Source organism: Rousettus aegyptiacus, unplaced genomic scaffold (genome assembly GCF_014176215.1).
Source record: "Rousettus aegyptiacus isolate mRouAeg1 unplaced genomic scaffold, mRouAeg1.p scaffold_m13_p_2, whole genome shotgun sequence".
Lineage (NCBI taxonomy): Eukaryota > Metazoa > Chordata > Mammalia > Chiroptera > Pteropodidae > Rousettus > Rousettus aegyptiacus.
The window spans coordinates 11625641-11769819 of NW_023416295.1; the positions used below are offsets into that span (position 1 = coordinate 11625641).

General features: G+C 41.0%; 1 protein-coding gene across 4 annotated transcripts; it reads left to right on the plus strand.

Moving 5' to 3' along the window:
* Window positions 1-3928: 3928 nt before the first annotated feature.
* PAX3 (paired box 3) lies at window positions 3929-95116 on the plus strand. Of its 4 annotated transcripts, XM_016156658.2 has the most exons (10): window positions 3929-4398; window positions 5710-5945; window positions 7300-7429; window positions 8583-8717; window positions 65269-65474; window positions 73787-73952; window positions 74792-75006; window positions 92760-93006; window positions 93506-93536; window positions 93697-95116. In XM_016156658.2, the coding sequence occupies exons 1-10, from the start codon at window positions 4314-4316 to the stop codon at window positions 93761-93763; spliced, it is 1518 nt and encodes a 505-aa protein (XP_016012144.1). In that variant the 5' UTR covers window positions 3929-4313; the 3' UTR covers window positions 93764-95116. The 4 variants fall into 4 exon arrangements, with proteins under 4 accessions (XP_016012144.1, XP_036093587.1, XP_016012145.1 ...); XM_036237694.1 differs by having other exon boundaries at window positions 93506-95116; XM_016156659.2 differs by having other exon boundaries at window positions 7303-7429; window positions 93506-95116.
* The last annotated feature ends 49063 nt before the right edge of the window (window positions 95117-144179 follow it).

The following is a 144179-nucleotide window of genomic DNA, read 5'->3' on the forward strand; positions in this document are numbered from 1 at the left end:
TTTCCTCTTTTTCCTTCGTCTTTCTTTTCTTCCCACAAACCATATGTTCTTTATTTTGAACCCGCTCACGCGTTCTCGGCCCAGTCCTCCCGCGCCTGGGGCACCACAGGGACAAACCCCCTGCGGTTGGCCCCACATCACATTTCAGCGTGGCGCCCAGATTCCCATCCAGTTCCTAAATCCTAACTCATCCCCACTGATGTTCCAATGGGAAGAACAGCGGCGCCAAAGCTTTTGATGAATAACTGCGGGGGGCCTAATGACGGTCACCACGCCGGGTGGCGGTGGGCCGCTGGGTTAGGGCGAGCGTTCGCGGGGTCAGTATCATCGCAGCAGCGCGTGGGCGAGGACTTGGCGTTTTGATTTCCTCCCGCGGGAAAGCCATTCTGCAGACCCGAGGGTTTCGTGGCATTTGCTCAAACTTCACAGGGCATCCTGAGAGCGATGCCGGGATCAGCAGGCAGCCAGGCGCGTCCCCAACAGTCAGCCGGGAGCCTGACCTTTCAAATGGAGCAAAAGAAAGGCCTGGGTGGCAGATGCCGCCCCTCCCCCAGGTCAGGGATATTATTTTACATAGATCATAATTACCTCTTAAGGTCTGTGTCCGGCTAGAAATGAGGTCATCTCTCAGAGGCCCGTGAAATCCTTGGGCCAGGAAACGCTTGTGCCCGGGGCCCACAACTGCAGGGGCTGCGCTCTGAAGAGTGTCACGCGGCCCAAGCTGACGCCACTCCCCCCGCGACTGGACTGTCGATCCGGGCGCTCAAACCCGCGGGAGGGCAAACCTTCAAGCAAAGGGGACTTGATCGCCCCAGGCTTGCGCAGGCAGCCACTGTCTACTTCACCTGCAGCGCCTCTGAAACTAGGGGCAGAGGAGGCAGCGGCAAGTAATCCCCTCTTTTTTGAAATCAAATTATCCTACTATTGTTCTCAAAGCTCCAGTTTCATTTTGCACGGGTGGACAGCAGGGTCCGTTCCCAGAAATGCAGAGACTCTCCCGACTGCGTTCTGGGTAATTTGTGCGCCAGGCGGAAATGCCGCCTCCTCAACCTGGGCTCAGTACTTAATTGCAGGGAGGACGGTCGCCCACCAAGCCCCACCACAAACAAGGTCACTCCTTTGAGAATTAGCGCCCGTATGCCGGCCAGATTCGGCTCGGGAGCTCTGTGGTCCTCAGGCTTCCGTCAGGGGAAGAGACCGGGGTCCAGATTCCTTTCCAGCTCCAGGGAGTGGGAAGGCGGGATGCCTTTGGTTTCCGGGGCGACTCTGGAAAGATGTAGAAGAGACGCAAGCTCCGGAGCCGGGGAAGGAGCATAGAACCTGGCTCTTCGAAACCAGTCTGGGAAGCTAGAGACTACGCGCCCTCCCTGGACCTGTTGAGCGCGGCGGTGCCAGGGCTGGCTCTGGGCCTGATCTGGCCGGGCTGAGAGGGAGCGCCACCGGCCAAGATGCCCTGGCCCTCTCGGGAACACCAGCCTCAAGGAATCTGGACTCTTGAGGTCTTTGGAAGTGGCGCAGCGGCCGTCGCGGCCCAGCTGCTGGAACCCCGAGGGCGCCCTCTCAGCCCCGCTCTGTGTCTCCCGGGTCCCCTGATTGCTGTCGGGTGGAGAAGGGCGTAGATAATGCTCGGGCTACTGTAATCCTGAGAGCGCTCCCAGCAGGGGAGACCCCTGAGCTGCACACCCCAATCCATACACGCCCTCGTGGTCCCTATTTGCACATTTTTATAGCGAATGATGGTCGGTTGCGCGTACTGGACCGGCACTCTACTTCCACTGGCAATACCCCCATGCGCAACCCGGGAGAACGAGTCGGCAGCGAGCGCATCCCTTCACGGATGGGCAGGCTGCGCCGGGAAGAGACGCTGGGCAGGAGAGCGCGGTTCAGCGTCGGGAGGGCTTTGCGATGAGCCTTCGGCTCAAGAACAAGGGAGGCTCAGCCCTGATGTTCTGTAACCGCTCACTGCCGGTCCCAGGTTCCTTGTAGCCGCGAACTGAGTCTGCCTTCGCCCTCTCGAAATACGTTTTTGACACCTCCCCTTTCCAACGATTACCGTTGACCCTAGAAAGTGCTCTGTCTGCTCCACTCGACCTTTTGGAAGCAAAAGTTGGGGGAAAGTCCAGCTTCCGAGTTACAATCCCTGAGGAGGGGCTTAGGAAAGAAGGACAGAGACTTTAGTGGCCACGAAGTATGCAAAAAGAATATGAGAACGTTTTCCCTTTGACGAATTGAATTGTTTTATATAAAACCGGGTTGAACAGGGCTGCATTCTAAGCAGCGTCTCTCCTTTGCACTATGAATGCACAAGAGGCACTCCTCCCCCCTTGGGTGGGCGATGTCCGGACATTTTCTGGGTGTCTCCAGAAGCCTGTCTTGGATGCTCCTAGGTCAGTCAAGTTTTTTGATGTTAGGCCCAGCCAAAAACTGCCTGCTTTTCCCAGGAGCAAGTGGATTTTTGCGAGGGCCAACTTGCAGACTGTCGAGCAGCTATACCCCACCCCCACCTTGCCTTCTGAGTTTGCCTTAATTAGGGGGTTGGGAGCCCGAGTTCACGTAAAAGCTGTCAGAGGAGTTGGAGGAAGGGGGAGATGGGGACAGAGGGCTGGAGAACTCCAGCGCAGGAAAAATTCAAAAATAGTAAAAGGAAAAGGGGGAACTTGAAGCCCAGAAGTCATTGTTTCCTTTATTTCAAAGGGAAAAACCTGCCCAATTCTCATCCTTTTGATTGATTAAGGCCTTGAATACCTCACAGGCCCAGAGTGACAGTCCCTGAATAGACTCCAGCGAATAAAGCGCAGTGCAGAGTGCAGGGCTGGCACTCGGGGGTGTAAAGGAGGCGAGTTCGCTGGCACTTACCAAGTTATAAATAAAAGGCTATGCACAATGGTACCTTCACTAAGGACAGACAGTCTTTACAACACTCCTGGCGTCATATCCTGCTGGGGACACTTCAGCTCTTAGCCAAGACTTTGCTCCTTTTATTTTTTTTTTCCAGCAGTTTAGTCTGAATACCATAATAAATTCCTGAGAACAAACGCTGCAGCCGGGCAAAACCTTAACATATAGACGCATCTCTGCCACAGCATTGGGATCTATACATTGAGATTTAGAGCTAGGGCTTTCTCAGGATGGTATTTTCATTCTAGAGGAGGAGATGGTTTGCTTCCTCCTCCCCTCCCCAGCCTTCAGCTAGGAGTCCTGGGCCTCCCCAGTCTGCCCCTGCCCCTAGACTGAAGACAAAAGAACTTATCTGCACAGCCTGGACTCCTCTTGAGAGGAACCCCACAGGGAGGACCCCATAACAAACCTAGGCCAAGGGGCAATGACCAGAGAGGGAGGCAGGCTAGACATGCTGGGGGGCTTCCAATGCTTTCCTATTGAAATCGCCACCGCTCCAGTGGCAGTAAGCGAAGAAAAATGAGAGAGAGAGAGAGAGAGAGAGAGAGAGAGAGAGAGAGAGAGAGAGAGAGAGAGAGCGCAAAAGCACCAGCAGGTAGAAAAAGAGAGACATAGACGCCCAGAGAGGAGTAGAGTCAGAGTCTGAGAAAGACACAGAGATAACACTGAGAGAGACAGAGACAAAGAGACGGAGGACTAGGAAGCAAGGGACAGACACACTCAGAGTGACAGAGACAGGGCCCGCTCTCTGCTGCCAGCAGCTGTCATCTCCCTCAGGCTCTCCCTCTCTCCCGGTTTCCACGGGTCTACGCTTCTCTCCCGGGGAAGGGGCGCAGAGCGGGTCCCTCTGGGACCGGCCGAGGCCTCCGCACCGCCGACGACGGGAAGAGAAAGTGGCCGCTGTCGCCCAATCAGCGCGTGTCTCCACCACCCGGGACGGTCTCCCCGTCGGCCAATCGCAGCTCAGGGCTCCTGACCAAGCTTTGGGTGAAAGAACTAATAAATGCTCGCGAGCCCGGATCCCCTCACTTGGTGTCACTACGAGAGGAAACTCCGGCCGGCCGCGCTCCCGCCCCCAACCCCTTCCCCGGCTCGTCGCGGCGCGGTGAGCCTCCTCCCCAGCGCCCCCAGCCTCTGTGCCACTAGCCCAGCCTCCCACCAAACTTTTTCGCCCTGGGCTCGAGATCCTGGACTCAGGGGCCTCCCAGCCTGCCCCCTTTCCCGGCTTCACCTCGAGCTTCTCCCTGGACTAGGAGCCAGCAGTCCCCCTGCCCTCGGCCTTCCCTCTCTCGCCTGCCTTTTTTTGGGGAGGGGCTCTCCAAGATCGGGGGAGTTCCTGAGGGTCACCAGCATCGCACTCGCCTTTCTGTCTCGCCTCTACCTGGATATAATTTCCAAAAGAAGCTGCCCTCAGGATGACCACGCTGGCCGGAGCTGTGCCCAGGATGATGCGGCCGGGCCCTGGGCAGAACTACCCGCGCAGCGGCTTTCCTCTGGAAGGTAAGGGCCTCCCGGCGCCGGGGCCGCTCCGCCCTCCCCGCGCGCTCTGCGGGCTCCTGCCGCGCGCCCAGCAACTCCGTTCCCTGGCACCCCCACCCCAGAAGGAAACAGTCAGGGCGACATCCGCACCCGATTTTCTCTCTGCAAACGAAACACAGTTCTCTCCGCAAAGTTCTTGCAGAGCTAGGCGGCCAGGCCTGCTCCGAGCGGGTCCACTTTCTCCTGTTGTTTTGGAAAAGCCGTGGCGGGGAAGGGATGAACCAGCCTCTGAGCGCCAGAGAGCAACGTCCCCGCATTTTGTCCACCCAAAGGCATTATCAAAATTGTCCCGGCTGCACCCACATTTGCTAAACTCTTGTTAGTTCTGGAAAAAAAAATTTCTTGCCGCTGCAAAGTTGTGGTGGTGGACGCCGAGCAACATCGTGCTTGGGATTTTTAGCATTAATGTGTCATTATTTAGAGTTCCATTCATCTTAAGCGGCATCTTGAAGGTTTCCTCATCCGTTTGGGAAAACTGCCTTTCAGTCACCTTAAGGGGTCTGGGAATCCCGGGGACACAGGAAGTTTTGCAAGCCCAAACTTTTCCAGACAGTCTGAGAGTTGGGCACCCCAACGGGGAAGCCAATATGGGGACGGGGGGTGGGGGTTGGGGGTAGGGTGGAAGCCCCTGCCCTTCGCCCTCGGTCCAGAAGAGATTATAATACCCAGAACATGAACGGAGGCCTGCAATCAGACGCGCCCGCGTCTCTGTCCCAAGGTGTAACAGGTGACATGCGCTGCCACCTGCGGCCTTATTTGGGGACCCTCTTTGATCAGTGGCTGGTGTCCTCTTAGCTGGAAACCCCAAAGTCTGCCAGTTCCTCCAAGCCCCTGAGAAAGGGAGCAGCCCCGATTGGACAGGTTTTGATGTGAGCAGAAGGCTAGCATCCGGGTGAACTTTCTGTCTGCCAGGAGGCTGCTTCTTGAGCAAGATACACTTTGTGCCAGCCCCAGGGGTCCCCTGGTTTTCCAGAGATGCCCCCTTCTTGTGCCTAAAAGAAAGACGGTTTCTCTGGGGCAAGTTATTTTGCCCCGGTTGTTCCTGTCACACGAAATTATGTGGCCCTGAATTGCTTAATAATTTGAACAAATGTGATTGACAAAGGATCTGGGGCCGGGAGCCGGAAGTCGAGCCGTTTTAGCGCTGAGGCTGCAACAGTCGCGTTGGCCAGAAGAGCGCCAAGTTAGGTGGGCCCATCGTTAGCTCTGCCGCTCTCAATTCCCCCCCAAATGACTCCCTCTGCCTTTTTTTTTTCCACCTCCTTCTCCCAGTGTCCACTCCCCTCGGCCAGGGGCGCGTCAACCAGCTGGGCGGTGTGTTCATCAACGGCAGGCCTCTACCCAACCACATCCGCCACAAGATCGTGGAGATGGCCCACCACGGGATTCGGCCCTGCGTCATCTCCCGCCAGCTGCGCGTGTCCCACGGCTGCGTCTCCAAGATCCTGTGCAGGTACCAGGAGACGGGCTCCATCCGTCCCGGTGCCATCGGTGGCAGCAAGCCCAAGGTGAGCCAGCGCGCAGGGCTCTGGTGGCTCCCGGGCCTGCAGTCTCGAGGTTTAGGGAAGAAGGGGCAGGGGGCAAAGACGGCCATCGGGGGCTTTCCGAAGAGTTATTTTTCAAGTCTGGGCAGGGGTGTGTGCGTTGGTGAGGTGTGTGTTTGTGGGTGTGGTGGGTGTGGTGGAACTTGGTTGTTGCCTGAGCGGAGTCTCCTTGATAAATGCTAATGGAAAACTCCGGCCCTTTTGCAAAGAAGATGAAGCATTTATAAAACGCTGCAATCTTGTAATTCCTCTTCAAACTGTTTTACTAGGCAAACAGTAAGCCCTATGTGCCCACCTGTTGCCGGCTTCTTCCCCAAGTATCTTCCGAGCTCCCCCACCCACTGCACTACACTTTACAAAACTAATCTAAGAAGCAATTTTTTTTTTTTAAAGATTTCTCTCTTGACTCCGGTCCCAAGTCTCCTCCAGTCCAAATTTTCTTCAAGGAGCTGGGTGGTTTGTTTTCTATGTAATAAGCTAATGACTGGGCTTTTAAAAAGCAGTTTGGTGCTATCCTCGAAATATTTTAGTTCCCCTTAAAAAATAGATGAGTGAGAGGGGGTTACATAGGATCTGCTTATTCTTCTAGATGTGGGGGAAATGCAATACAATTTTCTAGTTGCTACAGGGCAGAATCAAAAGGATAGTTCTGGTAAACTTAAGCCTTCCAAACACCCTGCTTGCCTCCTGCCACCCCAATGCCCTTGCAACCGAAGAATCTCTGGAAACCCTTTTAAGTGGAAAAAAAAAAAGAGAGAGAGAGAAAGTCTTTCAAATTACCTATATTTGTAATCCATTCTCATTTTTAAAACCCTAGACACTCACCTTTTGCATTTCAATTTGCTGTTTGCTCTGGCTAAAATCTTGTGCTCCTTTGACGAGGCACAAGTTGCAGATCTAACTTGATTTTTCTGCTCCCCTTTCAAGCACATCTTTTTTTTTTTTTTTTTTTAGTTTCGGTTTTTGTGTGTGTGTGTGTTGATTCTATGTAAGGCATTGCTTTTCTTTATTTCCGAGGATTGAAAAGTGCACCCCGCCCCCCCGCAAGTGTTATAGCTCTTCCATATTAATCCTGATTGTCCAGGTTTATCTTGGAGAAGGGGGCTCGCTAGGCTGCTGCGGGTGGGTGGGATGATTTCTTATTTGCCCTTATGGAAAAGTAAACTGCCTCAGAGTGTCGGGGTCTTTTGCTAACAAGGGGGGCCCGTCCCAGGGGCTGCTGAAAGAAGCATCTAGCCCGGCCCCGTGGAGTCGGTGGAGCTGCCACATTTGGCCCAGAGGACTGGGTACCAACACCTGCCTACCTGTTCTCTTAAAGCAGGTGACAACGCCTGACGTGGAGAAGAAAATTGAGGAATACAAAAGAGAGAACCCGGGCATGTTCAGCTGGGAAATTCGAGACAAATTACTCAAGGACGCTGTCTGTGATCGAAACACAGTGCCCTCAGGTACCAGGCCCGTTAACATCTTCCTGAGGCATGGCCAGCGGTCGCTATCACCCTCGCGGGTCGCCCGAGCCACAGTCGCCCTCGTGGCCGATCTGGGCCCCCGAAAAGTGCTCCTTTCCCCCAGGACTCTGAGATATTCGGGAACCAGGGGTTCTTGGTGCTTTATGGTGGAAGCTGCTTGTTTTGGGGTTGAGACCGCCGTGGAGGTCTTCCCAAAAAGGATTTCTGTCGAGGAAGCAGGGCAGGAAACGCGAGGCGGAGGCCAAGCGTTTATTAATATTGATGTTCCCTTCTAAAGAGAAACAAATGTTTTGGTAACCCCAACCGAAGGAAGATGGGGCCGCGCCTGCCCAGGCTTTGCCGTGTGCGCAAAGGAGGGGAGGCTTCGGAATCGGCCCTCGGTGTCCCAGAGGGTCCCAGGGACCATCCCGCGCCCCCGGCAGCCGGGAGGAGGCGGAGGGAGAAAGAGGGGCGAGCGCGAGGGCGCGCGGGAGAGTTTGTTTTTAATTAAAAAAAGGAAACTCCCTTTTCTCCCCTGCGAGAACGAGATATTTCAGAGCATGGATTTGTTTACCACACTGGAATCTGGAAAAAATAAATGGGGGAGAATGCATTTTCTTTTGATTTTTACAGTAGGAAACGATTCTGCAGTTGAAATTTAAATCCTTTATAGCCTCAAAAAAAAAAAAAAGTTGAATTGCAGGGGACGGGTCTGCTGTGGCTTTTCCTCCCTAAACGCGAACCGTGGGGCCCAATGCCTTCAGGTGTGTTGGGAGAGGAGGGCGCAGGAGGGTTTGTCGGAGAAGTCTCTGAGGTGGGAGACGTACAGCCTTGTCTATAGAGTCTAGAAGGGAAACGCTTCCTGCTGGGACAGACGGACAGAGACGGCAGTTTCCGGCCCTAACTTCGAGGTGTGAGCTTCCCAGGCTTTCGTCTCCCCATTCCTAGATGTTGATTATGGGGTGGAGGATTTGAATGAGAGGCTGAGGGGGCGATAGAAGGACGAGGAGGGCCCAGGAAGCAGGAGGAGGCAGAAGCGGGCTGGGCCGGGCAGCCGCTCCTGGGGATGGGCTGGTGGGGGTGGGGGCTCCCTCCAGCCCCGAGCTGCAAGTCTCAGTCGTCTGCGCTCTCTCCCTCCCCCTCCTGCCTCCAGTGAGTTCCATCAGCCGCATCCTGAGGAGTAAATTCGGGAAAGGCGAAGAGGAGGAGGTGGACCTGGAGAGGAAGGAGGCAGAGGAGAGCGAAAAGAAGGCGAAACACAGCATCGACGGCATCCTGAGCGAGCGAGGTAAGAGGCGGCGCGCTCAGGGCCGGAGCCCGGCGGACGGCTGCGCTGTGATGCCGGACGCGCGAGGGCGGCCGAGCCCGGGCTCGTGTCAAGGTCCTCCTCGCTCATACCCGCTGCACCCGGGTGAGGGCCTCCGAGCGAGGGACCAGCGACGCACTTGCAGTGAAAACAAACACTCCGTTCTGGTTACTTTCTCTATAATCTTTCTTCGTGCCACCTCTAGTCGCCACCCCCTTCCCAGGAGCCTAGAACTAAGAATTGCACTTTGGGTGCAAGGCCACCCGGTAGCCCTCAGACACACGGGACTGGGCGTCTTGGAGCGATTGTGGGATTGGGGACAGTCCGTGAACCTCTAGAGGTTGAAGGAACTTTTGCACCCTCAAGAAAGGCCGGGATCTCCAAAGAGTTTTCCACTTAGAGGAGGGCGCGAAGGAGGGAGGGAGAGAGAGAGAGAGAGAGAGAGAGAGAGAGAGAGAGAGAGAGAGAGAGAGAGAGAGAGAGAGACTCAAAACTTTTAAAAACAGTGGGCCCCCTAAGTTGTATCACATCAGCTGCCTTATAAATGTGTGTGTAAGTTGGCTGTTGTTTTCTTTGTTTTAAATTGGTTTTCAAATGCGATGGAGTTTGATTTGTTATGTCTGGGAAATATAATCAGCTTAAGCTCTGGGTTACAAACTGAGGGGACCTGGGTCTTGGGCTCTCAGTGCTGGCACCCTCTCTGCCCAGGGGGGCGGACTACCCGCTCCCCTGTTGCCTCTGACCTGTCAGCATCAAGAGGAGAGTAAGTGCAGCCTGCCTTCCTTTTACAGGCTGCGCATCATCTTCAGGCTGTAAAGGTATCGCCCCCAAAGGAAAGTCAACTCCATCGAGTTGAACCGGGAAGGGAGGACTGCAGCAGGGGAGCCGAGGGTTTTGGCCTCGGGGGTGTTTGTGCCTCACTTCAAATGTGCAAAGGGCCTCGAGTCACCAGGGTGCCCCCACCCATCCCTGGCGCTCCCTTGTCTCCGGCCCGCGTTTGGCTGGGCTGACTTGAGTTCTGAGCTGCTCCTCAGGTGAGCTGAGAACGGCCACGCACTGAGAACAGCTGGGCCAGGGCCCTGGACCCGGCGGCGTCCCCATAGGACGGTGGCTGCAAAGCTGGTCCCTTCTTGGACCTTCATTGCCGAACCGCTGGGCCGACTGCTGGCTTTCCGGAACAGCAGCTTTCCAAACCAATGAAAAATCTGTCCACAATCGCGAAGAGACACTTAGATTTAGATGTTACATATTTGAATAGCTGATTTTGGGAGAAACAGAAGCCTCAATGCTCTGGCACACACAGGCAATCGAGGAAAAAACAAAAACACCAACCCCCCCCCCCAAAAAAAAAAAAAACCATGACACGTTGATTGCCTCGCTTTTAAAGCCTGGGTCTCACATGCTGTCAGTTAAGCCCCTCCTTTTTTTGAGGGGGGCGTGCGGTCCTGCCCTAGGCCCTGAGAAGACACCCCTCTGACTTTTATTCCCGGCCTAGATATGGCATAGAGGTGTTGGGGAGGGAAGAAGGTGAGACGCAAGCCAACCTCAACCCCAACAGGCCCCTGCGGGCAGCCCGCCCCGAGCCCCCGGCCTCTGAGAGGCCAGGACAGGGTCGGGGGCGGCTCGGCTTTGCTGCGTGGCGCCGGAGGCGCCGGCGCGGTAGATGGGCGAGGCTTCCTCGCAGCACAGGCAACCGAGGCCCAGGAGACAAAACGCCCCAAATGAGCTGGTCAAACATTTGTACAACTTTTCCAGCTTTTACAAAGAAGGCCTTCTCTACACAATCTACACTTGGAGATGAACTTGGGAGACAAAGCCTGGAGAGTCCATTGAAACTCACACTTTAGCTGGGCCTAGACAAAGCTCCGGCTAGCAGCAGCTTGATGTGAACAAAGGAAGGCAACCTTTTTATAATTCAAGGAGAAAAGAAGAGAAAACAGCTCCACAAAGGGAGGCGAATAGACATTATGGGCTTGCAATGAGGGATGAATTATTCAATGAGCCCCAATAGCTGCTGCGCCAGGAAGTTTTATGGACTCTCCAGCGTGGAAAAAGTGGCCATTTCACCTACAAAGTGTTCCCGGTCTTTGGGGCCGCCTCGCTGGAACGGCCGCCATTCAAGGGCAATCGCTACCATTTTTAAAATCAGAGTATTCTCCCCAGCGGGAGCTGTACAGTGTGGAAAACATACACACCTCCGAGGCCGAAGCCTAATTTAATTTAGGGTTGTCAAGGATGATGCAGCGACAGTCTCTCCAGCGCCTCTTGCTCCATTTCCAGATGAGCCCTGGAGGGCGAGAGGGGCCCAGAGAAAGGAGAGTGAACTGTGTGTGTGTGGTTCGAAGAGAAGTTTAGGAACCTCGAAAAATCCCCTCTGTCGTCTGGACGTCAAAAGTCACAGGCCGCCCCACTTGTAAACTAGAACGAATGTTGTTGATAAAGGGCTTTGAGCACCCTGGCCAAGGAGGGGCGTTGGGTGCCCTGACCAGGGGGCGCGCTCTCTCTTTCTTGGGGGCCTGGCGGGCCTTGCTGAGACCGGCTTTCCAGGGCACATCTTTCTGCTTATCAGACACTAGGACACAGAGGAGAGGCCAGAAGCACCCTCGTTCTTCTCTCTAGGGTCTGGCGCCTTCTCCTACATGCCCCGCGTTACCTTATCCACTTTCCCCTGCCCCTGGTCCAAACCAAGAGCAACGCTGCGTGCGGACCGGGTGCGCTCAGGCCCATGCGGCCCTGCTGGGTCCATCCTTGCAACTTCTTAGCGGGTGGATGGAGAGGGTTGGGCGATCAGAGAACACTTCCCCCTTCCCCCCCTTACCCCCGCGACCCTAGCCACCCAGCCCTCGGCCGGCACCGAGATCCGAGCAGGCGCAGCCGAGAAGCCAAGGCCTGGTTGCGGCATCGGGGACTGTGGGCACGGCCCGCGCTGCGGCCACTCAATGGGCGCCTCTGTTCCTCCCCCAGCGCGGCGGAGAGCGGGCCCGCGGGCGCCGCCACAATGGGCCGGCCCCCGCTGCTGCGCCCTGCGCCAAAGCGCTGCGCCACCCCCTCCCCGGCGCTAAGGCCGGCTCGCAGCTTAGCTCGCCGGGCTGCAGCCGACTCAATCGCCTCCTTTATGTCCTACTCACTTTCATCTAGACACAGCCCGCCCCCCTCCTCTTTTTTTTTTTTTCTCCCTTGCCTGAGGCTCACATTAGTGAAATTTCTGCAACCTCCCCCCATTTTTTTTTCTTATTTTAAAGAAAGCCCTTAACACAAAAGCAGTGACTAATCAATAGAAACTGCTCCTTCATCTCCTCCTCCTCCTCCTCCTCCTCCTCCTCCTCCTTCTCTTCCTCCTCCTCCTCCTCCTCCCTCTTCCTCCTCCTCCTCCTCCAGCGGGGTGACGCTTTTCCTGTTTGTGAGTTTTGGGAAACATTTTTGCTTTGTGCTGTAATGGAATTAGAGGACAGATGAGGACTGTAAATGGACACGCGACAGCAAGACTCTCGCTTAAATATTTAGATGCAACGTTACAATTACTGACTTGTTGCAGCAACTTTGAAGTGGCGGCTCGAGGGCGCAGGGGGAGAGAGGCCAGATCGCCACATTGATGTTTTGATTGGGGCTGGAGATACGCGTCCGCAGAACTTTTCCCGCTTCTGAAATCGCCAGTGAGCGTGGGAGGTTTCCAACAATTTCAAAGGTTGAGCTGAGAGACCCCAAGCACCAGTCGGTTGTCGCTTCTACCCCTTTGATATCTCACTCTTCCTTTTTTGACATTTATCAACAACAGTGTTGGTTTTTTTGATTTGAGAAAGTCAAAGTGCGAAAAGTTTTGCTCGAGTCCCCGTTCTGTTTGTAAACTTGTGAGCTTTTCTGAAAATTAAGGAGGACGACGACAGCTTTCTAGCGGGGCATAGATAAAGCAATTAAAAACGCAGAAGAGGTTTAAAGGTCCTCGAAGTATTTCATTTCCAGTGGAATTATGAAAAGAGCACTTTATCGTTAATGGGAGCGCCACTGAAATCCGGGGACCGGAAGGCCGTTTCTTCCCCCCATCCGAGTTAGCAGGCAAGGACATTTTGGCGCGAGGCAAGGGGGTGGGGAACGAACTCTCCCACAGATGAAAATCATGGGGTATAAGATCTGAAGTTTGTGGCATCGGGACCTTGATTAAAGTGGACAGCCCACTCTCCCAAGTCTATTTGTCAGAATCACAAATTCGACCCGTGTCGTATAAGTCTTTCGGGTCAATTTCATATTTCCCCAAGTCCTTGCAACACTCAACGATACATTAAAAAATGTATCAGAAACATCAGAACGCCCCGCTGCGTTCTTTTCAAGAACGTAACGGTAGCGATTTTCCCATTGGAACGATGGGAAAGGAAGCACCAGAGTTCGGATGTAGGTTTTTCTTTTTCGCGCGTTTGTTTTGTTGGGTTGACTGCTGTATGTTTACTTTCTAGCCTTATTGAAAGCATGCAGATTTTCTAATTAATGCTTGAAATCATATGTTTATTTGGGGGCTTGATTTGATTGTTGATAGCACCGGAACGGGGACGAAGGGGCTTCAAGTGCGTAATAATTACTGAAGGGTCATTTAAGAGTCCCCAGGGCAGCGCAATAAATCCCACGCGGGCGGTGAGGCGGAACCAGCAAGTGCGCCTGGGTTCGGGAGGGTGCAATATGTGGAAATGGGTGGATAGGAGCGTTGCCACCTAACCCAGTGTCGACGTCGTCGAATACCTATATTTTGAGGACAAAAACAAACACAAAATCCTTCCTAACAGCGAGGTTAAATGTTTTAAGTTGTACATAAGTTAATAGCCAGTGAAAATTTAAAAAGCCGCTACAGCGACAAACCTACAAAGGATGTAAGAGAGTTTGTGCAGCGGGCAGAGCGGAGAAGGTTCTGTTCCGTGGGGTTCTACCGCAGGTAACTTATTTATGAGGGTAAATAAAGATTAAAGAACCATTAAGAACGTAGATATAGAACTAACAAGACACTAAAAGGCAATTAAGTAGTCAGTTTAATGCCTTATCTCTCTGGCTGCTCTGAGGTTGTTTTACAACTAGGAATTAAAATCTGAAAAGGAAGTTTTCAGCAGCTCTGGCCAAATATTGATTAAGTAGCTGTTTGCTGATACCATTGTTACACATTGAAAGGCCAGGATCGCGGCCCCTCAGTGGCCATCTTCCTTTGTGAGAAGTTCTTAACCACTGAGATCAAAGCAGGATCCTTGAAACTTATCTGTCTTGGAAAATCCTCCTTTTCCTACGAAATCTCTAAGAAGGATTGACCAAATTCTCTTTAAAAGATAGGAACCGAAACCAGCTACATGTTGTGGGTTTGAAGAGAAGAAACACATGGGGCGTTTTTAATTATCCTGAAGTGATTTCTTGTTTAGAACTCGGGCTAAGATGGTAAATCTATCATGATATAAATTCTCATTTTTGGAGGGGGCGGGAGGAGAGAGGTGGAAGGAGACACGGAAGCCAGTGTCAGCCTGTCGCTAATTTCTGCATGTGGAAGTTTCACCGAAGTTGCTTTCCAAGCTGGAACGATGTAAAAGAAAGATGTCAGATTTTTATGTAAAACTAGGTAGGGAATAATTAAATACACAAGAGACTGGGAAGTGAATTGACTGCTTTTCTCTAAATGTGCTTCCATAATTTTTGTGTTGATAGATGGTTAAATGAGTCTCACATATATTTTTAAACTTCTTAGAATGAAGGAGTAGATATGTGTTTGTGTGTATAGTGTGGGCATCATTAGCGTTTAATTATAAGTCAGTCTCTATGAATTATGATGGCAGTAAGCTTACCCAGTTGCACAAAATAAAGGTTTATTAGTCCCATGGATTACACCTTCTAGAGTCATCAGAATTTGAGGTAAAGCCACAGCCTCCCAACTCATACTCAGCACTGCTGTTGAATACTAGGGAAAATATATCCCCGAATAATTTTATGACTATTTTTTGCCATTGATTTTTAGACGAGCCAGTAGACTTTCCCCCCTTTGGTTTAAGAATTCAATGTATCTGAATAGATTATTATTATTAGTAGTAGTAGTAGTAGTAGTACTATGAGAGCTATAATTCTTGCAAGGGCTTTTTTTTTTTTTTTTTTTTTTTTTTTTTAAAGAAATAGCATCTCTGCGCTTTATTTGCAAATCCCAGTGAGTCACTCTAAGTGAGGTTGTGAAATTTATGCCAGATTCAGGCTGTGGATATTCAACTGTGCATCACGGATCTGCCCGTGTGCGGGGTTTCCTGAACCCCTTTCTCTGACTGTGCTCATGTCAGTACTAAATAATTCTTCCTACGGCTTTATTTTCATTTTATTTTAATTGCTAGTCTTTTTTTTTTTTATTGTTGTTCACTCTCCAATGAGGCTAATCTTGACACACAGTCAGAATCATTAGCAGATATTTTTTATGATTATCTCCCAATTAATAATCTACCTATGCTCAAAGGTTTTTTTTTTTATATATATAGTCTGGATTACAGTGTAGAACAATTGTCTGAAATATGTTAAGCTGAAAGTATGAGTCAGTTTAGACCTGTTGCAGTTAGTTACCTTACCCTGGGTCCAGATGCAGCAGCAGGTCGTTCATTGTTGCATACTCACATGTCCATGTATATTTCATATACATATGCAGTTAAAGGACCTTTTCTCCCTTGGGTGTCACGCTGCCAAGGGGACTGCAAGCGTCGAGCTGCAAGTTGGGCCTGATTTCTGTACCAAGGCAGAATTACTAACTCAAGAACTGGCTTGTGTTAATTTGTACATTGTCCATAAAGATGGGAAAAAATAAATAAAACTTTGATATCATTGTCAAAAAAAAAAAAAAAAAAAAAAAGAACTGGCTTCCTGGAGCTGGAAAACAGTGATCAGAGAAAGTGAAAGGGAATTTTCGAAGTCGCACTGTCTGGGAAGCTGCACACCAAAGTGGAGACAGAGGACCATCTTCTACTCTGTTGGGACAGAGTTTCTCGCCCCCTGCATGCTAGTCTCTGGTAGAGAGTGGCACCGCTCAGGCTTCGGCTGCACCTTGCAGTGTTGGGCCCAACACTGAGCTCCAACAGCACTGAGCTTTTGCTGGAATCAGGACCTCTTTCCTGCAAGAAAGCGTCTCGTCATATTATCTGTGTTAGGATTACGCTCCCAAATGAACAGAAAATTTATGATTTCCCGTTTGTAATTGGAACATGCTCAGTTTTCAAAATGCTCATTGACATTATAAAATGTCTGTTCAAAAGAGATGAGCTAGAAACTTCACCATGGTCAACAGGAGATATGGAAACCATGAGAAGTATTTGTTCGAGTCACTTAAGGAATAATAAGTTTTGTGAATTCTCACCTTCAATGTTTGTTTTCCCTCTTTTCTGATAAAAACTAAGAAAAGACTAACAGATAATTTCTGTTATGGAAGAGGCCGTTTCCCTTTAAGGAAAGAAATTGTGTTTTAATAAAGGGCAATAGTATAAAATTTGGAATTTGAATGGATCATGCTTCTCCCAGAATGGACAATCTTGAGAAAGAGTTTTTACTTTGCACATTGCATATGGCAAAGTTTGTGGCATTTAATTTTTTGTTGCAGGATTTTAAATAAACAATGACAATGAAAAGTCTCTTCCCTTTGGAGTGAAGCCACATGATCAAAACAATCTGAGTTTTTATACCTTTCTTAGTGCAGTGATTGGGAAATGAATCTTTCCCAACACAAAGAATTGGAACTCATAACAGGCAATAACACACTAGCTGTATATTTGTCTCCTTAAATCCATTCAGTATTTTCTTGACTCTTAACATATTTTTATTTGGCCAGATTTACTGCATCTATAATAGTATCTTAATATCAGCTCTCAATTCTAGGAGCCAATTTCCCACTCATCCCGGATCTAATTCCAGTGGATTCCATTTTGAAATAGCTGATCAAAATGCTTTGTGACAAGGATGGGAGACTCTTCTTGGCTGACTAATATGGGATTAAGGGAGAGGAAATGATACTGATTTTCAGCACTTAAAAATTTTCCAGGGTCATGTTGAGACCTCAAATAGTTTAGTTATATGGAGGCTTAAATGTAAACTTTCAAAATTTTTGTAATTGGATGGTAGGCATGTTTTTGGAAACAACTGCAGAAATAAATGTACTTGGCCTCTCGTCATTAGATGGAAACAATAAGAAAGTTAGGGTGAGCCAGTTAAGAAAGGAAAGTTAATTGCTGTGCAATTTATATTGCAACATGGAATTGATTTAGTTTTTGCATACTTTCAGAACAAATGCTTACATGGTCACATACAAATTTGCATTTTAACAGAAAGCCTACGTTTGTAGGCTTGTGATTTTTCCAGGTAAACAGATACGTTAAAGGCACAGCCACCATAGCCCTCTTATCTTATCATTTTTTTTTTTTTTTTGGCAAACCCCAGTGTAAGGCATAACTTAGTCAACAGGCATGTGAACATCGTATGGTGGTATTAATATTTTCCTTGTTTCCTTTATAAGATATATCTTTTTAAAAACATTTTATTCTTGAATAATTAAGGACTCATAGAGTCTGCCTTCAAATATATAGTTTAAAATTCTCCCAATATTCAAATATATTATCATGATTAAACAGATTTTGGCCAAAGGTGAATGATTCTTTGTGTGTGTGTGTGTGTGTGTGTGTGTGTGTGCACGCGTGCGTGTGTGTCTCAATTACCATGGTCGAGCTTAACCTGAACTAAAGAAAATTAATTGGTCTAATTCATTTTATTAAAAGAAAAGCAACAGGTTTCTTCTTTCTGAATCCCCACTTGGCCAGTTTCCTGATTGAGGTTCACTAAATCAATTGAGTGTTCCTTGTCTTCTCTGACTTAGGCACACCCCAAAATCTTTTTCCATGTCTTCGTTTGCCTTTTAAGAGCTCAGTGCCCAAGGTAAAAGTGGCTTGTTCTTGCATCATTAATTTTGCTCTAAAATGGAGACCAAGCGCATTTCAGGTGTGACCCCTTGAACTTCAGTTTCAACATCTATAAGATGGGGCGTATCATACCAACTTCCCAGAGTGACACGAGAATAAAATGAGAAGATGCAAGTTATGTGTAAATTACACCTATCACAGGAAAACTCAATATCTTGGGGAAAAATAACCTCTGAATATGCAGAAAGTGACCAGTCTACTGGCAGATGGGCTCTGCCCAAGGGCAGATAAACGCTTAATTCAGGGCTTAGGAGCAACAATGAAGACTCACACACACACACACACACACACACACACACACACACACACACACACAGCCCACTTTTACTAAATCAAAAAATTGAGTTTATAAGCAACTCTTGAATGTAATGGATTTTACTGATCTAAAATATATGAAAACTAATAAAATTCTAAAACCATTCACTGAGTTGTCAAAAGATATTTCTTAATTACTTTTTTCTCCTAGTTTTATAAAGATTACTTTTCTCTCTTAGATGAACTCGGCTTTTTAAAACGCCTTCAAGTCACACTTTTCTTTGTTTCTTTTCTTCTTCTTCTTTTTTTTTTTTTTGTCGCACAAGTTCTTTATGCTAAATTAGAGCTTGACAAACAAGTTGCTTTATGAAAGTAGGTCTCATGTATACATTCGTGCTCCTGAAATCCTACCGCAGTCCTTCGTTTTGTGGAATTTGGGGGTATAATTTCTCATTACGTCTCTTCTTCAGCCTACGTCATTGTTCTAATATGTCCTTATAGGTCCGCGCATGAGACAGCGTGCATTCTTTCTTTGTGCATGATTCTTCTTGATCCCTCTCCTTTAAAATTTGAGTTCAGAAACAAACGGTACGGAAACTTTCCAATTTGTTAAGCTGGAGGATACAGTTTAGTGGCCTTTCTATTTGATTTTCCTCCATCTAGTCTCGGAAGCTTTCTGGATTATTGGGGTACAACGTGGGGTGAAAGAGGGCAGTCTGACTTGTAAGGCTTTGGGGGGGCTGCGGCCCTGTTCCTCCTGCCGGAGCAGCTTGCCAGTGCAGCCACTGGAGAGAAAGAGGTTGTTTTCTTATCCCCACATGCACTGGTCTGACCTGTCTCCGAAATAGGTCAGGCTGGGGCACAGCCAGTTTATGCAGCTGTTGTGGCTTAGGTGTCGCAGCAGGCGGCCCGGCTCCTTGGCCAGCCGGCCCCCAGTGAACTGACGAAAATTCGCTGGGGAGCCCTGAGGCCTTCCTGCTGGACTGAGCTGCCCCCCCCCCACCCCGAAGGCTTTTAGATGCAAGGGGGCTCCTGGATTATGGGGGCCAACTCTCAGCCTCAGAAGGGAGGCGTTCCCTCTTCTGAGGATTCCACTCTCGTGGATAGGAACACTCCAGTGGAATGTAGGCTTCGTCAGACTTTGTTTTAAATCATCAGATTTCTTTTTGACTGGGTAAAACATTCATTTTGTACATAATTCACAAGCTGTAAGAAGACGTACAGGGACAAATTTTCTTCCCACCTGTGCCCCTCAGTATCTTGGCTATTTTTAAAGAGTGTCTGTGCATAAATAAGCAATTGGATCCATAAACAAGAAATTGCATCTTTCTCTCTCTCCTTAAAAAATATCATCTCTTCCCATTTTGCACAGATGGTAGCCTACCGTGGAAACTATTTTGCGCCTTGCTTTTTAAATTCTACTTCAGGATATCTCTAGAATACATCTCAGCGATTACTCTGCACCCAGGTCTCATGGTCTCCTCAGCCTCTGTGTAGAGCTGCATAGTATTCCGTGGTCCTGGCGAACGACAATTGACTTAACGTCCGTTGTTTCCAGTCTAACAGCACCATTTGGCACACATGTTGAGTTTATTTGTGAAATAATTCCACCGTGGCAGGGACAAAGGGAATGACATTTGTAATTTTGATAGCTCTGGTGGAATTTGGGTTCTGTGTGGAGAGCAAATGGTGGGGGAATGCTTAGTGTGTTTGCCTGTGGCCACATGTCCAAGAAAAAAGAGATACTTTTCTCTGTCACTGGAGGTATGTAGGAAACCTAGGTTTTGAAATTTCTACCAACAATGACTATGCTCTGGAAATTTCTTTAATATTCAGTTATTTCTTCCAAAGGAACATTCTCTAAATCCAAAGAGATTTTTTTTGACTTATTTATTCCACTTTTTATTCTTTTTTCCCCCCTTTGTCTACTGTTCACCTCACACCTCATCAAAAATCATTTATTTATGTTAAGTATTCTTACTTATTTTTCTTTCTGTGCCGGAAAAATTATAGTTTTATGACGACGTTGAGGCCACATGTTCTGATCATTTAGTTACAAAGATGATACTGTCTTTTAGGGTCACCAAATTAGGTTTAAACTAGTGAGAGGGTTGGTTACGAATACTAAAGCATGGTCTTGTATTTCTAATTTTCGAAAAGTGCTGACCTGATGGTCTAGGGTTTTCATGAGTTTGGTAAAGACCGATTTTGAATGTTACAAACTTTTATGGGGTATGTATCCATTCCCTTCTGTGTACAAAAGATGTTTTATATTTTTGCATATACCTGGCCTCCCTCCCATCATTTCAGCCTTTTTTTTTTTTTCTTAAATCCGATGCTCGGGAATTCAGTTTTCGATGCTGCCGAGTACCTGGCTTACTAAGCTGGAAGTCCAAGGCCGTGAAACAAGCCAGAAAGAACTGTGCTCCAACCAAAGAGAAAAACAACCCCCCTCCAAACCCTCTTGAGAAAACTAGAGATGCGAACACCCATAAATAATTCGAAAGTAAATGTTTCAAGTCATGCCTTCTTAGGAACGGGCCTTTCAGAAATAGGAGAACGAGTTAGGGGCTACGGATTTATTTTTGAAAATCGAAATCTTGATTCGGTTTAAAAAAAAAATAACAGAAAAACAAAAACAAGTCTTTCTTGACTGTTCTGGCTGCCAGCCCCAGAGCATATAACCACAGTTCCACCGGGCAGGAGGCAAAAAGAGAGTTGTAATGCTACAACTTTCGTTTGCGCTTGCTTCGATGGAAGGCAGCTCGCTGACTGCTCTGGGTTCTCTTTCTGTTTCTTCTCTGACTTTTGAAAATCTGAGGGAGTCGCTTCGGGGATGTAAACAGGCCTGGCGTTTAAGGGCATCTGCAAAGAGCTGAGAGGAATTAAAAGCAGCTCTTTCCCCCTGCCCGCCCACCCCCCCCCCCAGCTTTATGCATAATTTGGATCGAATCAGGCCCATAATTTGTGACATGTGATTACTACCTGTGGAAATATACAGCTCCGCACATAGGAAGGAGGGCGGCGGGAGAGTTCATCCAAATGAGAGAGAGAGAGAGAAAAAAAATGGATTTGTTTGTCAGGTGGCTGTGATGTTCTCAGCAGAAATTTAGACCATAGAAAATTAGCAGTTTCCGGGCGCACACCAGCAGAATGACCAAACTTTAGATTCTTGAGGCACCGTCACATCGTCGTCAACCACACAGGTAGCAAGCAGGCAGAGGTGTTCTCCAGGGGACTGGCTCTGTGTCAGTGAGTGGGGATTTCAACGGGACAGCTGCCCCCTCTCTTCTGATTTGTAGATTTGCAATGTGTTCCAATAAAAAGGGACCCGTGAGTTCATTTGGGGGAAATGCGTCAACTTTCCATGTCATTATTCCCATGAGCATGGGATCTTAGAGTCTGGAATTGCTGGTTATATTTTGGAAGAATTTGGAATGTCTAAGGTGCTCTCAGACCATTCTAAAGAGAGCTGAGAGTCGCTTCAGGAAGTCGAGCAAAGAAACAGGGTCTCCTCACAGTGCCTCCGGGGGACCAGGAATTCGCCAGAGCAGAGCATGATGGGGGAAGCCATCCAGTGTGCAAACTTTCCAGGTGGCAGATTCACTTGGCTTTTATACAGGCAAGGCACATCCGGGGCTTGTGTGCACACAGCGCGCATTTATTAGAGGGCAGTAGAAAGGCAGCTTCTATAGTTTCTTACTGGAAGCCAACGTCTGCTTGTGGTCACTGGCCTTGCCAAACTCTGAATACTTGCTGAATTTTTTGTCTGAAAGAAGGAGGCAAGTGGAGGCGTGGGGACTTAGCGTCAGGTCAGAAACTGCAGAGCCAAGCTTAAGCGCACAGGAGCTGGGGTGGGGCTGGGGTATTAGTGGGTCCCCCTTGTAAAGGGGATCTGCTGCAGGTGCAGATCGACGTGGACACTCAAGGCCTGGCCTGTGTTGGATTTAGCTTCTGGGCTTTTCTCTGGGCTTTTCCGAGGACCTTTGCTTCTCTCCGCCTTCTTCTTGCCTGTGGAAAGAATAAGCTGGAGTTCTCGGGGCATCTGTAAGCATAAAGCCACTTGGGAGCTTGAAAGGCCGTCTCACCTTGTTTTCATCAGAGGCTCCACAGGTGGCCAGTGCAGTGTGGGGACGTACGTATAGCTCTTCTGCTGGTCAAAGCGGGCACACCCTGTGTCACGCTGTCTGTCCTTTGTGGGCAAATCGAAACTAAGCCACTGCATAGGCTTTTATTCCTAAAGGGGACCTCGGGCAGATAAGAAGAGGAACAATTTCCCTATTACGAATACACAGAGAACCAAATTTGGTCTGAATCTTTGCTGGCTAACTCTCATCATTTTATTGAATTACTATAATTTAATGTTACTAGTTTAAACTAACGATTTTCCCCTGAAATGAATCCTTTTTATTATTATTTTTTTAAATGAAAAACCCAAATTAAATTTGTTAGAAAAGACACTGACTATCTTTCACAGTCAAATTTCTGGTACTTGGAAAATCCTTTCGGAAAAACTTTAAGAAAAATAGAACTGTCACTCACGCTGTAGTTTTTACAGGAAATGATGTTACCAGAACAAGTCGGGGCTTTTAATAGGAACGTTAGGAAATCTCCCTCCCCCAAACACCCTGAAAGTGTTTCCCCTACTCTTTTTTTCACGAAGGCCTCTGTGGGCGACCTTAGTAGGAAGAAGGTGGTCAGTCTCAGACGTTGTCCCCTCTCCTCCCCTGTCCCCCACCCCTGTCCCGCTTCTATCTGGCTTGCCCTCCCTTTGCTTAGCCCAGCTCCACACACACGTATAAGACATACTTCCACCAAGCTCCACCTCGCTCTCATCGAGACTCAACTGGGTTCCGCTCTTAGAGGTGTTCGTACCTTGCAAGAGGACCCTGGGAGCTGACAGCTTAGCCTGGGAGAACGAGTCCCTAATGGGAGCCTTCTAGTATCCATGCGGGAAACGTTTCCGGTGGGGCCGAGGGATAGTTTCTGATGCTCCTCGGATCACACGCCAGCAGGGCCCATCTTCACTGCGAATGGACAGGACTCATCTGCAATGAGGCTGTGGCCTGCTGGGCATGGCACCCCATTGAGCTGCCCAGAGGGAGGAATGGCCAGGTGGGGCCAGAAGCATCCTCTACCACAAGTGAATTTTCCGCACTCCCTAGGTGCCAAGGAAGGGCCTTGGCTAGTGTCCTTTGGGTTTTCTGTCAAAGAGCAGGGCCAGAAGAAGGCCATGAAGGGTCTGTTCTGGCCTACGGCTGTAGACAGAGAGGGCAGCGTGGGGGCCATTTGCCTCACAGCTCAACACCCTCCTCAAGGGTCAGATGCCCGGTCTGAGCTCTCACGCTCCTGGTGGCAACTGGGCAGTTGTCAGAGGTCAGAAGAAGTAAGGCTGCCCTTCTCAAGAGGACTAGGGACCAAGGGGCATCTGTAATACATTCACTGCCTGGGAGAGCTTCCGGAAGGCCAGAGACTCTTAGGCTGGAGTCCTGGGGAGCCTCAGAAACACATTGCTTCGGAGGATATAAGCCATGAAGGTCCCAGCGGAACAGCTGGGATTTGTTCCATCTGCAATGTATAGGGTTCAGACATAGCCTGTTGTGTCTGTGGACAATTAAATGGATTCTTGCTGAACCCCCAAAGTTGGCACTTAGGCTTGATCGATGTTTTATAAGTATTAGGTAATGGCAGTGGATGCATCTAGAAACCGCCTGCTTCTCTCCCAGGCCCTCTCAAGTGGAGGATGACAGAGGACTGCTCGTGAGAAGTGGGTTTCCCAGAGAGCTGATGAATCTTCAGTTCCAGGATCCCTTACCTTCCAGGCCCTGAGAGGGGCTCTGACAAGGTCTGCATGCCATTAGGTTTTTGCAACTGTTGCACACTTGAGATATGTTTGTATTTATTTCTCAAGAGGGGCTCCCTAAATTATAAAAGCTTCAGGTCCCCCAAACCTGCATCTACCCTCGTCCTCAACAGTTTAGGGTGGGAAAGGTAGACGTGAGGAGACGTGGGCTCTCTATGCATGGAATACGGGCTTAGCACAGCTGTGTACGAGAGCATAAGAATAATAATAAGCAACAACAACAACAGCAGCAGCAACAATAATCATGGTAGTGATAATAATACCCAGGTACCCTCTACCTGTCTTGGACTTCGGAGTTTCCAGGATGCTCCCTCATTTCTGATAACTTATCTCCTTTACTATGGAGCCAAAGTCTGGGTCTGGCAACCCAGAGGGGCTGAGAATTTAGCCTTGTGGCCCTCATGCCACACAGCAGCCTTGGTCTTGCAGGGTGCTCCATAGAGGGATTCTGGATCGACTCCTCACAGGAAGATGAGAAACATCCATTCACTAACCAGATATGGGCAAGGCCATTCATAGTTTTGGTTCTCTTAGCTGTAGAGGTTGCATGAGGCAATTTTGAGCCATTTCTTATAGGTCTCTAAAGCTATTACTGTGACCAGGTTGCTTTCCTTCTCTGCACCTTATTCTCTCTTCTCTGAAGAAATGGAAGCAAGGGCAAGGTAAAGGTTATGGTCCCTCCCAGCTTAGGAAGGCTGTGGCAGCTGTGGCCACGACTTGCTCTTAGTGGACCCTCGGGAGCTATTTAAGGAAACAGTGGGACCGCTAGGCAGCCAGGGAATCAGGGTGGAGAGGCTTCTGGCCCTTCGATTTCTTCGAAAGTGAGCGACTCCTACCAGCCTTGTCTCGGAGGGGGGCGGGGGGCAGGATGCTCTGCGGCTGGAACAGTGTGGGAGGGAACAGAAGTTTGCTGTGCTGTCGGTGAACAGGTGGACGCACTGGCCTTCCCCATCCAGGCTGGGAAATGCACGCTTTCCTGCATCACCTGTCCTAGAAGGGGCTGGCTGTTGTTTAGAGACTTCCCCTTAAGTTGGAGCTGCTTAAGCAAGACTGCAACATTCTTTCTTTCAAATCATCTGTGCCTAGACATTTCTCGCTGTGCCCAGAGAGGAACACGGGAGATTGCTGGTAGCTGACCAAGTTGAAGCTAGAAACTGTCTGGGCCTGAGGAGAGAGGGGAATCAGACAATGGTGTCTTTACTTCATCTAATTCTGCTGTCATATCTTAAACTGAAGTTAGTTCCCTCACCAGCAGTTGTCAGAAACTGAATTGGACAAAAGATTTTTTTTTCTTGCCTTTGAGTTAAAAGACATGCGCATATACTTACAAGTAAAAAAAATATGGTATTCGAATCAATTACATTTTTAAAATTTAAAACAGAAATTGTAAGAAAATTTGTAAAGAATAAACAGGAGATAATTTCAAATCCAAAAGTTTTTGTTTTTTGCAAGGACTGCCTTATGAAGTATTTTAGAAACTTGGAAAGAATGTAAGAAATGCTTTTTTGTTACACTGAAGACAATTCAAAGCAATATGTCACAGTCTAATATTTTTTCCCCTCACTATTTTACTCTTTGGTTTTTGTGGAGGAAAATTTTCTAAAAAGTCAGTATCTACTACATATTAAACTTTTAGGTATATATTCTGGACACAGACAATGATTCATGCAAATCCTGCAATCCTTAATTGCAAAGACCAAACTGTAATGATATAAAATGCATGGTGAAAATACATTTTTTGTTTGAGGAATTTTAGAGCGTATGAGATATCCATACTCATATTTGCATGAATCTGATATGTGTGGGTCAAATTTTGTTGTAGTTTTCTTTATCTTAAATAGATTTGTGGAAACATGTGTAAGCAAATATTGCTAAAAATATCTACTAATCTTTAAAATAGAAGCTGAACATTATGAAATGAAAACATCAGGAAGAGGAACTATATTCCTTTATACTTTCCACATAATAAGTCCTACTGTTTACCATATGAAAGAGTTTGTTTCTATTTTTCTTAGTGATTATCCTGTACTCAGATCAAATGTGTTGCAATTTTGAACTTTGAATTGCAAATTAAAGTTTTTATTTGATAAGAGTCACTATTTGACCTATAGATAAAGAAGAAATCTGATCTTAGTGACTTTTAGTTAACACTGGAATTTTTGTTGAGTAACTCCATACCAATCAAAACAATTCAAATTATTGACTCTCCTTTCTGTATCCATAAACAGGCCTTTGACTTACACTGCCACGTGAATTGGGTTCCAACAGGTTGAAAGAGTTATGGCATACATTTATTTAATATAGTTTGAATAGCAAGATTACTGTATGACTTTTAAAACGGCAGGCTTCTAGAATGCTTTGCCAAGTTTGGTGTGGTGAGCAGGACTGGCTCTGAGTATTTGATTTCCTCTACTTATTATTTTTTTTTTTTCATGTTTTCTTAGGGAAGTGCTCGTTGAGATTTGAAGAAGAGTTGTTATTCTGTTTAACTATATAAAAACATTGAAACATTTTAGGGAATGCAAAAATACATATGCTTCAGGTAAAAACATTGAGCCATCTTGGCTACTTTAATAACATCTGTACTATAAAGTAGCAAAAGCAGACTTACTTTTTAGCTGCATTTACACAGGAGGTTACATTTGCTGATTAAAGTAATTTGAACACTTTGGGAGAAGCTTCGACTTTCCTGGTGAGACATTCGCTATTTTCCATGAGGCTACTGAAAAAGGTTTTTCGTTTTTTTTTTTTTTTTTTAATTTATAGGTAGAATAATACAACTATGATTATTTACAATTGTTCGGAGGGATATTAAAAGTCAGTGTGAATAGAAATTTATATGCATAAAAGAAAATGAAATCACCAAATGCTAAAACGAAACTGCAGAATGGCATTCTGTAATATAAGGTAAATGGACATTCTGCTGAAATTGTTTATATTAATAATGTTCAAAGACTTTGTCGTACAATTTATTTTGGCTATTTGATATGAAAAATATCCCTTTAGAATTTGGAAAAATGAAACCATTGTTATTTGCAAGGAGAAGGACCATTTGCTAGCTAAAGGGTCCTTATTCCAAACATTCTGCACATGCTGAGAACTCTGTATATTTCCCAAATCCTTTGTGAAGTTTATTTTTCACATTGGGATTAAAAAAGTAATTTCCCTAGAAACCAAGTAAATACCAAAATCCAAATTCACTTGCAGGGCAAATTACTATTGAGATTGACTTTTATTTGAATAGTGGGGATTTTCTAATGAAGGAAGTGAATTGAACATGTTTAAGAAATTATAGCACCTACTTTGTCATATTGTAGTTGAATTTTTATTCTAGTACAGCCCTAATAGCTATCAAATTACCCAAAGGAAACAATGAGTTTCTCTACAGAAAAAAAAAAAATTACCCAGAGATGCCGCAACTTACAAAACAATTGTCCCTGCTCAGCTTTGTGGAGCTTTAAATACAACTGAATATTAATTCTAGCAGACCTAGTTGACTTAAAAGCCAGGATAGTCAGGAGCTGATTTTGGGCATTCCTTCATTTTTCCACTCTTTTGTTCACTTGACACGCAGCTTTTATCCACTGGCTTTGCGGGAACCATTGGCGTGGTCTGTGTACAATCTGTTCGAAGAGGAAAGGGGTCCTTCAACAAGCAGCCAGAGTTTTAATTAAATACTATTTATCCTGTCTATCTCAAGCAGCTGAAGAAATAGCTTTGGCACTAAGGTACCAATGAACTTATGTTCGCTGGTGTTAATAGGGCAAAGAACCTTCTTGGTGGTTAACACACACACACACACACACACACACACACACACACACACACACACACTGTCTCCCCCTACCCCCTCATCATATGATTACCATTATTTTTAAAGTTAAGAAGAATCACGGCGAAGTGACGGTCCTGTCTGCTGAGGTAGACTCAGTGCCATGTTGTAAGGGACATGCAGGTTGAAGAAATTATTTTGTTTATTAATTCCGGTTGCATGTCCTGCCTGGCTGGCTGGAAGAGAAAGGAAAAGAGAGGTGTAACTTTAAGCACACACTGATTTGTTCTTATTACATAACAAAAGTCTATTTCTTTATCATGTTATCATTCAGTTAATAAAAATTAGCTACAATAACAGCATCAACTTAAAAACCCCTCAAAGTCTGGGGGATTTTCTTTCACAATGAACATGAATACTGTTCAGGAATACAAACAGTCAAAGGATAACTTTAGGTCTCAAAGAGAAACCTGGCAAGGGTAATTGAATAAGCCTGGGTCCCTTGACTGTGTCATGGTGAAGGCAGTCAACATGTCATAATTAGGTTTATTGAGGGCCATTCCAACAATCTGCTTCTATTCTTCCTGCCTTATTGTCCACAGCTAGGCAAATAGCCAAGGGACAAAAGGAATCAAGTGCTGACAAAACATGAAAGAGGAAAAAGATTTAGCTGCTTTTATCAAAGAAACTGAGAAGGACTTTGTGTAAATAAAATAAGTGACTGGCCATCCTGCATTTAGGCAATGCCGTTTTCATTAGAATTAATTCTTGACATATTGGAAGAGTTCCAAGGGAAGGATTTCTACTTCTGACAAGTTTAATTTGTAAATTAAAAACAGTTGGTTAAACATGAGCCTCCATCAACAAAACTTAACCAAAGCCATACACGGCAAAGACCTAAGCAGGTGAAAAAGAGAATTACTTTGAAAACAAAGTCTTCCCCCAAATTATGCAAATTCTTATTACTTCATAACAAATGTTTCCCATTGAAGCCTACAGCAGGATGTCTGCTCCTAGAGGTTTGTTTAGATCGTATTTTCTTCCCCTTTAAGCCTCTTTAGTTGACATAACACTTATTCCGGGCCGGTCCTTGGGAGAAGTGGCAGCAAGCAAGCTCGAAGAGGCTGGCTGACATTTTTGACAAAGTCAGCTCGTACGACTTTTGTTAAGTCTCCACCTTTCAGGACAGCCTGCCCTGCTTTCTCTTCATCGAAGGTGAGAGCTTCTTCCCAGTGTGCTTCTGATTCCTAAGTGGGGTAAACAGTGGCGGCTACTATGCAGCGTTTCCCGAACTAAATCCTCACCAGGTCTCAGGCCCCACGTTGTCTGGTAAGAGGGTTGCATGCACCGCCAGCAGCGTGGCGGTTAGGACTTCCGCGACACGAGCAAGGTGAAAACCCTCCCTTTGGAGAGAGATTTAGCCGGCGTCTGGACGCGCGCAGGAAAGCCCTTTTAATTTGAGTCTGGGAAAGCCCTGGAATGAAACAGCTATTCGGGAAGGTGGCGCACCTTCTCTGCTGCATTTTTGCAGCTTGCAAGGTTCAGCTTCAGAGAGGACCCCTTTCAAGCTGCAAATGGAACCGTGGCTGGATGAGAAAATGCTATCCCGAGGGATTTGGAAGATAAATTTTACTTGGGTATCAAGTGCCCCTTAGTTTTATTGAGAGCTGATAGGAGATAAGAAACCCATCATGGGGGTGGCTTCGGTGGCTGGGCTGTGTGGATTTAAAGACTTCACATTGCTTTGCTTCACCCGATATCAAGGCACATTAGAGACTTACTTACATTGCCTTATTTATTGGCACTTGAAATTCAGGTAAAAAAAAAAAATCTCTTTCTCATCTCAAAGAATCATGTAATTCCATTCGATAGTGGATGTGAAAAGCACTTTGAAAAGTGTAAAGCCCTAGGCAAATGCAAGATATAATTATCGTCATTGGCAGTACCATTATCATCAACATTAGATTATAACTATGTTTGAAGGGAGCTTATCGATGGCTATGTTTATATGACCGTCACTCCTGGGAGATCATTGAAATATATGGGCCAACACTTTTCTTGTATCTCATTAAGCTGGATTTGCGGTGTCTTGAAGTTATTCCACTGGTGGATTTTGATAAAGAAACCCCAGCACATTGGACTGCCCAAATCTAGTTCCGCACCAGATATCACTGTGGTTTTATGAAAGGTTTTGGGGCTAAAAGACTTTGCTTTTTGTCCTAGTTCACTCTCTAACTAGCTGCGTGATCAAGGGAAAATCACTAGCCATTCTGAGCCGGATTTCTCTGAAGCAAGGGGGTGAGAATATATGCCTCCCTCCCTCACAGCATTGTTGAGATGTCTTAGTGGCTCTGAACACATTCAAAGTTCTGAGCAAATATAAAGTATTATTTATTGATAATCTGCTCATTGCCTTTGTGCTCATTGAAAGAAGATTTGGTAGTCGGTGGATTTGCCTTAATGCTTTCTCAGGGTACAGATTAATAAGAATTAAGTGGATCTTCCTGTGGTCAGTCCAAAACACACTGAAATAATTCTGTATCCAGGACATTTGGGACCTAGTTGCTAGGATAATATTGCTTTATTGCAAAGCAGCAGCGGTGCATATATAGCGTAAGAGAGGTATGGGAGAAGCTGCTTTTCAGGGTTTGGATTTGGGCAAAAGAAGTCTTTTGATTTCCACATTGTTCCGATGCCTGTTGGCTCATGTCACCAGATTGGAAGGCCTGGCGGGGCCAGGAAGGGGTTTTTTCTCTGGGCGAAGTTGGAGATTTATGCAGACTGGCTGACTCTCTGACATTTATTTGCTGCCCTTTTCTCACTCTATTTTGGCAACTATGAACCAGATGGACAAGCTCACGGAAAATACAGCCAGGGAAGAGGACATGCTTTTGATTTCTTCAAAGATAAAGGGGAACTCTCTCTTTCTTCCTTTTCAAACCGTAGTGGCAATTTTATGTGCACGAATTCAGAGCAGGCGACCCACTTTGGGAGACTGAAACATTTGAACAAGGATCTTCTCTGTGACATCATCGAGAGTAACCTAAGCTCTGTTTACCAAGGCATCCACCGAAGAAAGGTCCAGGCGATGGTCTGAATGTTATGTCTGCCAGAGGCCAGCCGTCCGCTCTGTAGCGGGGGCACCAAGGATGCCGTGTGAGAGTTAGCTAAGATGATAATTTACTGGGACTGAAACCCTTCCCTAATCACCAGCCTCTCCAAAAGCAGAGTGAGGAAGAGGGGAAGCATGGCTTACTGTTTCACTCTGTAATCATTTATGATTTGAGCTGCATTTTACCTTACGCTGACCTCTGGTGCTACTGGTGTATTCATTCTATGATTGCAGCTACAGTATTACAAGGGGACAAGGAAGACAGTGGCCACTAAGGGGTGATTTCTCGGGGAGAAATGGAAAATATGTCCTATATGGATGGATAGATGGATGTGTTTTACTATTCTCGGCTCGAACTAAATTCTCTGTACTGCGTTAATGAAGCATCCATAACTTAAGCACAAATGTTCATATCAAAAGTAATTATGTCTTGAGCACTGGGACATTTTTTGGTGAGCATTACATTCCCCTCCCCCCCGCATTTTAAAGTCCTAATATTTTCCCTCCGTGTTACCCATGGCGTGAAATTTCGAACTGCAAATACTTTATCTCAGACGTGTTGTTGAACTCAGTCCTTGGAATTTCAGTGTTGAAATCTGGGATCAAAAACGATGAATGAATGAATTTTGCTAATTAAGTGCAGCTTTTTTTTTTTTTCTTTTTTTTTTTTTTTTTTAGTAAGGGGCGTATAGAGGAGAGGGGGTGCAAGGCTCACGAATTTTGCCTTTTTATTTTGTGTTGTCGCTGTTTGTAGACTTTTTTTTTTATTTGTTTACTTTTGTTTGTTTGAACTAATCACTACTTAGGGAAAAGTCCTCACAGGACAGCCTCCCTTTCCCCCCAAGCCTTTAGCCATGGTGACCATTCAGGCATAAAAACGTGCTTATCTGCAAATGAATGGCAGCTCTTTGCTTCATTAAAGCCCCTTTCTCTTTTGGCACTCGCATTGTGACCCTTTGATATTAATTCAAAGGGCAATTAAAGAATGCGGCCCATCTTTGAAGTGAGGCATTCAGGGCTAGGGTAAGGATGAACCTGGGCCTCTCATGGACTGTGTGTATTCAACAGGCCTTTTCAAGGCAGTTTGAAGTGAGTCAAAGAAAATGGGCAGGAGAAGGTCAAAGAGAAAAAAGGGGCTAAAGAAACAGTCTGTATTTGTTCGGAGTATTAGCCAAGCAAACTGCAAATAGCAACAAAATGAAACAGTTAATAGAGCAGCCAGACAGAGCCATGTCAATCACTTAACTTGAACAGCATTAGACCTACAGAGGCTCCCTCCACTGCGTTACCTAATTATCTTGGGAAAGGCAGTAACTGGAAGTAATGGTATTGTATTTCTTTCTGCTTACTGCCCAGAAAAGGTGATAAATACTCACTGCTCCATAATTATGCAACATATATACATAAAGGAGTAGGAGGAGGGTGGGAGGGGGCCTGAGGGGGCCCGGGGGCTGCATTGAAGTTGAGTTCCTAGAAAAAGGGCCAAATATGGCACAAATATGGCATTTTCAAACATCAGCATGCTGGAGGATCACTTAACTCATTTCATCTGGAGCTGGTTGAAATACGCATGATTTTTCTTAACAACCCTTAAAGACAAACATGTTTATCCATCTAGGAAAGTTCTTTTTTTAGGGAAAAAAAAAAAAAAAAGGATTAGCCTGCACAAGCTGTGCTTGAGTAATATGAAGGATTGGGCTAACAGTCCCCTCTGAAGATCGAAGGTGAGGTTAGGCTTTCAGGTCCTCGACTGTCCCCCTGTCCCTGTAGCGCCTGGCTGTTGACACACCCTTGCAGGGGAGGTGGCCAGAAAGCCCTCACCCATGACACCACTGGGATTTGCAGACCTAGATGGGAGAAGGGGGAGGAAGGACAGGGAGCGTGTGTGTGTGTGTGTGTGTGTGTGTGTGTGTGTGTGTGTGTGTGTGGCGGGGAGGGGGGGATGCTGAAGGCTGAAGGGTTTCTGTTAGTGTGCTGAGAACGGATAGTTTTGGATTCCACTTTTATTAATCATTATATTTATATAGAACAACATCAAGCAAGCACTTCTTTGGAAAGTGTGAGCAGATTTAAAAACGATTTCCAGAATCATTAGGTAAGACGGGAAAACTCCAGGCACCCATGGAACTGTCAGCAAATAGATCCATCGAGTTCCTGACTCACAGAATGTGGCTGCACTTAGAGGCCCTGGGTTACTCTGTTCGTATTATTCTCAACAGGGGCTGTTACAGATTTTTTGTTTGATGTCGCGTTTGTGCATAATGGGTTTTGTTTGGAGGACCAGTAATAAATCTGAAGGATCTGTTATGCAGCTTTTTAACACACTGTTCCAGAATGCAGTTATTAATATAAAAGTCTCTGCCTTTGTAAAAAGTCCATTATTGAAATAAGTACTAAATTACTCTGTCTTTTAACACACCAACCATACATTGAAAACTTTCTCTTTGTGTAAAAATCCTGATTTGTGGGGTCGCCCAGGGTGAATTGCACATAAAACTAGGAAAACAAATTCTATGGTTAATTTTTGAACATATTGATAACTAGCTAATTAGTAGGGTGAATCCATATGTTTTCTCCTCTATCCTTTTTAATGCCACGACAGAAAAAATGTTTGAGGGGCGAAGAGGCACGTCTACCACGGAAACAGTCAACAGAACAGTAGCCGCTTAACTAATAGCAATCGACTGTGTGAATTTATAAATTTCCTTAGGTGTCTTGGGAGAAAAGTACCACAAAATACCTCAAATAACGATAATGACGGGACTAAACGAGAATTGTGAAAAAAGGGGAAACAGGCAACAGAAATAGAACAAGTTAAGATATTTTCACCAGTAATGACTATGAAACTTTTCCACTTATAGAAAGAGGATATTTTCTCAGTGATTTTGAAAAATTGTTTTACTTTGGCTTTAAAAATACATACCTCCTTTTGGTGTTCTTCTTTTTCTTCTTCTTCTTCTTTTTTTTTTTTTTTTTGGATGTCTAAAAGAATCAGAGTATCTGGAAATCTTAGGAAATGCCCATGATCTTAGAATACTGAAAGCATTGCTATTCCTTTCGGATCAAAACGAGCGTGAGGTAGGAAAGCTGGGCGCTTTTGCTCATCATTGTGCTCTTCCCGCCCCTGGGTGATTCGCAAATTTCCACTCACCTATCCCCTTCTAGCCTCTTTTTCCTTACTTTTTTCCCCCCACACAAACTCATCATTTTTATTGCAAAGAAGTGAAGTCTGAGGAACAGCGGAGAGGAAGACCGAATTGCTTTCTTTTCGTTTCTCCTTTTAATGCCGCCCACTTTCCTGAACTTTCAGTGAGGATCAGGTGCCATCTCCAGGTGAGACTGTGGCTCTAAGTCAAGATAAATGTTACCACTTGCTCCGCCTCTACCTTGGTGAATGAATTTGGATTGGAATGGCTGAATCTAGCTTACAGAGCAGAGTTACAGTCGTTACACTTGTGGCTCCTTAGCTTCTGCCACACACAGGTTCAATGCCATTGGTTTACAATGTAACAAACACAATTCTGTCATTCCGACTAGGCTGCTTCCTAGAGGTACCTAAGGAATCCCTGGAATCTGTCTGATCTTTGGGATCTCATGGTTTTAGTGGTTCCCCCAAATCAGACTTTATCCTCAGATGGACAATCAGCCTTGCAAGGGCCAGATAGATGACCACAAAGTAACAATGATAATGTACTTCCTATTTTATAACTAAGGACTTTTTTTATTTTTTTGGCAAAGGTTTAGAGAGGCTGAGTAACACAGCTTGTAAAAGGCAGAGGACAGCTGGGAATCCAGGTTTGCCTGACGCTAGAACTGTCACACTGTGTAACTGTCTTGTGGCTTCCGGGAAGACAAGTGGCGTTAAGAGAATATTGAGGAGGAAGCCTGATTTCAGGGAGTTTACCTAGTGCCTCTGCAGCGGGGAGGGCTATGAAGTGGGACCAATAATAGTATTTGCCTGATAAAAGGGTGATAAAAATTATATGAGAGACTACTCAGGGCCACAAGTGCTTCTCCATAAGCATCAGGCATTGTCCTTGTTAATCTATTTGTGGCGTGCAGCTCTAAGGTGGGTTTTATGGAAGCCAATAAAGCCTAAACATCAGGGTTCTTCCATGCAGAAACCCCTGAGCGCGCTGGGAGTTCGCTGAGTGCTGCAGAGCGTTTGAGTGGGGAGAGAAAACCAGGATGCACCTCAAGAGACACATACAAAAGGGAGCGCCAGTTATTTGCTGTGGTATTTTCTTGTTCTAAACGAATATTCGCTTTGTACCTGGATTTAGTATTTATAAATTTATGTTCTTTTTTTAAAAGAAGTGTTCTCCTCCCCCAAACCCCCGCTGCCAAGACTGGGGTCAGCTACTGGCTTCTGCCAGCACTACTGAGTTGGCCTTGCTTTTAAACTCTTGGAGAGAGACTCTCCGTAGGCAATGGCGAGCCAGGTCCTGGTGTGAGGTCAGAGAGGGTTACTTTCCCGATTGATGGGTTAAGCGTTTGATTCATTCACCGGCATTAACTGAGAGTTCTAGCTGTTCTGTTAGGTTTTAGGCATATAGCATGAACCAGAGAAGTCAAAACTGTCATCTTATTCTGGAATTGTTTGAAGTCTGGCTTGCTAAATGTTCTAACTTCCGGTATCCTGAAAGAGTTAGAAGAAAAATATCTTACTCCTAGTATTAAGTATCCGCAGGAGGTTAACTTGGAACAGCTGGCAAAGCATAGAAGCTGGGGTTTCAGAACTTATTTTAAAGCAAGGGTAATAGAACCTGTAAGAACAAGGTGAGACCGGGACTTGTTCGCAACCCAAGTCAGACTACGCTATGAGAAACACACAATAATCTGCACAAACCAGCTGCACTTATTGAATGCCTACTATATGTTAGTTACTGGAGAGAATAATGGTTAGTAAGATATGCCTCCCCCCAGCCCCCATAGCCCGGGGGGACGATGATCACTGAGCGCATCGTGCAGCTCTAATGTGTTGACATGCTTTTAAAGTCCAGGGTGCCGTGGGAATCAGCGGAGGCTGTCTGGCCATCTCCAGGTCAGGGATGCCTCCTGGAGGAGGAGATGTCAGAGCTGAGTGTCGGAGGGTGACCAGGAGGTGACCAGCACGAGGAGGACCAAAGAGGCAGGGCATCACATGGGGAGGGAACAGCACGTGCAAAGGAATGGAGCAGTCGAACATATAGTGTTTGTAGGAAATGACAGGCAGTTGAAGTCGACACGGGGTCCTGTCACCAAGATCGCTCAGTCTTCTTAAAAGACAAAATAAGCCTCCCTCGTTTGTCTCTCTTCTGTTTTGTTAAAAATGAACAAGCGATATACTCTAGAATATTACCATGTTTTCAAAGGCTGGGTAGTTACAACCCGCACCCTCCCACCCCCCAAGCTTTACTGAGATATAATTCACATATCATATTGTGTAGGTTTAAGGTGTTCAAAATGTTGATTTGATACACTTACATGTTGCAAAACGATCACCACCAGAGCATTAGCTAACACACACATGCCTCACATCACTCAATATTTCTTTTTTTGTGGTGAGAACATTGAAGATCTACTCTGAGCACCTTTCAAGTCTATAACACAGTATTGTAATGAACTATGGTCACTCTGCTGTACATGAGGTCCCCAGAACTTAAGCAGCTCATAGCTGGAAGTTTGTACCCTGGGACCAGCATCTCCCCAGTCCTGGGTAATCACCGTCTGATCTCAGTTTTTATGAGTCTGTCTTTTTCATATTCTACATATAAGTGAGATCATACAGTATTTCTCTTTCTCTGATTTATTTCACTTAGCATAATGTTTTTGAAGTCCATCCTTGTCATTGCAATAGGTAGGTCATATTAACATTTGTTATTAAGTGTTTGAAAAGAAAATGAATTTTCTATTCTTGGGTTCTTTTTTTTTTTTTAATGAGACAAAAAGTTCTCCCATTTTACAGGAATGTTTTTGGGAAGAATAGGGCCTGTCGCACAGAAATAGGAAGTCCTCTGGAATGTGAGGACCTAACTCTTAGCTTTTCCTTTGTTCTGTTTAAGGAGGTAATCTGAGCATGGCGTTACACACTCTTATTATTATTACTTTTTTAGTTTCCTTCTTTTTGTGACATTAAATTTATTTTTTTGAAATTATCATAGTGAAACATGTTTTTGAATTTTTCTTTATTTTGTTAAATTTATTGGGGGCGACATTGGTTAATAAAATTATATAGGTTTCAAGTATGCAGTCCCATAATACATCATCTGTATATTGCACTGTGTGTTCACCACCCAGAGTCAAATCTTCTGTCACCATATTTGACACCTTTTATCCTTATCTACCTCTCTCCTGCTCGGATATTTTTGTAATGAGGTGAAGTTCATGTAACATAGAATTAACCATTTTCAAGTGAACAGATCAGTGGCATTTAGCATATTCACAATGTAGTACAACCACCAGCTCTATCTAGCTTTAAAACATTTTCATCACCCCCAAAGTTAACCATGTACCCATTAAGTGGTTAACTGTTCCTCCATCCCTTAGGAACCACCAATTTATTTTCTCTCTATGATTTAACGGTTCTAGTTATTTCATATAAGTGGAATTACATAATATAAGACCTTTTGTGTCTGGCTTTCACTTGGCATACTGTTTCAGAGATTCGTTCTGTAGCATGTATCAGGATGTCATTCCTTTTTATGGCTGAATAATATTCCATCGTGTGCATATTCTGCAATTTGTTTATCCATCCATCGACTGTTGGACATTTGAGCTGTTTCTACCTTTTGGCTATTATGAAGAGTGCTGCTGTGAATATGTGTGTACATGTATTTGTTCTTTATCAGAATTTCAACACAGGCGTATATATTCATGTAACTACCATCACAATCAGGATACAGTGTGGTTCTGTCGTCCCAGATAAACTTCCCCATGCTCTCCCTTTGAAATCACAGTTTCCTCTAACCCCTAGCTCCCGGCAGCCACTAATCTGTTCTCCATCAATGCAGTTTTGTTCTTTCAAGATTATCATATAAACCAAATCATGCAGTATGTAACTTTATGAGAGTTGTTTCTTTTACTCAGCATATTAATTTTGAGATTCATCCAAGTCATTGAACGTGCCATGATTTTATTCCTTTTTATTGCTGTCGAATGGATGTGACTAGTTTGTTTATCCATTTACCTAGCAAGGAACATTTAGGTTATTTTCCAATTTTTGTTCCTTATAGATAAAGTTGGCATAGACATTTGTGTACAAATTTTGTGCAAATACAAATTTTTATTTCTCTAGAATAAATATGCCTGGGGGTGAAATTCATGGGTTATGTGTTAAATGTATATTTAACTTTATAAGAAACTGCCAAAGTGTTTTCCACAATGGCTGTGCCATTTTGCATTTTGCCAGCCAAGAGTGAGAGTTCCGGTTGCTCGGCATGGATGCTAGCCCTTGACGTCAGTATTTTTTATTTTCGCTATTCTGAATAGATGTGCAGTAATAGCTGATTGTGGTTTAATTCACATTGCTCTGATGGCTAATGATGCTGAACATCTTTTTATGTGTTTATGTAACATCCCTATATCTTCTTAGGTGAAGTATCTGTTCAATTCTTTTGTTCATTTTTTGAAAGTATTTTGCTTTCTTGCTGTTGAATTTTGAGAGTTCTTTTTATGTTCTGGGTATAACTCCTCTGGCAGATATGTGGTTTGCAAATATTTTCTCTTAGTCCTTAGCTTGTCTGTTCATTCTTCTAACAATGTCATTTGCAGAACAAAGGATTTTGATTTCAGTGAAGTGCAATTTTTATTTTATGGTTGTGCCTTTGAGTATCACATTTAAGAAATTTTTGCCTAACCCCTGGCATGAAGATTTTCTCTTATAAAACATGGATTTTATAGTTAGGTCTGTGATCCATTTTTAGTTAATTTTTGTATGTGGTTTTATGTTTAGGGCAATGTTGGTTGATTTATGTTTTGCTATTGGATATCCAGTTGTTCCAACACTATTTGTTGAAAAGTTTATCCTTTCTCCATCGAATCGCATTTGCACCTTTGTCAAAATCAACTAGCCATATTTGTGTGATTTCTGCTTCTAAACACTGTTCTGTTCTATTGATTTATGTCTCTTTACTGTGCTGGTACCGAATGTGTTGATCACTATATTTTTGTGGTAATTATTGAAATTCAGTAATGTGATTGCTTCAACTTTCTTTTTCAAAATTGTTTTTAGCTATTCTAGTGCGTTTCCACATACATTTTAGAATCAGCTTGTCTGTATCCACAGAGATTCCTACTGGGAATGCTTTAATTTTTGAAAAGTGTTTTGTTTTGGTTTTGAATAGTTTCAGAAGTGAGAAAGAGAAAGAGAGAGAGAGAGAGAGAGAGAGAGAGAGAGAGAGAGAGAGAGAGAGTGTGAATCTATTTTTATTACATGACAAATTAATGAAATTATCTACCAAATTAGGGATGTCACTCTATTACAAATTCTTCCTCTGTGTAAGTGCTCAGTTTTGGTGAAATGGTTGGCTGTAAGTCAGGGAGGTTGAACACCAGAGATGAACTTTGAGTCACCACACGAGTTTGACCTGCTTTCTGCATTTGCCATGCAACGCTCAAATTCAGTCTCAGAGAACAAGGAAGGCTTGCACGAAACATCCAGTGTGTATGTGCACGAAGAGCAAGTCAACCTGCCCTTGGCTGTTACTAAATTCACCCCCAACTCTGCCTCTGAAGGAGAGAATTAGAAAGATATTACAATCTTCTTGGTATCTTTTCCTCCCAGTCTAGAATTTCATTGCAAAGTTCCATTGAACTTTGAATACCGTGTTCTGATGTTTTATACAAACTGATATGTATGCCAGGTATTTAGCATGTTTTTTCTACCCATTTTCTAACATTTAGAATAAAATTTACATTTAATGCTTCTAAAGTCCATGTGAGAATTATGAAAATGAGCTTAAAATATAATTAAAATTTTAACAAGTAAATCTCGAATTTGACAGAGATTGTCTGTGAAATTCTTGTTTTTTTGTTTTTGTTTTTTTTTTCCCCAGGGAGGTGGTTAAAGTCAGCCATTTTGGACATCTCGGTAGGTCATATGTGCATACTAGGTCTGCCAGAATAGTTTAGTTTGTCAACCTAATTTTGAAACATTGGGTCAAATAAAGTCTATTTATTGCCAGTCGCTCCTTAAAAACTGTATGTTGAGATAACTATCCAAGGTTAAAGTTTATCAGCTAAGTAATTTTAGGAATTTTGCATTGAGACTGCATTGCATTGAAAGATTTGGTGCTCATGTTTGTGGCTAGTTGAGTTCATTTTAATTATCTACAGAAGGTCTTGGCCATCTTAGATGATTCTCCAATGGTTCCAAGGAAAGCATTATTTTTAAATTTTACGTCACCAGAAATATTTTTCTCGTTCCTCAACAAAGACCTTATGGTGTGGAAATATAGCCATGGGTAAATGAAAGGTAGTTTATTGATTTCTTGGTTAAAGAACAAATAGAAGTTTAGTTTAGTAAAATCATTGCAATCCGTTAATGATAATTAGAACGCTTTATTTTTCCATTGTTCTTTCACACGTAGCTTTTATTTGCCACTTCAGTGCTGTGATGGCTGCAGAGGCCATTCCTTTTCCCATGTGAGCGACTAAGAAAGTGCGGCTCAGAGAAATTAAGTGACTGACCCCAGGCCACCGAGCTGGTAGTAAGCAGCAAAACCAGGAAGGGGATTCACTTTCCTGAGGCCAGTCTGAAATGACATTTCACTTTTAGTTAAAACAAATTCCTATCATACATCAGCGAGAAAAGGGACAGGATGATGCCAACGGACTCACTTCCGATTCTAGGGCAAAAATTATTGGATATTTGACAATATTTTTCATTAAAACTTAAAAAAGATAAACATACTGAATTCTGATTTCTGTAGCACCAGCTCTGGCTTTGACATTTTTCAAAAGACATGGGCATTCGCATGATAGTTTCTCTAAACACCGTCAATGTTAGTTCCCAGTGTAATTTCTCTGTTTGAACTGGTAGTTATAAAGCCCTTTTATTTCGATGTTCTTAATAGATGTTGCTTGGCATAATGCTATGCCTCGTCTTTGTATTTGATACTTCATGTATTGCCTGCAAAGTGCTTATTTGATTCGCACAATCTTTTTGTCTTATAAAACAGGCAGAAGCAATGTGATTCCTGCCTTTAATGTAACATGATTCCAGGAATTAGGAATTTTCATCTTGGAACGTGTCAGGAAGTAGAAAATGAGCTTATTCAGCAATGATGTTGTGTTGGATAAGTTGTGTTGGTTTCTTCCAACTGTGTGTGTGTGTGTGTGTGAGTGTTAAGTGTATGCATGTGTGTGTTCATTTAGTCGCAGTGAGAATAAGTTTCTCTGCTCCCAACAGATGCTATAAGTGAGATAAACTATTGAATGAATTTAATTTAGGATGCTAAAATGTTAAGATTAATTTTTTTAAAAAAGAAAACCATAGAGGTACAAATATGCAAAATTAAGTCTCTTTACCCAGTTCTCATTTCCAAGCCAGTTAAGCAGCTCACTTCACCATGTTTCACAGGGTTTGAGATTTTTGTAGTGTGTCTCAAGTAGGTGCCACGTAGTCAATCCTAGATTTGACCAAGAGAATAAAACTTAGGAAAGAAGATAGAACAATTCAGCATTACCAGTAAGAGAACCTTCTTTTTTTTTAAGAACTAAATTTCAGATCACACTTTAGTCAACACCCAATAAAACTCAGATTAAAAAATCCTCCATCCGACCCAAATATTCTCTATTGCAAACCATATACAAAGTTTAGGAATCAAGTCCAAAGGTTAAAGGTTCTTGCTAGTGAGCCAAGGAGGGAGGAAAGAGGTATATTGATCCATGTCAGTTTCCAGATTCTGGGGTCAAGCTGTCTTGACTAAAAGGAACAAGGCACCTTCAGAAAAAGTGTGATTCTCAAACAACGGGTCAAAGTTTATCTTTAGGTCAATGAAAAAGGGTGTATGTGTGTGTGTGTGTGTGGAGGGGGCATCTTTCAGGCTCTGAATATAAGCTTTGTATTTTAATAAATTTGAGGAAAGATATTCATTTTGTTAAAAAAAGTGTCTCATTAAGTTTATTGAATATTATTTAATAATAGATTCAGGAACATATTATCACATAATTAATATGCAGAAATAATAATAAAGTTTCATACATGTTTTATATATATATATGTTATATAATTCTCAAAACAGCAATGCTACAAGGCAAATACTGTTCCCACTTTGCAAATGAACTAATCACGCTTAGATACATGAAAACCTCTTCGAAAGTTGTAGAAGGGGCAGACAAATGTGCTGTTCTTTTCTACCAGTACAGTTCCCTCAAACAGAAATTGGATGGTGTGATATAAATTAGTCCTAATTTGATTTAATGTCAAATATAAATGTGCTTGAGAGCACTCCAGAAAATCAAGTCGGTTTGAGGACGGAAGGGTGTCTCCAATATTCCTCTTCTTGAAGCCGTTCTTTTTTCTTCTCTTTTCCTCAGAAGGGTTTGCCATCCAGCCTGTTAACAAAGCTCCTTCTGTCACCCGCCTGAGCGAGACCGGGACTCGGGACTCGATCAGATCAGCGGTGGTCCTGGGCGACTGACCGCTGGAGTTGGGGGTGGGGGTGGGGTTGGGGGTGGGGATGGGGGTGGGGTGGGTACAAAAGGGCCCGTTTCCTGCCCAGCCACCAGCCCTGAGCCTCAGGAGGCCCAGACTCAGCTCTGATCTTAGAGGCAAAGGGCCCTGGAGTCTTCACGCTGGTCATTGTTTTTTTTTTTTAGGATAATATGCTGGTAAGACATTTCAATCAGTGACCATTGCATGCATTCAAAAGGTGAATCAAGATAGGTAGTTAATTTGATTACTTTTTCTACACAAAGAAAGGATGTTTTGGATACAATGTCTGGAAAGTAGGAAGTTTCTTAGTGGAAATCATTGAGAACAGGAGTCTCCATAAATAGTATGATAAAACCTCAAATAATTATTTCTAAAAGTTCACGAGCTGTGAAGGTTTTAATTTTTCTGGTAACCATGGAGGCAAAAAAAAAAAAAAATTGTTCAAGTATTGTACTACTGCTTTAAACCCAGAAATGTATTATTAAAACACAAAAGTGTAATAACTAAGCATGAAAGTATATTATTAAACATGTTAATTTTGTTTGCATGAATTAAAAGCAAAGGAAAATAAAATGCATCTTGAATTACTATGCTCTGAAAACTTTCATAGTTGAGTAAACAGTGTGAAAGATTAGATACACCCTGAAGGCCTAAAAATGCTGAACCATTTATTCAACAAATATTTATCATGTCCTGTTAAGAGAAGTCCCCTGGAGACATCTAAGTGAGGCAAAGACAGTTTAAAATGCATATCTATGTGGAAGTCTCCCCTGCTTGAGTAGTTTTTACACACACACACACACACACACACACACGCCTGTGGCACAGTGTGCCTGTGTGTGCCCATACTGTGAATATTTTCAAAATTTTACGAGCATATCATACAGCACATTATAACTATTGTTAGTTATAGGTACTATCTCCCATTTGCCTAAACAAAACTATCGCACAACTCCAGGGTCTACTTCAGTGATGCAGGTTGAGCCAGAGTTTAGTGTTGGGTGGCCGCATCTGTGCCTCAGAGTCAGTTGGGGACAGTGTAATATTTCAGAATGAGAGCCAGTTCATCAAATTCACCAGCGGAGGTGGAGTCAGGTTACTCTCCCTAAAACAAGTTGCACAGATGAAGCGTAGCATTAAAAATACTGTCTCCGTAATGGCTTTCTGATTGTTAGGAAAAGGAAATTTAAAAGATTATTAGTTTAAATGTCACCATTATTTACCTTTGTATTAATGAGAAAATGAGACTTCCAGGCTACTAGTCAAGAAAGTAAATTCCTTGCAGCAGAGAAATCAAAGAGGCGTTTCCAGCTCTCTGGGCTGAGGGCCTGGAGGAGGTTAGGGGGTCTTTGTGCCTGGGGGATTGTCTCGGTGGGAGTGGAGAGGCAGAGGGAGAGATCAGGAAGTGCCAGCCTCAGAGCGAGCCCCAGGGATCAAGAAAAGACCGCAGGGGGCTCTGAGAGGGAGGGGCGGCATTAGCAGGATGTGAGGAGGTCCGACTGGGATCAAGGAATCTTCCAGGCGATGGTGAGCACAGTCCTTGAGGCTGGTTGGAGGGAGGCTGGTCGGAGGGAAGAATGTTTTTCTGTGAGCAAAGCTCTTCATGGAAACTCCAGAAAGGAAAATGCTTAAGAAGATGTGCCTGCCTTAGTTTGCTCCGTTGGAATGTGATTGATTCTGGCACACCCCCAACCCCAGAGGAAAGGAAAGTCCCTGGACTCTGAGGTTTCCGAGGATAAGGTCTGGCATAAGCCATAGGGAATTGATTGCTCTTCTCAAGGTAGGTTCTCACGCCTGTGAATAAGAAATATCACCAGGCATATCATTATTGCTCAGGTATGGACGTTTCCTTAAACACTCTTGACGCCCGCTGTAAGACAGCATGCACTTTGTCATTTGTAGTTCTAATGCACATCTATTTGGTACTTTATGTGTCCCAGAAATTCCATCATCACAAACACCATGCAAAGCAGGAATTATTTTACACAGGGATTCTCTGGGGTTGGAGAGGTTAAGTGATCTATGGATGGTGGCCACGTTGCTGGAAATATGACAGCTCCAGGATTGGATTCCATGTCCCCATTACTTCAAAATATAGCCCAGTGGTTCACCAACTTCACAGAACTTAAGAGTCACGCATAAGAGAACCTGAGTTCATACATGTAAAATGCTTAGAACATTGACTGACGCAGTAAATGCTAGGTAAGTGTTAGTACTATTACAATTTCTGGGTTCCTTTGTTTAAAAAAGGTTTCTGAGATCAACGTCAAGTGATTTTGATTTTGCAGATCTGGGGTGGAGCTTAGAAATAGCTTCAACAAATACCTCAGGTGAGCATGATGCGTTGCCGACAGGTGATATCCTCTGTAACACTAATGCTAAGAATTTATCACCTAATAAGGACTCTTCAGCTAAGAAGTCCAGATACCCCTCTTCCATTTCCTTGACACCTTGACCATATTTGGGGCGGTGGCGGGGGGGGGGGCAGACGTTTTCTACCACATACCTCTAGAATGGGGCTACCTCGCTCAGTATTAAAATCAGATCCCAAAACTCATGTTTTTGAAGACAATATGTTCCCTCTTTCTCCAGTGAAACCTGTAAAGGAGTCTGGCGAATGAGCAAAATAAAATCTCTGTTTCTCTTAATGTGGCAACTTGCCCAACTGACTGAGTTGAGACTAGAAAGTTTAATAGTAAACCTTAAGTATGTGAGAGTCTATGATAAAGGCTTATATTAGTTAAGATGTTTGGCATACACTACAGAATGATCTGACAATATGAAAATAAGATCTCTAAGCCAGCTGCAAAACTTTCTTACAGCCTAAGACCATGGCATTGATGGAGACATCTTTTTAGGAGTAGATGCAGAGATGGTTTTAGAGATACCTGTGTGATAAAATAATACTCAGAGGCTGGGAAACCCAGATTAAGGTCTTTCTGGATAGGTAAGAGACCCTGAGTTTCAGAACTTCAGGATACTCTTACATGTCTGAAGCGCTGGATAATACTTATTGCAGGAGGAAGGATGTCAGAACAGGCAAGCATATTTCACTAAAACTAAACCAATTAAATATAAAGTGGGGGGGAAAAAAAAAGGACCATGTCAGCTATTCCCCTGTCCTCCCAGGCAAATGACATATCCACTGGACAGAAAATGGGATTAGAAGTCCAACTATTATCTGGTTCTCCATCTCACATGTCTGACTAAAAACTTTAAGTGAAATGTTCCATAAAAAAAAAAAAAATAAACATTTGCAATTGACATTTCCTGGAGATTAGATATCAGATTTTTAAAAAAAATTTGTTATTTGCTAGACTGTTCTGTTCACCTTTTTTACACATACTACTTTTCACAGAACTGGACATCGAATGGGCACTAAATAAACATGTGAATAAATGAATGTGTAATTAGAGAAAAGCTTTGTAATGAGCTTATTAAAAACTTTGAACTCTTCTTCCCCTCTACTGGGAAAGAAAACATAACTAAATGTATGTCTGGTATAGATTATGTCTTGTTATCTGGACTATGGTAATATCTTTGACAACTTATTTTACTGCTGTTTTTGGTGGTGTATTATCTAGGGTTTATTCAAATAGGCAGGGTCTTGCTTAGCATGAAGTTCTGGATCCTGAATCATACTCCAAGATGTCTTTAGCATTTGGGAAAGTTATCATACTAATGTCAAACCAGGATATGTATTTTATACTTCGATACTATAATTTACTTTCATTTTACATTTCTACTCTACATTTTCCAAAGTACGTTCATACCCATGCAAATTTGTTCCTCACAGCGATCCATAGATTGTTATTACTCCTTTATAGATGGGGAGCCCGAGAGCCATACAGTTTAGGCAGCTTGCCCAACTGACTGTCTGGGTGGAGAATAGAATCCTGTGAATGAAATACCGTTATTTCCTTTGTCCTGCCTCTAGCTTCCTTATTTATCAAAGAGGTAAATTTGCTGTCCTGGTGGTGGCCATTTAGGTTAAAAAGTATGTGGAGCATCAGGGAATATGATTGGGAATTTTAGTAAAAACAGTTGTTGCAGCATTTCTGCGGGTATGACCAGTGGTTTCATGCCAGGTCACTGAATTCATGATGGAGATCCAAGATAATCCAAGAGTCTGAAGTCAAAGCAAGGTCAATATTAATCTAAAGTACCGATAGCAGCAAGGCTTCAGACCACTTGCAAAACTGTTGTCTGATTAAGTTTCCTGGTCGTCTGTTTCCTTGCAAACTAAGCAGTAGCTTGGTTCTTGGGTGTAACGAATCCATTAATGACATCAGGCACCTGCTCTGTAAAGTTGAGTAACATCACAGAGACATGGGAGGAAGCCCCCCACGACTCTGGCTTCGTGCCTGCCTGGACAAGGGGGTGGCGGCAGCAGTAGGAGGCAGGGCAAGGCATTCTTCCAACCACACTGCAGAGGGCTTGGGACTTGAGTCATGCTGTGGGAAAAAGCGAGTTGGGGCTCTATGTTTTGCCCGCCCTTGGATAGTAATAGTGATGATGGGCTTTGGTGGTGACAGGAAATGTGGGGATGAAGTTTGGCACAGAATTCATAGACATCTACATAAGAAAGATATTATTCCAAATCCACCTCCACTCCCTACTAGCTGTGTAACTCGCTCTGTGACTCAGTTTTTCCATCTGTAAAACGGGGGATAATAATAGTGTTAGGCTGAAGATTAAACGAATGAAAGCAGGGAAAGATGCTTGACCTGGTGGATAGTAAGTACCCATAAAATGTTGGCTATTGTATAAACAAGGAAAAATTCTTTTTTTCCCCCGTAAGGCGCTATGTAGTAAAAAATGTTTGCTATTGTGGACCATCGGTCTTACAAGCACTCAGCTTGCCTTTGTAGTGTATAGCCATGAAAAATACGTAAATGAATGGGCATTGACTAGGTTCCAATAAACTTTATTTACGGATGCTAAGATTTCATTTACTTTTCATGTGTTGATGTTATTTTTCTTTTGATTTTTCTCAACCATTTCAAAATGTAGAAACCATCCTTGGATTACAGGGCATGCGAGCGGGTCATGTTCGGCTGACTCTGTTATAGACCCTTATATCTTCAATTTGGAAATATTATTTTATCTCCTAGCACCACATCTCTGTTCGTGGTGATTCTATTATTAGAGCTATGTTAGGAACTTCTGGTTATGCACCAAAATATGGGGCGGGATATTTACAGTTTTCCTCATTTAGCCGAGGCCAGCTATACTCACAAGGTGGAACACTTCTAGAAGACAAAGTGGAGGGGTAAGTGGTTCTTTAAGTGCTAATGCGCATGTTCAATTTTGAGGAGTGCTGGCAAAGTCAGCTTGAAAATTTCGTGTTCAGTCTTTCTTAAATGATGTATTAGAACTGCTGAGATAAGTGAAAATTAGTGCTTGTTCCATTTGAAAGTGTGAAGAAATGTAAAGAAATGTAGTTCCAAATGAGTCATTTGGGGTGAAACTCTGTGAGTTCTATATTAGAATTTAAGAAATCTCTGATGAGAATAATGCCATGTATTCTGATGCAAGTAAAGAAGAAGTGGAAGGAATTATTCTGGTAAGTGAAACTCTAGTGCCCTTGTTCTGACATAGCAGAATGATTTAAGCAAATTCATTATTTTTTCTTGTGCCTTTGTAATTGCCTCGTTTCTTCTACTTCAATTTCTAGTAATATTATATCTGGCCTAAGTCTGGTGCCAGTTCCCCCCTTATAACATTTTCCCCCCAAGTTTCTGTGGTATAAATATTTTCTATGCAAGATGTTACAGAGTTAATTCACATGCATGAACTCTTAGTGGTGTTTGTGATCGTCACTCTGATTTTTTTTTCAGGTTTAGGAGGGTGCTAGTGGTGTCATCTTTTAGGTACAAAAGAGATTTCACATGCTGCCTGAAATGTTGAACTAGCTCAAGGTTGTTTGCTAATTCTCGCAAACGTACCCAAGCTTTTTGTGGGTTACTTCTCAGTACTGGAACTATTTCCATTATTACAAAAGCAATACATAATCATTGCAGAAAAAATAATACTTACAATAGAATTTCATAAGTGGTTTCCATTGCGATTCTTCTGAGGCATAATGAACTTAAGGAATAGGCATATGGAAGGACCACACTCTTGGTACTGATTTCTTGAGGCTCTCACGATACTCGTGAGATCCCTACCAAGGATACGCCCCAGGTTCTTAAGATATTTCGTGAAGGTTAGAAAACAAAGCAAAATGGCTTTCCATATTTATCATGAGGTTCTCTGAACTATCCATGACTTATATGTCTCCATTATTACAGTTTATAGGATGAGATTTACTCATAGGCTGGGGAATCATCTACCTCTGAGGGTTGATTTCAGTGGAATTGGGGAAGAAACTCCATGCCCCCATGAAAAAGTCTAGGTAGGCTATAATTATGAATATTGGTTGATTTGTCTGTCTCTGCTCTTTGGGAACCAGATAGAATGGGCTGTCATCGTTGTTGTTTGGGGATGTTTAATTGTGTTTATTAACAGGAAGGGTGAAGGTAGAAAGAGAGTATCTTTTTCTTGTGCATTGCACTTAGGGATGCCGATTTATCAGAGGTTATCGAGCAGGAGCGGATGCACAATGAAGCTAACTTCCGAGCTCTCACTGGCAAAGACTCCTTCTAGGTCTCTACAAAAGGCCCCGACAGTGTGTCACATGGTCATGTGATTTTTAAAATATGCAAAAGTGAGCTAGTTTTGTGTTCTTCTTTTAGAGAACTCCCTCCCCCAAACTGTAAAACTTCAGGCCCCACAAAACATGATGATTTGCGTTTAGCTCTGTATCTTTAGGCTAGAACTTACTCAGACCATTTCGGAAGGGGAGAAGAAAAACATCTTTGTTGATAGATATGTAGGATTCTGGAAGTTGAGAGTAAATCTTCCCTAAGGCCTCAAACTGTAGAAGAAATCATGAAAAGGAAAGGTTTTTTTTCAGGGGAAGGGGTAGGAGGCTGAGAGGGGAATGATACTGTTGGTATCTAACTGTATTCAAATAAAATAAAAACATTTCAGAAAAAGAGGGTCAAGTCTTTTTAGTTGATCAGAGAAGAATCTCCTACACTCATATTTTTATTTTCTGTAGAAAGTGAAAGGCTTAATATAATGCCTCTAATTTGATTTTGGCCGGTAAGGTTTATTTAATTGGTGTTACATTGTCTACTATAATAATGACAATATGGTGATGATGATGATGATAAAAACATGTATGTTACATAAATATTACAGTTTACTAAACACTTTCATATCTTTTCTCCCATTGGTAACTGTCAAAGCCAAGAAAGGGTCTCTTTGACTATTGCCTTTGGAAGCTTCCAAAATGAACCGGAATCCTATGAAACATTGAGGTAGAATGGTCCGCATGCTCCTTTCACTTATTCTTTCCTTATTTTGTGATAAAGCCATGACACCATCAGTCAATTTCTCTTCTCTTGTGAATCCTTCAACAGCACGGGAGTCAAAATACCCATTGAACTTTGACACACACAGTCATTTCTCTTAGAAATGGCCTCTAATTTTTTTCTTGTAAAACTACTCAACTGGCAAGCAGAGAACCAAGTCCCCTCCAAGCCTGCTCTTAGTAAGGCAGTGTTTGCATTGGTTAGATTTGTCTGTATGAACTTACTAGTGGCTTTGCTGACCTCTGACTGTTTGACCCTTTAAATGAAAAAGTACTGCTGGAACACACAATCACATTTATACAAATTTGAGAGAACGGTCAATCAGAGAAATATATGTGATTGCAAAAGAGTTGACTGAAAGTTTGGTCAATAGTTTAATGAAGAAGGGAAGAGTGTTGAATGTATAAAAAGTATGAACTGTTCTTACAATGTAGAGGAGGAGGAGTATTTATGACTGGGGGGTTCGGGATGGTTTTGTAGAACTGAGTTCCGAGGCCTATGCGAGATGATGTGTAAAGATGGGCATGTGACGCAGGACAGGCAGTGAGTCAGGGTGCCCAAGTGAAGACATGACCAATGCTCCGTCCATTTTGGCAAGCGTATGGGATTCTGGGGAGTAGATTTATAATAATCCAGTGAAACGTAAAATTCCACATGGCGAACTCTTAGCAGGTTTTTGTGTATGTGTTCAACTTTGCATTAATTGTTTTGTGCAGTTTAGAGCTGATTTAGTCAGGAATATATTAATTATTATTTCTTATAAATATTGGTTATTAGTGATCAGTATTTGAAACATACAAGTCACGTGAGTGGTTTTAAGCATTATATTAAGAGACAGATGATTTAGAAAAAAATCATTTTTTAAAAATTTGTTTTTAGAGTGAAGACTGATGATTGTCTACTTAACTTTAACACCTAATTGGTTTCCTGAGACTATGGACAAAATCCTTTTAAATACTCTGAGTGTCAAGGATAATAATAATTTCTAACTTACAGAAATATAATGAGGTAAAGAATTTTAAAAATCAGAAGCTATAACAGCATCATATAATAGTCAGATGTATGTAGAATGGTTGTGATGCTAAATATTTATTTATTTTCCTTTGGGCCCAATCTTGAGTCCAAATTGTTTCATCTCATTGCATTAATTTTGGGATTCAGTCGGTCTGTTGGTGGGAGGAGGACTCTATCTGCCATAACCTGTTGGAAAATAGAAGTCAGTTTACCCATAGATCCCTAGAAAATTCAAAATTCAAATGACTTGATAGTGTGAAAAAGAAGAAAGAACCAGAATTTAGAATTTTAAAATCTAAGTTTGAAATTTAACTCTATCACTGACAAGCCAGGTGATGATAGAGGTAGCATTTCATCCATTTGAAACTCAGTTATTATTATTATTATTATCCATAAACTGTGGTCTGATGATCTCGAAAGTGATTTCCAACTTTTAAAATTCTATGCTAAGCAGCACATTTAATACAAAGCAGGAATATTGCTACCAAGTAGTAGAAAAAAGGTTTTTAACAGTGATATATTCCTAATTTGTTTCCCTTGCAATTTGCATTATGAGTTACTTGGGACATTGTCTTCTTGTGGTTTTCTTCTCTAGCTCTCTGCCTACCCAGTCTTATGTGCAAACATTCACACAGTGCTCCCGCTCTAGCTTCTTCCATCAGGAAGATGAAAATACCTTATTGGCCCCCTTTTACTTAGTTGCAGCCTGGTTGGAAAGGGGGATGAGGATTTGGGGGGAATGATCAGTAAGACAAACACCTCTGATGCCTCAGGCCTTTGACAGGCTTCCTTAAAACTGTGGCTTATTTATCGTGAGAGTGTGGAGCAAGACATAGGAGAATGACTTCAGCGCTTGTTTGAATAAATCATACCTGCGTTTCGTGACTTCAATGAGAATATATGTCTTTATGTCAGTCCTCACATATAGAGATGGGAAAATGCTTCTATTTGCACATTCAAAGGTATCTACAGGTGTACGTTAGAAAATCAGAAGGAGTAATGCTGCACAATTTCAGAACTCAAGTTGAATTTTCACGTCAACAGTACTAGCTACCAAACAATTTGTCGTTACTACTAAACCAACAAAAATCGATTCGTTTGGATACTTGCTGGAGAAAAGAGTTGTGTTTACTTTTTTAATGAGTAACTAATTAAGAGTTTTAAAAAACATATTTTTAATAGTATACCAGAACAAAAGAATGGAAAGAAACACAGTAAAGGATCTATCTAGAGCTATCTCTTGATCTATTAGTCAATCAATTGATCTATCCATCCATCTACCCTTCTATTTGTATAATTTAATTCTAACTTAAAATCAATAGTAATTTTTTTTGGATTTTGGGTTTATCATTGTTTCTTGTTTTTAGACACTGCAAAAATTTTACTTTATAATGTCATGTACTTATACAACATAAAAGCAAAAACACACAAAAAAATAAGAAATTTAATTTGTTCAAGAAACTCTCTTCAGGATTGAATTTATGACTGGGTAGGGAAAAGTAAGGCTTGAATTTGAGTTGAATTGGCAACATAGTCTTTAAATGTTGGCATTTGTGGTGACCTATTGAGGGGGTGATTTTTTATTAAAATTAATGGCTGGTGTGGGTTGGGGGAAGAGTAGGACTATCTTCTAATTGCATGCAGGAGGGTCCTTAATTTATTCAGATCTGCTAAGCATCTGGACATGTTTTCAGACCCTTACCCCCTACTCTAGTCCCTCTGAGCAGACTTTCCTGACTCCAAAAGACTTGTTACCAGAGTCTTTTGGAGAGAGGAGTGCCCTGGGGTCAACCCACTGACTCTGAAATCACTTATGGTATTATCGTGTTATATCTTCTTTGCTAGGAAGGAAAGTTGACACTCTTTTCTTCCGTTCTTTTCTCTCCCACTCTCCCTTACCCTTTTTTGCCTAGGACTTCCTTATTCATTTCCCTCCAGTTCTGCCAGATTGTTCCTGAAAAGGCAATGTGCAGAGCAGCAAGGCAGTTGTCCAATAATTCATGTTGAAACCTGCTACTGAAGAAATTCTTGAGACTTTTTTCCTCGAGTTGGGTGCCTGACATATTCGCATTGGCACCAAACGAAGTGATCCAATAGCGAATTGCTCAAAACTATATTTCATTTAGCCTAGTTACATATCAGTAGGCATAAAAGAAGATAAGATGTCGCCTCCAAGCAAACATATTCAAAGTTCTTCCTTACGGAAACCGAAGTGAATGTTGGCATGAGGAAGAGGCCAAGTATACTTAATTTCTTTTAGGCTTGTTGCCCGATTTTGTTAAGCTCAGCCTTCTTGTTTAGGCCCTGAGGTATTTGGGAGCACAGAATTTATTTACTTTCAATGCTACCTTAATCATTGATCCCAGGACGCAAGCACGTGTCTGGGGCCAGGAGGAACAGCGGACTTCGGCCTACATTTTGGATTTTTAAGGGAATTAGATATGAAACAAGAGCTGAATATTCATTTTTAAGTAGATACATATATACTGGCTGATTATGGGCAGAATCTTCGGAAAAGGAAGCAGATGGGAGATTGGACAATGCTCTTATTTCACAAATTCGAGAATGTCTTCAAAGTTTGGGTGGTCATTTTTCTCTCTAGGTCAAAGAATATAGCGAATATTTTATTCTTTTATGCCTGGTGCGGTTGGATAACACAAAGGCGAAAGGATGCTGAGGATACATTGTGGGTTAGGAACTGCTCTATGCTTTACAGTCTATCTTCTTTCCTTAAAACCAGCCTTTGAAGCAGATGTTTTAAAGAAGATTTTGCTAATGAAAACACTGGTTCAGAGGGTTAGGCATCTTGCCCCAAATCAGAGAAGAAGTGACCAAGTGCGTATTTGGAGTAAGTTGGCCTGTCTCCATAACTGGAGGTCTTCCCACCATGACGTACAACTCTGTTTGCCCAAACCTCTTGTATTACCAATTATGGGCTCAATGGCGACTATTAGGCATGAAGAGAAGAAAACACAATCTCTGAGAGCAGCTCTGTCTAAGGACTGCGAAAAGTCATTGATATCATCCACTCGGTCATCTCTGCTGGGGCCCTCTGGTGGGATATGACACCAATCTAAAGCCAACCTCTAGACCTGAGACTCATACCTTTGCAGGTCAAAGGGGAGAAATCACACTCTCTTCTTTATTATCCTTTCCCCCCAGCATCTAGCGAAGTACTAGAATAGTAGGTATCTCACGAATGATTTCACACGATGGCCTCGAAGTTGCTCATTCCTTTGGCAGGGAGAATTAAGCTCAGCCTTCTCTATTGCCTCCAGGAAAAGAGTTTCCTCTTTCATTTAAGCTCAGCGAGATTACCTCTTCCTATCTTCCAACAAGCAATAATTGACCCCGTTAAGATCTGGATTTTCAAAACAAGCTTCTCATGCTGCCCCTTTGCTTCCTTATGGAACCCAATCGAAAATGAAAAGCAAAGAACAATCTTGAAATGCCATATGGAAGGTGTCAGTTAAAGCAGTTACGTATTAATCTGATCTCTATATTAAAGATCACAGGCTCACGGAATCTATGGCTCTGTTATTTAGTAAATAATGTATCTTGGTTTTTCAGCCTCAAGAGGCTATTTAATCTTTCTGTTGCTTCAGGGCATGGCTGGATCATCTTGTATATACACCAACACTTTCCTTTGCTTCAGTGGAAAGAGCACTAGAGTGGGAGTTAGGCGATTTGAGATTTACTTTCTAGGGTTCGTCTGCACATATTATTCTTCATATTTGTGTCTCGGCACCGAGGATGGTATCGGCCACATCTCAGGTGTCCAAAACATGTTTATTGAAACGATGAGTGATTTGGGGCAACTCCACTCCCCCTCTCCCCGTTTCAGCTGTACAATGGATTGGATTAGGGTTTCTTCCGATGACCTGCCATTTGGTCAACGCTTTGCTGTAGTAGTTCAGGTCTCTTAGTCATTTATCGTCTTACCTCCTTATGTAGGTTTTTGGCACAAAAAGTGTAGTATTTAACTTCCATCTTAAATCTGCCTTTCTTCTCTTTTTTGAACATTCTCCTGTCATGCCAGTCCTGGCAAAGTGCAGTCGTGGATGAAGCTGTTTAGGTTTTGTGTGTTTGGGGGTAGTCTAGTTTTCATAAGGGTGGCAAAAGTATTCTTTTTTTTTTTCTATCCCCTGAAAAGGTCTCTGTGTTACCTCTTTTATATAGTGAGCCTTGGTTTATTTGTTGGCTTTAAAATAGCCGATGCACATTATAGCAAAAATATTCCATAGTAGAAAATAAAGTTGAAAGTTCTTTGTCTTTGACGATTGTGTCACGAGTCTAATAGTGTCTTATTTAAGCTCTGTAAATATAGCTAAGATTTAGGTTTTATAGTCGGAATTCCTCCTTAGTAACTGAATGTAACACAATTTTTGCAAACGCCAACCATCACGGAAAGTGTCACTCACCTTTTATGGTCACTATTTTTACAACTGATTTATAGGGTTGACTGTGACGTCTGAGTCCTGGCACTGTAGACCAGGAAGAAAAGAATATGACAATCTTGGCCACAGTCTTTCTTCCAACCCACATCAATCTTACGCCTTAAATGACGATGTCAATATGATTTTGTATATGATCTATATGGTCTTATATTTGGGTGGCCTCGCCGAGTTCTCCTGGATCAGGTGTGTTAGATTACTCTTCGGAAATCATCTTTTCTCATCTTTAAGATGGGGATGACAGCACCCCTCCAAACAGGGTTTTGGTAAAGATGAAAGGAAATAATGTAAAGGAAGCAGGAAGTGGGGGGCTGGCTACTGTAAGCTGCCAGTGAATCAGTGATAGCAGCTTTTCTTACATCGCTGTCACTATTATTAAGTTTGCCCAGAATGTTGAAGGAACCATCACAAGAAGGGCTTTGAGAGATCCATATTCTCCCTCTGGTTAGCTAGTTTACATAGAAATTTTTTCAGAGGTAAGCTGTAATACATGGCAGTGGATGAACCACAGTTGCACCAGAAAACATAGTTTTAATTCAGATGCAGTAACAAAAACATTAGCTAAATCTCCTCCTAAAGCAAGCCTTTTGCGACATGGCTTTTCTTTCCCTATTAAAGAAATATTTTTCCAAAAGAGGAAGGTGAGTATATTTGAAAAAGCGAAGTGGTCAGGCACAATTATTTCTTAAACTACTTAATTTTTTTTGTCTTGATACTGATAACACTGAGAAAATTATCGGCATTCAGCCCAGAATGAGAGCATTCCTAATAGTCTACAGTTCTGAATAAATATAGTATAAACAGAAGAAAGGTACATAATTACTGCATAGAACATGGTTTTCTGTTCTATTTCATAGGCTTTTTTTTTCATTCATAACACCTCAGAAATGCATATTTAATTGTGAGAGATTAAGAATGCCTATTGTTCTTTCAAGCTGTTTGCAGTTTTGATTTTCCCCCCTAACTCAATTTCGCTGAATATCTATGAGTTGCCACATTTTTAGTAAGCAATAACTGTGTCAAGCTGTGCCGACAAAATGTCCCAACATAACTGTTAATAAGCATTGTCATTTTAAGAATGAAACAGTTTAGCTAATGATTTATCCCTTATAATGCAGCACTTGGGGCAGCTGTATGATTTGTCTCTTTAGCAAGTCAAGTAATTTCTTTAACAAAATGTTAAGCACAGATGGGCCATGAGCTGTCAGTTAACTATTATTGTGTCTGCATCTGCTGGCTTTCAATGCACTGTTTTATGTATTCAGTCAGTTACTTAGCTGCAGCTCCGTGAAAAGCCGAACCTACTCTGATTGGCAAATAAAATGTTCATTTGTCTCTTCTTCCTATTGTTTTGTTTTGGTAACACATGTCAGCAGCTCAATTACCCAGTTCATTAACAGCTCCCAAAGGACATGATGGCCAGCCTGTGATAAGAAGGGCAATTGTGGCACATATGGTCAATAATAGCCTCTCTCTTGGTAATTGTAAATAAAAGTCACTTGGCCCTTTTCCTTTCACGAGAACTACTGTTTTCCTGTTCCCTTCAGTGTGCAAATTACCTTTCTTTTTGCCCCGTGCGATCCAATCCCAGTAAATAGAGCCCAGCTTACTGCTTTTAGCGACTTGGAGACTCTGCCTCTTAATTGTAATTATGACTGACTTTTCAGCTCTTGAGGGGGGAAAGTTCTTATCACGGGAGACTATTCTTAGAAAGCTGTTAGCTGATTAATTAGTTAACTAATCAGTTTTCCTAATTGAATAGCAACACATTTTCTTGGGGCTTTCGTCTCTTTCTCTCTCTGCAATGCCCTGGTGGCGGTTACCATGGAGTTTAAAAAAGCCGGTTAAAAAAATTCGCAAATAGAAATGATTTGCAGGGGTGGGGTAAGGAAGCTTACTTGATGGGAGAGATTCGTGTTGTGGAAGGAATTCTCGTTTCACACGTAAGTCTCAAAAGTCTCAAAAGGGTCGAAACTGCTGCCGGGTTAATTTGGGTGGGTGGGTGTCAGGGTCCCTAAGGCGGTAGCTAACATTCCTCCTTCACCTTTCAAGCTTTGCTGAAACAGATAGTTGGGGTGGGACTTTTGGCTCCCTTCGGCAAGATGTTGCTTGTGTCAGGGGAAGAGAAAGGGACACAAGCCTGTTTTCACTTTAAGGTGCCAGCGAATACACCTACTATAGAAATTAATGGTCGCTAGCAGGGCTGCCATGAATGAAGAGAAATAAGCTTTTTTCTTTCTTTTTTCCTCTCTCGCTTTGTTGTTACAAAGGAGGGCTACTCAGTGACCAACAGTGAGGTGGCGGTCGTTGGAAGAGGACTCCACCCACAGAAAGGTCTCTCACCGTAAGGCGATTGAAAATCCAGCTCGGACCTGAGGTTCAGTCCCTGGAACCTTAGGCTACAGGGGTCCTTGGGGGTCGCACAACGCAGCGCCTCGGGGGCAGCTCGGCGTGTTCTGCCAGTCAGCCCTTATCTTAAATAAACACCAATGGTCCAAGTGGTGCATTTAAAAAAAAGTCCTGGGCGACGGAGCACCGGGCGCGCCTCCCCGCACTGGCCCCGCGGCCGGCCCTATCCATACCCAATCTGTACTCTCCTCCCAGGGCGCAGGCACTCGGGGAGTTGTTGAGTGTCAGGGTTTATTTGTGCTGTTTTGATTAGCACCAACCTGGCAGGAGCTTATTTTCCTTCTAATGACCCCGTGCTGTGAGAAGGCGGCTTCCGAGGGAAGGACTTGGGTCAGGGGGGTGGAGAAGAGCCTTACGCTTCTCCGGCCCCCAAATGGGGACTGCTGGGGGCGGCGGGTCTCCATTAGATCGGATGCTCTTTATTAAAGCACCTTTCTGTGCGGAGAGAAAGCCCAGAATATCCTTGTCATGGCACCTTTCTGTGCGGAGAGAAAGCCCAGACTATCCTTGTCATGCGTTGTCCTAACTTTCTTTTTCTTTTTTCTTTCTTTCTATTTTTTTTTTTTTTTTTGCAAAAGGTTCTTGCACTGTCACCTTTGTTTGAGAAGGTGTAGAGGCAATATAAACAAAACAAGACCCTCTGTCCCACAAAAGACCACTGCTTCGTTATAGACCATCTTTCCCAGTTTATCAACTAAGAAAACAAAAATTGCTCAAATCTTAGTTCTGGGTTAGGAATTCTGGGATGTTCAGTTCATTACTTGATAGATTGTTGTGTTGCACACATTGTTTAGAGCTACCTTAGGATTTCGTTGTAAGTCTTGTCTTCTCCCACCACCCCTTCCCACAGTGTGTCTCTTTTCTGTCTGTCTGTCTGTCTATCTATCTATCTATCTATCTATCTATAAACAGAAACAAACAAACAAACAAAACAATGTCTCCAGTTACTTCTTAGCTTGTGAATTAACGTGGAAGAGAAGCTTCCAGGTGCTGAAGTCTCTCAACCGGATTGGATTAACCCCTACTGTGCATCCATTTCAACCTCCCCCCACCCCAGGAAAAAAAAAAAAAACCCACCCTCCCTTTTCTCATCCACTCCGGCTTTCTTTGTGTCTGCTGCTGCCTGCCAGGCAGGTGTCAGAGCTCTGAATGAGGGTAAATGCCCCGTTGATGGATTCCACAGATGGAGCGTGGAAATTGGTAGAATAGGCCTCAGCCACAGGCCATTTCTCGGGATCCAACAAAAGCCTCCAAATAAGTCAACAAAAATCCCAAAGATCACAAAGGGAAAATGTCATTTGTCATTTACTCTGGGTCTGTGAGGGAATATCAGTCTTGCTTCACTCCTCCTGGCTTTCACCCGAGTAAACACGAGAGAGGTCATTCACATCTCTCTCAGTGTAAAAGGGCTACTTCAGATCAGAGAACAGTTAGTTGTCCCATTGTCCCCTTCATGTTGAACGGCGAGACTCACAAACACAGGAGGCATTCTGCAATTAGCCTCGTAGGTGCATCAAACTTCGCGCTGACCTGTTAGAGACCTTATGGAATATACCTATGAAGTACCTTAGAACTGAGACACAGGATGAGATGACCTCATGGACTTTTATTTTTATCCTTTATCTATTTATTTTGAGTCATCGCAAGCCAGCTTTGAGTACAAACACTGACGGGTCTAGCTTGGAAAGGTTAATGCAGACCAAAAGACCATTTGATTTGGTCCGAGGCCGTCTTAGAGTAAGTGACCGTCAACTAAGGAAGTTCAGCCTCAATACCCGCGGAGAGAGATCCCCCACCTCCTCTCCCGTCTGTAAAACACTTTGTATTATATCTGGGGCAACCATAGAGTTTAAATGATTGTCATGTTTTGATTCTTTAATTATTCAAATGAAAGGTCTTGCTGAGAAGAAAGACAGTGTGCCAAATTCATGCTTGTGAATTATTTTGTTTCTCCATTTTTTGCCTGTCTCCTATCTCTGAGTTATATTCGTCTGGAAATCAATAATTATAGAATTCCACGTGACTAAATCCCTATACAATCGAGGTAAGATCTCGTGTATAATGGCGTTCACTAGGATGAAATATTTCCTGAGGCTACAGGAGAGGTCAAAAGGGGTTAACGGACAAAGACATACTGTCTAATTCTGTAATTCCTTCTTTAATTAGACTTCATGGTTGGTCCACTGGTGGTGATACTTCAGCCTTCTCCTCCCAGTTTGATTTGTTTCTGAAGGAAGAATTTGTAATCCTGTGGGGGTATCATTGTTGCCCATGCCTGATCCCCCACCCCCCAACTCCCCTTTTTTTTACTGACGGTGTTCATTTTTTCAAGGTTATTCTTGGAAGTTAATGTGAAGTCATTGGGATAACTAAAGCTGCAGTTCCCAAGGCTGAAAATAGCACAAGATAGAAAAAGAAGAAATGAATTTGCTTATAAAGCAGAGTAGAAACACTCAGCACATGGTGCGATGTAATATTTCCTGTGGGTTTCTGTTGAACAACTTGTGAATAATCAACAGATTTCAAGTAATTTATTCCTGCACTCTTATCTAAAAATAACTTGAAATAGGGATGTAAATACCCTAAATAAATATTGACTGCTTTGTATGATACAGTAATGGTGAGTATATGTCATTATAAATTAATTAAAACCCACAAAACTGTCTGACAAAAAGAGAGAATTCTAATGTAAAGTAAGGACTTGAATTAATAATAATGCATAAATATTAGTTTATCAAGGGTAATAAAAGTACCACACTAACGCAAGATGCTGATAATAAGGGAAAAAATGGCTGAAGGAAGAAGAGAGGAGGTAGATTCAAACTCTATTTTCTGCTCAATATTTTAAATTTAAAACTGCTCTAAAAATTTGAATTTGAGATTTTTTACAGCTCTTGATATTTTTTCACTAAAATGTCTTTAATACCCCAAATAGAAGACTTTAGTAAAGATAGAAAATGAGTGATCAGGCCAACTGTTTGTGAATAATAGTATGTTCTAGATTGACCTTGGATTTTAGAACCAGGGTTCTGTGATGATTCTTATACTTGCTAATAGTCAGACTGTTTTGACTTTTTAAATCCATTCGCTATCTTGGCAAATGGAATCTGCTTAGTGCATTATTGTCGCTTAATAATTATACCTTGACTATATAGAGTTCAATACGTGTTCATTGAATTGCACTGAATTAGAACAATTGTTTGATTTGGTATATAATATTGATCGAACTGTCTTATTTCTGTAAATTTCATTTGAGTCTAGAAAGTTTTTGAAAATTTGGGACAAATGAGATCAAGAGTAGCAATATGCATTGGAATTCCCATTTTGTTTTGTTTCTGGTATTCCTCTTCAAAAGGACTGTGTGTGTGAGAGAGAGACAGAGACAGAGACAGAGACAGAGACAGAGAAGAGATATTAAGGAAATCAACACCTATTAAGGACACACCAGGCTGGAAGAAAAAAGTTTGTTCTTTGAAGTCCCATAGACCAGGGTCAAATCCTAGCTTCCTGAACTGTGTGACCTGAACAACTTCTCTGAGTCTGTTTCCTTTTTCTGTAGAATGAGATAAATATTTACTTCACAGAGTTTTCGTGCAGTTACCTGGGGAAAGTAGAGAAATTCTCATTCTCATAGTAAGGTTTGCTCCAGATTCATTGGCAACATTGAGGTAAACTAATGTATAAGAGAATAGATTGTGAAGAGGTTTCGGTAATTGAGTCAAAACTTTCAAAGCCTGGTAAGAATATAGATTGGGATATAATGTGAGAATTGTCATGCAATTTAAAGCAATAAAATGTCAACTTAAAAGAGAGCACGTATTATGAATTTTCTTATGAGGGTAATTCTGGAATTTGAAGTTGGATTAATATTTCTATTAATGAATAATAAAGCAAACTTTGTGAAGGCACGTGTAGAATATGATTGAGCAACTTAAATTTTAATTGAAAATTTCCCCTTAGTATTAAAACTGGGCAGGAGATGTAGTCCAAAGAGATTATACTGCTGAGGAGATTATATTTAATCTAGTTGCTTTATCCTGGCAATTTATTGCTCATTTAGATAACTGTCTTGCTAACCCTGCTTGCAGTTCCCAAGTCAAAGCATTAGATATTCTGCACAGAAAAATATATAATTTCTTTTTGTCAAGCTGTCTAAAAAAACATTGTTTTTACTTCGGTGTACTTTTTACTAAGATTACATACTTTGTGTCTAGTATCTAATTTGTTCTAGTATCTTGAGTAACATTGAATATGTAAAACAGGTGAACTTCAATGAAATGATTCCCTTTGTGCTGTTAAGTTTAAGTTTTAGATTTGTTTTTGGTAAAAACTGAATGATTCAGATTCAGGGCATTGTCAATCATGTCCTGTGGAAATAATGAATTTTATTCCTATTGAGTGATTTAAGAAATAGTATTTCCATTTTTAGAAATAGCTAGTATTCCTTAGCTGGTAGATTAATCTTGGGTTGCTGACTTGACATATTTTAAAGCCCACATCATTTTGAGGTTTGCAGATGGAAAAAAGTTAGAATTAACTTGCAAGATTGTGGCTTCATATTGCCAAAAATGATCAGTCTTTAATCACTAGTTTTTGGTAGTACTTTGTCTTTTTTTTTTTTTAATCACAATCTTCTTGGAAAAAATTTGATAATTATTTCCCAGAAAAATGCAGTTATACTTGCAAGAAATTCCAAATAATTTTAGAGGATTCGCAGACCCCCCAAAGCTCATTAAAATAGATGGAAGACTCCTGAGAGTACAATTTCCATTTAAGAATATAAAATAGTGGCAGAACAATCAGTGTTAGTTAAAACTTAAGTTTTACCTGGCACTTTCATGTATTTAACAGGTATTTATTGAGCACCTACTATGTTCTGAGGCTTCCAGCAGTGAACAAGGAAGAGAACAAGCCTTTAGCTTACACAGTTTATATTCTGGGAGACGCCGATTGTTAGGGTGAAACGCAGTGGTCTTGACCCTCAGAATTAGCTCTTGCTGGTACTTGTAAATCTAAGCAACCCTTTTTCTTCAGGAGCCAGAGATGATTTTGATTAATTGACCTGACAGTGCATGGCACATCATATTTACTTGGAAGGATTTAATAACCCCAGAGATTCCCAAAGGAATCATGAAAATTTCCACATACTATTATCCTAATGGGATCATAGTAAGAGAAAGTCCAAGCAGTGATTTAAGTTTTTCGCAGGCAGAGGAAGCTTCTGGTTAGTCCTTAAACACTGTTAAATTTTTCACCTAACTTCACATTAGAAAGAAAAGCCAGGGCAACAGAGACCAGAAACATGGCAGGAAAACATTATATGGAAATGTATTGTCCTCTTAGGGAAATAAATAGTTTGTTTCTGGGGGCACATATTATTTTTAATTTAAAAAATGTAGGCAAGCAATTATTTTTTTTTTTTAAATAAATTGTGGCAGGAAATATTTTCTGTACTTGAGAATTTTGAGTGGGAACAGAATAGTTAAATTGGAATATTGTGTAACGGTGGTTCTCAAAATATTTCTGTGATTGGTAAAGTCATCATTAATCACATGATATTAGAAATGCAAATTCTTGGAGCGCACCCTAGACTTATGGATCAGACATTGGGAAGGGGAGCAGCAATCCGTGTTTCAACAAGCTTTTCAGGTGATTCTCATGCTTCAAAAGTTTGAGAAACACTGCTTTCCAATTAGGAACAAGCTATTGCTCTTGAAATCTGGCTCACATTTATCACACACATGTACATGTGAGAGTTATTGGTAAGTTTCAAAATTCATAACACAATGTATGACACATTTCTTACCATGTTAAGACTCCTTTAAGATATTCCCCTACTTCAAGAAAGTCTATTTTTTTAAGTTAATACAAAAATATCCTAAAAGTTAATCCTGAAATGTTCTACAATTAATTTTTATCAAATTAGACTATTTTATATTAAATTAGATAACAGAGCTGAAAAACGAAGCATAATGGCTAACATACAGTAGATGCCGTATATATCATAGTTCCCTTTTGCTTCTATGCACAGGCATTTGTTTTTTAAAATTCGTCATATATTTTGTCTCTTAATTTCAAGTGTTTGCATATGAATAACATGTAAAGTATTAAAATATTAGAAAACTTAACATTGTGTTTCTGGGTTATTTCAGATGTGCACCCTTTGGGGCAGCTTATAATTTATGCTGAAGTAGAATGAAAGTTTAGATTTCTGTAGGGCAGAGTTAAGTTTGAGCGGAAGATGCAAGAGAATTAGTTAGTAGCCTAAGAGATGCTGCGTTTTCACGTTGCCTCTAGCGCCACCCGCATTTCCCAGAATCCACCGCCAGTCCAAGGGCACAAATGATAACCTTCAAGTCGACATTGATAATCCACAGTTTTCCGGCTTTCCTTCCTCCCTTGCTGAGCGCACACTTCAGCCCCTTCCCCAGAGGGTCCCCCGGCTACTTGGGGGAGTTTTCCGAGCACATTTGGACGTGCTCTCAAGAGCGAGGCTGCTCGGGTTCCTGTGCGGCGCTGTTTAGAGTCTGTGGCCTGATGACCCTCTGACGGCCCTCTGTCCCTGCCCCAACGTCCAGGGCCTCTGGGAGAGGCTGCCGTGCTGCCCAGAGCCCTGTGTCTGGTGCACCCTCAAGCTGCTGAACCCTCTATAGGACAACAGAGGCTCTGTCGCTGTCACAGTGCATAGACACTGTTTGGGATTCTGTGAATTTCTCTCTAGCTTCCCAGCTCCTCCTCCTTTCCTAGGTACCTACACACAGGTAATGGTACCTCTCCTTCCCCAGTGCTTATCCATACAGGTGATTTCATGCTCTGCTGGGGAGGGGACCACAGCAGGCCTGGCTCTAGGGACAGAGCTGTGCTGTCGCCCCCGGCCCCGCGCTCAGAAGGGCCCTATGCTTGGATTTATGCTCTGTTGTTGCCATTTTGAAGTTTTTGAACACGAGGTCCCATGCCGTATTCCTCAAATGAGGCAGTGGTCCTGGGAAGATGCCCGCCTGTTCGGCAGAACCCCAGACTCTGAGATTCAGTTTGGGGGCAATTTATTAGACTATGCCTGCTTCTTCCTGAGTCCCTTCTTGAGATTTGCACTTACAGTATCCAAACTCTGAGATACTAGATTTAAACATGATTTTTTTTTTAATAGGAGCAGTAGAGCCTATAAATTTATAGGAATCTGCACTAGTTTACTATTATTGCCTTTTTAGATCTAAGTGAATTTTGAAATATTTATTTAAAGATCATTTTCGTTAACAGATTTCCTTGTGTAAAAGTTGGTGAAAGTTTATCGGGAACCAAATTGTGTTTCCTTTATTAAACATGAATTGAATTACCCATCAAATGCTAAGGATGAGGGTCCTAAAATTGTGATAAGACCTGTCCCTGTTTTCTAGGAGCTCATCATGGTGCCTAGAATGACAGATGCGGAGAGTGATTACTTCTGCCTGGAGGGCTGGGAGATAGGGTAGGGGAAGAGATTAAACACTGTTTAATAATATAAGACCGCAAGGTGGGGCTTGGTGTCTGAACTCTGTCTGAGACTCTGTCTGAACCCTTGGGTCACTCTGTCTGTGACCCTTGTGGCTTGGTCACACTTGTTTCTGATTCATGGTTTGTCACATTTCCCTCCTGTGCCTTTAGCCTCGGCACCCCAGTCGGACGAAGGCTCTGACATTGACTCTGAACCAGATTTGCCCCTGAAGAGGAAACAGCGCAGGAGCCGGACCACGTTCACTGCGGAACAGCTCGAAGAACTGGAACGCGCTTTCGAGAGAACCCACTACCCGGATATCTACACCAGGGAGGAGCTGGCGCAGAGGGCGAAGCTCACCGAGGCCCGAGTGCAGGTACTGCCCTCCGCGCCCCCACACCCCGCTTCATATCCCCCCGGGCGGGAAACCGAAAGGGTCTTCTCGTTTACAGCATATGCTAAACCAAGAAAATGGGTATATTAGGCGTGGAGCTTCTTTGTGAATTGAAGTCTCTAGCATTGTAGCGAGTTCCTTCCTTTGTCTCTAATGCCTTCTTCCTATTTTGCCTTTCATGATAATTTCATGACCTCTGTTTTCTTTTTATGTTCATTTGGCTGGTTCAACCTCCTCCCAATCCGTCCCTTTAGTTTTTGGTATGTGTATTGTATGCAGCAGTGACTCACTTGCTAACCAGTCAGAAATTTCTTTTTTTCTTAATAGGTTGGGAAGTCCAGTTAAATTTGTCGACATGATGGCTATATTTGGCATTTGACACAAGTATTTTATATCGATTCTAAAATGTGATCTATTGAATTTGCTTTTTTTTTTTTTTTGGTATTCTCAGTTCTTTTTGTATTTATGAAAATGTGCCTTCTTATTTTAGAATTTGGTTATTATTACTAGGAGAATATGATTATATCAGATAAAACACAGAGAAGTGTGTTAATTCATGCTATTCACTCATCATTTCAAGAATCCTAATGATGGACTTTGGGGTGATACAAGATAATAGCAAGCCAATTTTGAGTGGTTCCTCTGTGCCAGGCATTGTTCCAAGTGCTTTACATGAATTAGCCCATGTACTTGTCATTAAAACCCTAGGTAGGCAGGAATTACTACCCTCAATTTATATTTCAGACTATTTAAATAACTACCTAAAGTTATATCACTCATAAATTAGAGAAGTAATTGGATTCCATACACTTCCTTTCTATGGCCTTTCAATTACGAAATGTGAATAAGGTGAAATCCCTTCCTTTAAAGATTTCATTGTCTAGGAGCCTTTCAAGTAACTATATTGTTCCGAAAACAGTTTGAGATACCTTTTGAACTCTTTGAAGTACAGATGACAATTGAACAATATGAGGGTTAGTAGTTCTGACCCCTGCTCAGTCTAATATTCTTACATAAATCGCGGCTCCAGAAAAACTTAGCTCCAGGCGTCCATGGGGGATTGGTTCCAGGCCCCGCCCCTTCCCCCCTAGAGTATCAAAATCTGAGCATATGCTCAAGTCCCCTGTACAAAACGGTATAGATCAGTGCATACAGTTGACCCTTCGCATCCGCAGGCTCCCAGCGACAGGCTGAAAACACTACAGGTATTTACTGAAAACATCTGCGTGTGAGTGGACCCTCACGGTTCAAACTTGTGTTCAGGAGTCAATGGCACTGTGGACCCTCTGGAAAAGGCAGTTTTGGTCTAATATCTTTCTATTGAGTGATGTTTTTATCATGAATAATGAATGTCCCCCTCAAGGTAGTAAAGCATTGTTTGAAAGATTACAAATGTCTTAGGGTATCCTAGGACTCCTTAATGCCCCAGAAGTCATGTTACTTTATCTGGAAATGTGTTGTTTCAAGATACTCGACTGTCATAGTCAAAATGAAGCTGGAGACTCAGCAGTGAAATGGTCAGTTGATACGTTCTCTAGAGTGATCAACACTTTTTCACATGTAGCTAATTACCTCTCCAATTATATAATTTTCATAAATAACTTTTTCCAGGCTGCAGAGCCTAGGCGGAGGAGTTGTCTTTTTCAAATTGACTTTCCATATGATCATCACAGTGCTAGGAAAGTCAAGGAATGCTGAGATGAATTAACACAGGTCTCTCAAGGAGCTATACAATCTGATATGGGTACTAAAGTAAACGTAAATAATTTTAAAACAAAGCAGCAGTGGTAAGTTCCATAAGAAAGAGACAAAGCAAGTACGTGTGGGGAAGAGCAAAGGACGAGGTCTTGTTGGAGTAAACAAGAGAGGCTCACGAAGAAGGCAGAGTTAGGCTGGGCTTTTGAGGCTATAAATATTCACTGGACAGGGCAGGTGGGGAGAGTAGATTATGAGTAAGGGGGGATAAGATGAGCGAAAGCGCACAGAGTTGGAAGCACATTAGTTTCATACCGGATGACCTTTCCTTTTCACTCATGTCGAGAAAACGGTGAATAGTTCAGTCTGGTCGGAGGGTGGGGAGCGGTGGGTGGCAGAAGGAATATGGTTGCGAACCAAGGCCGAGGCCATCCTGTGGAAGGCTTGGGTCTCAGGTGCGCCCGCTCACACTTGCCGTGATAGGCAGGGAAGCTGTGGGCATGAAATAGGTCAGTGGCAGTGGGGATGGAAGAGTAAAGATGGTGGTGAGAGATGTTCAGAGGTGGGATGTAGGCAGCCGATTGTGTAAGCTGGAGATGGGTGGAAGGGTGAGTGAAGGGGAAGTAGCAGAATCGCTGAGGTTTGTAGCGTAGATGTTTACTGTGGGTACTATTTGATCCCTCTTCCTGTTACATTGTAGTACAGAGTTCCCTCCCAGAAATGACCACCTCTAACCACAATCATGTTTATAATATACATATATTATTACATAATAATGTATAGTATACATATTATAATATTATATATAACAATTATCATACATATCAAATCTATTTTGCCTTTATTGTAGTTCTATAATTACCTGGTTTAAATGTGAACTAAAGTTCATTTACGGCTCCATTCTTTCAGTAACCCTTTAATGAGTGCCCACTGTATCCCAGGATTTGGTACCTGTACTCCATGGCTGGCCAAGCCCACCTTCTGGGTCTGTCATTAAGCCACGTTGGATGCCAGCTCTGGAACTCAGAGTCAAAATATAAACATTGATTTTAAATGAATTAAACAAAGAGAGTGATTGAAAACTGAAAAGAGTGTCCAATGTTGCTGTGCCTCATTCTTGCCTTTGCCAAAGATGAGGATGGGGACAGAACACATCCCAAGCCCGTGCAGCTCGTGCAGGGCCTAGCATGCACTCTGGCTCAATGAATGTCAAAGGAGAATAAGAATGGCCCATTAACTTCCGGAGGACATGGGATCAGACCAATAAAGAGTGGTTCATATTTTTCTATACAGCGACCTCCTCTCCAAGCAGGCCCCTCATTAACCTAACAGCTGTCCTAATGTGGCTTTAACCCGGTGACTCTTTACATTCCTTAATGGCTTCATTAGTTCCCTTGAGACACATCATGTCCTGCACCACCGCTATGATCTACAGCCTAACAAATTCCCTACAACACCCAGCATATGGATCTTTTACTGAACCCAGCAGGAAAAAGAAGGGAGTAGTTAATCACTGATTAAAATGCCAGAACAAAATCCTTTAGTTTTTAGAAGGATCTGGGAAAGCAGTAGCCAAGTCAGCTCAGTTTGCGTGATAGCCAGAAAGTGCGAGTTAGTTTAATTTGGGGCACCTGGGAAAACCAAACACCAAATCAAAAAAGCAAAAAGCAAAAAACAAAAAACCCAAACACATTCCATTCCATTTTTTTTTTTTTTCTTGAGGAAAAATATCTTCAAGTTCTTCTGGAGAGAGATGAGACTAAAACTATAATAACTTAGGCCTTTGTCGGTATTTCCTAAAATTTTGTATGGACAGTAGCTACATTGTGTTTATCATAACCAAATCTGAAAACATAGCCTAAGAATTGTTGTACACCAGAGACTAATAATTTACCTAACTTACTTCCTTGGTAGCTTTTATTTTGCAAATAGTGGCAAGCATTTCGGTTTTGTGTGGAAGATGACTTGTAAATATTTATGATGTGCAAAAAGTGTTGGTAAATATGTCATCGAAGAACTCCAAGTATCATTCTTTTTTATCACCAAGATAAAATTGGACCCAGGGAAGGAAGCTGCTTATAGAAATAGCATTTAACGAGGAGTCAGAAGATGGGGGTTGTGCCTTAGCTTGCCCAAAGCGTTTTGTTGAGCAAGTCGCTTAATTCTGCTGTAATTGTTGTAATCCTCATGTGCCTGAGGGCTTTTTTTTTTTTTTTTTTCAATTTTGAAATTTGCATAGGTTAAATAAGATGATCTTAGTCTGGGTTTGTGGACAATCATGCACGACTTTAGGAGACTTGAGATTTGTACATGAATTTTGTGAATTTTGTGTGTGTGTGTGTGTGTGTGTGTGTGTGTGTGTGTGTGTACGTGTGTGTACAAGACATTATCTGAGAAGAGGGCCTCTGGCTCTTATCATATTCTCAAATACCACCTCCTGTCCCCCAGTTAAAAACTACTAGGATGCATGATCTCAGGACCCTGCTAGCCTCAGTAATTCGGGATTCTCGGGGAAGCCCGATGGTGACTTAAAACCATTTAACAGATACGCATAGTTCAGAAGCTAAGGTAGGTATGGCCTAGTTGACCCTGAATTCCATAGCGAAGCAAAAAGATGGTCATTCTGCAATTTGCTGCAGGACCTTGCTCTTGGAAAGTGCGGAGATGCAGGTGGGTATACTTGTGTGTGCGCCCGTGGGCCTCTCACACTGCTGGGAGGATGGCGTTTCTCCTCATCAACCAGGCTTACCCTCTCCCGAACTTGAGCGCTACACATGGCCACAAGGACAGTGGGGCTGGGACTGTGTGATCTGAAGAGAGAGGGGGCAGAATGAATGAGAAGGTCCAGGGAAATCAGCAGCTTGTCCTGAATTCACCTACTTGGAAAGTACTGTATTTGGCATTGTAGCTTTAGCACCAAATCTAGTGTTTAATCAGGCATTTATAATCTTGTTATGAATTCAATTTCTAAGGATTAAGTACTACATTCTTTCTCTATTTTTTCAAATTGCATTTGAAATAACCTATCTGGAATAACGTGAGTTAGATTGCCTTTGAGGACCACACCTAAAAAGTGAACCAGTAATTTATGGACAGGCAAAATTAGGCTTACACCATGGTGCAATTAGTGCTAATCCATGAAACTTGGAAGCAAATTTGACCTATGTCTCCCTTCAAGCCGAACTTGCTTTCAATTATTTGAGGTGTTATTTGCGCACTTTCCTGTTTGTTCATGGGCGCAAAAGGCTTTGGCTGTAGGCCATAGAGCTAAGAAAACAAAGCAAGGCTTCAATTCTTGAATTTCTCAGACAGAGGTGGCAATGTGACATTTTAACTTAATAGCGAACATTTATTGAATACTTACAGTCTCTTAGGTATTCTTTTACAGGCTCTGATTGCACTGTATTATTTAATTGTCACGATACCTGTGAAATAGTTTTTCATTTTTCCCATTCGGCAGATTAGAAAACAGAGTCCCACACAGATTAAGCAAATTATTCAAGGTCATAGAGCTAGTAAGGGGCGAGGAGAGCTGTGATTCAACTTTTGCCTGGTTTGCGTTACACCTATGTAAACAAAAAGTATTACTGCATCTTTTAAAGTACCGTTTTCCCCATTTTGTATTCTTGAGAATCTGAACAAGCTGGTTACTTATTTTACACATGAAGAAAAAAATTTATTAAAACCTTATTCTTCTTTTGTGATTCTATGATGTTATGGGGATCTATCAGTTAATTTAAATTTTGCTTCGAAAAATCGTTGGGCATTGTATTACTCCAGAAATAGGCCTAAAGATTATTTACAAAAGGCATGAATATAGCTTTGTGGAGGAGCTCTTCAGAGAGACATACAAGTCGAAAGAGATCCAGGGGCAGATGGAAAAAAACCAGGCTGTGGTTCATCGAATAAAGTCAAAATTTCAAATCAATGTCTTTCATTTAGAAAAGGGGTAAAAGCAGTATTCTAGGAACACGTGCTTGGCTAGTTCGGGGATTTAAAATGCAGGTTATTGCAAAGGAAGATTAAAAATAAATAAAAATAGAAGAAATGTCTTTTATGAGTTTCAAAGTATAAAGAATGAAAAGACTACTTCTTAATTTGCAACTTCAGCATATTTATCCTGTAATGTTTTTTCTGGCAGATTCAACTGGTTCTAGGAAATACAAGTTAGCAATGGCAAGATGATAAAAATTTGGTTAAATGGCCAGAGACAGGCAGGCCCTGGTTCTTTCAGGAATTTTAAATTTTTAACTTCCTTCCTTTGGCAAACTCTTGAATCTCCCATTGAAGGTTCATTTTTCAGTAAAGATTTGCGTCCCAACTATTTTTCTCCATCTTTTATTGTATTGTATTAAACCCAATTCCTGCTAGGTTTACTCAATGTCTCCAATATATATTTTTTTATTATTTTGGAAACATATAAACAAAACTCTGGAAATCTTATACCCTTGGTCTTTTGGATTTGATCATTTGAAGGTATTTGTAGAAAATTACAATGTTTCTTCTGATTTTTTATTTGAGGAAAGACATTTTTGATTAAAAAATTGAGTTAGGGAAGAGTTAGAATGAACTTGAATTAAAAGTAGGTTGGAATTGATGACGTGATCAGGAATAGCCACCTACTGGATCAGTCAAACTTGGTCTCCTTATCTAAAGGTTACAGAAGGAAGTTGGCATAGGGAGGCTGGTGACGTACTCTGGTAACGACGGAAGCGCAAGCTTCTGAGTTCTTTCATCAGAGATCTCACCCCTACAATTGAAAATAGTATGTCTGAATGAGTGAAGTCACATCGGAACTTTTGGAAATTCCACTCTTCTCCCAGCCTAGAACGTAAAGCTGGAGATGCACACATAGGTTGGTCTAGACAGGTATGGGGGACCACTTCACCTGAGCTGGGTGGCCTCGTTAATCTGAAAGTTTTATAATGTAAAATATGCCCACAGTGTGTGGGATGGTACAGGACACTCAGGCGTGAATACGGCTCTCATGCCTGGCCCTCGGCCTCCTTGGGCAAACATAGCTCTCCAAGCCGTCCTCTGAAAACAGTTTTCTTTCCCTGATGCCTCTGGGAATCACTGGAACAGATGCTTAGAATTGCAGCGAGAAAACAATTGATGCAGACCTCAAATTGAGTGCTGTTCGTGGTTCTATTATCCCAGGTGGCAATTTATTAAGTTAAGTAAAACTCTAATTCAATTATGTATCAACATGGGAAAATATTGATTTACTTTCTTTTCCTGTTGGAAACTTAAGGAATATTAAATGTTATTATTTTGAGGACGTTCACAAGGCTTTCCTTACCAGTATCATGCAACCTGCCTGGAGAAGACCAAACTCTTTTTTCAGACAAATACTTGGGTGAATAGCAAAAGTTTAAGCAGATACTTTGACAGAATATTTGTTAAATTGGGTTTTCTTGCTCCAGAAGGGAGAAATTTCACTCTCCATTCTTTTTAAAAATTTCATGACTTAAAAAATTACAAATAAGTTTTATAATTGTTAATTTTGTTCTGGGAGGAAATAAGCTTTAAAATCAGGTGAAACTCTGTCTCCACTCTAAACTTTTCCTGATTCTCTGCATTTCTAAACATGAGCTTCTACGTCTAGTGAGCAATTGTTTTGATTTCTTTGATGACTTTGTGAATTCTATGAGGACAAGGCTGTAAGCTACTCAAGTGCAGGGATTTTACCTCATTCTAAGTTCTACACTTAAACTCTGCAGATCTAAGAGTTGGGCAAGATCATGGGGTTTGTTAAACACGTTATACTATAATTTTTCAATGTTTTAGATGTTCAGTTACATTTCTTGCTCTCATTATTGCCATTTCTCTCTAGCTGCTCGCACAAAATACTTGAGCATTAAGTTCCTCGAAGGCATTTTATTATATTACATCAAGATTTTCTGAGTGTATCTGTTTAGCATCGTGCCTGGCACAAAGTGTTACAGGTGCCTAAAGCTGTGGTTGAAAGAAATAATAAATGAATTACTCAAGGGATCTCCTTAAAGAAAATGCTTTCATTTCTTGAAATACCTCTTTGCATTTATTTCCACTAATATCAGTACAACGTCTCACACTTTGAAAGGGATGGTAAAAGGGCTCCATTTATCTTCCTGGTCAATTCAAAGGACCATGCAGGAGCTGTGCCCATAATGATCATAGAAATACAGAGACAGACTGATAAGAATATGAAATACAAGGGTTACTGTATATAATAGGCAAGGCCAGATTAAGTCATATGTCCCATGGGGGTCAGAGGCTCATGGATCTTCCCTAGAATACATGAAGGTGGGGGGGGCATTGATGATGATAGTGGGGAGTTCCTTGTTCTTCCCAGCCCTGTTCAGCCATCCCTGGCCATGGCCATCCCTGGGTTTGTGGCGGATCTGCAAGACCATGAAGGCCTTCGAAGCCCCTCTGTGACCCCTGACATTTAACTCTCCCCTCTCTGCTCACAATACAACACAGAGGGTGGAGAGCTCTTGCTTCTATTTGCCCTGTCAGTAAGGGACCTTTAATCTGTTTTAGCATGAAAAATTCATTAAGAATGTACTATTATTTCATCAGTGAAATCCTCAAATTTTAAATTAAATCCATAGGTCTGGTTTAGCAACCGCCGTGCAAGATGGAGGAAGCAAGCTGGGGCCAATCAACTGATGGCTTTCAACCATCTCATCCCGGGGGGCTTCCCTCCCACTGCCATGCCGACCCTGCCAACATACCAGCTGTCGGAGACCTCTTACCAGCCCACGGCTATTCCCCAAGGTATGGAGGGAGGGAGCCACGGGCTACAATGTAACTCCCCACCGCTTTTCCTGCTGCGAATTTTATGCCATGCTGAAGTCCTCCTTGCTGTTTCCGTGTTAGCTACATTCCATCGTCCCAGTCACATTTCGGAAACAGAGTTTGTTCTGGGACACACCTGCATCTCTCTAGATCAACTGTTGTGACATAACACTATTTCAGTATTTTAAAACAAAAAACAATAGAACAAAACAACCTTTCTAAATAAATATGCGATTTGCTTCTCTTTTGTTAAAATGTTACCTCTACATTTGTTGTCCAGGCTGCCATTGACTGAAATTCTATGATGGGGCGGGGAGGAAAGATTTGATAAAGTCAGAATTTGTTAGCACATAGAGATGAATGAGAGAACCGATAAGACAAAATTATTCCAGATAGCATTCCAGGCATTCAAAACTATACGATTCCACCAATACTTTGGTGATTCGAAAGTATATTTGCTAAAGAAATTTGAGACTTGCAAGCTCTTACATTGGTTAATTCTTACGTTGATTACTAACATTTACTACCAGAATAAATAGGTTTGTTAGCATCGTCAATGTGATCTCTGGATTCCTAGTCTGGGCGGGTGTGCCATGAAAGTGTATAAATAAGTTCTGTACTTGCACATATGTGCAGGGAAGTGACCACACTGGTTGTGAGTTGGTTCTATACCTGCACGTTTAGAAACACGGTCGGTCGTTAACATTTGGGCTGACCAATAGATACTACTGACGGCTTGGTGACCATGAACTTTGGCACTGAACTTTCTCTGCTGACCTACGAAGGAACGTTGTGGCTAACCATTTTCTTCATTGCAGCCGTGTCTGATCCCAGCAGCACCGTCCACAGACCTCAGCCGCTTCCTCCGAGCACTGTACACCAAAGCACAATTCCTTCAAACCCAGACAGCAGCTCTGCCTACTGTCTCCCCAGCACCAGGCATGGATTTTCCAGCTATACAGACAGCTTTGTGCCTCCGTCCGGGCCCTCCAACCCCATGAACCCCGCCATTGGCAATGGCCTTTCACCTCAGGTCAGTCCCGTGTTTCCAGACAGACGATTTGCTGTGTACCAGAACCAAATAGCCAATTCCCTGAGGCGGTCGTATAATGAATTGCCAAATTTAAACCATAATGTATTCTTTATATAAGCCACATGATTTCACTTTCCTGGCTTCCTTTCCTCTCCAACCTTCCTACAGGCTGTATCAAAAATTGTGGCTTAGACTTAAAATTCAAGTAATTTTTAGTGTAATCGCAGAGATTTCATGTTTATAATTAGTTGTCGAGGCCTTTGCCGTCTCCACTCCTAGTTCTGGCCTTTGGATAAGAAGCTCACACACATTTTTTTTTTTTTTTTAATGGTATTTGGTCAGCCAATGGGTTGTGAGCAAAAGCAACTAATAAGGAAACGTTAGCTTTTATAAAACAATCTGAGAGGAAGCAAACAAGTTGTGTGGGGAGGGACCCAGCTGATGACTACAGTGCTCTGGTGTAAATGAGTCATAAATGCACGGATTAGGAGAATTACTGCTCTTTGGGACTATAGAGGTATTTTGAATGTCGTAATTGTTTTTCTAATTTGCATTGGACTATGAGCTTTTCTTGAGAGATCGTATTAATAAATTGCCTTGATAATTGCATGTCAGAGGGTTGGTTAAATTTCCTACACGTGGCATCTGTCTGAGATTGACATTATTAGCAGTTGTTTAAATACAGATCACTTGATTTTATTAGGGAGCTCTTGGCCCAGGTGGCGAGGACAGAAGCCCGCTAAATTTGGAGAAATGTCACAGAGGGGTTGCAATCTATAATTGCAATCGAGAATCTCTTCAGGGCTGAGAGTGAGAGTTTTAACAGCTTTATCTTTTCTTAACCCCCTTTTTCCTCTCGGTGGTTAGAAAAACAGAGAGAAGCTCAGAATGACACAAATGAAAAGTGAAAAGACAATTATAGTCAATTACACACTAATCACTGACTATCACCGCTGCCTAAGCACCAAGAGGGCATTCTAATAGGCAGAAAATGAGATTTTAATGGCACAAAGGGTGGCCAAAATAACGACTCATATATCTTTGCCTTCTTCGTTTTCTTCAACTTGTGGTTTTCGTCTTGGGAGTGGAGTTCCCGGGCTCTGCACCACAGTGATAACTCTGAGCAGCTGAAAAGTTCAAAGCCGCTGGAGTTGAAAAGAATGAATAGTAAAGGCAATGAAATAAACATTTCTGCCTAAAGGCAAAAGTTCATAAATCATTTTTTTTTTTTTTTTTTTTTTTTGCTAACAGTAAATGTAATTAAGTCGCATAGATTCCTATAGCACATCCTGGGATTAAAAAAAAAAAAAAAAAAGAGGTGGCTTTAAACCTCAGCCGAAAATAACAACATGAAAACAATGAATGTGCTTCCTACAGGACTTGAATGCATTTAATTTCTAAATGCCGGCATTGATGAATGTGATTTCGCATGAAAATCATGGACTTATATTAAGAGATACATCTTTAAAATGCCTAGATTTATAGCATTATCAGCTTAGAAGTAACATCAGAAGTGGTTATCTGTGCAGTTTTAAAATAAGTGGCTTGGGGTCAGAGAACAGCATTTTAGGAACATGATTTGGTCGTCGAGAGTTTTAATAAAAGTAAACTTCAACCCTAACCAGTTCCGGAAGGTGAGACTCGAGACTCCCTTAGCATTTTGTAGTGTTCAGTCATACTAAACTTAACAACACGGATCTGTATTCTATAAGTGAAGCTGCTAGTTGTTTGTATTATAAGTGTATCACCTCGCGTGTTATAATAACTATATTTTACTGTATTATATAAGCATTATGTAAATGGAATTATTAGCACTTGATCTTGAAACAGTTAATTATTGATTTTCAAGAAGCTTGGCTATGATTCTAGAGTTGATGGTAGAGAAGGAATTATTCCAGTATTAAACAATGGAAAATTTCGTAGGCAATTTGCAGTGTTTCCTGTATTTCTTTATTCTGCTCTTATATATTATGTTAATTCCTTACTTAAAACATTGCAAATATCTAGGATATTTTGCATTTATTTCTTCCATACATTTCTGCCTCAAACCAGCAGTAGGAATGTCTGTTGTCTTCATTCTTGAAGCATTCCCCAATGAGTTAGGCAAGAATCAAATAATACGGAGTGAGCCCTTTATTTCCTCGGCAAAGTTGAAGAATGAAAGGCAGTTAGTGAATCCTATCTTGTAAAACATCTTTGCAAAACAATGGAGTAGGAGAATTGGGAATTAGAATTCACGTTTCTGTAGCTTTTGGGATTTAGCACTTCTCAGGAGTCACTCTAAGCAAGGGGGGAGGGCTACCCTACTTTTGGTTACTCGGCTTTATTAAAAATATTACGAAGAAAATTTGAAGAAAAGAGCCCACATCTACCCGCCTGTTTACCTGTTGACTAAAGCAGAGAGTAAAGAGAGGGTGGTGACTCTTTAAAATTATTGCTTATTATGTAGAAGTGCTAATTAATATATTGGACCATATAATATTAAGATGAAACTAACCATACGATTAGCATTCCCCTTCTCTCCTATCCTCCTGCTTCTTCGGCCTCTGTCTGGACATCTAAAATGCAGACAAATCTACTGAAGCTCAGATAGCTGGTGGCCTGCCGAAGGCCATGGGCCAACAGTGAGTGGGCTGAAGCTAGAACCTAGAATTCTTGGCTCCTGGTCTAGATCTCACTTGATCTAGTCCATTTATACTTGGGTGAAGAGGAAACAGATTTCGTGAAAAACAAAGGCAGTGACTTTAGTCATATTTTAAAATCATTTAGTAGAAACTAGTTTTCTAAACCTTCGGATTCAGGTTAATTTACACTTTTTTTTTTTTTTTTTTTTTTTTGCTAATACTCTCTTTACCTATTTTTCGCTTTACACAGTTTTTTCTATCAATCTTCTCACTTCTCCCAGTAATAATCTGTATGCCTATTGTAGAAAATGGAAATAAATTTTTTAGAAGTGTCTTTAGAGTAGAAAAAAAATTACCCTGGGCAACTACTGTTAATATTTTTGCATATTGCCTTTCAGTGCTTCTTTCATATCTTTTTAAAAAATACAGTAGTGTATGTAACTTTGCATCTTGCCTTTTCTTTATTTTTACATTTCATCGTGGGCCTTGCCCCACCTATTAATTTAAATGGAATTGGAACTAAAGTTTTTGAGTCTCTATAATCAATTCATCGTAGATCTCTTCAGTGGGGGTTATTTGACACGTTAAAAATATTTGTGCATTTTATTTGACTCCTTCTCTAGTGTCATTGAAATCGATGTGTTGTTTGCCATTTGCACTTGAAAATCATGAGTTAGAATGTGCGTGAACTATTTATTGTCCAAAGGGCTTTCTATCTTCTTGTCAAAGAGTTCATAGCTATATTGTTTCTCTCTGTGTGTGGACTTCTGTTGCTATTTTTCTGGGTGGGTTTCTAGCATATTTGCTCCTTCAGGCAAAGATTTTTTAAAGTTCGGAATCAAAGCCATTAGCCAAATGGTGTTTGTTACTCGTCCTCAGTCCTTCTCTCAGGGAAGGCCTCTGCTCACGAGCGACGGGTGTGAAGCAGTGACTCAGGAAGGTCGCACCCGTCCAGCTGCTCGGATTGGAGTAGCGCTGTGAATCTCAGAGCACTGACGAAAAAATTGTAGAACTTTGGTCATATCTTTCCTCAAGTTGCTGAAAGGGTCTGTGTATTATCTAATTTTTGGCAAGTTTATTTATTTATTTCTTTTGAGGGAATCAGTAACTATATCTGGGCAATGTTCCCATTTTACTTATGGAAAAACTGAGGCCAGTGCAACATAATCATCTAAAAGACGGGTGATTTATCAGCAGTGTTAAGAGACAAATCTATCTTTTTTCCAGTTGTTACCGATTCCTCTATAAATAGAAATTACACATGTCACTTGGTGAAGAAGCACAATGTCCTAGAAAGTTTTTTATGAGCTCTGGCACTAATATGAAGCCTGATTTTCCTGCAGGCATGATTGAAAGGCTTCAAAATCAGAGTATTTGGGTTCTCATCCCCTCAAAGACTGGATCTGTCAGGGGACTTGAGGCAAGATTCTCAGTGATGGGTGAGAGAGGAGTGTAGGCTAATGACCTCAAAATTTTCTCCTGTCTCTGAATTATATTCTGTTTGAACTACATACCCCTTTTCAGGGGACAGGGATTTTATAATGAATGACAAAACACCCTCTAAGAAAGAAAACCATTCAACTCACTCTAGAGAGGGCTTTCCCCTGTGGTAGCAGCTTTCTTTTGAAAGGTTGTGTCCTCTTGGTGTGAGACAACACAGAAGGAACACAGGGAAATAGAGGCTGTGTATATCCCCTTCGAACCCAGACGGTATGTTACCAGCCCCTTCCTGCACGTGTAGGAGAGAAAAAGGAATGTTGACTTGGAATATGGCATGCCAAGGAAATACCAACATATGCTCAAGACATGAGACTAATTAACATGTTCTTCTAATTAACTTTCTTTCCAAGAAGCACTAGTCTCTTACTATGCCCCCAAACACACGTAGCCACCCCCACCCCCCACAAAACAAAGCTAATTAAAACAACAAACTTATCATGTCACACCCTGTCCCCATCCTATTTCTACAAAGTCCACAGTTTTTGGTGATAGCTTCTAATGATTTTTTTGAGTGAAATACAGTATCAGTGGGTTACATGGTTTCTAGGAAGCTTTTTTTTTTTATTGTTATGTATTATATAAAAATGGGCCAACTTGGCTGCATTTAGGGTTCATCAACCATTGCAAATGATTCTTCAAATGTTTTGGGTTTGGTAAAACCTAAAACACATTTTGCCGAGCACTTTTCCTCCTTAATTTTTCAAACTGTGTATTTTAGGGAAAATTTGATCCATATGGTTTTGATTCATTTACTCTTATATCATTGACATTTTTTTTTTTTCCTACGGAGCCATTTGATATCCAAGAAGCTTTCTGAGCCTTTCTTATATTCATTTTAAGCATTTCCCTCCTTAAAAAGAGGAAGTCCTCTTTGCAACCTCTGAGGCCATAAATTTTGAGTATTCTCAATTCAGCAATACTTAAAAATACATTTGGTATAAATCTGGATTATTATGAACACATTTTATGTTTAGAGGAGATGGGCAGATTTTCATTTCCGGTTTACAAGTGAAACGAATGACAAAATAAGAAAATAGGCTTAAATTACAAAAAAAAAAGTTTTATTTTAGAGAATGTTTAACTGTTATTAATAAATCCCCATGGTAAGAGCTATGCTCAGAGGCCTTGTTTCAAAGTTTGTCCAGGTCTTGGGTAAGATGTAATTGAATAACCAGTACACCTGTCCTATTTCATGGATAATCTACTGAGGAAAGAAAAAAAAAATCTCATAAAGATTTGTGTGCCAGGCTTGAAAATGCTTGGATGTTTGCTCACCACTCAGCAAACTCAGGAACAAAGAGTAGGTCTGCAGATCTCATCAGGTTTATCGGCCATTCATCTGTTAAGTCCGGTTGAATCGTCACAGCTTTGTGGGGATGAGACATGATCTCAGAAACAAAACTCAAGAAAGAGCAGATAGATAGATCTTTACATTAACGAGATTGTGGTTAATGGCGGGAGACGCCAAGATCAACTTTTGTTCTTAATCACACTTCACAAAAGAAAACCGTTAGCTCAACCACCCTCCAGTTGCTTTTAAAGAATAATATTAAAATCGAGATTATTAGTGTGTAATGTATGTAAATTGCATATTTGTGTCAGCTACGCTTATTAGGCGGCTTCTCCATTTCATGCATATATGTATTAGACTGTTGTGGTTCCATTTCAAATTTGATTTCAATTGCTCAGCACAGTTTCTTTGGACAAACATTTGTTAATCCTAAAACTTATTAAGGAGGAGCATTTAAGTGTTAATATGTGTACACAAAACTCAAGGCTGCTTTTGATTTAGCTTGTCATTTTTTGAACTCCAGTGTTCACAATTATCTCAAATTCTTTAGCTGCCAGGCAAGATGATGGTTCTTTGTCCGTGCGAGGTATATGTATCATGCTCGGCTTCTTATGTGGATGGGATATAGTTATTCAGATGGTTGTGATGGGTACTTTTCCATTTCATATCAGGAGACAATCTTTTTTACTGTGACCTGGTCATTCCTTGACCTTCTCTTGCACTCTCGATATATGAAAAAGCAGTTCAATTTTCTCTGGTGGCAAGGCCAGCTCCTGTTTCCGAGAGCTGCTTTTCTGGACATTGTTGGGCATGTGTCCAGAAGCTACTTGATGCCAGACCAGTTGTTTTGTCCGTTTCACACACAAGTTGCAGATCCTGTTGCCCTCAGCCTACTTTTATCATCGTTCAAAACCAGACAAGCAGGTGGCCTCCCACCAACCCACTTCCCAACAGAGCCACTTCCTTCCCTTTACACTTCCCAGAAATTCATCTGCAGAAGAAAAAGGAGTGATTTTGATTAAAGAGATTGGTGGGGTGTCAAACAAAACTTGGACAGAAAGGCATTCCGCGCAAAAGTGGTCGCCTCCCCAAAGCGCATGTCTCTTTTCTGTTTCATTTCTAAAGCATCTCACGAGCTCAGAACCAGGGCTGCTGAAACCTCATATGTTTCTGAAGGCTCAAGGATGTTTATGATGGTAAACGAGCCCATTTCAGCTATCCCAGAATAGCCACCGGCCATTTGCATGTTTCCATTCTTCCATAGTAGGTTTTTGAGATGTTCTGTCTGTGGTGGAAACATCGCTGCTAATCCATTTGTTGAATCGATGCTGACTGTAATTGACTTGGTGCCATTGGTTTTTCTCCGAAGGCTGTGGTCGCTCCCCTTAAAGAATGAGGGGAGCCCTGGTTTATGTCAGCTCTAGCCACAGTCCCTCGAGTTAGTTATGGATTTGGAGAACAGTGAGAGAAACAACCACTTGGCCCAAATCTCCTCTCTAAAGACAGGGAGGGGGCGGTCATCGGTGACTGGATCTTACTTACATCATGTCACTGAAAGGAGCCACAAGAAAACCTTTTGGTCAGAATTAAATTTTGTTGGTTTCTACTGAATTGATTTAAATAGAAACTCCATCCGTTATTTTCTCCTGTACCTTGGACAAATCAAATACAACAACCCTATCGTTTTTAGGCCCATTTGAATTCCTTTAGCCATTGTGGAGAAAAAAAAAAAATGGAGTGTGATTGCTTGGTCTATAATTAAGCTACTAAAATAAAAGTTTTTCTTTGTAGTTAGTAAAGCTGTGCTGGATTCTAGTGTGAGGCCAGTGGTCTGAATCAACCCTTTATATGTGGTTGGAATGCAATGTAAAGCTTTTAATTTATTACTGCATTTGCAAAATGGCAATATCTACAGAAATCTGAATACTTGCATATTTATTCAATTAGAGGCTGAATGTGTGCTTTGTACTGCAGACACAGAAGACTGGATTCAGTCATTAGTTGTATACTATTTTTTTTTTCCCTAAAGAATCTGTCTCTGCAAAACAGTCTGGGTTTCATCAGAGGTGTATATTTTTCAATGTACGGTATAATATTTAAAAATTACTCTTGACATTTTGCTAGAGTTCGGTAAACTAGAATTTCGGAGATCAGTAATTGCATCGTCCCTGCTGATCAATGGGAAAGATGGCAAACTGGAAGATTTTTTGACAGTGCATTCTGAAGAATCACAGGGTAGGATTTCCACCTTGAAGGGACTATTTCTTCACGGAGAGATGATGGCACAGCTAGTCCTCAGTGCTGAAGTCATGAAGGAGACAGAGACTCAAAGGAATCTTTACTTTTTCTTCTTACAGCCGTCTCATTTTTGTGCGGCTTACATTAAAAATCGAATAAACTATTGTATCTATTCGGAGATTAAAAAACTCTTTATGATCCATGGGAAAATTTCTAGTTCAATGTCAACCCTTTCATGACTCTTTCGGGCAGAATTTCTTATTTTAGCCTCTGTTAATGTCACATTATTGTATTTCTACCTTGTTAAAAACATATACCACACTGGATTATATTATGGTGTATCTATTTACCCTTTTGACTCTGGGCTTCTAGAGGAATGGTGCTAGGTCGTAATCAGTTTTGAGCACCCAGAAAACAAACAATGTCTCATCATAAAGGCTTGTTCCCTAAAGCGGGCTCCTTGGTACAGTGGTTTGGGGGAAAAAATTCTGAATCAACAATTCGATAAATGTTATGAATTCTATCCCTTTGTCTTTCAGAGTCTCAGTACGCTTTAGCCTGCTAAAGGCTTGCAGTACGAAAACATGTTTTCTAACTCAGTGTTTTTATTTTTAAATTAAATTTATTGAGGTGACACTGGTTAATAAAATTATGTAAGTTTCAAGTGTACAATTCAACAGCACATGCTATGTATATTGCATTGTGCTCACTACCCAAAGTTACATTTCCTTCCGTCACCATATATTTGACCCCCGTTACCAATATCTAACTTCCCCCCTCCCCTCCTTCCCTCTGGGAACCACCAAACTGTAGTCCATGTCCATGAGTCTCTGTTTTTTGTCTTATTTGTCTGTCGCTTTCAGTTTTTTATCTCACATTTGAGTGAAATTGTATGGTTCTCTACTATAACTCAGTATTTTCTAATTTAACCATAGAGCCCTTTTGTTGAGGATCAAACTTCCAAATTTTGAAGAACGTTTCTTAGGAAGCGCTGAATGAAAGAATATGCAGTGGGGACTCCACTCATGATTTGTCCATTCCTGAAATAGTTCCCTTGATTTTTTTTTTTTTTTTTACAAGGGAGTGGTTCTTTCTATTCAACGTCTGATGTCATCTTCAGCTTCAACACATTGTCAGCCCTCAGTATAACAACTTAGCAAGAAAGAAAGTAATTTTAAGGACGAAGCTATTAACTGCTTAATAATGTTTAGTTAAGGCAGACGAAGGAGTAAGGGGAGGCAAGAAAATTCTTGTTCAGTGAATTGATTGCTTTGTGGGTATAACTCATCCATCTAAAGAAGGAGCCCCAAGGTCAAAAGCATTAGATTCCGTACTTGTCAGTTCCTCACTAGCTGTGTGTCTTCTGACAATTTGCTTAAACTAGCTTGGCTTCTGTTTTACCTCCTTCTTAAATTCGGAAGATAATAACAAAGAATTGTCTTATAGAGTTATGTTGTGAAACGCAGTACTTAAGAAATTTAAATCTTTTTGACAAAGTAATAATACCATTGCAACAAGACTTTTATTTTTGTTTATTTAGAGATATCATGCGAAACTCTGACAAGAAATATTACTTTTGTCTGTCCCTGACAAAGAAAGCAAATGTGGAAACTGAGTAATATCGAAAGAAAGGCAGTTTTTTTGTGGGCTGAGTATTTTCAGATATTCCGTTTAGACATTTTAAAGAACTGAGGACTGTTATTGATATTATTCAGAATGCAGTAGTTGTAAAGTGCCTGAGCTATGATAGTCCCCAGTAACACAATGTACAATTCGGATTGTAATAGCACGAGAATCCACTACAACAAACACAAGAACCAATGATACTTCATTCCATGGGGCTAAGTGTGGGGAGAAAAAAGGATTGTCTTATTGTTTTTCTCTTCTTATTCTTGTTTTGATTTATTGAAATACGATATCGCACGATTGCATTTTGAAAAATATACATTCCAGCTTCTATGATACTGGATATCGGATAAATTGGAAGCATTTACCTCAGAGGCAGGAGAATCTGATGAATTTGTGATTTCCTCTCACCAGCGAAAGATAAAGGAAGCTACAACAACAGGAATAGAAAGATTTTAGAAAGTAAGGGGCCATCCAAGTAATTCTGAGTTAACTGGCTGGGGAGGGTTCTTTTAATCACTGAGTGACAAAGACTCGTTTTTGTCCAGATCTGTAGGATTTAATTTCTGTAGACCAAAGACCTATGTAAGTGGCTTCCCTATATGTTGGCAGCCGACATAAAGTTGCCTGTGCGATGGGAGGCATAAGCCACTGCCCAATTTATGATCAAGGACACAAGCACATTTTCAGGTGGAAAAGCAACACATCTTTATGGTCAGGTGCCCCTGGAATTGCGTAAGGGAGGAAATGAAGGTAGATGGGCTCTTAGCTTCGTGGCGTCATAGCTTCTGGTTCTTAGAAGACTGTATGCTCAGATGTCATCCCACATTTGTTGAGTTGCTACAGGTTTCCATGTATTTTAAATGAATGCTTATTCTGCCTTACCACAAAGCCCATGGAATTGGCCAGAAAACATTCCCTAAAGGATATATTCATTCTTGACATCTGCTCTTTAAATCGGTATCACTTGGTCTGTTCAGCTGGCTCTTTTCTCCATCCTAAGGACATACCCTCTTTCATGCGGAGAGAAGGGAAGGGAAGCCTCTCTTCTATCAGCGTCAGGCATTTAGTAGATGGAGTGTATGGCATTGACTTTGAGCAGCCACAGACATATTTGCCTCCTTCATATGTGGTCCGGAAGAAAGGAGATATTTTCTTGCTGAGCTGGGCAACTGTTTTCCTCCCTTAGTGTGCTGGAATGTCTGCCCATCACTCCAGGGAAATTTTACTGGAATAAGAATATGGCGGAGCCTGATATCCCTGTGTTTCGGAGGCGCAGAGTGGAGTCTCTTCTTCTAGTTTATTATATAAGTGTTTTTTTTTCCTTTTTAAGTAAAATTTTCAGTTATGGTTGACATTCAATATTATTTTCTATTAGTTTAAGACATGTAGCATAGTAGGTAGACATTTATATAGTTATATGTATGAAGTGATCCCCTCAATTAGTCTAGTACCCACCTGGCAGCATACGTAGTTATTACAATATTATTGATTATATTCCTCATGCTGTACTTTACATCTCCAAGATGTAATATAATATTATATTATATATAATGTCATATAATATAATATCATATTACAATGTAATATGATTGTTCATGATTGGCTAGAAGTTTCTACACTACCAATTTGTACTTCTTAATCCCTTCCCTTTTTTCAACCTACCCTCCCTAACTCTTCTCCCATCTGGTAACCATCAATTTGTTCTCTGTATCTATGAATCTGTTTCTGTTTGTTTGTTTGTTTGTTTGTTTTCTTTAGATTCCACTATGGAAAACAGTTTGGAGGTTTCTCAAAAAATAGAACTACCTTATTTTAAGTTTTTTTGGTAAATCTCAGACAGAGCTAGGCAGCTTAAAGGCTCAGCAAGGTTTGCATTTATGAATGGTCATGAGGCTCAACCAGCCCTGCATTTCCTTGAATGAAGGTTTAGTTTTTAGCAATTAGAGATAAAATTTTACATGTCATCTCATGGAAGATGCCTAAGCCCAGAGCTTTTCCCTTTCTATATTTGGAATCTTAGGTCCTAAAGGGTCAATTAATGTTTAGTAAACGTGTCCTGAACTAGTCATGAAATTAAACCAAGATATATGTTTGATTTTCCACAGTCATGTTTTCAGACAGGTTTTTGAAACGATGATAGGTTTGAGTGCTTACCCTTCAGAGGGCTACTGTGGTTGTGAGAAATTCCCTGAACCGAGAAGAGTTAACAGCAGGTAATGTCATTCCTCCCAGAAAGAGTTTGCGACCCTCTGTGTTAAGTGATGAATGAGGACATCTTGACCCACATGTGTTTTACATTAGAATGGAGCATTGCCCCGACATCCTCAGGAGCATTTGTCAAGATTCCCTGGACAGAGCTTCTGTAAATTACATGCTGCAAATGTGTCAGGGTCAGATAAGAGGATATCATTAACTCCCTCAAGTTTACTCAGGGCGCTGTCAGGCCATCTTAATACGCTAACGGCCAACAATTTGCCTTGAGCCGTTTTGTTATATTTTTCATTCATAGAAGAAAAAAACATGTATGCTGTACTCCCCCTAATAGTCACATGTTCTTCTCTCATAAATCATATTAATTGTAGACATGGTCACATAGCATATTAAATGCAGGCATGCGTAAATGAATTAAAACACATGAGAATTTTATTACGGCCCATGGTGGGTCTAACATAGTCAAATACCAAATGTATTAACTGGCATACTTTTTCATTTCGGTGGAATAAGCTTTTTCTTACTGGGCTTTATTTTACTGATAACAGATTGATATAATATGATTGTTCATCATTAGTTAGAAGTAAACTATATATATGTATGCGTGCATATATATATGTACTATATATAGTATACATAACATATACATATATATGAATCTTTTGAGACATTTCTATGCTAATTTTTTGCCTAGGTTTGTATTTTAGTCATCAGTCCCTAAAGAATATTGCTATCAACAATATTCTTTAGGGACTGATGAGAAATAGGTATTCTAAAGAACTGATAAAATAAAGGCGATTCTGTGATTGATCGCAAGACTGGATATTAAAGCATGTATTACTTAGAGTTTAACAGGGGCAGTCCTTACTACTCTCTTCACAAATAAAACTTGTAAATATATGTAACATATGTCTGGTACTCGTACTCTTTCAACATGCATTAAACATAGCTACTTGTAAAATGTGCACTAAAGATTAAAATAAAAAATAAGGATGTATTTGGCTAGACATTTTTTTAACATATTGGTTTTCTATCTGGTTAGGTAAAGGACGGCCGTGCCCTTCCCGTAACTCTCGGGTCTGGGTGAGAAGGTCACCATCCTTACCTTAAGAAAAACTTCTGCCTTCAGGCAATTTCTCTCTTTGAGCTTTCAAACAGGCAGGGCCAAAAAATCTAATTATTTAGATGCTAATCAACTGCAGGGTAATTCCTAAGGCATTTGAATCCGAAGACAACATGTTCTGGAAATTCTTTGCTGTTCAAATGTGAGCTTTTTAGTCTCAAAGATACAGTCACTGAGATTTAACTACTAGAGACTCCAGTAGCACCTGTATCTGCAAAAATCATTCAGGTAAATGTTTGATTATTTTTATTATTTTTTGGCTCAAAATAAGTTATATCCAAATTTAAAAAAATATATGTAGTTAAAAGACTTGGAGGGAAGAGTGGAAGGTTAAAAAAAGAAACCCTTTATATTACACATAGCTGTAAATCACAATAGTTTTCTAAAAAGTAACTAAATGTGTGTTTTTAATGTTAAATCAGAAGAACACTTGGTTACTTAAGAACAAAAAAAGTTGTGAACCAGGATTTCCATTAACAAAAAAGAAGTGTCTAGATGGACACCATAATTTGCTAAATCATTTTAAATTTCTGATAAGCCTTGAGCACTTTTAGCAGAAGACAAAGCCATAATGCCTAGGCCAAGACAAATATTTTCCAGATACACTGTTTAAATGTAAATCTTAATTTGGCCCATCATTTTTATCTTTTATATTAAATCTTACAATAGGAAAATTAATTCAAGAGAAATGTGGCATGAAGCAATTGTAAAGAGTTAGTTTTTCCTGAACCATATAATCTTTCAATCAAGATATAAACAACCTATTTGGAATTCTGAAATTTGAGAATGAGTTTAAAGAGATCTTCAGAAAATGTCTCTAATAATGGCGGAGGAACCGGCCGAAGAAGTGTCAGCTCATGATATTGAGGCTTTGAATTTGTTTTTAAAGTTTATGCATAAAACAATTAAGAGATGGCATCTGGAAAATGTTTTTAGAGGTACTATTTAGAAACATACTTAATAGATTTTTTTTTTCAGATGCCTCACCTAAGAGTTGTACTCAACTAAAAGTAAAAACTAAGTTCTTTCCCTAAGTCCCTTCCACATAGGACAGAGCAGAGATATTTATTAAAAGACAGTTTATTTCCTGGTCCTCCCGCCTCCTGGATTTATCTGACATTTGATAAGAATGTGGTCAATGGTCAGTAGATAGAATTGAGTTTCTTTCTTTCTTTTTTTTTGAAATTGTTTGTGGACGCCAAGCAACTGTGCTTCCCACCACCCCAAATTAAAAATATAAATATATCAGGGAAAAATGCCTGCCCTGTAGTAGAAATAGCTTACTAATGGTTTTTGAGGGAAGGAAACACACACACACACACACACACACACACACACACACACACACTCACACACACACACACTCACACACACGCACTTTGCAACAAGTGAAGATTTTATTTTATGCTTTGAATTACAAATTGTTGTAAGAAAATCATGTATAAAAGAAATCCTGACAGTATTCTTAAAGAGAAAATGTGACTAGAAAACATTCTATAACCATATTGGGGGAGTTCCAAGAAGTTTGTTTACCAACTTCTTTGTACAGCAAAAAGAAATTTCCATGGTGCCCCTTGGACCATATGAAATACAAAATAGCTTTTAAAGAAACGTATATAAAAGTGTAATAGGAACCTTCCATGGAGATTTGAGGTTTAAAATGATGTTAAGGGAAATGTATTTTGTATTTATGTATTCACTATTTTGTTCCAAGAAAGATTTCATTTTTAATTTTTAAATTACAAGTTATTAAGATGTATGTTTCTCAAGTCTTCTCAGTGCAAAATTTTGAGATAAATTACATTAGTTATAATTTTTTATTCATTTCATTTTCAGACCAAACGTAGGACAGTATTAGTGCCTCTTTCCTCGTCCTTATACAATTCTTGAGAAAAAAAATCCCAGTTACAATATGTGACAATCACAACGGAAATAAGAATTTGTGAGAGAATGTCTGATTTTGGATTCTATCAGGCAAGTCAAAGGGACCTGAGCTAATTGGTCTCTGGCCTTCTTAATTGCTTCACATTTGCCACGGGGAGTATTGGGCTGCTGAGCTAAGAGCAGCTGCTGAAGCAGAAACTGTCACTAGCTTCTTGTGTATGAGAGTGGCAATACTGACGGAAAGACCCAACAAGTACCTTTCTATTCCAGATACCCAGCAGCCATCCCTCCTAACTGTATCATGCTCCCAGGTATCTTAAAAAGACACTGTGCTCCGGAGTCTTAGAGGAACTATCTTTCTTTGCCCTAGAATAGGGCCCTGGCTGATAGCTTCTCCATCCTCCAAGAGATATATTTCAAGGTCTTATATGTAAATCCCGACCTACTGTTTTTTTTTTCTAATTCGGCAATTGCAAAAAGTTGTTCCACGAACATGATGAGCTAAATTTTACTTACAAGAAAGACTCATTTCTTCTCTTTTAGGATCTTTGTGGCTTTTTTCCCCCCATGGAAAGTTATTGCTGCCTTCAAAGTTATGCAAACAAGAAATGTATGGTAGGGGATTAAAAAGAAAGTTTATCACAAAAATGTATATATAGCTCATGGGAGAGTGTACATGCTTTGAATAAAATTCTGCTCTTACTCTCCAATTATAACTATATATAGAGTTTTCTATTTCTCTCTTAAAGTAACATACCATTAACTGAGTTTCAAGTATCTTCATGAAGAACGCTGTTAATTTAAAACATATTTCCTTTTTATCTAGTATCACTGGATAATTTTCTTCTCTGAATTGATAGTTACAAAATTGCTTTCTCCAAGCGTTTTTTTTTTTTTACTTAGCACAGATTATTTACAATAAAATATTTGTACCCCGTATCATGATCCCTCTTTCATTAAAAAATTACATTTTTTATATTTTTATTTTCCCTATCCATTCTTGTCCACTAGACTAGTACACAAAAAAGTACCCCTGATTAAAAAAGTGTATTTAGCATTGAACAACCTCTTTTAAAGACTCTTTTCTTCTAATAGATGTAAGTAATTTTGGCTTGAAATAAAATATTTAATGAAGTAATATATCAGTGGAAGTTTATGAATTTTGCAAGTGTCCACTATAAAGTCATCTCTCTAAGCTCAAAGAAAGATGAAAAAGAAAAAAAACAACATGTAGTGGAAGAATGTTCAGGAAATACCTTAAAGGCATTCTAGGTTATGTTCGACTTTTTAAAAAGAGAGGACAAAGCAATTAACTTGCTACAGTTTGGGGGGGGGCCCTAAGGGAACCCCAGAGTCTACAGACATTCATCCTCCTGGTGCTGTGAGTCCTATCGAATCTCACTTTACTTTGTGATTTTCATTGTCCCTAAGTCTCTAATAAAACAAAACAACGCTCTGTCACATAAGATGATTTTTTTAAAGAATGTAAGTAATTTTTAGAGATTTTTAAGAAGATATTTCACCATGTAGCTCAATTACCATGCTGCTTTCCCCACACTGGCCCGCCTCCCCACGTGCTCATACACCGTAACTCAAGTGAAAGGGAGGGAAGGACATGCAGAACAGGGCCTCCGGGAAAGGTGACAGAAATCGGTGGGTTGTTAAAATGGTGCAAGAAAAGATAATCCACGGAAGGCGGTGAGGAGATTCTGACTGTCTCTGTCTCTGTCTCTCTCTCTCTCTCTCTTTCCTTCTCCCTCTCAGGAGATGGATCCTTTTAAAGCTGTATTTCAAGAAGATTTCGTTTAGCTATGAGGATTATGCAGACCTTTCCCCAAGGGAGTTGTGGCCTCATTGTTTTTGGAATCTAATTTAGGATGCTTTCTGGGCTGTAAGACTCCTCTCTCTTTCCCGCCCTGTTGGAACCCGCAGATCCAGGCTTCTGTGGCCCGAATCTCCTCGGAAGCCAGCTCGAGGCCTGGAGTCAGGCGCTGGGCTCCTCTCCCTCTCATTCAATATCCACTCTAATATCCATATGCTTCGGACGCCCTAAAACACACCCAGACTATTATGGCAACATTGTGCAATCGTGGGTCCCCGTATTTCCACACTTTGTAAGCAGGTGATATGTTATAAGCAAGTGAGGGTTCTTCTCCCCTGCAGTCAATTTGCACAATCACCGTTTGAGCCCTGCCACTGAATTGTAGGAAGCTGAGAGAAATCACTTCCTCTCTCGTGCGGCAGGTTCCCAGCTGCCACATTAATTATCCACTTACTTCTGTCACAAGGTGTTGTAAGGGTCAGCGAGCTTGAGTTTGTGAAACCTGTCACCGTGCTAATCCGAAAGTTGTTCTGTTGTCACAGTTTTGTTTTAAGTTCTCTTGCTCTTGAGGGTTATTTACAACACCGAATGGACTTTTTATAACATCTTTGCATTTCGGGTTTTTCCTTCCACGTGACGCTTCTTTATTAGAGATGTTAGTTTACAGAAGAAATGAAAAAATAGGTGATGGGAACAGTTACTTGGAGCAACATTTGCCCTTCATTCGCTCATTCCATTCGTTCATTTAGTTTCATTCATTCATTCACTCTGTTATATGCTGGGTGTATAAAGGTGTATGAAGCTCTCACAATTCCACAGAGGTGACTGAGGTAATGATTACGTGTTAGGAAAGCATCAGGGTGGGAGCAGTTATTTCTAATTACTGAAGGATGCCCATGAAAGGGAGAGGGACTTTCTTGAGAGGACGAGACATAGATCTTAAAATTCACAAAAAGAATTTGATTTGGATTCACTTAACTTTAAAACAAAAATATGCGAATGCCTGTTTAAAATCGCATGTGAACGTCCAGATGTGCTGATGAGATATTATTCTACGTGAACAGATGTAATTTCTCCCTAGTGCCATCCCTCTGTCCCTGTGTCCCTCCTTCCTTTCCCCTTCTTTGAAATGCTGTTTCGTCACTAGGGGCATGGCGTAATCTCCCTCTTCCCTCTCTCTTTCCTTCATTTCTTTCCCTTCCTGCCCCCTTTCCCTCCCCTCTCTTTTTTTTTTTTCTGAAACCACAGTGAGATGTTATCATTGGGTGCGATGTAAGATCTCTGCCACTCTGTCCACCATCTTCTGGACAGCTCTTTAACGGATTTCCAAAGAAATAAAAGCGGGACGTTTCCAGTTATTCCGTCAGCTAGAGGCTCTTACCTGGCCCTCCCTGCATTCTCACTCCTTCCCAATCCGCCTGTTTATTTCAGGTAATGGGACTCCTGACCAACCACGGAGGGGTACCCCATCAGCCCCAGACCGATTACGCTCTTTCCCCCCTCACCGGGGGCCTGGAACCTACCACCACGGTGTCGGCCAGCTGCAGTCAGAGACTAGACCATATGAAGAGCTTGGACAGTCTGCCCACATCTCAGTCCTATTGTCCACCCACTTACAGCACCACGGGCTACAGTATGGATCCCGTCACAGGCTACCAATACGGGCAGTACGGACAAAGTAAGCCTTGCACTTTCTGGGGGGGGGGGGTAATTATTCCTGGCAGGGTGGAAAACGGTAACTCTTCTTTCAGAAAGGCGAGGCGGCAGTATGACTCAGCCTCACGTCCACTCTCGGTTTTGTGGCAAAGTCGGCTGATCGTTCCCGCAAGGCCTCGCTTGTATAATTATTTTCTTAACCGATGTCAACAACATCTTGCGGTTATTAATTGCCGAGATGTGAAACCTGATTGCCACTAGGTAAAACGCGAGGGTTGGCCCAAATGAAATAACCCTTGGCATTGGAAACACATGTTCTTAATGAGGTCAGCTCAAGGATCTTATGGAGTATAATCCCAAGGACACAGAGTTGTGTCAAACTTGTCTCAGGAATAAAAATATTAGTCTCGATCCTTTGATACCACGGTATTAAATATGACACTGTCAGCCTGTAGCTGATTTTGCCCCTTGCTGTGAATTGTCCCCGCATGACCTAAAAAGTCACGTGTGTTTCCTTACAGGTGCCTTTCATTATCTCAAGCCAGATATCGCGTAAGTGGACTGTCCACTTGGAGTTAAAACTGGCCCCGTTTCCGGTCTCCACAGCCGAGACATGAAGAATCTTCTCAGAAAAAAAAAAAAGAATCACCCTTTTTGGGGGGCAGTCTTGACAGGAAACAAAGGAGAATGATTGATTTTCTTTCTCCAGTAGTTGCTTTCAAATTCTTTTGAACATGTTGGACAAAAGCAGTGGAGAAAAGGAAGACCCGGAACAATAAAAGACAAATGCAACATTTTAAGGCAATGATTTTACATGGCTACGTATCAAATATCCCAACTCTTTTTTTGTGCTGATGATCAAGGAGCTAAAACATTCCATTTGTGTGTGTGTGTGTGTGTGTGTGTGTGTGTGTGTGTGTGTGTGAGAGAGAGAGAGAGAGAGAGAGAGAGAGAGCATGTTTGCGTGCATGTGTGCATGTGTGTGCATGTGAGATTCATCTGGACCGGTGTGGGCGAGCAGAATGTTCTAAGATAGCGTCACAGAATTTTCTGAAGTTGAACACGATCGATGTCCAATGCTGACAACTTTAAAACTGCTCACTTAATGAAGCAGAAATGGAGGAATCCTTCACTTCTACACACTGGAAATTCATATAAAAATAAATGCCACCGTTTTTAGGAAGTTAGACTAGATGGAAAGGACCTCCCAAATAAATTATTTGTTATCTTATCTTCATTTGTAATTCAGTTGTTAATCCACGTCCAGGAAGGACACGTCTTGCTAGCAGCATATGGGATAATGGGAAGAAAAGCTCGTTTTCTTTCCTGGTGTGGGAGTGGTGTGTGATGATTTCCCCAATTCATTTTCACTTGGAAGCCAACCTGGGCAGGGGACGGGGGCGGGCGGGGTGAAGAGATAATGTGCATTCCCACAGCTGCTTATCAGTGTGCAATACTGTGTACCTCACGGAGGCTTCGGCAATGGCCGGGGCCATATAGACAGAATCAGAACTATATTTTTGCAGGTGCTTTATTTTCGCAGCCCATGATGTATTGTGGTAGAATGCAGTGATGTTTGCCATTTGCTGGACACCCGACACCCGGCTCGCTCCTTTGGATCAGAGACCACGTTTGAGAATGATGCTTTTTAAGACAACTGCGTTTACATTCTTCTCTTTTCTCTGAAAGGCAGGGCAAGAACAGAAATGTCCACATGGCTCTCATGTACTCTTAAATCATACAATGATATCCGATATTAAAAGATTATAGGAACTGAGGTTTACATACGTCTGTGTGGTGACATTTTAGAATGTCAATAAATTCGTGTTTTGAGATGTTACGAGGAACGAGAAGGTGGAAGGCAGTGTTATTTATTTCTTCCTGTTCTCGGAGCCGTGAACGAGGTAGGCACAAATACATTCCTTTTAGAGTCAACAACCTAGTGGGTTAGTGAGACTAGACATAGTCCCGAGTTTAGTTCACACATTGGTCTTAGAGGGCGATGGATGGAGAGAAGCTCTACCTTTGTGATGCAGCCTCAACCAACAACAATGTGTTGTAAAAATGTCTTTCATGTAAAAAGTGCAGTAAATATTTACTATTTATAATGAATAAACGGTTATGAAAACTCACCTGACACTGCTTTTTTTGGTGGTGGGGGAGGGTGGGAAAGAGGGGGGAGCTGGTGAATGTAGTTTAATAAAAACTTGGAAACGGGGAACCAACAAAACGTTTGCTTCACTTCTAATGGTGGCGTTTAGATTGGAATATTACATGGACAAATAAAGTTATGCAACCCACTGTTGTATTCTCTCGAAGAAGCTTGGCTGAACGCATTTTTAAAGATTGAAGTGTGTATTTTCATAGATGTGGAATCTAGAAAAAACCCTCAAGTCCAATTCCCTGTCTCCTTGGTTTTCTCAGAGCTATTACATTTCTTCACCAGAAGTATGTTTTCCTTCAGAGCATCTAACTTCGTCTTCATCCCCAATGGCTATTTCCACCAAAATTTTTATCAAAAGCTCTCATATTTTATTTTGTTTTGGAAGCTTTTTTCACTCTTCATGAAAAACATTACTGCCTATTTTATTTATTCTCCCTCCCTCTTTCTCTCCTTCTCTCCCTCTTTCTCTCTTTCCCTTCTCCAACACTTATCTAAACTCATTTATTTAACGAGAATCTAAATGTGCTCGGCACTGGTGTTATTGCTGTGCTTGTAACCTAGTGGGTAAGGCAGAGGAGTAGATACATAGTTATGGTTAAGCATGAGGCTGTTTCTATCAGGGAAAACATTATAATACCCTTTGAGGTTCTTACTTGTATTAACGTATTTATTCCTCCCAACATCTTACATGAAGCAGGTGAGGTCATCAACATTCCTTTTTTGCAGATGAGGAAACTGAGGCACAAGGAACTTTCATGAGATCACTCAGTGGCAGAACGGGGATTTCAGTCCAGGCCTATATGCTTAAACTCACACTTCTGCTTCCCCAAGTCCAGACTAGTGTGGGAGAACCTTGTAGTCAGAAAGCATTGTTCCAGGAGCATCGTTCAATTTGGTACCAACTAGCCGTGAATGGCTATTTAGATTTGAAGTAAGTCAAAGTAAATACAATTGAAAAGCCAATTCCTCACCTACACTAGCCACATCCTAAGTGCACAATAGCCACGGGTAGCCCCGAGCTACCTTATTAGGCAGTACAGATATAGAATATTCCCATGCTTGCAGAAAGCTCTGTTGGTTAGCACTGATCTAAAGCATGTGAGGTCACCTTTAAAAAACTCCAAGGTCTCGAAGTGTACCAGGTAAACGTTTCCAAATTCTTTGCATGCTTTAGGTCTTTATAGGTCACACAGTTGCCCTTTCGGTCAAATATGTTGCCCTTATTCTAACAATTATCTATTAGAAATATTATAATAACAGGGAAGGAATGTAGATCTTACTAAACACTCAGGTTTGTTATCTTGTTTAATCCTCACAAAACCCTGTGAAGTAGGCATTTTGGGCCCCAGTTTACGAATGAGTGGGCCGAGGTCCGCAATTGTTCGTTAGTTTGGCCAGGGCCGTACGTAGCCGGGCACAGCAGAGCAGGCTTTGCCTTCTGCTCGGCCTGGTGGTAGAACCAGTTTTTATTTTACCTTTCCAAATGCTGCTTGCAATGCTCACTTCGTTATGCCAACCTTTCCTCATGCCAAAGTCGAGTTGAAAATAGCTATTAAAAAAAAAAAAAATCATTCGCTCCCGTTACACAAGAGAAACGCTAGCAGGATGTGGGATTACACAACAGAAACGGACCTGCGTATCGCTTTCCCTTCTCTTCTGATCTCAGACCTCGCCACGGGCGGCTCGTATCTCTTTCTGATAAGCTGCCTTATGCTCCTCTCTTATTTCTGCATGTCTCTGAGGTCTCTTTGCTCTGCTCATATTTGCCATGTTGTAAGGCTCTGTAGCTCATTGTGTCCCGATTTTTTTTTTCCCCTTTTTTCTTTTTGTATCAAATCCATCTCCAAGGGAATGGAGACCTGACTTCCTCAGTGCTAACCCAAGTCGGGGTCCTTCCTTTCATCCCCTGGGACGGGCAGCCCTAAGAACTTCGAGTGCTTGGCATTCAACTGGACTTTGACTTGATCGTGTACGGCAGGGCTCCCCTTTTGTTCCACAGTTATACAATTTAATTTGTAAAGTTAAAAGTAAAAACTGAAAACCGAAACTGAAAATTATTTAATAATAGATATATTAATGTCAGCTGCTGACTCCTTCCTTGGCAGCAATTTCTGCTAGGAATATTTCACATCTGTAATGGAAACAAACATATTGTCTTAGGGTTTTAATTAGTCCACTTTGGAAATGTATTTTTACACGTGGATATTTGGGCAACATCCTCTGGTGGAAGGGATCTTAGCGTTGTCATGCAGAATCATTATAATGGACAAGGTCACTCACTCGTGGCTGTGAGTTTTGAAAGAGTCCTAAATGTGGGAGGGGATGGACCAATCAATGCACTTTGTGTGGACATGGCATGGAAGAATCACTCCTCAAACTACATAATCCCGACCACATGGAACCGATGGAAGCAGAATCAAGATCTCTGTATGAAGGCCACATATTTTGGGGCTGAAGACTTGAGCCTTACCATTCTGAGTAAATGATTTTCGATGTTTAATTAGTTATGGATAAGAGAGTTAGTGTTTGATATTGAGAGGCAGAGCAGGTGGCGAGAACACTATTTATGCAAAGAGATCTATCTGCAAGGCCAGCCTTAGCCCTAGACAAGCATTCATAGATCTGGAGTTAGTGTTAGATGATGTATGAGAGAAAAGGAAGAAACAGAGGCAGACTCTGGCTTCTTGCCAAATGCCAAGGATGTAAACTAGTTCTTTTTTTTTTCTTTTTCTTTTTCTTTTTCTTTTTCAATAGATTTGCTCTTCAATATTGCTGACCCTTGTAACCCAGGTGCCTATTGCCATGTCTGACCCATAATGGGTACTCAATATCTGCCTTTTGAATGAAAGAATAAATAAATGAATGAAGAGGGACTCTATTATATTCTCTGTCCCACGCGATCTTCTGAAGAAGGAGCTCAACCTCAAGGATGTGTGAAATGGGGTGAACAAGGGTGATAATTGTGATAATACCTGGGGTATAGGGGCCAGCCATTTGGCTCAGGTAAGCATGCTGATGGTCTTGAGATCAGACTGGTATAAAACCTTAGGGAAGGAGTAGGAGGCAGGGCCTAACAGATCACTTGAAAGCCATATATCTGGTGTTTCTGACTGATATAGATGACACAGAATCATGATTTTCAGGATTTAGCACTGAGGGGATTAGAACAGAAAAGAGAAATAGCCCCTTAGTTTATTGTGTAGAGCGCTGGTTCTCGGCCCAGGCTATTTAGTAATCGGAGGAGTTAGAAAATGAAAACAAAACACTAAATCTGGGTCCACCCAGGTCACCGGACTTAGAATCCATAGAGACGGGTGCAGAGAGGGATGAGGAAGCAAGAAGTCAGGGAGAAGTCGTTGGCTGCCTTAAAGCCTTGGCCACACTTGACCGGAAAACTGACGGAAGCAGTGGCTAGGGTCACGCACCACGGCAGAGGTGAGAGGAGGAAGCCACCTTGGAATGTGGAGACACTTTAGACTTACCTTGCCCCAAACCCCACCACCAGCTCTTGACCCAGAGGGACGGTGGTGCTGTGTGAGACTGAGTGTAAAATTACGGTTTGGTTGGCATCGTGCTACGAGCCCCTCATGCCCTCAGCTGTAGGTCTACAAAGCCCCACCACATGGAGATCAGTAGTGCTGGGGCTCTTCCCCAAGGGGCATATTGAGATCTTGTTCCCCGGGCTCTTGCAATCTCGTGGCATTCAGGAGGGTTTTAATCATGGAGGTGAAAACATCACTGCCCTTTGACCCTGCTCATCTGTTTCCTCTCCTACCCCACAAAGCCGAGCATTGATAGAGCTCTGGAGACTTGAAAATAATCTCCACAAATGCCAGCTCTTTTCACTGTTTTTAATGTGAGGGAGATAGGCAGTGTTTTTTTTATTATTATTTTTTATTTTTTATTATTTCCTGGGTAATTAATTTGTTCGATACTTACCGAGGTCCTCCTGTATGCTGGGTGGTGGGTTTACAGTGTGAATCAGACAGTCCGTGCTGTCAAAAGACTGCAGCTCTGAATGAGCTGGATCAATAATCAAAGGGTTGGAACACTAAGTAACATGTAAGGAAAAGTTAGTAAGGGAAGCCAAGGAGAGAGGGTATGACTCTGCCCTGCATCGGAACACTTCTCAGAAAAAGTGACCCTGGAGCTGAAGCTCTAGGGATAGATAGAAAGTTACTAGGCAGATGCAGTGGCAAAGGGCATGTCAGCTCCATTTCTATATAATACCAGCTCTGGGGTTGCCAGAAGTCAGACACGGGGTTCCCCAGTCCTCCAGTAAGACAGGTCCTCAGCCGGAGCCTTCCAGGGAGCTCCAGTTTACAGGGTTCAGAGGATCTGAGATTAGATAAACTGGGACAATTCCCTTTTCCTTAAAAATGGATTGAGAGACTTTCAACCTCAGGGGATCAATAAGAAACTTATGGGAGAAGGAACATATCTCTGTCATGATTATCATCTTTCTAAGGTATCCCCTCAGAAGCTTGGTAGGGTACAGTGCCAACTCCTGGTGGCCCAGCTGCATTTTTGTCGGTGGAGAACTCCTTGTTGGAGGTCTGGAAGCTGCAGTGCCCTTTGTTACAAGCTGACTGGGATGAACTATTCTTATTAATTATCCAACTGCACGTAATTGGGTACTTTTCTGAGGGTGGACTGCAAGAGCTTTTTGCTCAGGCTTGATGGGCAAAAACGGGAAGAACTGCCTTTATCCTTTTTCTAGGTTTCAAGTTTAAATTCTTTTTGGGGGCAAATTGTGTCTTTCCTCCTTCTCAAACACACTCGAGTGGGTCTTTTGGTCATGTAAAGAGACAGCAAATATCCTACTCTGGGATGGATAGTAAAGAACATACCGCTGTACTTACAGATGAGGAATTACATAGTTTTGCAGGATGCCAAAGGCTTTCTCTGTAGGTGGAGTTTTATGTTTGCATATTACATTAACGTATAGGAGACCAATTTCTTCTTTCTGGGCTTGGAAGAATAGAGGCCTGCTCAAGAGAAGGAAATTGTTCCCAGAAGCCCATTGGCAGGCGGGAACATTAGGGTCCGGGGTGCTGTACGCTCAGGCAACCATGAGTTAAATCAGTCAGGGTCAACAAGAAGCAGATGCTACACTTGAATTTGGAAATTTAGAGAAGGGTTTTTAATAAAGAGACTATTTACAGAATTGGAAGTATGTAGGGAAATCGCAAGGGACTGTGCAGAAGTCCCAGGAGAGTTGTAGAGCTGCTGTGGAGGGGGCAAGAGAGCTTAGGGGAACCTGGCGAGAGAGAGCCGTTGGCTTTGAGGGTGGCCTCTGATGAAGGGACACAGACTTGGAGAGGCAACTGGAAGGGCAGTGAGGCAAGGGAAAGCGATCCTGGCCTTGCTTTGCTCCCTTCTGCCAACTCCTGCTGGGGCTCCCGCTGGCAGAACCCAGAGGGTTAGCATCCAGCAGGCACAGGAGCCTCGCATGTGGATCTGTACCAGTCCCCTAGCCTAGAGAGAGCCGGGAGGGCGCAGGTGGAGAAGGGTCTGAGAGGGCCCACAGACTGAGCCGAGGTTTGAGTTTTCCGGTTTGTAGTCTCTTTCTGCTATTTCCAACCCTTTAGAAGAGTCAGGCCTTAGCTATCATCCTGAGGAATTAAGGGAAGGGTCCATGCGCGAGTTGGGGAGAGGTGGTGGAACAGCATCAGATGCAGCTTGAGGAAGGCTGAGTGAGGAGGAAAAGAGGTATCGTATCACATACAGTGGCCATCCAAAGTCGGATCGCCGACTGGGATGGCAATGTGAGGCTTATGTAAGATGAGGTCATTTCCCAAGAATCCCCAGACCTGTTGGGATGAGAGGAATCTGCTCGAAGCTTGGACTTCTTGGGGTTAAGCAGTGTGTGTGTGTGTGTGTGTGTGTGGGGGGGGGTGCGTTCTAAGAAGCTGAGCATTAAAAAGAAAGTGAAAATGTTTTTCTCATAGCTATATCAGGAGATCTGGAACACCAGACTTGCCCTTATAAACAGTTTCATAACTGTTTAAAGCTTGCCTATCTTCTCCATAGTTTAAATTTCTGGAGGATAAAGACGGTGACTCAGTTATATTCTTGTGTGTCAGAATTTAATTTAATCGTTGTCAACCTGCTCGACACGGTGAACTGTCTCTGGGACATCCAAGGCGGGCTGCCCAACGGGCGCTGATACGTAACTCTGAAGTCAGAAAGTCGTATTTGGCTGGAGATATCTGTGTGGATGTCACAGAGGGGTGGAGAAGCAAGGCATTACCTGGTTTAGTAAGACGGGAGGGATTCGACTCGGTGCATGGGCCCAGAAGAATAGGCTGATGATATGGGAGGCTGTCGTGGGTTGAATTGTGTTCCTCAAAAAGATATGCCCAAGGCCTAAATCCTGGTACCCGGGTACATGAGCTTATTCGGAAACAGGGTCTTTGCAGATGGAACTAAGATGCAAGTTAAGATGAGGTCATATTGGAGTAGTGTAGGCCCTTAATCCAATCACGGCTGGTGTCCTTATGAAAAGGGAAGGCACTCAGACAGACGCGGGAGGTGACAGAGGTGGAGATCGAAGCGTTGCAGGTGTGAGTCAAGGGACGCCGAGGATCGCCAGCAACCACCAGCCGCGAGGAGAAGGCCCGGGACAGGGTCCGTCTCAGCGCCTCCGGCCTCCCAAGAGGCAACGATCCTGCCCACCCCTGGATTTGGGACTTCCAGCCTCCCAAGTTGTTAAGACAAAGTTCCGTGATAAGCCACCCATTTTGTGGCACTTCGTGATGGCAGCCCTGGGAAACTAGAAGAGAGATCCTAAAGATGAGGCAGAAACGAGGACAAGGATGGAAGCAAACGGGCGCCATGCGAGCAGGAAGGGAAGGAGCAAGCCGCGGCGCACGTTTGGAGGGACCGGCTTCCTCCAGGACAAAAAGCCTAGTTTTAAAACGTTCTCTACTTAAATAAGGGACGTAGGGAAGAACACAGACACGTCCGCAGGTGGAAGGGAGGCCACACAGCTGCGGGCGTCCACCGCCGCTGTCCGCGCTTTCTCCCAAGCTGAGAGCGGCAGGGAGGAGGCGGTGGGTGCCGCAGGACGCTGAGCAGAAGCGGAGAGGCCTGGCCGCCCCGGGCCAGGGCGGAGCGGTTCTCTTCAGCGGTGCTCTGAGAGGGCTGGAAACAGAATGGACTTTTCATGGGGAGGATTTGCAGCCCCGCCAGCTAGGAGCGAATGGAGGAAACGCCATTGGAGAGGATGAGATGGCCTGGGGGCATCATAAGGGTTTGTACCTACATGTGCGACTGCTAGACTAAGGTTAAGACTCCCTTAGTCTCCCTGCTTAAGAGCAGGGAGAAACGCAGCCTAAGGTACACTGCTGGGAAGATCCTCGTGGGAGAGCTGCTTTTCGATGCTGGGGTCGGTAACCGAGATGGGAAAGGAGAGATGCCTTCATCTCTGCCCGGAGACACCACGGATAAGATGGAAAAGAGCCCCAAGCTGCTGGGCTTGAGAGGGTTCCAAAGAACGGGGACGTTCCTCTGAGACAACCCTCCTCCCTCTCCTTTGCACCTTCTAAGTCCTTAAAAATGACATATCATTCTGAAAATAGTATTCGGAAGGCTGAGAATCCTAATGCTATTGTCTTGGAGGACTGTAGACTTAGGTTTTAAATTCCTGGTCAGCAATTTAAAAGTATTGACTAGCGGTGTGATTTTGGATCCGTTTCTAATTTTTCTAAACTAATTTCGAATTCAATAAAGAAAGAAAAATGGTGATGATTTCTTTAGTGGATTCTAACGAAGGTTAAATGTTATCTTGCAATATGCCTGGCCAATGGTGAGCAATCAATAAAAGTTAGCTATTAAAATTATTATTTAATCATATTAATCACATTATGCAGATTATAAAATGTGTCCCCAGGATTTTAACCTACCCAAGTTACTAAAATAATGGAGAAATTAATTTTCAAAGTTTATTTTTAATTATAGTTAACATACATGGAGGGATTATTTTTAATGACCATTACTGGAGAAGTCACAAAATAGATCACAAAATATATTGAAAAATGTATTCACAGGTTCTTTTTCTTTTCCTTTTTGCTGTGTATGTGTGCAGTTTTAAAATGACTCTCTTTTATCACTAACCGTTCCGAAAAATTAAGGGAGCGAAGTTACATACAGAAAAATAATAAGCTGACTTCTGCCCCAGAGAATCTTTACTGATGGCTTATTTACCACTGCACCTTTTGTTATGAAAACAGGCATGTTTCTAAGACCCACAGGAAGGACAGCAAAGGTCGGTCGGAGACAGGGGTCCCCGACCCCCAGTGCCGTGTTTCTGGATGGAGGGCTATCTGAATAACGGTGTGTGGTGGCACTTAGAGGTGCCAACGCTTGCTCCTGTATCCACTTGGGGACATCAGCTAAATGGGTTTTATGCTGTTTGAATCATTTATTTCATTAAAAGGAGTGTCGCTTATGGCAACCTGTGGGTATCATGCCTTATGGCTGTAGAGATGAATTGGAACGCGTTGCTTTTTCTGATGATACGCAGTTAAACTATGTTTCTGACAGCTGGTAGCTGGACAATTTTTCAGACATCAAAAAGAGACTTGGCCGAGTTCCTACCCACACACACAGCATTCTATAAAACCCCCTTGTCTAAGCGACTAATATCACACCACAGGAAATCAGCACTTGGGCGTAAATGTCTTCCAGTCCTTGGAAATCCAGTGGATATTATCCAGTTACTCGGTCTGTGTTATGAAATATGAAAATAGTTCAGGAAAGACACATCCCACTTGACCTTTGCAGAATGATTGAATAAAGTTAGCTCGATACAAAAATATGAAAGAGGAATTGCTGATAAAAGCGGAATTGTAGCTTCTTTCTTTCAGATCCTCCTTTCTTTGGAAACGCTTCACAGGCTCGATTAACCCTTTAATGTTTTTGTAATTGGTGGCACTTGGCCCTGTGGCCATGTTACCAGCCCCGGAGTTGGGTTCCATCCGGGCAGAGATTCTGCAACGCCAGGTTTTCATCTCCTTTCAGCGCTGGTCTTGATATCTTTATAGAATTAGGCAAATATGTTTTGAATTGCTTTTACGTGTGTACACATTTCACCCTTTTTATTGCTATCTCGATGGATGTTTTATGGGATACATTTTCGGTTGGTGGCCTCCTCCACTTAGAGAGGTGCCAATGCTTGCTCCTGTATCCACTTAGAGCTCTAACGGTTCCATCTGCAGGTGTAACTGAATACGGTCCCTCACTTTCTGGGTGAAAGCTGGACCTCCTGGGTTTTCTAACTGAGGATTCTATTACCCCCATCACTTTATCCACTGTTATGTACTTATTTTAAAGTGTTATTTTGCTGTAAAATGAAATCTTTGGAGACTATGGAGAGGTTTTAACAAACTTCTTTGTGGCTTTATAAGTGTCATTGTAATCGCAATCATCAGCTGAAGTGATTTCTTCTCAGAGGCCTCCCTAAACTGGTCACCCGGTCCCTCCCATGGCATCATGTGGCTTTATTTTCTTCAGAGCTCACATTATTATCTAATCTCTTCTTGCTCATTTCTTTCTTCGTGTTAATTAATTGTGAGCAAGGGGATCTTGTCTGTCATATTTAACGGATCTTCCCTTGTGCTTATCATTGCCTGGAACGTATTTGTTCTTCAATAAATCTTTGCTTAATTAATGAGTGAACTAATTTGTTATTTTAAAATGCATTTCTTTCTTTAACATTTAAAAACACTGAAAAGTTTCAATGTGATTCCCAGGTTCTATACGTTGTTTCTTTTCTGTGTTGTATCAGCCAGGATAGGCTGGGTGATGCCTCTGTAACAAACAACCTCAACTCCTAGATGCTTAAGATAATGAAGGTTTATTTCTTATTCTCTCTACATGTGCAGGAGAGGCCTGCTCATCATGGTCACTCAGGGTCTCTGGCTGATGGAGGTTTCATTTCTGCACATGCTTCTGGTGAGGCTGGGTGAGTGGGGCATTGGCTCTTAAGACTTCTGGTCAGACATGACACATCTTATATCTGCTCACATTTTGTTGACCAAAGCAAGCCAGACCACCTAATCTCAAAAAGAATGGGGGACATACGTTCCCACTGTGTGCCAAGGAAGAGATCTGGAATTATTCTAACTCTAGAACTCGTGATGGTTTACTAGAACACTTGATAAACAATGAAAAGTAATTTAATCTCTTACCTTAGACTCCCAGTCCTTCTCAACAGGGACAGCCACTATCAACAGGCTCTGGTATATTCTGCTCAAAATATGTAGACATATGTGGCAGGCATATGGGTATATGTATATATCTTTTATTTGGTATTCGAATGAGAATATTCAATAAACACTATTTTGTCTTCTTTTTCTTGGTTATTGGATTGTTTTATTTCTACATAACGTCTGTTGACACCTTTCTGTATATATCATGTAGTTCTCCTGCATTAGTGGTCATTGTTGGATATACCACGATTCACGTAACCACTCTCTTTTTGGCTAAGAAGTAAGCTGCTTCCAATCTCTTCTTTTGACAAGGATGCAAAGGCACTCTGAGATGAAGCTGCTTGATAGGATGTAGCAAGACCCCGTGTGACTTGGCTTCAGAAAGATCTGCTTTGCAATTTGAAATCCCACTGATTAGCTGAATAGGCAGCTCATGAGAAGTAAACAAGGTTGTTTTCCTGGTGGCTGTTTAATAAATACTTGCTAGGTGAGTGTTTCAAGTCATCAAGCTTGAATTTAAGGGCTTGTTCGTATTGACTCTTATTATTATCGTGGGTAACAGCAAGCACCCAAATATGTAGATAGCATGAAGAGTAGAGGCTTGGATACAAGTGCATGAAATGACACCATCATCGAGGACCCTGAGCACATGCATAACTGGTGTTCATAACTGGGCCCTGCAGTCCTACTAATGTTATATACCATGATGAGTGATAAGCTGATATAAGAAAGAGAACAAGGCTGGAAAGGTCAGCAGGGGCAGGTCTAGCAATAGATTGTGACCTGGGGATTTTCTCCATCAACCTTCTTTCCCTTCCAATATCCTAACTGAAAATATGAACAATATTAACTATCCTGTTATGGAAAACCATTGGCTACTGCAAAGGTAAATAAGAGGTAGGTTAGCAAAAGATCAGTACTGTTTGACAGTACATGCATTCATGGCATCTTCTCTCATCGTAACGGGCTGCAGTTTTTTTGCTAAGTGTGCAGTTCTTGCTAAGTGTACATGCAGTGTCTTTCTGTCTTCTCTTCTCTTCTCTTCTCTTCTCTTCTCTTCTCTTCTCTTCTCTTCTCTTCTCTTCTCTTCTCTTTAATTTCATCCCATCCCATCCCATCTCATCCCATCCTATCTTATCATATTCTATTTGGTTCTATCCTCTTTTATCCTACTCTACCTTATTCTATCTTATTAATTTCATTTCATTTCATTCAAAATTCTTGTCGTGACCCCTACTTCAATTTCGTGGCCAAGATCCACAGCGGGAAAAGTCGGGCCCTCAAAGCTTTCTCTGTGTTTTTCACTGCGCTAGCTAGCCTTCTACACAGTGATGTCACCAAAATTTATGTCTCCACCAGAATGACACACTTCACCTCTCCTATTTTATTAGCCAAAGCAAGTTACAAAGTCATTCTAACTTCAAAAGGGGCCACTCGACTTCTCCAAATGGATGTCTAAAAGGCAACTCAAACTTAACAAATAAGAACTCTTCATTCCCCTGTCACGTTCTGATTTTATCATATCACTCCTCAACTAGGTAAATGGCCTCACCACTAACCCAGTTGATCATGTCTCAAAATTGGGAGTCATTTTTAACTCTTCTGTTTCTCTCATGCTGCGCATCCAAGTGATTTTCTAGTAGCTTGGCATTAAAAATATATTCTAAATCCAAACTATTATTACTCCTACTGCTAGCATCCCAGGTTAGCCATCACTCTGTCACCTGGACCAGCACCTGGATACTCCCCAGGTGCGATCTCTGCTTCCACTCCTGCTGCTCCACCCCAAGTCTGTTTTCCACACAGCAGGCTGAATCTCAGAACACCTCTGCTTCCAACGACTTTTTCTCGCACAGAATAAAAATTCAATTAGTGTTTTTCAAATTGTGATTTGTGATGTGCGTGTGCGTGCGTGCGTGTGTGTGTGTGTGTGTGGTTTGAGTGTGTGTACATGCAGGTAGGCATGTTTTGGTTTCTGATGCAGAAGTGTTTTTCTTACTTTTAATTACAGTATAAGTTTTTGAAAACCCTTTCTTTTATAATCTGGCCCCTAAGGGCCCATCACAACCTCTTTTGTTCTAATCCTCCTGCTTGCTCTGCCCTAACCACACTGGCCTCCTTGTCATATCTAACACTTCAAGCACCCCCTACCGAGGGCCCTCACGCCTGGGGTCTATTCGTCCTAAAAATTCACCCTCTAGTTATTCTGCAGCTTCAGTTTCCTTTACCTACTTGGAGACCCTCCCACCATTCCGTCATCTTCAGAGGCTAAAAGGTTGGTTTAAAAAGTTAGATTCTAGTACAAAAAGGTTTATTAGAAATGAATAGGGGACAAAACATATATTTTTCTCCTATAACCCCTTTTAGACTCTCTCTCTCTATATATATATATCTAATGTATATCATATATAATTGATTTTACATGTATATAAAATTGATCCTATACTTCTTATAACCAAACCAGAGACAGGCACATAAATAAAAAGTATGAATCTGTACATAGTCTCCCAATACTAACCTATGTTTGCACATATGAAGTTGTTTTTGGTTTCATTTTGTTTTTAGCACATTATTCTGTGCTTTTTGTTGTTGTTGTTGCTGTTCATGAAACAGTTTGTATAGTGGACATCCTACTACGTAATACTACAGAGGGTGGATCTGTTATAATTCATTCCACCATTTCCTGTTGGATGGACGGATTTTTAGATTTTTTTTTTTCCTGCTAGTAAATCTACTGGGCTAAACTCTGTGTGTGTGTGTGTGTGTGTGTGTGTGTGTGTGTGTGTGTGTGTGTGTGTGTGTGTGTATCTGTGAATCCTTCCGCGCCGGCACTTTTATTTCCGTAGGATGGATTTCCGGAAGTAGGATTGCTGTAGTAAGCAGCTCTACTTGCAGACAGATCTCCCCTGGCTTCAGCAAGCCATCACCCTTCACGCCTTAGGTTCAGCACGGCTCCCACCCCCCCGACCCACCCAAGTGCACACGAGAGGGTGACAGCAGGAGGCAAAGAAGCGACTGTGGCTTCTGACCTGCCTCAGAACTGGCAGTCCGCTCCTTTTGGTCGCTGACAAAAACGAATATAAAATTCATGCGCTTTTCCGGATTGTCGTCTGTACTGCCTCTACCTGCCTTTATGAGGAATTTTAATAAAAATGAAAGCACATGGGATTTAGGAAAAATTTTACACAGTTTCTAAAAGAGGAGGGGAAAATGAGAGGCCGATAAATACACTTCGAAGTTCCATTAAATTTCCTTGCTGATATATCTCTCTCTCTCCATACGGGTGTTTGAGGAAGAATATATCAAATATATCTTCAGAGTAAGGAAATATCATAAACAATTTTTACCATATACTTTGGCATTTAAATCTTTATTTTTATTAGAATTCATTTGGTGCTGGTATAATAAAACAAGCTTTTTCATTTCTACCTTTCATTCTACCTTCTCTTTCATGATTTACCGTTTTTCTACTTTGCGTTTAGAACTTGTAAGTTATTTGATTTTATTACTTTTCAAGCAATTAATAATTGGTGGTTAAAGAGACCTGTAGTTAAAAAAAAAAACCCCTAAACATCTGTAGTTTTAGATCAGCTGGACTAATAGCAACTACCACCACCACCACCACAACAAAAAAAAGCCAAATCCATAAGGAAATATGTAGACCAGAAAACAAATTAAAAATTGCTATAAATTTACCAGGAATAAAGTAATCTACATGGTTTGACACACGCACACATATTCAGTAATAAAGTACATATTCCTTTTTAAGATGTATAAAATCAATTTTATCAAAGATATACCACCTGAAACATTTTCTATATTTTAAAGCGAATTTAAATGATTAATTTCCGTTATCAAAATGGTATAATGAAAAAGCCAAAAGGTCATAATACGCAAAGACCATCATTAAATGACTCCCCATGGCTGTGCTGGCTACCTGATTGAACTGTATCAGAGACCTAAACTCAGAACGTAGGGCGCTGATCAAATAAAACCCGAGAAATGAAGGGCGGTTTCTCGACTTCGTTATTGTTGACTGCGTTCTCTTAGCCTGAGGCTTTTTTTTTTCCATGAGAAAATGAAGAGTTCGATTCTGGAAAGCAGAGGGGGAGTTGCACAGAACACGCTAGCGCTTCTATTCTGATCTTGCTCAAGTTCATCAGGGAAAATTAACCTTGGCAGCTTATCCAGTGACTAAATCTTGATATTTTTCTGGCTTAATTCATAACATAACTGTAAGCTATTGCTCCGTGTTTATATTTCCCATCCATTTCTCACATTTCCAAAGCATGCTGATATGTGATCCGGGCAGTTTAGCTACCATAATTGGCATTTTTCTTGGGCTAAAAGGAAACAAATTCCTTATCCTCCATACTTTTTTAATTTCTGAAAAACAACAAGTAACATGGGTAATCCTCTTTTTGATCTTTTTTTCCCCCTTTTGAATTTTCCTTATTTTCTTTCCCTCTTTTAATCTTTTACTCCCTTTTTAATCTTCTCGTTTTGCCCCACCCCTTTTATTTGACTTCTTGTCATGTATTTCTTTAAAAGAATTGGTCCAGTCTATGGAATTGGGTCTTTAGAGTCTGTTCAAAGAGCCATTATCCACATTTAGAGGCCTCGCTAGCTCTTTATAGAATTCTGTTACAGTGTTTGCCAAGAAGTCCCAACAGATTATCTTCCACTGTATTCATAGAACGTAGACCTTGTGGACAACATAATGCTTAATGAAATTATTCCTTATGAAAGTTTCAGTAAAATTAGATTTTTCATCTTCTGTGTAAATGTGTAAGACCAAAGTTTATCTTAACAACTCAGAAAGCTGGTAATTGATTTAGCAATCCACTTAGCTTTTTCAATTAGAAGCATCCATACAGACACACTTTTCTTTAATTTCTGTTCGACTGCTTTGGTGAATATGATGGTGATAGAAAGACAGGTAAATCTCCGATGGAGGCACTGTGGAAGAATTAAGCTTTATTTTCTTATGCAATTTTGACACTCACATACCAGTGACATTGTTCGTGCATAAGGCACGCTTTTAACGGTAGCCAAAAGTTTGGAACAAAAGGAATGAAAATTAGGAAAGTTAAAAATAAAATCATTTAGTCCACCTGTATAACTTGAAAGACTTATTTAAAATGGGTTGCCTATTTCTCTTATAAGTCACATTTTCCAAACGCGCACATGAGATGTTTGGCTGCTGTTCTAATATTACACCTTTCTCTTTCATCTTTCTTTTTACTACAAACCCTTAATGACAAACGCAGGCAAGCCAGTGATACTGATATACGGTGAGCTTAGCATGTGAATTAGTCATCAGACAATCAGTTCAGGGGTCAGGCTTAGAGAAACAGTGCAAAGTTTGCAAAATGCAGGTCGGCAGAGGTGCTCCCCACTTCAAAGGGGGCGTGAGAACTCGGATCCCAGGCAGAAACAGCTGGGATTGTCGTTTGTCCAGAGATGGAAGGTTTGTGTGTGTTTGAGCATGTTTGTAGCTCAGATAGGATTTCACTACTTTGTAAAACAACAGTTTATTTTAGATGGCTGTGCTGGTAAAACACAATAGGCAGTTAGAGTCCACAGAAGCTTGGGTCACTAATATGAAGCAAGGGGCTCTAATCTAGGACAAACTATACCAAAAGGACATCTGAAATTTCCCCACGTGGTCAGCTTGCCCAGGAAAGTTCACGATTTCTGAGACACTTATGAAAGCATTTCATTTATGGGGGGAGTAAAGTCAGAACATGGTTTTGTTTGGAAACTGAAATGAAAATATTAAACTTGGAGTCTATTCTGAAAATGTGAGATTATAGCTTTTTCTATCTCTTATTTTTTTCAAGGGCAAATAAATGAAATAAGAGGTACGATTCAGATTATTATTTGAAAATAATATATACAAAGTCGATGTGTCCTTTTCAACTTCAATTTATTTTTCCTGGGAAAAGAACGGGAAGTCGAGCTTGCATGTCACCCTGATATTAAAACTAATTTTGATTAAAGTTGCAATAAACTTTTGCATTTGTATTCACTCTGCAAGTGCATTTTCATTTCAGTTTTAGAAATGTGTTTTCTTCTCAGGGTACTTAGAATTTTAGGGCAAATCATCCACAATCAAGTAGCTAGAATTCTGCGAGCTGGGAAGTAGCTGCCTTACAAAGAAGTAAATAAAGAAGGAAATGAACAGGATAGTAGCTTGATCTGAAGGTGAAGTCCCCCATTTTTTTATTCTTGGGAAAGGCTGCAGTATGAATCAGGAGAACTGGATTCTTGAATTTCTCAGCGTTTTTCAACTACTGGAAAGAAAACTGGAAAGCAAAGTAAAAAATGCTACAGAAGAGAAAAAAGTCCAAAATCCAAACCATATGACAATGACTATTTTTTCCTTTTCTTTGTCATGTTGTTTTGCTCTTTCCTGGCATTAACTGTCTTTTTGGGTTATAGTGGCTCCAAGAAGCCATTTCAAAGAAAGATCTTTACTGAGAGTTCAATGAAAGTAAGTACTGAAAAAAGAATGTGGCCATCCACGGTGGAGAAGTATTACTTTGAAGATGAATGTATTCTTTGAACACTGAAATAAGAATACTGTGCTAAATGCTTGTACGGGTTCCTATCTCATGGGGTTGTAGACAACTTATTCAGCTCATTCCAACTCGATAAGCCAAAATGATTGCCTAAGCTCCGATAATGACTGAAGTGAAAGAAAAAAGGACCAACTTTCTAAACACACTGATTTATTTATAAAAGAACTTTCAAGAAGCAACATAACTTATAATGACTTTCTCTCCCTTTATAAGTTGGTATTCACATGCCGCTAATTTATCATGAAGCATGAGTAATGAAATTTTTTTGGATTGAGTTCTTTTAAATTATGGGCAGAAAAAAGAGAAAAAAACCATTTGAATCAAGATTTGTGAATAGTTCCAAGGAATTTGTCACTTATGATATTATCTGGCTCGAAAAACCACGGGCTTTTGCTTTCATTGGAAATTAATTCCGGGAGTAAATGTGGGGTCACTCTGCCTTATGAGCTAATACCACTGAATATAGAAGTATATCAATTCCCTCCTTGCTTCCCAACACGATCGAGTTCGTATGCAATGGGAAAATTATTAGTACAACATCTGCAGAACATAATTACAGTGCTGTTTCATATCCTTTTACTGGAAAGCTAGGAGTTGAAAGCTGACATTTTTCTTTTCCATGACTTGAAAACATTCATAAATCTTATAACACTAGTGTTTTCCTGATTTTTATTGGTGGCCATTATGATCATTTATTTACACAGGTTATTCCCATGAATGTAAAAAAAAATGTTTACTTTTAATACTGACTAAGGCAAAGACACAGTGTTTTTGACGTGTATTTATATACAACGTATCAGACTGCGTAACTCTTTTTGCCCATGACTTCTTCGATATTATAGGCTAATTTAGAAATCTTTGGTGTTTGTTTTGATATCATAGTTTTCAGTGACACTGTTATAAGAATGATAACAACAGCATCGACATTAACAAATGTTATACTGCAAACATTATTAATAAATAAGGATAGCGTCCACTGTCTATGAAAGCATCACAATTATTGCGTTGTGGCTAACTTTTGGCACTGTGCTATAAATTCATTAATTGAGTGTCTACTATGTGACAGACACAACTCTAGAACCAGGGATAGAGAGATATGAAAATTAAAGTCCTTATCTCCGTGGAGATTACACCCTAGTGGAGGAGACAGACAATAACTAATTGCCAGGTCGAGCTGTAATGGTAAGAATTAAAATAAAGCAGGGTAAGAGGTTAGAGTTGGAGGCATTATTTTAGATAAGGGGTTAGGCAGGTGGTATTTGAGCAGGCTTGAATGATAAGAATGGGGTAGTAACGTGATGATCTAGGTCAAGAAGTTTCTAGGCAGAGGGCTCAGAAAGTGTGAAGGCAACGTGCAGGAAGAACTTGGCACGTGGGAGGATAAATTCACCTCGGGAGGGCTGAGGAGGAGAAAGTGGGGATGTGAGTCTGGGGGAGTTAGAAAATTCCAGATCATGCAAAGTTGGTCACAGTAAGATCATTAAATTTTATTCTAAGCATAAAGGGAAAGCACCGGAGGGTTTTGATTTTTGTTTTTAAAAGATCGTTCTGGCTGTTTCATGAAGAATAGATTCTAGGGAGGCAAGAGTGAAGTTAGGGAGATCAATTAGGAAGCTATCGGAATGGTCCAGAGGAGAAATAAAGTATCTTGGACCCACAGCTGCCGGTACCACTGTGCAGATTGGGCACAGGCTAGAATTATCAGGCATAGTTCTGCTCCATCATTCCTCTGGATCAGTTCTGTTCACGACCCGAAACTCAGTTTTGTTTAATCTTAGTGTGAACTTGTGCCATGCATAATCGAGATGTGAAATCATCCATATTAATGAGAAACATCATTTTCGATCATGAAATTGCTATTCACTCTTTTAGTGCAATAAGCTATACTGGGTTGGATCTTTGGCATATCATAATTTAAATATTCATTTTTCAGGCATAATGAACTCATTTAGGAGAAAAAGAAACATATTAGATGGACAAAATTGAGATAGGAAGTTATGAATAAATAGCCAAGTACTAATTTAAGAGAAACATTCCCAACAAATTTATTAAATCATTATCATTGCAGGAAAAAAATTTTCCCAAACTTCAGCAAGGACAGTTGTCTTAGCAAGACTAATTATATTTCTATCCTGGGATTTTCTTCTTAACGTTTAAGCTTTAAAATCAAACACAAATACAAGAAGAACATAAGCAAAGGCACAGTGTAGACACCACCCCTCCCCCCAGCGTTTCCTCTATAATTTCCTCCTAGATCTAATTCCCACTTGGGAACAAGGGCAAGAACACTTTCCTGCGTGTGCTTCCTCTCCAGATGAAATGTTCTTTAACCAACTCCTAATGGAACAGATGACTTTGTCTGTATGAACTCACAGCGTTTTTCCTGATTTTGTCTTAAGCTGTTCTCTCTGCTGCTTCCTGGCTTGGACTGGGTTCCCTTAGATGCTGAGGTCCTGAGACAGAGATTCTTGAGCAACCGATTCATGGAGGCAGCACGCTCAGGGGAAAGCTGCGAGGAAGTAAGAGTGGCGGAGGGAGACGGACGCCGGGCAAAACGTGGCTTTAGCTGAGGCCCAGACTCAGTCTCATCCTATACGAATCTCTGGAGCATGAATGACACCATGGGTTGTCTCACCTTGAGGAAATGGGGCAGACCTTCCGTGCAAGGCATATTGACGTGGGAAAACATCTCCTCTATCCAAGAATAGCTCTTGGCTAGAACTATTAGCTCTCATCAGACTGGGGGCTGGAAGTATCAGTTGAGTATTGGAGGTTTGGGTTGGGGGTGGGGGCGGCACACTCCCAATCTAGCTTTATGCGTCAAGTGTTTTCCTTCCCTAGACGTAGGTTCATCTGTATCTATAAATTCCATGTGGGTATAACAGATGCGGGTAAGGGCATACCTATGCATTTATGTACATATGTATGCTTACGACGTGTGTCTATTATGCATTCGTGTACTCGTATGCTTATAAATACACGTTTTTTAATTTTGCTGCTTCTCCCACTTCACTTTTGGTCTATTTAAACAAATTTGGATTACAGGCAGGTAGTCAAGTATAGGTTTGAAGATGGCGCGAGGCAGAGGTTTGGCTTGTTGGAATAGAGTCTCCCTATTTTGTGATTTCTACTAGGAAGATGCTGTTACGAGAAGTGATACATGTATGACTGGGGTGAGGATCTTCTGAGGAAGACCGAGGGGTTCCTTAAGAAAGTACGTGCCTGGTGTCTGTGAGTGTGGACGCAAAAAGGGCAGGAAGTGGTCATTTATATGCATAGGTCACTTGCAAGTCAAATTTTCTGTAATAGGCAAAGGCTTGTTTTGGAAATTTGTGGTATCTCGTGTTTTGAGGCTTAAAATGAAAGATATTGGTTGGGCTGTGGTGTGGGATAAATATGGAGGCAGCAGGAGCAGCTGAGTGATGGAGTAATTAATGTCTCAAGGTCAATTTCATCTTTAAGATTTGTGGTTCTGTGGTTGCTCTTTGATTTTCTTCTTTCTGTAGTAAAGCTTGGTATAGAAGTGATGGAGTTATATGGACCCTTTTAATGAGAACTTCAGGTCAATTAAAAGCACCATTGAAGATCTTTCGACAGTTTACGTTGTTTAGTTCAAATGTGCATTTACAATTTTTGTGGTGCAAAATTATAAATATTTACTTTTTTAAAGGGACATTGTATGGATGCTTGTGACATCTTAAGCCCCCCAAAACTGTTGTAGTACTTGGATATATTAATAAATTATCTGTAGCTTGCCATGTATGGAATCTCATGTTCCCTATCCAAATGGTTGAAAAAAAAAAAAAAAAAAGGCCAAAGTATTGCTTCTCTCATTTTTTACTTTTTAAGAATTGTCAAAACCTCTTTGTTTCCTTTCCCTGTGTGGACCCTGCAGGCAGACGCGGTGGTAATTTTAGAAATGGCTAATACAGAATGAGGCCAAATCCAGGAGGTCACGACCTCTGCCTTCTATAAGTGAAGAGTTTCTATTTTGAGAGAGCAGTATTCGTGATGTCCCCTGATTATCTGCAGATCTGACAGCATGAGGTGTCACGATTGGCCTCCAACCTCACTTTCCTACCAGCTTTATTGAGACAAAACACAAGCATTCCTGATTCTCTCATATTCTGACATGTTTTAGGATATTTTGTTAATATATGTGTCATATATATACATATGTATGTGTGTGTGTATGTGTGTGTATGTATATGTGTATATCTATATCTATTGATATCTATATTTATATATATACATATAAAGTTTTGTTATATCTTCTCAAGCAGCAGAAATAAACCCAGACACAGCACCCAGAGAATGGTGCATAGTATGTTATGGGTTCTCTCAGCATATGGCCTGTGTATATGTATGTGTCTATATTTACATCCATTTACCGAAGACTGGTGAAAATTTCTAGCTCATTTTGGTGGCGATTTTTTTTTTTTTTTTGCCATGTGATGCAGGTCCCGAGTTTTGAATTTCCAGAGAGACCCTTGTTTGAATCTCCATAAAGAGCATTGTCTCTGTAATTTCTTTTCCCTTCAGGCTTTAGGGCTCCAGAGTTTTAACTTTCTGACTATTGAGAAAGAGCTGTGTTCTAATGGAGAATCAGCTCATGTTTAATAAACTTTTAATGTTTGACACTAGTTTGAAGCTAGTTGATACTTTTACTCTTTGAAATAATAAGCTGTCATTGTTTAAGAAATGTCAACAGCCAAAAATGTCTTAATCTAGCATGAAACTGAGGTAGAATGTATATTTTTAAGGGTTCTCAGAAAAAGGTGGCATTTTAAACAAATAAGTGAAATAAATTATAACGTAGTTACCAGAACCTAGAAGTTAACTTTTAATCATGTGATATGAAGTAACTTCTTCTCAAAGAATGGGTCCATTTAGGCAAGAAGATGACCCAGTTTCCCACGACCAGAAAACACTACACAATGTTTCGTATCACATGGCTTTATAAATATATTTTATGTCTAAGTGTCTGGGACTGGAATTGGGTAGGCCAACCCTTCTCAGTTTAAAACTGCCAAGGCATAGAACTTGTTTTCTCCTGTGGTTTAAGAAGTGTTCTGAGACACCAGTACATTCTTCTCAAAGCAAATGTGTTCAACAGTGACGAGCATGTAGTTCACAGTCAGCATGCTGGGAAGGAAAGTCACAAGTTCGATGCTCTAAGACAGGAAGTGGCAAACTTTTTTTCTTTAAAGATCCAGAGAGTAAACATTTAAAATTTTGCTGACAAAGAGGCAAAATTGGAGATATTAAGCATGTACTTATATAAAAATAAAACATTTCCTACAAACTTTTATTTACAAGATTCAAAATATAATAAAAACTAATATTTGTGCACAATTGTTTTAATGCAGATCTACTAAGGAGAAAATTTTTTTTGGGGGGGGGTAATGTTTTATTTAATTTGAATTCAGAGTTAATGTCGATCATCAAGTTAATTGTAAATCTGTAAAGGCCATTCTTAGCTAGTGGGCCCTATACAGCGTGGTAAGCTGGCTTTGGCCCAAGAGCCATATGCTGAGACAACCCATAACATACTGAGCACCACCGTCTGGGCACTGTGTCTGGGTTTATTTTTGCTGCTTGAGAAGGCATAACAGAACTACAGAAATATATGTTTTAGAATGCGTATGTATAAAGCAAAAGTAGTAGTTTATCGCAACGATTTTTTTTTTTTAATTTAAGAAGTATGGTTTTCTCTGTGTATGTTCATAGCGATAGGTTCTAGCTCCCTTCTTTTCCAATGAGTGGTCAATCTCCAGGATGCCATTCTACTAGCCATGGCCCTTGGTTATAGATAATATTAAATGTATTTCTTAAAGTTTTAAAATGCCTACCACATGTCAGGGGGTGGGGATACAGTGGTTAGGAAGGGTGACAGTTCCCATTCTTAGGAACTTGCATCCGAGTGGCCAGCTGGACAGCTAACATTTGCTGGATATCTACCAGTGAACCATGAGTGGCTAAGCACTTCTCATGCATCATTGTATTTGGTTCCCACAATAATCCTGTCATGTCCTATTTTTATCCTCACAGATGGGAAGTAGAATTTACAGTAATAGCTAATGATACGCGCAAGACTCAGCACTAAGTGCTTTATGTGAATCGTCTCATTTAACTCCGGCCTTAATGCAGGTGGTATGATCCTTATCTTACAGACGTGAAAACTGGGGCATGAAGAGGTAGGGAGCTGTCTGGAGCTACTCAGCTGGTAGGAGGCAGAGCTGGGCGTCAAGCCCAGCAGTCCGTGTTCCAGCTCCTGGGTCCTTAACATTATGCTTAGAAGACTTCTCTCACTTGCCCAAGATCTCACGGGTGGCAAATGGCAAAGCTGGGACTTGGACTTCAGAAATCTGACCCCAGAACCTCTTTCAATTGCTGCCTATACACAATGGTTCCCAGTTTTCGGTTTGTCACTGGGGTTGATCCCTCATTCATGAAAGAGTTGGTTCCAAGGTAAAGGAGGGAAGTGAGCCTCATTCGCCAGCTGATGAACGCAGGAAGCAGGGGCGGGAGACACAGGCCCATTTCTACACTGTTTCTCAATCAACAGAGGAGAGGGAGCCACATAGAATGGGGGTGCTCTGTGGATTATGAGCTTGATTGGAAGGCTGGGTTGACCTGCTTATTTCCTCATTGCTTTTGGGGAAATCATACTTCTCTGGTCCTCAACTTCCTTATCTGTAAAACAGAGCTAATAAACTTCCCTGCAAGGGAATTTAGTGAGAGAAAATGTTTAAAATGTTCTTCCGTGATGCTTAGTTTTCCAGGTCAGCTTGGCTAGGCTATCATACTGTGATTTAATCAAACATTAATCGAGATGCTGGTGCGAAGGTGTTTTCTAGATGTGGTTAACATCTACAATCAGCTGACTCTAAGTAAGGAAGGTCACCCCTGATAATATGGGTGGGCATTTTCCAATCTGTTGAGGGCCTTAAGAGCAAAACCTGAAATTCCCTGAAGAAGCGATTCAACCTCAAAATGGCAACATAGAAATCCTGCCTGAGTTCCTAGCCTGTCCATCTGCCCTACAGAAAATGTTCTAAAAACTCTAACAGATCCTCTGACAGGCGCTTCACGCATGGTCACTAGGTAACTACAGCTTATAGATGTCTTAAGGCCCATAGAAAATCTTTGACCCTTAGTGATGCAAATAACTGAAGTTTCCACATTAACTTTCATCTAGTTGACACATTTCAGGTCTGCAAAGTAAAAGTGCTCCTACCTTTGAATTTTATTCCAATTACAAAATGTATTCATAGCATAATTTTCCTTGAGCAGTGCTGCTGTGGTAAAAATGCAGATACGGTTCCATCGTCATAAAGCTTGATGTGCTGATTAAAGGGAAAACGGCACGGTGAAATTGAAAGATGTTTTAACTACTATATCTAATTACAAAGAAGAACATGTTACTTACCAAAATTTGAATGTGTTCTATAAGAAAAAACAAGGGCGATTAACAATCAAACGAGCAACCGTTTTCTTGACAGGCAGATGACACAGAACAGGACTAAGAAAATGCAGAGAGGTTTCACTTGACGAGGAAAGCTGAGATGTTTCTTCAGATTGTAAGGTAAGATCCAAAAAAGCATATGACTTTGTGGTTATAAGGCCAGGGAGGGCTTCAGGAAATGCGGGAATTGCTATGCTTGGTTCTGAATTACTGAAGCAAAGTCTCACTTATTTTTAAAGGGGGGAGGGGGACATAATATTTACAAGTTTTCAGAAATTTTGATATAAAAGACACTCCCCTTCATGTAATTTTACTTGGAGATAAACTAGTATTTATTTTTTAAATGTTTATTTAAATTCGTATATTTCTTTACTGTATTATCTTTTATATTTTTGATTTTATATTCAGAATTTCATAGTCTGGCATCCTGGCTGTCCCCTAAGGATTTGTATGGTTAAAGAAGTTAAGATCCATAAATTATCATGAACTCGAGGGATGAAAAGTCCTAAAAAAGTTTTTAAAAATTCCTAATAAGTAAACACAATTCTTTCCTCTTAGAGACAAGAATGTATACTGTGGTTTTTTTTTGTGTGTGTGTGTTTTTTTTTTCTCCTGGTCATATAGCTGCTACTTTCTCCCACAATTATTCTTAGTAAGTCTGAGAATGGGCTATTGGATTTATTATTGTCAATTAAGGGAATGGATCCTTTATACTCAACCTATGGTCCCTGGGAACAGAGAGTGTATACGGTGGCTCAGAGTCAGACATGATTCTCTTGACTAGAGGCCTGGTTTGCAAATGAAGCGTGCTTACGAATCACCTGAAGAGCTTCTTAAAAATGCAAAACCCTGGGCTGCATCTCCAGAGATTCTGAATCAGTAGTTCTGGAATGAATTTTCATTTTTAACAAGTACCCTTGGTGACTCAGAGATGGGTAGTTCAGCCACTATTTTAATCATCTGTAGCAGAGTTATCCACCATTAATTTTTTTTTTTTACTTGAAACACCTGGTAGTACATGCATAAACACCCAGCCCTGACATTTATTTATTTATAAATTGCATACTGATCTAATTTTTTATATACACATATTCTGTACATTGTAAAACACATGTAAGAATGGAAGCCAAACATTTTAGGATGCTCTTAAGAAGAAACAAACAATATTTTACAAATATTAGACCCTTATTTTATTCATCATTGTATATAATTCTTTGCTCTCACTAGACTATTAATGAATATAACTTTGTTATTACTAATCATGTTTTAATAAGAGCAGTGTGATCAACCAGGTCCCATTATTTTGAAAATAGGTATAAAATATATTATAAAGCAGTTATTTGAAGATGTGTCTCGAAGTTTAGTTTATTTTGATCCTTGGTTATAACATTTCATAGTTGAAAAAAGTACCTTTCAAAGATGCATAGATACAGATGAAAGACGTACATTCATGGATGAGCTTTCTAAATTATGATACTCACTTTTAAAATCTATTCATCAATCATGCAATATTTTAATTGAAATTTGGCTGGTAAATTTCCATATTCTCTGATGTCATTTAGTTTTTTTACTTTTCAAATTAATCAGAATATGCTGAACTTTTATATTTTTCATAAATTAAAAAAATCTCTAAAATTCATTATTTGAAAAAAATTCAAAACAGTTTAGAAATTTCTGTTTCAGGTTTGAGTGCACAGTTCTAAATTTTTATAGTGACATACATTTTTTACATGAGTCATGTAACAGTGAAAATGTTTCTAAACTTCTGCGTTCAAATGCTTGAAATTCATAGCTTTACTCTCTAAAAGCAATATAATTTTCAGTTTTTATTAAACTATCACCTTTACTTTGAAGGGATAGATAACATTTAAATATGTGGACAGATGGAGCTATAAACCTGGATGATAATAGGCCTGCTAAGTAGCATACAACTGAAAACTATGAGTCATCACAAAAAATGTTGGCAAATTTGGAACACTTGTGCTGTAGTTAAAGAAAAACACGTAACTCTTTTCAAAGTTGGGAAACTTTCAAAATTACTTTATTAAGGGATAACCAGGGAACCTCTGTGTTACTGAAGTTTTTCACGATTATTCCGTATCACGACAAAGCATGATGAACCTTCTTATAGAAAAGTGCTAGTTTTTGGAAAAGTAAGGCCGCCAATGGTCTCTTGAGGAACTCTGCTCTGAGCAGGGTAGGGTATGAGTTTCAAGTGCGATAATATCTCTGTAACCTTAGCCCAGAATTGTTTGTTTGTTCCAGACAAACATTTTTTTTTTGTCTTTCATTATTATGCAAGAAACCTCAAAAGTGACTTCAAAACATTTTCCAGTAAGTTTCAGAGAAATTTGTACAGCCCCGACTATTACATGACTTTAAAAATCGCTGGAAAAAAATTACAGTTTGGATTTCATGTTCCTGATGCTGAGGTTTGAAATGTCTTGCTCATCATGGCGTCTGCAACCCATCCTTAAATGTCATCTCAGGGCACATTATACACACTGAAGTGAGGTCTTCGTTTGGTAGAGCAGGCGAAAACTCAGACTTCAAAGGGTTTTGATAATGTCTAATTTTTCTGGTCCTCTTTTTGTCAGATTGACTCCGTTGCCATTGGTCTTTACTGACGTGACTCCCAAGAGCTTGTACTGGGCCCTGGAGAAGTCTCTGCTCTGCCCTTTTTATAAAATTGTTCATTTGTACTTCTGTTGTTTGTCTTATCTTCAGTGCATGGATTCTTTGCCAGACTCCATAATTCACTTGTCTATTTCATTACTTGGTTCAGTTAAAATCAGATGATATCACTCCTAAAAGAGTTTAGTCTGACAAACAAACTGCAGAATTTTCCGGTATGCTGTACTAAATGCAGAAGAGCAGGTGACACTGTTAAGCCCCACCGTGTTAGGAAGTTTCTGCTCCTTCCTTAGGTAACCCCAGGTATCAAGGAACACCTGGAATGCAGGCTGAGTGAGGGCACTAGCCAACCTATACATTAAATATTAAGAAAGAGTAATTTATTGTTTTTACTACTATGAAATAAAAGTAGAATGTCTGAAATAGTCTTCCTCCATGCCAGTAATCACTTTGAGCATCCCCTGTGGTGTGTTCTACCGCTCTTCAGAGATGACAGCCATAAGGATAACCGGGGAGGTGCTCACAGATGCAGGACAGAAGGATGCACAATGTCCAATCCTGACCTTCTAGATCTATCCCTAGGGCTGGGCGTATGTTGAGATACATAGTACAGAGTACTCTACACTTAGTCCAGTAAGCTGTGTGTGTGTGTGTGTGTGTGTGTTTGTGCATGCATGTGTCTGTGCTTGCACATGCACATGTGCATGCTTCCATCCTAATCACACTTGCAGAAGAGGCACTGCATTACACATGTCTTGCAATGTTGCAGGTTATTATAAATTACTCAAGTAGGGAAATTCACCCTACAAATTTATATGGACATATCTATGATTTGAAGATAACATATCAAAAGTGTAGAGATGACTGTTAAAGCCTTAATACTGATGGTAGTTTATATACCCCTCATCTTTCCCAAACGTACAGGAGCGCATGTTCTACGAGTGTAAGATCATGCGCCTCGTTCATTGCGCTGTCCCACAGCACAGAGATGAGAGCATAGTAGGCATTTGCTAAATGAATGAAAGAATTAGCAACATCCATTTCATGTACTTACCTCTTTCCTGGCCTCATAGTATTACCTGATTTTTCCTTTGCACTGATTTACTTGTGTATTTCTTTCATCACGTATTTCATGTATATTTGTAAGCTGCCTTGAATCAAATAGTAGGAAGATGATTTATATTATAATTACAGGTATCCTTTACTGAGTGCTATATGTGACTGAGTGCTAGGCATTTTGCTAAGTACTTCATGGACACTTGCTTATTTAATTCTCACACTGCTGCATGATATAGGTATGACTAATTCCATTTACAGCAAAAACGAAGCTTGAAAAATTAGGTAACTTGCTCAAAGTCACACTGAGATGAAGTTGTAGTTTTGGAAGTTTAATTCTGATTTACCTATTTCCAGAACTTGTGCTTTTAGTGTGTTTACAACTGACTTACAAGCAGAGTACTTAAAATTTGAGGGAAGGATGATATAGCAAGACTTTTTTTTATTGCGTTTATCTAACAGTATAAGTCTTTTTGGATTCATTGTTTCGAAATGTCCTTTAAGGTTTTTTTCTGTATTTGGGCCAAGTTGCATATACCACACCTTACAGAGGCTACCTGGATTATATTTGGCCAGATATTATCACTTGAAATTTTATGTAACTTTGAAAACAAATAATTCTTGTTTATTCACTAAGATTTGTCATCACGTGGGAAAACTAAAATCCATTCTTAATTTAACATGTAAATTAAATGGTGACGCTGTACCTGGAATGAAGGGATCACAAACCTGGATGACAGTTTTTAGAAGACATTTTGTAGTATTTTATCTGGGGTTCTCTATATCAGAACACACTTAGTTGGATATTCCAAATCCTATTGTAAAGAATTTTTCAGTTTCCGAGCACAAGCTTTAATTAATAGGATCATTTTTAGTGCTACAAAAGTCTCAAGGAAAGGAGTTGTCTTTTTCTCTCTCAAAAGTCTGCCATTCAGCCCAGTTTTCCTCAACATAAAATACTTCCTTACGTCTTTTCTCTACCCTTCCCCACCTCCTCAGAATGTGAAATCATCTATAAGCTTAAGAATACCATAGTGGAAATTACTCGCCCTTGGAGCATGCCATGGTCATAACCGCAGCCATATTCCATATAATTAAGTGTGCAGGAATTACTGCAACCCTGATGCCTCTCTCATTGGTACCTTCCATTAGTGCTGTGTGTCAGTAGCCTATCAGATGTCACGATCTTCCATAACCCTGTTTTTCTGTGTGTTTTTATTGTGTATGTGTGTTTGCAAACATGAAGGAGATACCAGATGAGTCTCATCAATGTATCCTGAAAACTTGGGTCATCTGACTTGTCCCTAAATTTCATACTGGATCTATTGTGAAGGTGCATGTGATCAAAAACACACGTAAGTAGAGGCAAAATATTGTTCTTTGGGAAAATGATAAAGTTACCTAATTATAGGTTATGAAACTGTGTGAGTGATAGAAATGAGTTTCGTTGGAACCAATGAAACCATGTGAGTGATAGAAATGAGTTTCATTGGAGCAACTGTTTCAAGAACATGTCTTCTGTGAAAGTTGCTCGAGGCTGAAACCATTCTCATTTATTTTAACTGTTTCTCTATGTTAAGTTTCATGTGACTTATCACATGAAAAATAAAATGAGATAGAGAGGAGTTTTGTTGGGGAACTCCCATTTCCCTATTCCTTAAAAAATGTGTTTTCAGATGGCTAGAAGAGCAAAACAAAATTCATAGAAATGGTTAAATTCTTTATTTGGAATTCCATGGGAATTAGCAGCCTGTAGACCAAGGTTCTGGCCTAAAATGTCATGGTTGGACCATGACTTCCTATGGGGCTGCTGCTCATGGCCAGTTTCTTGTTTTTCTTTCTTCAGTGTGTACTTATGCCCAGAGGCTGTTTGTAATGGGAGAATTTTAAGAAATTCATAAATTTAAAACACCCCACACATACGAAATCCTTTCTGAGTGTGTCATCCTAAAATTCTTTTACCAAATTCACACATAATAAAGCAGCATAGTAGCCATCTTTTTGTAATATTCTATGTTATATTTAATTTTTATTGATCTTTATCACAATAATAAGTACCATCGTGAGCAGAACAATATAAACTGGCCCTCCGAGTTTAAATAGTCAAAACTTATTTTTTTGATGTTTATTTCTTTGAAATAAATGCACCTCATATTTAATTTCAGAGCAAATGTAGTTTAAGGAAATAACACACATTTGTGTGCCTCGACAAATAAAAGTTTTAATGTGTATGTTTTAAAATGTTTTTATGTAATATGAATTAAATTGCTTTGTATATAGAAGAAATAGAGACCCTTCAAAGAGCAAGCATCTGATCTTAAAGAACTGAGTTCATTGAGGTTAAATTGTGTTCAGAGCGTTTAAGGTAAAAAAGAAAAAAGGAGATTATACCTCTGCTATGGCAGGAAGAAGCTCATTTCCAGGGTAGAAACCCCTGAAACCCATAAAATACGTTCCAGATCCAAAATTTGATGAGTTCATACATCCTATCTGGACGCTCCACTTCTGTTGTAGAGAGGACCTTGGGACCAGTTTCCTTTAATTTACTAAGTAGGAATAAAAATGCCCAAAGTATATGTGAGAGACCAGTATAAAAATTAAAGTAATTTAAATTGTTCTTTTTAATACTAATGATGTCCTTTTATAAATCTAACCTTTAAAACAATGAAAACCTAAATGTGGGACAAACCAAGAAACACAGAGCATTGATAAATATCTGCTACGTTAATAGCAAAATAGTTATTAAAATTCCAGAAGGAGGTGAAGATACCTGAACCAGGAGTTCTTAAGCGTTTTTCTGCCATGAACCCTTTGGCAATCAGGTAAATGGATCCTGTCTCAGAATATTGTTTCTAAATGTCGTAAAGCAAAATACACAGGATTGCAAAGAAAATCAATTATACTGAAATAAAGTATTGATTGAAATATTTAAAAAGCACCAAAATTGTGACCTGGTCACACTTATGTCTTTATTAATGCATTGAATACCAAGAGGCTTGATGACGATTGTCATTTTGAAGTAGGTATGAGCATAAATAATACATTGAGATATCTGCAGAGTTGTGATATGAAAACATCGGTGATTTCTAATGGTGGCAGTGTCATAGAAACAGGTAGTGATACTGTAGTTTGTTGAGGGAAATGCTAGATTTTAGTTAGAGGTTAGTGAATCTGAAGATAGGATTTCTTTTTATTCAGCTTCACAGACATCTCTGAGATCTGTTGAAGAACACTTTCAGGATCTGTGGACCTATTTAGGAAGCCCTGCCCTAAATTTAACATGTAAGGAAGGCCACGGCCACAAATCTATTGTTTCACAGGCTTGACTTTGGTCAAGACTTAGCCTCTGTTTTGCTCATTTTAGTAAGTGTGTAGTGTTTATCACATGGGTATTTAAGGATGTAAGAAGCAAAAAACCCCCAACAACTGGCAAATGGTTTATTTCTTTGCCTTGAGCTTATTTCTTTAAAAGTGCAAGAAGAAGAACATCTCTTCTTTTAAAGACCCAGAGCCACCAAAGTTTTCCCTATTTTGTATATAATTATATTCTGTCAAATAACACTCCTTGATATTGATCATTTATAACCTGTCATTTCAGTGCACCTTTCATGAATCTTTTCCTGGACAAGTTAGAAGTTATTTAGGTTTTTATCTCATTGATCCTTTCACTCTTTTGAGAAATGAAGAAGTAAAAGGGAAAGATGATGAATACAATGAGTACAGATAAGTTATGCCATAGAAAAGTTGTGAGTTTCATGACACCTTATCCTTGTAGATTAAGAATAGATTATTTTGCCCAGATACCTGGCAGATTAATTCCACATCTTCACTATATGACCTCCCAACATCTAATTTAAAGCCCCTGTTACCAGGTACTGACTACTTCCTAAGACAGTTAATTCATTTCTCTGGTAATCATCTTACTGTTAGGAAGCACTTTCTCAAAATGAGGAATATTTGCCTTCCCTTCACTTTTTGGGAATCTTTATGATTTGCAGAGTACTGGGATATAACAATTTTGCCCTGAGGGGCTCTGTCTGAGGGCCGGAGAAAAGAGAAAAAGACATTGATTCTCACTGTAGCCACAACTAAAATGATGGCAACAAAATAACTTTTAATGATCTCATGTGACTGAGCCATCATCTTTTGAAAAAAGATTCTATTGCAGAGTTTATCATGAGACATGTCTGGAGTCAGGCATAATAGACTTGAGTCCTAGTTTTAACTCCATGAATTGGTATGAGTTATGAAATGGTTTTTAAGCTTTAAGTCCTCTTCTGAAAACTGGCAATAGTCATATCTGTCTTACAGAATTTTTAATGAAAATTAAATAAGGTAATGCAAAAAAAGACCAGTTCAGTACTTAGTATATTAGTAAGAATGTTTTCAGCTGCAGGTAACAGAAAGATCCAAGTCAAAAAGCTCAAACAATGGAGGAACTTGTTACCCTGTATAATAAGAGGTGCGGAAGTAGGCAATTTTAAAGTTTCACTTATAGGATTCAACCATGTCATCAGAGATCCAGGTGATTTTCATCTTTCTGCTTTCTCTAGTGTATATGATTGTGGACAAGTCATTTAGCCTTTGAGGCCTCAGTTTTCCTATCTGCAAAATGGAGGTGAATATGATACCTTCCTCATCACTTTGCTGTTTTCCTCAGGCTTGTCAAGATGTCTGAGCAGCTTCAAACATCACATGCTCACATAATAAGCCCCAAAGCAGGTCTCGTCTTGTATGGCATTGTCAGTGTGCATCATGTGCCTATTTCATAAACCAGTTTTGAAAGGGGAATGGGATTGCTATGATTGGCTTGAATTAATCAGGGATTACCTTCTGGGCCTGGGAAGGTCAGTTCTCATTCCTTTCTAGGAGATGGCCACCTGATTACTGAGCAAAATTCAGGTTCTATTAACAAGGACAATGTAGAGAAATGGATGTTTGGAGATAACCAATGGTGTCTGCTTTATTACCCTTCACATACTACATTATTATAAAATCAGGAAAGATGTAGGATTGTGTTACAGTGACTATAATGTGAACCACCAGTTCCTTACTGTAGATGATCTTGGACCAGTCATTTTCCTTGCAAGCCTCATTTATTTCATTTGAAAAATGGAGGTGAAAAATTATGCCAAGTTTTTAGGGCCTTAAGAAGATAATGTATTTGAAAACCATTTATCAAAAGACCACTCTTCAATATTTATTTAAAATTATAGATAATATATTCTGAGGATATTTTAATGACTTCTTATGAAAAACAAAATCATTCAGCTCTTCAGTTTCAAAGCTAACAACTGAGCCTAAGCCTAGCTCTCTACATATATATATTTTTGCATGATCGATACGTTTTTTTTGTATCTACTAATTTGACACTCTCTCATAATTATATAAAACTATTTTATGTTCTTGTGTTGACCATTCTCTATATTCTCCTGCAGTCATCATTATTACTGCACAAGCATTTAGCGTGTGTCTGTTAGGCACTGGCCAGGCATGATGGCGTCTGTTCATGAAGACACTCCTAAATGTAGCATTCTTCCCATGATTACAAGGTCACATTTCTGCTAATGTGGTTTCTTTGGCTAAACCCCAAGGCTCCAAATTTTAGATTATTGTGAACTTAAGCAAATTTTTTACAAGATTTGAAGAATGATGTGCTTTTACGTTTTTTTTTTTAAAAACCACAAAGATTTGTCAATTGTTGACAAATTTTTTGAAGATTTAAGTTTTTTGGTACACTTTATTTGTATTTCTCTTTTTTCTCCCCCCTCATGGATATCACCTCCAAAATTCTGCATCATGTCTTCATAGTTGTTGCTTTATAAATATTTAAGTCATTTAGTAATGATTGGATTTGAGGACTTCTGCCTCCAATCAAGATGGAGGGATATGAATTAGATATCTCCTCCCACCTGAAACAATGAAAAAAACCAATACTCAAGATATTGGACACTGGGCAACCAAGGTCAGCAATTCCCAATAGATAGGAAACAATGAGGTGAACTTGGAATTGCCCCGGTTTATTTCCTGTAGGAAGTTTCTAGATTTCAGTACACTAAGTGGGACACAGGAAGATGCACACGGTCTCTCTGAGTTGAGGAGAATGTCTGGGGGAAGGCAAGGCAGCCGGAGGGGCAGGACAGAGCGCCAGACAGGAGAGCTGTGAAGAGAGAGATTGCCAGAGATCTCTGGGAAGTCTCCTCTCCCCTAGATATTTATCTGAGTGCTGATCAGCACACGTGTGTGAGGACACTCCTCGAGGCTGGGAGAGAACCACCCAAGAGGATGGTGCCCGAAGGTCACGCAAGGCCAGGAGTGATGTTTATTTACAATGGCCAGAGTGAAAAAATTCATAATTCCAAAGGTATCAGAGGTACTAAGAAGGGACTTTCTTCAGCATCAGGGAAAATAAAACTAGATTGAACACCGCCCTGGCTCTGCCTAAGTAAGATCGGAACAGCTCAAACTATTTTGAGTAATTTAAAGGTGGCATAGAATAAAGTTCAGGAATATTTATAGGAATATAAAAATAACAAGCGCCCAACAAGGTGAAGTTTAAAATGTCTAGTATGCAATAAAAAATTACCAGACATCCAGAGAGGCAGGCAAATACTACTACTAATGAGAAAAATCAATCGAAACTGAGCCAGAAATGACACAGAGGATAGAATTAGTAGACACGGACATTAAAGTAGTTATTATTACTGTATTCATATATTCAAGAAGCTAGAAAAAAAAGACTGAACATGTTAAGTGGAGACCAGGAAGAGACACAAATGATTCAAGCCAATCCTCTAGAGATGAAAATTATAGTGTCTGAAATGAAGAATACACTGGAAGAGATGAATCATAGATTGAACAGTGCAGAAGAAAAGATGGATGAATTTGAAGACAGAAAGAGAAACAATTCCAAATGACACAAAGAGAAAAAAGAAAGGACAGAACATCAGTGAGCTGTGGGAAAATTTCAAATGGAGAAGCATACATGCGATTGTACAGCCTATAGCAGAGGAGAGGGGATGAGGGAGGGCATGAAATATATTCAAATGGTTGGAAACTCTCCAAATTTGATGAAAACTATAACTTCACACATACAACAAGGTTGGTAAATCCCAGGAACAAGAAACATAAAGAAAATGACATCAAAACACTTCATAACCAAATTGCTTAAAACCAGATACAAAAAACCCCCCAAATATTAAAAAGGACAATTGAGCTTGGGACTTTACTACTTTGCCTGTCTCTTTTCTGTTTTCTCTTTTCTCTTTTTTCTCTTCTCTTTTCTCTCTTCTCTCTTCTCTCTCTCTCTCTCCCCCTCCCTCCCTCTCTCTCTCTCTTTCTCTCTCTCTCTCTCACACACACACACATGCACATACACACAAACACTTTAATAAATTTGAGTGAGGTCTTTCTGTCCCTAGCATTTGGTTTGATTAAAACTAAGCATTTTCTTTGTGTAACTACAGAAAGACAATTTTTAGTTTAAAAGTTAATTCATCTGATTTGGAAATTGCATATCCCCTTAATCATACACTCAGCGAAACAGCTGTTTCCATGTTCTTGCCTGGGAACCTGGCCCCCAGCAAATGTTTCACATAAACGTACAACGCCTTTAAGCTCTTGGTGATTATCTACAGCAATTAAGATGCCATGACATCTGGTGTCTTCTTGATTAGATCTTTCATGAACGTTCTAAGTGTTAAGAAAGAAAACGGTGAGGATGAGCAGCCTCTTTCATGGAACAAAAGGCCTTTCTTTGGATCAGACAACGTTCAGGAGCAGGACAGACGTGTTCCACCATGGATGATATGAGGGAGCGCTGCAGAATCACGGAGAGGATCCTAGAGATCAGCGTGCCTTCCGCTCTAAAATTACGAAAGAATAACAGCAACCCCAGGGGGATTCGTTGACTTTCCCTGTTTCCATATTAGAAGCCACTGACTTCTAGACATTCTGATGTAATGGAATTTCAATTTGACCAAATAATTTGATCGTCCCCTTCATATTGGTTGTAGTAACACTTGTTCCAAATGTTATTGTCAGGATGGACATTTCAACAATAGACCTTGATCATCTCAAGTCCAAGGTCCCTAACGGTGGCCCCAAGTAACCAATTCTGAGATCTTCAGACTACTTTTAAGTACTTTGGTTATCCCCAATCCTTGTTTTCTTTTTATTAATATATAATTTATCTTTCCATTTCCTCTCCCTTTGTCTCTATGCTTTTGTAATACCTGTTTTCATAAAGTCAAATAATAAACTACAGATTCCTTTTAATGTAAAAACACTATTTACCATTGAACACACACACACACACACCTTCCTTAGTTTGTTGTGGGTGTTTTGGTGGGTAGTTGGAGTGCCGCCCTTTCAAATGTAGTAAGAATACTTATTGGGCAAGAATGTCAGAGAAACTACACATGTAATGGTATAAAATTCAAGGAAAATTATGTTGAGATACTAATAATACCTATAATATGTGAAATCAACCAATTATTTCTGCTATTTGGAATCTTTAATTACAAAAGGACCATTTATCTGCACTCATTCAAAGAAATGAAAATTCTCATCATACCAGAAATGTTACTGGAAACTTCTTAAATGAATAGATCATTATCAAAGCATATTTGGATATTTTATAGTTTCTAAAGTTAAAAAAGTCTCTAAGTCCGTGTTTATATGAAAGAAAACAAATTAAAGAAACAAATTTTTGTGTAAAGTTGCAGTTGATATTTTTCAAAGACAGAAACTTTATACATCTGCCTTTAAGAATTTTTTTCTATTAATGCTTACTCTGTATCGAGATAATTCTTTTTGTTCTCTCCTAGCACATTTGAATGTACCGCTTGGAACCACCCAGATGGTTGGGAACCCCATTAGCAACTGTGATGGGTGCCTCTTCAGCATCTTGGGAATTTCTTCAGGCTTGCTCTTTCCATCTACTTTGCCACTCCTTAATGAGGGCTGCTGTGGCTTCTTGTGTTGGCTTCAGCCTTTGGTTCTGCTTTCTACATAGCAATCTTAGGCCTGAATCACTTGGCATTAGTGTGCATGCGTGTGCATGTGTGTGTGTGCGTGTGTGTGTGTGTGTGTGTGTGTGATCGTTGTGGAACTTATTTGTTCTGTGTGCTGCAATCTTGTGTAAGAAATGACCCACCTATTCCTTTAATCCGTCTTTGCCAGCCTTACCTGTTACCCAATTCCTTGACAGGAGATGAAGGCTGCCCAGGTCTGTCATGGTAAAGTGAATGCCTCAAAATACCCGGAGATGAATCAACACTTCTCATATATCCATCTCAAATGTCTAGAAATGTTTTTAAGAACTATAGTTGGCATGAACTATATCAAACGCAGATGCACAAAACAGAAAACAGTTCTCTTTGGAGCCAATATTTATTCATTTACTCATATACTAATTCATTCACTCATTCATTCAAACATGGAAAAATATCTCAAATATGTTTGTGATGCTGTGCTCATGGTCATGTGATTGGGCTTCTTTTAAGCAATGCTATTTGTGCCATAGTTGCTTCTGCTCATCTCTGAACTCTTCGAGTATTGGGATAGTACAAAGATGAATTATACAGATTTCCTGAGTCAGTAATCTGATATCTCGTGTTCTTCTCAAGGTTCCATTAATGTCACAGGTAATTAATTACCATGATCTTTAAAACCTCCACTTTTATCAAAGTATGGTTCTTAGATAACTACATTTTTCCTTCACCGAGAGAATATACAGGATGCCCTTCAGCGTTTCTGCCAAAGCACTTGATTCAGATTCTGTTTGCTCTAAAATGTGGAAATGCAACTGGGGCTTCTCAACAACCTTATGGAACACCCTGCTGATATTTTATCTACTTTCATCATCTCCTACCTTAACTAATCTCTATGTCCTAACTTCCTGTTTTCGATGCCCACAGTTCTCCCTGGAAACAAAGCCTCAGATCACTGCTACCCTTCCCTCTCCACTGCTTCTTATTGAGTCAATCCAGACAAGATACTGTTGGTTTCCTTCTACGTACGTTATTTCCTGTATTTAGGCCCATTCTTTCCATTGTCACCTCCTTAGCTTATCGATTCATTAATTCGTCCACTTATATTTACCTCTTTATTCTGAAAACTGTTGCAGAGTGCTTAGTGTGTGATTTACAGAGGAATCTTGCCACTGAAACTTAAAGATGATTACGAGACTACTTTTCTTCTTTAAGAATTTAGAGCTCAGCTGGCTGACCCGGCCACAGAGGCAGGACTGCTCAAAGTGGTGCGGAAATTCAAACTGATCTCACCACTTTATGAAGTTTCCATAGTGCACCATCAAATGTAAACTCCTCATTTAGATGTTTAAATGCTTCTGTGATATGGTATCAATCTAACTTTCCAAGTCGACCCCTCACTTCTTCTGTGTATGTGGTACCCTATGCGCCAGCCAAATTTTCCTTCTCCGATCCCTGAATAGAATTCAGGGACGCTGTTCTCTTCCTCTCCTGTCCCCTTCCTCTGCATCTTATTCCGTAAAAATCCACTCCTGCATCAGCGCCCACTTGGAAGGCTATCGCCTGTCTTTGCCATCTACCTGATGTGATCTCTCCCTTCTTTCAATTTAGCATATTTCTTGGACTTTTCTTATGTCTTCACGTCAGCCCCACATTACAATTACGTATATCCCAGATTGCAGATCTTTGAAGCAGACTGTGAATTACTTATCTTCGCTGACCAGATACTCAATATATTGTTAAATTGAATTATGCGTGTATCATGAAAGAGTTATTGTATGAATAGAAGGCTGAAGAGAGGGTGCTAGAGCCAATTTTTCTACCACTTTGCAGTAAAGCCTCCCCAAACACTTAAACTCACAGTCTCCACATACTCACCAACAAAATGGGAATATTAATTAACATTCATGTCTTATTTGTAGGGTTGGTGACAAATAACAAATTAAAATATGGATATCAAAATAATTGTAAATACTGAGAACCACAGAAATCTGTTCTTGATGACAGCACCAAAGGAGCCAAGGATTTCTGCGGAAAATTTTAAAATGTGTCCAATATAGAAAAATATATATTTACTAGTTTTTAACTAAGTCTATGATTTAAACCCCTTGAACATCCAGGAGCTGTCATATAGATCCTAAAAGATCTTTCCAAAAGATCTTAAATTTTTCCTTAAGAACATGTGCAACTGGTTCCCAGTTTCTACTTAACTCAGGTTCTTCCTCAAAGTCCAGGTCATGGCTTATTTTACTGAAATAACATAAATTATACTGTGTTCTTGGGGAGTGTCTCTTTCAACAGGGACTGTTCCATCCTTAACAGACTTCTAAGTCTTCTAAGATTTGTCATCAGTATTGTTATTATCAGATTTCCAGATTCCTCTACTCTTTCTTTCTTTTATAACTGTTTTTTTTTTTGGGGGGGGGGTTGGGGGGGCGGGGGAGAGTTAAGGGTTTCTGTTTGTTTTGAATTAGCTTTTTCTCCAAAAAGGCCAACATTTTCATAGAACCTGAAGAAGCCTTCCCTTTCAGCTCAGCTAACCAGGATTACTCAGGTACAGCTGAGATGAAAACGCTGATTGGGAAGTTAAGAAGCGAGGCACTGGCATGTGTTAAGTAATGACCATGGCTGAGACATCATGCCAGGCAATTTACATACATAACCACGCGTAATCCTCAAACTGCCCCACCGAGTGGGTGTTATTATCCCCATTCTATAGATGAGAAATCTGAGGGATTAGGAGCCTCTCCTTAGGGCATATTTTGATTTAAATTCTGGTTTGTCCTTTGATGATTCTAAAGCCAGGATTCTTAGTTTTTATGGTGCAATGCCTCTCACATTTTCTTTAATTACAGAGATATTTCTTGAAAGGCTATCTTAACTTCAGTCTATGGTAAATTTGCTGATGGTAACAATGGGAGTTTTTACTTTTATAACCTCCAAATCACTACTACAGCCCCATTGGTTCCCAAAGACTCAATGAGTTAATGTTGAATAAAGCGAGTCAAGGAAACTCTTTCATCCTGAAAAACTTTGCCTCAGTTACATTAAGCATTTTGTCTGCATTGCTCCTTTCCTTGATCAGTTCTTCTAGACTAATGGTTTACCCCTAAGTTTTTCTATAATGAGTTCTAACAAGTTAACCTATTCACTGTTTCCTTAGCCTTCTAATCATGCGTTGGTGGTTGCCTGAGGCCATCAAAGATGTGCCCAACTTCATTTGATCTGTTATGTGCAGCAAAGGCAGTTAAAAAAAATTCCTGAAACATCTTATAGGCACCTGTTTTTTTTAGTATGGGATTCCTCAACAGTGCAACCAATGGACTTTTGGGGCCAAATAATTCTTTGTTATTGGGAGCTGTCCTGTGCATTGTTGAATGTCGCTTACCAGCATTCCTGGCCTATACCTGCTAGGTGCCAGTAGTACCCTCCCTGCACGTGACAACCAAAAATATCCCCAGGCATTGCCAGATGTCCCCTGGGGAGCAAAAATATCCCTCCTCCTTCCCGTGGAGCACCACTGCTTTAGTATATTACAAACATGTAGTAACCAAGAAAGAAAAAAGAACAAAGACTTCTATGTCTACAATAGAATCCAGACTTCCTATTCAAAGGCACCTTTTAAAGAAGCTGAATATGTCAATGCTTAAGAATGGGTTTCATTTGATTAAATTGGGAGCATGAAATTAGATCAATATTCACCTTTCCCTTAACTTTATATAATATTCACTGGGTAGCAAATTAGGTTGATTTTTTATCTTCCTTAAGCAGTTATATTTGAATCATCTGTTCTATGATAAAGAAGAAAACCTGGGATATTTTGGTTCTGCTTTTCCTTTTAAGCTGTGTATTTCAATTTTATTTGTGAGCGTTGAAAATATAGTTATGACCGACAGCCTGCCAGGGATGCCAAGGTCAAATGGCTATGATTTTCCTAAGTTGATTTGTCTCTTCCTGAGTTAATTTGCCTTTTTTTTTTCCATTCGTTGTTTTACCTTACTTTTCAGTTTGAAGTCATTTTCTACTTGATGTGTAAAATGTACTTTACCAAACAGAATGGTTAATTATCCAAAAAGGAAACACTCTACTAAGCTGAAGTTTAGAATGTAAAAGAATTAGTTTATCTATGTTTTCACTAAGCTGTCAGAGAAATCTACTTTCCATCATTATTTTGGCCGACCCTTGGTTTTCTGCTGGTCTGCTTTCTAACTGTGTAAGACGATAATGGCTGTGGTCTCAGAGAACTGAGCTTATCCTTTCTCATGGTAGTTGTTTTCAATGTTTACAGGTTCTGATATTAGGACTGTCTTAATAATTAGGGGATTATTCAGTTACACTGTATTTCTCATTCTTCAAGCAGTCAACATACTTTAAACATGCAATACATAATATATCATTAGGTAGTATTTTAAACTTTAAGTAGCACTATCTCAATTAGTCTTCACGAGCCCTGTAGAATATTTTTACCATCATGTCAAAGAGTAAAAAACAAAAAGAGGCTTAGCAAATTTAAAGGATGGGCTGAAGGAGCCACTGTACGTAAGTCTGTGTGTGTATGTATGTATTTAATGAGTATTGGCCACCTACAAGGGTACCAGGCAAAAGTCTAGGCCAACAGTACTCGATAGAAATAAAATGTAAACCACATAGGTAATTTAAAATTTTCTAGCAGCCACATTAAAAAAAAAATAGAGAAACCAGTAAAATTAGTTTGTCATGTTTCATTTAACCTAATATGTTGAAAACATTATTTCAACAAGTTATCGATATGAAATTATTCATGAAATATGTTTCCTTCTTTCCTTTCTAAGAGTCTTTGAAATCTAGTTTCAAAGATTAGAGCACATCCGGTTTGCAGGAACCATTAATCAAGTGCTTCGTGGAGCTGCATGTGGCTGTGTTTGGAGTTTTGGGCAGCCCATCTCCAGGCATCACGGGTGTGGAGGTAGCCAAGACAAGCTCTCTGGCGACATAAAACTTGCCTTCCAGTGCAAGAGCCAGGTAACGAACGGTAACAACTAAGTGACAGAAGTACATCCATGTCTTCGGACTCAAGATCATAAGCACTTACCGAGCGGCACTGGACGTCCTGTGCGAGTTGTCCCACCGTGAGCTGGAGTTGTACAAGGAAAGCCATCTGCTGAGAAGGGGTAGTGAAAACCTGGGTGGGCGGGACTGGGCCTAGGGTGTGGGTGGGGACAGGCTCTGGGTTTGGTGAGGAGGGTGATCACGTCTGAGACTTCAAGGGGGTGACAAGTGGGAATGAGGAGGGAGGGTCAAGTGGACGATGTACTGCCGGAGACCACAGAGGGTGAGGTGACCTGAGGCCGAAGCTGGAGCCTGGGGCGTCAGGGACAGCGAAGAACCCCACCACGGACGGACGTTTCCTTGGAAACTGGCATCAGCTGTGAGCTCCGTCCATCTCTGTCCACTGCCCGCCAAACCACCAGCTCTCAGTGGACTGACCACCTGTTGTTTTGATCTCCATTCAGTACTTTCAAAAGAAAAAGCAAAGGCTGCTCGGGGCGTGCCTTCGTTGTTGTTCAAAGCTTTTAAAGGGAGCGCTTTCGTTGTATCCGAAGTTTAAGATGCGAAAAGCCACCGCTAACAGAACGAATGAAGACCCGGTATGCCTTTCTCTTTATGCCTATTAAGATGCTCGGCCTCCTTTACTATTATTTTTTTTTCTTGCAGTACTTACTCCTTGGTTGTCTTCCCTTCCACGGGGAAGAGCTCCCACGTGCCCGTGTCTCCTTTCGCTCTCACGCACCTGCTCGGGCTGGTTCGGCTGGTCTGGCTGCGTTAATTGCCGCGCACACCTGCACCTCGTAACACGCACCTCTTCCGGTCCCACTATCCCGGCTTGGGCAGAAGCGGGAGGAGAGGCCCGGCTACCTTATCCCGTGGCGATCTCACCACAGCAGGGAGGGATGGGGCTCAGCAAAAACGGTCTAGAGGTCTTGCGGCAAGTTCTCCTGGTGGCGCTTCTTTCCCCCTTGCTCAGACGTCCTCTCCGCATGTCCTCTGTGCCCTTCATCTGATGGCGTCCGCGCCTCCAAACGAATACCTTGACGTGGACATGGGCTCATACTCGTCTAGTTCCTGGCAAAGCCGAGCCCGGGGGAGCACAAAAATGCGTGGACGGTTGGCCCATTCCAACGAAAAGCAAGAAACTTGGAAGAAAAGCCTTGGATTGAACTAAAACGGAGAAAAGAAGCTCTGCTGAGTGGCCCCTCTTCCCTCCTGGTGCTGAGTGTGCCGTGGAGACTGACTTTGGACTTAACTCTGACAATCGCTGTTAGGGGGAGACCGTCAGCATCCAGGAGAGATTTACAAGGATTCCTGGCACACACCAAGTCACATGTTATATGGGCAGAACTGCTGTTTCAGGGAGTGGAGCTGGGCACACAGCAAGCCACCCGGTGTCACAGCAGGCCCGGGGCCACGTTCACCTCAGCGGGAATGCCATAGGTGGTTCAGCTCCTCCCAGCAGACTTACACCGCAGTCCCTTGCAGGCACACCTGTGTCTAATTAGAAGGAGAACTATGTCCCAGTCTCAAGAAGATGCCAGTGTCTCTGGAGGGTCTTCACGCTGGTCCTCCGAGTTGTTTACACTGCTTAGCTATCAGCCTGCAGCATCTTCAAGGTTTCAGAGAAGAGTCATCCCATGACACAGATTTCCGGCAATGAGAAACAGGACTTCCTTCATAAATCCTTCAGGAGCCCATCGGTCCCAGGTAGAGTGGATGTGTTTGTTGTATGTGTGATTGGAAGGAGAGACGTGTGTGCTGGCTGGTCACCCAGTTTTGACCACCCTGGACCCCTTTTTCTTTTTATTGCTATACAGATTTCATGTTTGAACAGTTTTGCCAAACAAACAAAACACTTTACATTTATTAAGTAATTAAAAATTACAACATGATTGATGCTCATGGTCAAACCATGTAAATTTTAGAGTAGGAAGTGAAAGATCATATTTATCTGTCTCCATCCTCTTCCCCTTCCTGTCAGTAACTACTCTTACCAGTTCGGACAGATTCCATTTCCTTTTCATTAATGTACTTAGAAGTTACCTAGAGCACGCTTATCTCTATCCACATGCTTACACATCTCTAGTCCCATTTTTGTAACCAAGGTGAGAGCACAAGGTAGATAGTATGCATGTAATACATCTTGTGACCTGTTTATCTTATCTTTGAAGTGATGCCTGCCCTTTTAATAGTTGCATATACTCCATGATTGAGTGAATAAGCATAATTTATTTAGCGACTCCTTTATTGTTGAGCATCTGGTTTCTTCTCCCCGTCTTTTGTATAACCACAATACTGCAATAAGCATAAACATCCTGGCTCATATACCTTTATGACATTAAGTAATCATTTTACTTTTTATAAGCTCATCGGTATTATTGCATTGAGTTGAAGTAATTCTGGTTGAAAGCTTAGGAATGTGATTGTTTAGTTGGCCTATTTTGCTTTATTTGGGACACATAGCTGATATCCGTTAGACTCCTTGTAATGCTAAAGATAGTCTTCAGATCTCCCCCTCCCCCATGCCACCCTATTACATTACTACTTTTGCGAACATGAAGATCTGACCCCTAATTATGTCTTCTACATGTGCGTGTAATTCACAGGAAAATTAAAAATTCAACTAGTTGTGGTTTTGATTTGCAAAATTAAAAATGAAAAGCATAAATAATTTGACTTTCTTAACAAAAATGTCTAATTTGCCTGACTGAATTGACTCATTTGATAAGCTTAATCAGCTTTTTTGGGGGTACTTTATAAATATTGACTATATGAACTTAACAACGTATTCCAAATATATTGATGACTTTATTATTTTGGATCATTAATTCTGCGTAGTTAAGTATGATAGATAACCCAGTAATTTTATGGATGTTCTTTGTAAATTATAATTTTATTGGAAATAATAATTCTGATATAGTATAAATAACTACCATTTGGGTACTATAGACAGACCTGGGTTTAAATTCAGTTTATACCATGATTAGTTGTATGGTCTTGGGAAAGTCACTTGATATCTTTGAATCTCAGATTCCTCATATGTAAAATATTGTGAGGATTAAATAGATAATGCCTTTAAAAGTACCTCATTGATTGCTCAACATATTTGAGGCTTGATACTATCATTGAGCTATTATTATTATTAGCCTATAAATAAACTATGTATTTATACTTTTAGAAAAGATATGACTGAAATCGAAAGATGCCTCGATTGGTATAAGTTCTCTAGGCAGGTTTAAAACCATCATTACTGTGTTCCTGAGGGAATAAAGCGGTTATTATCATAGTCACTTCCTCCACTGGAAAACTGAGACATTTTGAGATGAAGCAATCTCCCGTGGTAACGCAGAATGTCAGGAGTGGAACTGGAACTGTCATTCCAGGGGACCAAGCTCAATGCTGTCAGGTGTACTGCTTCTTTAAAGGACTATGCCCCGTTGGAGCCCTCTTTGAAGCATTGGAGTTGGGAGACAAGATTGTTGGCCGTATGATAGAGACAATCACTACATAGAGATTGTATACTTAAGTCAACATGGTAGACCTACAGTGCATGTGAATTTTTGAAATCCCTAGCTGTCCTTTAACTAAGGGCTACTGTTTTAAGAAGTATTTTAGGAAAAGACTTTTTTATTCAAGTGTAATCTATTTTAATCCATATTTTTGATCTTTCACATTGAATCTTACTAACATCTCAAATGATTTGAATCAGACAATCTATCTTTCACTTCTAAAAAACAATAGGTTTAAAATCAAATTTGTGAACCAGGTCTGATCAAGGAGCTAACACTAGGACAGATAAACAATTGTAGACACATTATTTTGAAAAAAAATTTTTTATTTTGAATTCTGAATAACATCTTCTTGGCTAAAGGTTTTTTTTTATCGCCCTCCTCAGAGAGTGCCAGATTAAAAATACACAAGTATAAGACAAAACATCTTAATGGGCTGTGTTTCTAAACTGCTTATTAAGATTTTATTAAGTGGTGCCCAAGAAGACCGTTCCAGTGTCAACTATGTTGGTTTCTAAGGCCCCTAATCAATGTGCTTGAGGAAACTGAGGACAGCACCCCAATAAAAATGAAACGTCATATTAACCAGCTCTCTGTTAACCAGCACTGTTTTTTGGCTTGACTGCACATGGGGGCATTTTTAGGACCACAACGAATATGTCACCCTTCCTTGTGGGGAAGATCGTATCTTAAGAAAAGTCCATAATTATTACCTTAAACCTAAAGCAAGACATATTTCCAAAACCAGTCAGTAAACAGAACACTGTCGTCTAACTGTTGTTATGTTCGTAAAATTTAAAGAAATATCGGTCACATATTACTTAAAATTTTAGGGATTTGGGCACCATCTGATGCAGAATGTATTAATTTCATGGTTTCTATACGCATTTGCACAAATTAAGATATAAGACCTCACTCGATGTTTTTGAGCCCGTTACTTTAGTTATTTCTCCAAGCAGAGCTCGTCAGACAGCAGTTTCCAGAAGCAGTCCAGTTTCTTCTGTACGTTGTTGAGTAGCTGAGTCCCTTTACGTTGCGTATGCAGTGTGGCAGGACTGATGCCTGAATTATAAGTTCACCAAACCGTATCAGGTTTCCCCAGTGACAAGTCCTATACAAACAAATCTGCACAGTAATGAGAGCTCTTTCTGGAGGATTCTTCTTTTATATTGAAGAGCAAGCATCGGCTTTCTGTGGATAATGGTAGGTTTCCCGTCGAAAACATCTAAGAAATGGTGTTTACCTTTAATCCTTTTTAAAGAAAGCCAATCCTTGGTTAGGATATTTTAATCTCATATTTTAAGCTCATATTTTGAGCTCACAACACTTTCCAACAGCTAAACAATAGACCCGAAAAGCCAACTCCAATGGCTTTAATTTATAGTGAGAAAGTCAAGGCTTGGAAGGCTAGGTGAAAATGAACCTAGTCATCAGTACAACCCAGGTCTTCTAACTCTAAGGCCAGTTATCTTCCTGTCCTTGCTATTTTCTCTACTAATGGTATTTACGAGCTGGAGATAACGCGTTCTTTTGTGATTCTTGAGGGAAGACAATTAATTAGCTAGCTATGTTTTGTTTAGATATTTTCCCTGCCTCACTTTCTCTATATAATTTTTTTTGTTCATATAATTATTAAAATATTCTTTAAAAAGTGTAACCACTTTAAGAAACTAGTTTTCATTCATTTGACGGTTTCATCATGCACCCAATATGTGTTTGGATCTATGGTAGGCATCAGCAAGAAAAAGACAAATGAGCCTGTCTCCTATATTGGAACTTTGAACTAGCAGAAAAGAATAATTGATGATAAAGGGATTTCACAAACATGATCTCCTTTGAACCTAACAATGTTATTAAAAATCCACTATATTCCTGAAGTATTCATAATGATATTATTTAACCAATTATTCAGTCAAGTTGCTACTTGTGAGAGAGAGATAGTAAAAATTGTTAGGCTGATTGATACATCCGTCCTTCCTTCATTCATCCTCTCAGGTGTCAGCAATGACATATGAGTGCTACGTTCCAGACACTGTGCTAGGAACTGGGCAAACAACAGCTATCGAATAGGTATTATACTGCTCTCAGGAACTCCAGACTGGTGGGAAAGTAAATAGTTCCCCAAATAAGTATATAATTATAATCTATGAGAGGAAAAGGTTGGAATGGCATGGGAGAGTATTACAAGAAGCCTGGATTTTAAATTGGGGAGTTAGAAGAGGCTTTTCCAAGAAGTGAATTTTCATCTGAGACCTGAAAGAAATGCAGTGGTCAGGCAAGGGGCCAGGGAGGAACCATGTGTGAAACAGAGGCAGGAAAGAGACCTGCCCACTCTACCTACTGATGAATATCGCAGACTCAGAATTTGAGGATGTGGGAGACCGGACTGAAGCTGAGGCCAGGAGGTGACTACACAGCCTTGTGGATGGGTTCCCAGCATCACGCAGACATCAAACACTCCTACACGTGCATGCCAAGTCCGGTGTCACAGGAAAAGATCTAAAGAATTAAGATGTAAGAGCACTGACTTTGGGTATTGTTGGTTTCTTGTCTTCTCCTTTTCTTACCAGTGTCTACCTGTTCCTCTGGATGTTCTTCTCCAAGTCTGCAGCTGGACCTTACAGATCTTTCTCCTGGCAGCGCCCTATTTCTGTCCTTCACTGGACCACATCTAGTGGTGCCTGATAGATGACATTTCTAAAGCTCTGGCTTGTAGAAAGTCAGAGACCTGGAAGCAGCAGTGGGCTTCTGCTCTAAAATAAGATTCAGGGCCATTGTCTTCTTAGTCTTGACGAGGATGACAGGAGTAGAGCAAATCAGTCATCGAAAAGAGTGTAAAGGCAGGTAATAAATTATAGCTTGGTATCTTTCCTCCTTGCCTCTCTCTCCTTTTTCTCCTCTCTCATCTGATGCTCCTCTCTCCCTGAGTCTTTCCCTTATTCATAAAAGAATACGGCAGAGAAGCTCATAAAATGTAAATATTCTGCCTAATAATCATAAAGCGATATCCATGCAATTTTCACCTAAGATGCAATTAGAATGCTGTTAGCCCTCCAAAGCCCCCAGCAGGTCCCTCCTCTAAATTATCTCCCTCCCCGCTATCGGCTACCACTATCCTATTATCATATCCTGTTACGGGATTATGCTACCCACATACGTATTATAGCATTCATTTCCTCGCTTTTCTTTATAGTTTTACCATTGAATTATATGCATGCTTAAACAACATAGTTTAATTTTTCCTGCTTAAGAACTTTGTATAAATGGAACAGCTCAGAATGTATTCTGTTCAATCTTGCTTATTTCGATCAATTGTATATCATTAAAATTTTTCCAATTTGGAATGCAACAATTTAAAATCTTTAAAAATTACAAAAACGAAATAGTACAGAGAACATCCATATGCCTTTTATACAGATTTACCTATTGTTAACATTTTTCTCATTTATTTTCCTATTTTTGTGTGTTCTCTCTTCCCACATATACATAATTTTTCTGAACCACTGAGAGTTAATAATATGCATCATGACACATTATCCATA

Coding starts and splice junctions, on each gene's coding strand:
- PAX3 (XM_016156658.2), top strand. CDS start 4,314: ATGACCACGCTGGCCGGAGCTGTGCCCAGGATGATGCGGCCGGGCCCT. Junction 73,953..74,791: donor GCCCACGGCTATTCCCCAAG/GTATGGAGGGAG, acceptor TCTTCATTGCAG/CCGTGTCTGATCCCAGCAGC. Junction 93,007..93,505: donor ATACGGGCAGTACGGACAAA/GTAAGCCTTGCA, acceptor GTTTCCTTACAG/GTGCCTTTCATTATCTCAAG.